The sequence below is a fragment of the Peromyscus eremicus genome, chromosome 2, assembly GCF_949786415.1.
Source record: "Peromyscus eremicus chromosome 2, PerEre_H2_v1, whole genome shotgun sequence".
NCBI lineage: Eukaryota > Metazoa > Chordata > Mammalia > Rodentia > Cricetidae > Peromyscus > Peromyscus eremicus.
Window position 1 is genome coordinate 95795767 of NC_081417.1, and position 144179 is coordinate 95939945.

At 37.1% G+C, this 144179-nt stretch overlaps 2 long non-coding RNA genes across 3 annotated transcripts; both read left to right on the forward strand.

The window, feature by feature from the left end:
• Positions 1 to 17585: 17585 nt before the first annotated feature.
• LOC131903730 (uncharacterized) lies at positions 17586 to 106660 on the forward strand. Of its 2 annotated transcripts, none has more exons than XR_009377577.1 (5): positions 17586 to 17666; positions 30687 to 30880; positions 33905 to 33999; positions 48424 to 48578; positions 106548 to 106660. It is a non-coding gene; the product is annotated as an uncharacterized LOC131903730 (long non-coding RNA). The 2 variants fall into 2 exon arrangements; XR_009377576.1 differs by lacking the exon at positions 106548 to 106660 and adding an exon at positions 60166 to 60745.
• On the forward strand, positions 35215 to 39334 carry LOC131903732 (uncharacterized). The gene is made up of 2 exons (XR_009377578.1): positions 35215 to 38518; positions 39212 to 39334. It is a non-coding gene; the product is annotated as an uncharacterized LOC131903732 (long non-coding RNA).
• Positions 106661 to 144179: the final 37519 nt, after the last annotated feature.

A 144179-nucleotide genomic window follows, 5' to 3' on the forward strand; every position in this document is an offset into this window, starting at 1 on the left:
GAAAAGGGAAGGCAGAAATGATATAATTATTATTTTTTTTTTTTTGCGGTTTTTCGAGACAAGGTTTCTCTGTGTAGCTTTGCGCCTTTCTTGGAATTCACTTGGTAGTCCAGGCTGGCCTCGAACTCACAGAGATCCGCCTGGATCTGCCTCCCGAGTGCTGGGATTAAAGGCATGCGCCACCACCACCCGGCTATAATTATTTTAAAACCAAAAATATTTACAAAAATAATGAGTTAGAGTGAGCCATATGGAGCAAGCCAGTAGGCTGCACTCCCTCATTTCAGTGACATGAGACATGAAAGCCAGATAACCCCTTTCCTGCCAAGGTGCTTTGGTCATAGGCCTTAACACCACAACCAAAAGCAAACTAGAATATTCTCTGAGCCTGGAATGAGAGAAGGTTAATATAAATGATTCACAGTATGGCAGTTCCTCACAAAGAAGGAAATAGATCTACCTCAAGATCCAGCTATACCACTCAGGAATATACTTAAAGGAAGCCCCATCCTACCAAAGGACACTTGCTCAACCATGTTCATTGCTGATCTATTCATAACAGCCAGAACCTAGAAACAACCTAGATGTTCCTCAACAGAAGAATGGTTAAAGGAAATGTGGTACATTTACAAAACAGAGTATCATTCAGCTGCTGAGAAAAAAAAATGACTCCATGAAACTTACAGATGAATATGTGGAATTAGGAAAAAATCATCCTGAGTGAGGTAAACTGAGACCCAGAAAGACAAATATGGTATGTATTCATGAATATCTGGATATTAGCTGTTAAATAAATAATAACTAAACTACAATCTGTAGACTCAGAGAGCTTAGGCACAGAGGAGGGGAATGCGGGGGGGGGGGGGAATACATGGATATCCCTGGAAGGGGAAATAGAATAGATTTAATGTGTGGGCTGGAGAGGGGAAACAGGAATGACAAAAGAACAGAATGATCCGGTATGAAGAGGGAGGGCAAATGGAATTGATGGAAGGAATGAGGAGACAGCCAGAATGGAAGAGCATTTAGGGGTGGTATGGAAACCTAGTGCAGTGTAAACTTCCTATAATATATGAAGTCTCCAAATAATGAGGGGGCTGGAACCTCAACTAGCCAGCTAGCCATGTCACCAAATGATTCTTCCAGTACCAAGTCTAGGTTTCAACCAATTGAGTCATTGGCCAAAAGGGTCTCATAGAAATTCCCAAACAACTCAGGCTGTTGACAAGCCACTAGGTTGCTTTCCACAAACTGACCACAAGGCCCCATTGCTGAAGACAACATCTACATAACTCATTGAATCTGGATAGGTCAGACAGGTGCCTACATTGAACCCTCATCCCCATGTCGTGGTGTCTTTGGCACAGAAAGGTTCTCTGCAGGCTACTCAAAGAGAAAAGTAAACACCAAACCAACCACAAATCCTTTGATCTACAATCTGTCATCCTGCCTGAAAATGATGCTAGGACAATGGTGGCACAAAGCTTGTGGAAGTAGGCAACCTATGTGTGATTTGACTTAAGGCCCCATCCATAATATGGAGCCCATACCTGACACTGCTTGGACTACAAAGCCCGGAGACCCATGGTAAAACCAAAATCTGCTAATGTATATTTTAAAGTAACTATAAAATGACTTCTAATGATATTCTGCTATACTGATAAATGTGTGCCTAGTTTAGCCATCATCAGGGAGGCTTCTACCTGAAGCAGACATCCAGGCATTACACAGAGTGAGACCTTCCCTGTACAGCTCAGAGAATCCCACAGATAAGGAGGCAGAGGAGCTGGAGACAGAGAGGACAGAGAACACCAGGGGAACAACTCCCTTTAAAACAACTGAGAGAAACTCATATGAACTCACAGAGACTAAAGCTTCAACCACAGGGCCTACATTGGTCTGTACCAGGTCCTCTGCATATATACTATAGCTTCCAGTTTATGGGACTCCTGAATATGTCAACAACAATATCTCTGATCCTTGTTCCTTCTCTTTGGGGCTCTTTTATTTTCCTCTTGGCTTGGCTTGGCCAAATTTGATACAATGGTTTCTGTTTTATCCTATTATATTTTATTTTGTTATGTTTAAAAAATAATATAGATGATTCGTCCAAGCTGAGACCTCATATTACAGGCAGAACTAATTAGACTCACAGGAGGAGCTATCAATAGCAAAAATGTGGCCAAGGTGAAGTTGTGAGAGAGATGGGGTGGAGAAATGAAGCAAAAGCAGTAGTAGGTGATGGTGGATAGATAGGACCCAAAAGTTCTCAAGAATACTACCTTCCTCAAATTGGAAAATTATCAATTGTTCTAAAACAGTCATTGTAACAGATTTTTAAATCTAAAAGGAAACTGTATTTAAGAACTTTGAAAAAGTATTTGAGGAAAAAATCAAATATGAAAGTGAAAAGAAATGAAGGATTTACCATTAGCTTACTGCTCTCCAGTAGGCCCATTCAAATTATAATTATTTGAACACCACCTCCACACAGAAGTGCCCATGCATTTGTAGACAAATCAGAACTTCTGCACCAAATTCACACTTATAATCTTTTCCAGATCCTGAAGGCCTCTGATTGAGAAAATTCAAGTCATCAGAAGTGTATAAATTTCTTGGACTCTGCCCTAAAGAATTCTGGATATACAATGTGTGGGAAATTTCTGAACAAAAATTTTCAGCTACCATAGGACAATAGGTCTCTTCTAAATGAAGCTAAAGTTTTAGTTTTACATTAAGCTTCTCTTCGTCTGATTTATTTTAATTTACTACATGATTTTCTAGTAAGACACAAACAAGAAGATAAATAATAAGATAAGGTCTATAAATGACAGCAAGTTATCACTGCAGGGAAAACGAGTCATCATGTCCAGTTCAGATGGTGTCTTTCCAGCATGCCTGAGCCTGGGCCAGCACCAGCTGCAGAACTCTGTGGAAAAGCCTGCTAAGGTGATTTAATAAAGATTTTATTTATTTCTAACACTCAGTTTCATTTACTGCTGCAAAAGCAGTGACCTGGATTCTGAGTTCAGATTTTTCTGCACGAGAGAATTAATCTGCCCAAATTATTAGTCAATTTTGAATCAGATTCCAATGTATTTCATCAAATAAATATTGTCCACTGACTATATACATATAATCATGTGGATTATATTTTACATATATATGTTTATATTTGTTTGTAATTTGGGTTTTGCCCATTTCCACTATTAGTAGTACATCCATTCTTTTGCTATTTCCCTTCTCTATAAGTTGCAACAGAAATAAAACGGCTGGATGTTTTCATTTTATCAGTATAAAGCATGTGTTTCTTCCCAAAACTGACTGGAAAGTATTATTTATTTCCCACAGCGTGAAAATGACAAAATACAAGAAAGGCTTACATGACTACACGTCCCTGAAGAAGAGCAAAAAGTACAGGGAAACATCCTGCAGTGGGTTTCCTCACCTACAACCACACAGGGACCAATTACACAGATCAAGGCTGGCTTGACAGAATCCAGAATGAGCCTAGGAGTCCTGAGAGAGAAGTGCAGATTAGATCAATACAATTCTGGCATAAATGAAAGCAGAGGTAATTAATACTGGAGGCCAACCAATAAATTAGGCAATTGTGTTAAGGAAATGAAGTAGGGTTTCTGCTGCCCTAAGATGTCCTCTGTAATCACACGGAAAAGCTGAGACCAGCTTGTGATCTTTCCCATAAACAACAGGTCTTCAAAGTGCTAAGGGCTCGCTCTACTAGGTAGATATATGTGATAAAGATGAAACTTTGACTCCTTAACTCCTTAGATATATTAACAAGTACGAATCACATAAAAATGTACAAGAGCCACAACAGCATTGTTCCAGAAACAAATGAGTATTTATTAATAAAACTTTCTGTTTAAATTACATTACTAGCCCAAGCTCATATCTGTAACTCTGGTATGCAGAGATGTGACAAGAGAATTAGTAAAATTTTCAAAGCCAACCTGGGCAACGTTCTGAGGTACCCAGGAGTTCTAGACCATAGTGTATATATTAACTGAGTAAGAGTTTATAATAAGAGTTAGTAAGGTTTCAGAAATACAAAATTTTCAAACTTGGTACAAAATTATCATAGGCATGGGAACATTTTAAACTGTTATTAATTATAAATTTTATTATATATCCGTCAATAAGTACAAACGTGAAGGTCAGTGGAAAATCTTGTACCTTAATTTTGAGGTATTTCCCTCACCCAGCCATGTGACATCACAAATACTCAAGTAAGAAATGTACATCTCTTTAATACTTGTAGATGAAATGTTCATAGGTGACTATGACGTTTTATTCTCCTTTTCCTGAATCATTACTGATTTCAAATATTACTTTTTATATCAACAAAAATATATAGCTAAAACAGTTAAAATAAGTAAAAGTGTATTAAAAAGCACAGTACACTTGCAAATCATATAAAAATTTAGAACTAAAATTTAAATTTCATCAGTGTGTTTCCAGACACATTTGCATGTACTTTACATTAGGAAACTGCTGCACAAACCTTTTTTTTTTTCATTGATGTGTACACATTGGACAATGTTGTAGTTTAAAACAACACCAATTTGTTGTTGCATGTTTTTTTGCGGGTGACTGGGTTCTCAGCATATGGCTGTACAACCTGAAATCTAAATGTTGGTGAGAATGAATTCTAAAGCAGAATGACAGAGCAAGCATCTACATCTGTACATCCTGGGCTGTTAACAGGATTCATTTCCTGACATGCCACTGTGTTCATAAGAGCTTGCTTCTTGAAAGGTAGCAACAAACATAATGTCTATTTCAAGCCTTTGATTAAGTCCTGATACTCCTTTACAGGTATACCTTAATTATAACCATCCGAGATAATCTTCCTCTCAATGAAGAGACTCAAGAGACCTTAAAGGATATTTACAAAACCTCTATGATGCTGTCACATAAAATTGAAATATGTGCAAAGGTCCTACTCACTGTTGGAAGGCACAGAACCTTTCCAAGCTATTGCTACTCTATTGGTCAGATCTATCATTCAACAAATATCCCCGAACCATTTTGATTGCTGCCTCTTCTCACTTGTTACCACATGCAGCACATTGTTTGACTATTGGCAGGTTATCTCCACCTGTGCACATTTCAATTCTAGGATTTCACAGCTGGTTCAGTTGTGAATGCCTCCTAACTGTTGGTTTTGCTAACATGTTCCCCTAAAATTCATTTCTACTGGCAACTTGTGTTTTCTCTTTTGTTCCCTGTTCACTAACTGAAACTGCTTGCAAATTAGTCCATCAGTTTTTAAAATTTTTCAATATATCTGTTCTAGTGTGCTTTCTGTTGCTATGATTAAAACCATAACCGAAAGCAACTTGAGAATAAAGGTTTTATTTAATCCTACACTCCCAGATAATGGTTTATCACTTAAGGAAATCAGGGCAGGAGCCTGGAGATAGGAAGAAAAGCAGAAAACATGGAAGAATTGGAGATTACTAGCTTGCTTCCCCTGACTTGCCCAGTGACAACCTGCCCAGGGTGGTACTGCCTATAGTTGGTTCTTCTCTCTCATATCAGTCAGCAATAAAAAAAATTACCCCATGAATATAACCAAAAGCTAATTTTTTGGAAACAGTTTTTAGTTGTAATTCCTGCTTCCTAGTCATGTATGGGTTTGTTTTAATTGAATTAACACTGTAACAGTATTCTTTGGTTTTACTGTCCTTATTGCTTTGTATTTTCCATTGTATTTCTGTTCTTTATTATATCTATTATTAGACAATACTTACTTTTGGTTTAATTCATTCATAGTTTTATATTTACTTAAGCTAACTACTTAAATCATTAACTTAAAATAGTTTTTCTCTTCTAATATCAGTATAAAAGTTACGGTTACATCTAAAGGTGGCATTGTAACATCACCCAGAAATATTTTTTGAAGTGGTCTCAATAGTTTTTCAAATATACAGCTTTATCATCAAGTAATTAGGGATTCCCAGGTATCCACTTTTAAACTGACTATTACTTAAGTATTTGTGAATGGAGAATATTTGAATAATTCTACCTCTGTTAAATATATTGTCTTTTTATGATATAACAAAGATGTGTTTGGTATGTCTTATGAACATGAAAAGAATGTGTTTTCAGTTACTTATAATGTAGTAAAATTGTTGATTACACCAACTAGAAGATAGCATTTTCAAGCCTTTTATTTATTGTCAGTTACATAACAAAGAGTATTTACTGTCTAGATTATAACTAAGAATCTATTTTCCCATCCTTTCTTTCAAGCTTATCCAGTTTGGCCTAGAGCTCAGAGATTTGCCTGCCCCTGCCTCCAGAGTGTTCTGATATGATTTTAATCTGTTGTTTTATGTACTTTTGTAATTGTTATATCTTCCACATAAGCAGATTTCACATTTGAAATTTTTCTATTCATGGAAATATATTTTATTCATATGTATAATTTACTATATAATTGTAGAACCACTATAAATTTTTTTCACAGTTTGTGTTTACCTAGAATTTCCTGACAATCAGAGATTAGCTTGATAGGAAAACATAGCAAGGGTATTCTTCAGAATTTCCCGGGCCATCAGAGATTATCTGTCGTTATGTTTTTAAACAACAGCAATAAAGCATTTCACAGACCTCCAAAGTCAGACATAGCACTGAAGATGACGATGTAGTAAAATAAAAAATTGTCACTGAACACTTAGACACAGAACTCAGATTGTTGAGACTGGATGTCACCTAAAAGCCTGTTTCCTGCCATCTAGCTTTTGTGGCTTCAGAATACTATGCAAGCTGCCAGTGGTGGAAAGCAATTAAACTGTCCAACCCATCTGCAACACCCATCAACTACAACAATTACCAGCATGGCAAGATATGCACAAAAGCTTAATAAGTGACACTCACATGTCTTTGACAACCAACAACAGTCTAATTGGTCTTAAGGCCGACTCAACAGGAGAAAAATAATGCCTAGTACTAAAAACCCAGACAGCTGCCTTGGGCTAACAAGGTTGTGGACCTTAGAAAAGAATCTCCTACTGTTGCTTTGCTAGACCAGAATAATTCATTACTACATTTGAAATCTTGTCTTTATACTCATAGGTAACTGGAGCTACTACTTCTCCTTAAAGAAGCCTCTTTTACAGCAAATGGAGTCCATCTCAGAAAAACTTGAACCACACACCAAGAGAGGGAGCCCATGCCTGACACTGCCTGGGTGGCCAGGAAACAGAGAGTGGGTAGCTCAGAAACATAGGGTAGAACTAAACATGGCTGGCAAATTAAAAAATAATCCATGAAATGATTCCTAGTGATATGCTACTATACTCATAAATCGCTGCCTTTTCCAGTCGTCATCAGAGAGGCTTCCTCTGACAGCAGATGGGAGTGGATACAGTGACCTACCCCCAGATGTTATGCAGAGAGAGAGAGTATAATTGGAGGTCTTCCTTGCGGTCCCTCTCCTTGGATATCAGTGAATCAAGCAGAAGAAGGGGAGAAAAGACTGTAGTAGTCAGAGGGGATAGAGGTCACTAGGAAAACATGGCCCACCAAATCAACTAAGCAGGGCTTACAGAGACTGAAGTGAGAAGCACAAGGGGCCTGTAGAGGTCCTCTGTGTATATATGATGTCTATTAACTTGGTGTTTTTGTGAGACTCCTGACAGTGGAATTGGGTATATCTCTGACTCTTTTGCCTGCTATTGAGACTCTTTTCCTCCTATTAGGTTGCCTTGCCCAGCCTCAATATGAGGGCTTTTGCCTTGTCTTATTGTATCTTGTTTTGTTGTGTTTGGATGTTGTCTCTTAGAGGTCTACTCTTTCCTGAAGAGGAAATGTGGGGGCGGGGGTGGATCTAGAGGAGATTGTAGATGAGAGGGAGCTAGGAAAAGTGGAGGGAGGCAAAAGTGTGGTTGGGATGTATTTGTAAGGAGAGGAGAATGTATTTTCAATTTAAGAAATAAACTGCTTTTTTAATGAAAGTACCAGACACTGTTTCATTTTTGCACATTTACTCTTTCTGTTATCTTTTATTTTTCCCTCTTTAGGTATCTATGTCATCCAGCTTCACTTTGACATGTGAGATCATAGATGCAATTGCCATGGATGTTTTCATTCAGAAAACATGTTTCACTGTATTCATTCAATGCCTCTAGCTCCTCTAACACTCTTTCCACCCCATAGTCTCTGATGATCACTAGCCTTGTGTGCTGGTGAGTCTTATGTTAGCTTGACACAAGCTAGAGTTATCTGAAAGGAGGAAATCTCAATTGAGAAAATGCCTCCATAAGATCCAGTTGTAAGATATTTTCTTAATTAATGATTAATTGTGGGTAGTGGTACCCTTATCCTAGTAGTTCTGGGTTCTATAAGAAAGCAAACTGAGCAAGCCATGGGAAGCAAGCCAGTAAGCAGCACCCCTCCATGGTATCTGCATTAGCTCCTGCCTCCAAGGTCCTGCCCTATTTTGAGTTCCTGTCCTGACTTCCTTTGACGATGAACAGCAATTTGGAAGTATAAGTGGAATAAACTATTTCTTCCCCAACTTTTTTTTGGTTATGGTGTTTCAATACAACAATAGTAAACCCTAACAAAGTCACCTCAGGATAAGGATGTGAAATAGATCCCATTTTATAGCCCTGTATTCTACAATTCTTATTTTGTGCATATTGTGAGTCTCTATGTTAATTTCCATCTATACACTTGAATCTTGGTACATGAAGAAATCAAGCTGGTGGTGACCTGAAAGATTCGTTGCTGCAGGATAGATATCAGGGTGCTGCAAGGTACTATGTATGCTACAAGAGGAGGAAAATACTCACCCATCTTGCCTACCTATGAATCCTGGGATATATAACAATGACCTGTTTGGAAACATACGCCCACTGGAACAACAGTGGTATGAATACTATAGGAGAAACAAGTCTTTCTGTGGATTTAAGGCCCCTTCCACAAGATAGAAATAATGCTTGACACCATTATCAAAGCCAAGAACCTGTGGCTAGAAAAAATCACACGTCCTTATGGCTGAAACTACTAGCATTAGTCTGCTAAATGGATATACTATTAAACTAGTTCCTAATGACTTTTCATTATATTACTGTATCTCCCAAGCCTCATAATTATTTTAAACTTCTATATGCAGTAGATGGAAATTAAGACAGAGACCCACACCTAGTCAACATGCCGAGAATATCCATTTATTTATTTATGAGACAAAATGTCCACTCTGTAATTCTAGGCTGGTCTGGAATTCACCATGTAGCCCAGCCTGGCCACAAACTCAGCCTCCAAGTGCTAGAATTATAAATGTGAGCCATCACGACTGATTTCTGAATCTGTTTTAATGAATTCATTTTGTTCCTAGTTACAGTCAATGTTTTCTGATCTCTTCATATATTTAGCATTTTTAATTGTGTTCTTGGCATTGTAAATGCTAAGTTGTTAAGTGTGGAGTTCCAATATTTTACTGCTTTTGCTTAGAATTCTTACAGATAGTTAATTATTTATTGGCATTACACTTATTTTAAACCTTTTCTAGGTTTATCTTCAATAGGGTTTTATCTAGAGTTAAACTAGTCACTGTGTGTGGTAACACCTTTCTTGGGTTGCTTCTGATTATCCTGGCATAGAGGGTGAGGTTTTTCCAACTGGAAGGTCAGAACTCAAATATTATTTATTTTTGTACAATCATTTGGACTTTTTTAGCTTAAAAATTCAAGGTATCATTATCTTCCCATTTATTCACTTGTCTGAGCTTATAGAATTTTCCTTGTGTTTTAAAGTTTAGTACCTGTCTAAGAATGAAAGCATACAGCTATACAGATCTCTTGGTTTTCTCCTCTTCACAGTGTTCTTCTTTGGCCTCATTGTCTTCAAGGTCTGAGACAGTGGCAACCACAGGTTTAGGTTCTAAGTTCTTCCTTATCTTTGTGAGATATGTTTTGGTCTTGCCTGTCACAAAGTCCAAAAAGACTCTGAACTTACAGTCTCTGTGCTCACCTCAAATTGTGTTGCATTTTAAGTGTTATTAACTTTATATGAATTCAGAATCTTCATTAAATTGACAAAATTTAAAGGTAAGTTTTAGGAGGCTTAGGGTCACTTATTTATCATTCAAGATGACATTTGAATTATGCTTACAAGATGCTTTTTTAGTACCTGGCTTCCAAGAACTTCAAACTCCATATACATCTTCAAAGTGGGTATGAGTTTTAATACAGATTAGCAGGTATTTATATAAAAACTATAAAATCATGTTGCAAAAATGAATAAATTACTCTAAGATTGTTCAGAGTATCTGAATTAGCTTGTCTAACATATATCATAAGAGATGATTCCACCATGTGCATGTGGAAAAATTACAGAGCTTTCCAATCAAACATTATGTCCAAAGTGATAGTTTACAGGTATGCTACCCATGGTGCATGGAAATATTTGTGCATTTTCAGCAGCAGGATATTGACAGATACATGTGGCTGCTATAGTAGAGGAAGAGGTCCCCATTGCAGAATCTGAAGAAAACTAGGTTATAGCATGTACTTTATCTACATAAGATTCTGAAACTTGTAAATATTATTATTATTATTACTGTTGAGTGTAAAGTTTTTGTGATATTTATTCAGGTTTTCTTTTGACTGTTGACATAGATTTGTTGAACCTGAGGAAAATACCTGTGTCTCTAAAAGGTATACCTACAAACTCCCATTTGTGAACCTAAAGAAATTCCTTTGTGTTACCATTTCAATAGTTATTTACAACAATATTTACAGTACATGCCCAATCTAGGAAGAGAGTAAGACCTTTCGATGAAAACAAGAAGTATTTAAAGATTTATTTATATTTATTCTATCATTTTGTGAAAGAGAATTTTCCATTGGAAGAATTATTTAAAGTAGACTTGTCATTTGAAAAGATAATCTGGTACCCATCCAGATTTAATTATGTTTACTTACAGTTACTTTCATTTAAATCTTCTTTCCAAAGAAAACTCGTTGATTATAAGACAGTTTAAAACAATGATAAGGACAGATTTTCATGTGTTTTTTGTTCTAGACTGTTATTATTCTTTATATATGTAAATTTGTTTTTAAAATTTAATAATCTGAAGTTTTAAATTTGTTTATTTTCTTATTAGCATAATTTGTATCTAACTTATAATTCAATCAGAAGGTCTTTCAAACAAATGAAAACACACTGCTACTATATCATATTACATCATAAAATTTCAATAAAAAGAACTTTTGAATGGATAAAAATTAAATGAAAACATTCTCCAACAAAATAAAACAGAAAGAAAGTGCAATCACATGACACCAGAGATAAATAAAACTACATTATTGGCTATAGCATTAATCACATAAGTAGACTGTGACTTCATAATGAGGTGAATTTACTTTGTAAAAAGTTTGAACACCTCTTCTGAGTAAAGACATAAAATTTTGCTTTTGTAAAAGATGAGCATAGAAACATTGCATTATTTTGTATCTTCTGTAGAACAGGAAGAAGTGTCAGAGCAAGGACATTGAATACAGCCTTTGGTAAAAAGCTAAGGCATTAAATAAGTACCCTCATTAAGACATCACAATCTAAGCTTTCTTTTAAAATCAGAAAAAGAGTGATACATTGCTAATGCATTTCAGAGGGCGCAGGGAGTGATCAAAACACATAAAAAGAGATTTTAAATAACACAGGTATGAAGAATAAAGATTTCTGTACATGTTTAGAAAGAAGGGAAAATGTACAAGCAAATCCATTAGGTAGCACAAAAAGTACAACTGCCTTTGATTGACATTGTCCCAGTAGAGAGGAACATTTTTGGAAGCTATTTTCAATAGTAATATACAGCTTATTATGTTATATGTTAATACCCTATAGTTTCACAATAGCACATGTAAATAATCTTGAGTATGGAATGAGAACTAAACATGGTAAAATATGTATCTACCTTTCCACCTTACCATACAAACAGAAGTTATCTTCTTTATTGTAAAGTCTAGAGGGAATTCTTAAACACAATTCCTTCATCACAATCAGTTTGAAGACATGTGATAGTAGATAGAAGCATAGACCTGGATAAAATTAATATTGGAAGCTTGAAAGAAATACAGAATAATCTCCACTGAAACAAACCTATGTTGTAATTTAAAAGAGATACCTGTAAGTAAAAAACAGGGCCATGCATTTTAGATGTTCTTTGGTGTGGATCAAAGTATGCAAAAGAATTATTCAACTTTGAAGTTGAGTTTTGGGCTGAAATTCACATACCTCATAGTATGTTCATTTTCAATTTGATTTAATGAATTTCTTACTTATGTACTAAGCAATAGATCCAAACCTGTTGACCCACATATAAATGTGAACCTATAACATTTATCTTTCTGGGCTTGGATTAGCTCACTCAGAATAATATTTTCCTCTTCCGTGAGTTTATCTGCACATTCTATAATTTTATTTTTCTTTATAACTGAACTAAATTCAATTTTGTATTGGTACTGAATTTTTATAATTCATTCTTCAGTTCACGGACATCAAGATTATTTCAGTGTCTGAGCTATTGTGAGTACAATGAACATAGATGAACATGTGACTCTGTAGTCGGATACAGTGTCTTCTGAATATATGTCTAGGAGAGATATACTGGCTCATACGGTAGGTATATTTCTAATCTTTTAAAACCACTCCATAGTGATTTTCATAATGCCTGCTTCAGTTCGTACTGCCACCAACAATGATTGACAGTTCTTTCTCCACATCTTTGTTAACATTTGCTAACTTTTGTTTTCTTAATCTTAGCCATTTTGACTGAGGTAAGATAAAATCTCCAAGAACTTTTAATTTATGTTTCCTAGATGGCTAAAGAACATAAACACTTTAAAAATATATATTTCTTAGTTACTTTTCATTGGTGTAGTAAACACCATGACCAAGGCAGTCTAAAGAAGAAGACCATAGTCTGTGAGTTTGAGGCCAACCTGGTATACAAAGCGAGTTCCAGGAAAGATGAAAAGCTACACAGAAAAACCCTGTCTCAAAAAAAAAAAAAAAAAAAAAAAAAAAAAAAAAAAAAAAAAAGACCACAGTTGTTTGGGGCTTACTGATCCACAGGATTAGAGTCTATGATGTTGGAAATAGGAGACAGAGTAGTGGAGGATATGACAACTGGAGCTAGAAGCTGAGAACTCATATTCCCCATGGGATGGGAACAACTGCTAACTGGGAAAGGCTTATGACTTTTGAAACCTCCAATCCTGACACCACACTTCCTACAGCAAGGTCACACCTCCTAAACCTCCCCCCAAAGTGCCAACAACTGGGGACCAAGTATTCAATAGTGGAGACTTATGGGAGACATCCCACTGAAACCACCACAGCCATTCCTGTTTCTTACGAGGATGTGTTCCATTGCATAGCCCACTTGAGAGTGCACTTTGCTTAGAAGAGGAAATTGCCAGATGTGTAATTATTTCCTGCTTCGTAGCCTTTACCGATCTTTAGATGGATAGTGATTCACTGGGAAGAATATGACTATAACTTTGATGAGAAAGCTATTTTGGGGAAGAAGTATGTGGGTAGATATCTCTATGAATGAGCAAAGGATGTGAAGATACTTGTGTCTCATGTAAAAGCTAATCAAAAGGTGAATTCCACAATCCATCTATCTTCTACACAGGGCAAATAGGAGAGTCAAAGGGAGATGTATTGGGCACTACCATCTTTGCAGTTTTCAAGCCCTTGATGATGGCACTAACTCTAATATCCTTTTGGGAATGTATTTGTTCACTGTTTTTCCTGTGGCGGCAACTCCAGTGGTTTTCACTTAGTCTTTCCAACCATAATAGCCCTTACTTTATAAGTCAAGGAAACAGTATGGGAATTCTATCACCTCCTAAGTATATCCATCCCAATTATACATTCTAGACCTGTGGATAAATAACCACAGGAGGTTTGGGGACCCATTGTGAATCAAACCAAATCTTTATTTATTACTTGACTTCTATAAACCCCTACTTTAACTGGAGGACCACAATGATTCTTGTGGTCTCCCAGAATCAGTGCCAATTCAGAACCAGAATCTAGTAAACTCTGGAAAGTATGAGTGTTTGCTCTTTCCCCCCAAGGATAGTTACCCTAACAAAAATCTAGAGGTCTGGTGGGAGCAGTGTGACTTCTTTGGGAACAATGTCTGAGAGTAGCACAAAGGGCTCTCCTTGTGCAAAACCCTGGAGACCCTGACCCACTTGGCAAGAACCTGTGGACAGTTTCCTGCATAATTCTGGGCATGACTCCAGGAGCATGTGTGCAATGTGCTCACCTTCCTTTTACTATGCTAGCTCTACTGATGGCCTGAACAAGTCACAGTAGGTCATGAAGTTTAATATTATATATTTGCATAACATTTATGGGAATATGATTTTAACCTTAAGAGATTTAAAGAAATGCTATTAAGTAAATGGTATCGAGTTAATGGAACCATTCAAGGAACAGGTAAAGAAGCAGAATCATAGAAACCCCTCATTTCTAATAACACTGCTAATATCCTGAGAAGTTAAGAGAGATAGACATAAGGACAAGGAACAAACAATGCCAACTATTAAGAGCAAGTCTCCAGGTTATGTTGCCTATAAGATAAATGGGAAAACCTTGTATGCCCCCAGAGGGGATAGAGCAGTAGAATGGATTGATCCAGCTCTGGCTGTTGAGTTGAATATGAGAACCCAGACCCTACCACATATAAATATTAACCACAAGAGAAAACCGTCTCCCACCCTACATAGTGTGTATCCATATGTACTGCCAGCTGGGCACACTGTTCTGCCTGTAGGTGTGCCTAGTTAGAAAAGCTCCTGTGTAGCTTGCGAGACTGCTTATGCTTCTGACGATAGAGATATAGAAAAAGGTAATGGCTACCTGTGGGAGAGTTGGGAAGCAGAAAGGGAAGAAGCAGGAAACAAATGGGTAATTATTGTAACCATTTTTAGAGACTTAGGAAGTAAAAATTGGTTGTAAAGCTGTTCATGTAAACCATTGAAAGTGTATAAAGACAGCTCAAGCTTTCCAGGGCCATTTGCTTGACCAATAACAGGTGGTCACAATTTCTTCTTGACACTAACTCCACATATCTGTCTGAGATCCATGAGCCTATCTGGAACAAGGCTACCAGCAGAGATTTGTAGTGGGTAGCCATTCCAGCTTTGATCTGGACGTTCCAACCCCCATTGAGACTTCAGCAACTGTCACACCTACAATGTGGGGCCAAGGGAGGCGCCTGGAGACCCGAGATCTGGATGGGCCAGCACTCTCTCTCTTTGTTCCGGGACCCTGGACGGTGGAGGTGGGCCAAGCAGAGCTCCAGAGAACACCGCTGGACTGCGATACACCTTCCCCAGACCCCGCGACCTACCTATCCCTTAATTTGTAAGTTACACAATTAAATAAATCTCCTTTTAACTACGTGGAGCGGCCTTAATAATTTCACCAATATCTGGCGCCCAAATGTAAATTTATATCTGTCATACTTTATGTATGTTCTACTTCTGTTTAGGATATTCAGTATATTGATATATATTTAAGATTATTGTCATATTGCATATCGCACTATACATTCCTACCTCTGTTAAAGATATCTTGTGTACTGTCACAATTTTGAAGTCATCATTCTTTACCATACATTTGCTTATAGACTGTTTACCTTGTTTACATGAAGCCTTCTTCCTTAGGTTATTTCAGTAGATAAGACTTATAGATTTATAGTCACCTATGCTTGTCATCTCTATAGTTACATTAGTTAGGTTATCCAGGTTTACAGATACATAGGTCAGATGGACAGGTAATCTTCAAACACTTCATAGACCTAGAGAATATGGCATTTAAATAACTTAGAATTCTGTTGACATGAGACACAATTGCTCCTGGCAGCACCAATTTGATACCGAAAGAATGTTGGGCTTCTAAGACATTTCCATAAGTTTGTCTTCTTGGCACAAAATGGCCTATTGGGCAAAGAACTGCCTCTGCCTCAAACTGCCGACAGTACGAATGCAATGCTGTCCTTTCTGGACAAGCAGGACACAAGGAAAAGTGACTTCTGAACACTGCCAAGACAGGGTAAGATGGTCTTTCAGAATTCCTGCTTCCAAAAGTGATCTGTCAGATACTCTAGGCCTGTAGCCAATTTGAATGTACCAACAATGCTGAGAAACATTAGGTGACTGTCCAGGCTGCCAGCTGTCTCGGTCTACTCTTGCAAGATTCCCGAAAGTTGCTTGCATCCATCTACCATTTCTCAGGTACCATTATATTCCTTCTCAGGTCTTTGATGGGATTGAAGACTAGCAGTTTTAGTTACAATTTAGTAGATAGAACATATTAAATATTAGATTCAGGTTCTTTAGGATAGGACACCTTTTGGAATGATCTTTGTAACATGCCATTTACCTATGCTCTATACTTCTGTGGATTTTAGTATGTGTTTCTTGCTTGATATTATTTGCATTAGTTGTAGTTCCATCTTATCTAGGTCATTATCCCTCATTATTCCTGGACAATATTTGATAAGCATTCCTTTGTATATAGTCTTGTATTAGGTTAGAACCTTCTTATTTAGACAAAAAGGGGGAGATGTAGTGGGTAGCCATTCCAACTTTGATCTGGAAGTTCCAACCCCCATTGAGACTTCGGCAACTGTCACACCTACAAGGCAGGGCCAAGGGAGGTGCCTGGAGACCCGAGATCTGGATGAACGAGCGCTCGCTCTATTCCGGGACCCTGGACGATGGAGGTGGGCCAAGCAGAGCTCAAGAGAACACCACTGGACTGCGATACACCTTCCCCAGACCCTGCGACCTACCTATCCCTTAATTTGTAAGTTACACCATTAAATAAATCTCCTTTTAACTACGTGGAGTGGCCTTAATAATTTCACCAATAGAGATCCTTCTGTGAGAGAGAGGAAAAATGCTAAAAGTAAAACTCTAGGGTATTTAATAAAGTCCTTACCCAGAGGGACCTGAATTTCCTTTCATTCAAAAAATTCTAGATCTGGAAACTGGATCAAGTCTGAAAATCGGTTGATAGGCAGAGATAATTGATTGCTACCATCCCATCCAGCGTTTCATTGATTTGTTTCAGACATTTTTCTGCTTATACGTATTGAACAAAACATAGTCGTTTTATATGTTTTATTTCTGGAAACACCATTAGTCAGTATGAAACATCCATATATGTCATACCATATGTAGATCTCTCTGCCTATGTTGTCCATTACAGGTCTGGCCATTATAGAAACTGCTTTGCCTTTTTCTGCTCATTATGATAACTATGCTGTCCTTGGCTTTGGTGATTCAGTGCAGCCACCTGGCCCCTGCTAATCCAGAGCCCAATTAAACACATTACATTTAATTGATTCAATTGAGCAGCAGTATCTCCAGTGCTAAGATCTGGCACAAGGGAAAGAGCAATGATAAAGCTCTTCATATCTACTGGTGCCCTTCTCATCATTTTCTATCTTCCAGCATTAGTAAAGTCATGTTTCCTGAGTTCTATCATTGTGATGAAATAGACTTTACATGGTATTCCCACTCCAACATTCCAATTTCCTTAAGCCTTCATAACAGGCATATCCAGCTCCTTTTCAGCAGGTTATTATTCAACAAATGCTTCAGGTAACTCATCAAACAAACTTCTGACACCTTTTAAACTGTGCAAACTCCCATATCAGTAAGTGCAGTCCGAGCCAGTATTCTATTCATTTCCCCATTATCCCATACCCTAAAAATCCATTCCCACATAAATCCCCCAGACATCTGCTTGAGGGAATTAGCAATCTTGTTAAACTTTCTAGTGGTGTAGTATTTTGCCTCATGTACTACCTTTCCCATCTTCCCTCTAGGAGCCTCTTTATCTGTTTAGCCTGGTGTCTGATGATAGGTCTAAAGGCAACAACTTGTGGGCACAAAGGGATGTCACTATTATCTTGTGTGGCATCTCCTTCAGGGAAGGTCACTACCAGCTTGCCAGATAATGAAGGATTAATTGAATCAGGCAAGGTAGAGAAGGCTATAGCTAGAGTTTTCCTGCCTGGCCCACAGTCAGGACAAATCTCTCTCACCCGCCAGTCCCACAGCCACTCAGACCCAACTAAGTAAACACACAGAGACTTATATTGCTTACAAACTGTATGGCCATGGCAGGCTTCTTGCTAACTGTTCTTATATTTTAAATTAACCCATTTCTATTAATCTATAAGTTGCCACATGGCTCGTGGCTTACCGGTATCTTTACATGTTGCTTGTCATGGTGGTGGTTGGCAGCGTCTTTCTCCCTCGGCCTTCTACTTCCCATAATTCTCCTTTCTCCTTGTCCCACCTATATTTACTGCCTGGCTACTGGCCAATCAGTGTTTTATTATTAACCAATCAGAGCAACACATTTAACATACAGAACATCCCACAGCAGAAGGCAATATTGCAGGGGGCATGGTTAGGGATACATCTTCTGTATAAGTGGAGTAACTAAATAATCCCTACATAACCTGAGGGTTCAAATCCCCAGCTTCATTAGGCTTCTTCTACACATCTCCATCCCAAGTGCAGGATACTACTCTTTACCAATAAGTGCTCTTACTTTAATTGTCATCACTCTACAAGGCTCGGACTTCAAATTTTGTCATAATTCAGTTGATCTTATAATGAGCACGTGGGTTTGATTTTCAGCAACTTCAGCTCTATGATTACTGGAGAAAATATTCTCTTCCAGTTCATACTTAAAAACCCTGTTGTACATGATAAAAACTCAAATGAATTCACAGAGATTAAGGAAGTACGCAGATGACCTGCACAAGTCTGCATCAACTCTTCTGCTTATACATTATGGCTTCTAGTTTCGTGTTTTTATGGGATTCCTGAGTGTGTGAATGAGTAGGTCTCTGATTCTTATGCCTTCTACTGGGCTCTTTTCCTTCTGTTTCTTTATCTTATCCAACTCCAAATGTATTAGTTTTTATTTTATCATAATATATTATATTTATATTATATTATATTAAAAAAGAAATTCTATTAGAAACACTGTTTATGTAAATATAGAGGAAATTAATTGTTTTCATTGAACTCATTGTCAATTTATCCAGGAATTCTAGAAGCAACTATCCAGCAGCAGCATTTTCCTTATTTTTCCACAAACTTTGGAAAGTTTTATGTACAGAATACCTAAACTCCTTATTCTTCAAAATAATCCAGTAAAAATATTTCAAATCATGGTCTTTCAGTGTTCCCCATGCTACCAGAAGAGTTTTCTGTAAAGGTAACTGTCAATGAACTGTAAAGCCTGTTCCACATATTTTAAAAGTTTGATTTATAATTATATTTCTCTAGAACTGCTCCTGGCACCACAATTTGTATTAGTCTTTCTTCTCTAAAGGAGAAGAACCAGTAGAATATATATGGGGTTTACTGGATTGACTCACAGACTATTTCCTTGTAGTTCAATAATAGTTATGTCATTACAGAAAATGTAAATTTTTAATCCTTGAGGTTAGAGGGCTCAGCAGTCTCAATCTCATACAGGAGTCCCAGAAAATAATCCTGCAGAGGTGTTAACCTTCGGTCTATGTCGGAATCCCAAAGAGCTTGAGTCAGAACCTTGCCTAAGAATGCCTCAGCAACAGGACAGATGGACTTGCCAGTGAATAAAGACAAGCAGACAAAAAGCAGACATTCTCACTTTGATGTTGTTTTATGTGGGCTTTCCCCAGTGGGTATGGCCCAGATTTAGGTGCACATTCCACCTTCAAGCAATCTGTGAAAAACCCTCACAGTAGTGCCCAACATCTTGAGATTGAACTGGCTCCAGGTGTAGTCAAGTATACAACGAAGATTAGACATAACAGAGTTCCTATTCTGGTCCTGTCAGTTCCAAATTCTGTGTCCCTCCCGTTTCTGCATGGACTTCTTTTTCTCTAGATTTACAAATTTGTCTTCTATATTTTTATCAACAATAGTTTCTAAACTTTTTGCTTGAAATTCTCCTTCTTTTGCCACGATTAGTAGGCGTTTTTTTCTTTTAATGACATCCCAAAGTTCTTACATGTTCAGTTCATTCATAGTTTAAGTTTCAGACTGACCTTTATTAAATGACTGAATTATCCTGTATTGCCTTCAGAGCTGATACTCCTTCATCCACATGACCTATTTTAATGGTAAATGTTTCCACTGAATGTTTTATTTGACCTGTATGTTTTTCATTTTCACTGTCATTTTGGTTTGGCTTTTCTTAAGTACTATTTTCGATTTAGTAAATTCTATTTCGTATTGTTAATTGACTTCTTTTTTTCATTCAGCTGTCTATGTTATCCTAGAAAATGTTGAAGTCCTCTTTGATTTGTTCTACCACATTCACCATCATGTATTTTGTGTTCTGCATATGGAATTTTATTTACATAATTTAAAATTTAAAAAAATACTTATTTTTATTTTGTATAAGAATTTTCCTATATGTGTGCCATATGCATGTCTTGTACTCCAGGAGGCCAGAAGAGGTCACTGGTTCATTTGATCCCCTGGGTGCTGGAGTTACAGATGCTAATGGGAACCAAACCCAGAACCTTTGCAAGTGCAGCAAGTGCTCTTAACCACTGACCCAGCTCTCCTGGCCCTCATTTAATTCATTTTGATAAGGTATCATTACTACGGGACTGGTAATTTATAGAAGAGCTGAGTTGTTTGCATTTTTCACAATAATTTTTTGTGCTGGGATCTTTCCATCTTGGTTTAGGTGTGGGTTGGGAGTGGGAGGAGCTACATTAGTAGCAGTCATGGTAGCAAGTCCCTTCCAATGGTAGAGAAAGTTCTCAGGTCTGATGGTAGAGGAGATTCATTGTGACATTGAAGCAGTCAATTTTGGAACTGCAGAAGTAGATGATGGAGTGATAAAATATTCCTGTTTCTGTCTCCGGTCTTTCCAAAACTGCAATCACTCAATATGTATGCTTCTTTGCCATGCCATTACCAAACTGAAATATTGGTCTTTTAAGGCCTCCTATAAATTTTAAAATATATACTAACATAAATGAATGACTACAGCACAAATAAGAATAAACTCAATGATACTCTAAAGCAATTATGTCTGAAGAAATATAATTACTATAGAAAAGAAGCTATAGGAGTCTATTGTTCCAATATGGCTTTTAGTTTAGCAACTTACCTGGGGTCTGTTGTAGAACATTATTTGAAGATGTGTTACATTTATTTATGCTGTGGAACATTTGTTTAATGATGCAAATATGTGTTGCATTTGTTTAATCTGTAAAGCTGTGTTACTTTACCTGTCTAAAACAACTAATTGGTCTAATAAAGAGCTGCATGGCAAATGGCAAGACAGGAGAAAGGGTAGGTGGTATGCTAAGGCAAAGAGAATAAATAGAAGGAGAAAAAAAGAGAAAAGAGGGTCAGGGAACAAGTGAAAAAGGAGGAGGATGCCGGGGGCAAGACACACAGCCAGACATGGAAGAAGTAGTGAAGAAAAGATATGCAGATATAGAGGAATGTAAAAGCCCAGAGGCAAAAGGTAGATGGAGTCATTTAAATAAAGAAAAGCTGGCTAGAAACAATTCAATTTAAGGCCAGGCATTTATAAGAAAGACTAAGTCTCTGTGTATACTTATTTGGGAGCTAGGTGGAGGCCCCCCAAAGAGCTAAAGAGTAAAATCAACAAGAGAGGTTCTCACATTAAAGTTTAAATTTACCACACAGACCACCTAATCATTGGGATGAGGTGAGATGAAGCTTGCACAAAAACTGAAAGATAATTAAGATGCTTGCTTCCTTCATTATCAATAAATAAAATAAACTTTCATGGCTCCTAGCTGCATTCTCACAACAGTTATGGTATTTTAAGTTTCCAATTTGTTTTAAATTGTAGCAAAAACAATGTTGATCTGTTATGGGTGCTTTTAGTTTCACCACATGGAAAAATTAAACATGGGTTGGCACAAAACATAAAAAAAGACAAAAGGATTTACATTTTTTTAGACAGACTCTAGCTAGGTAGCTCTCCTCAAACTTATGGTTCTCCTGCCTCATCCTTCGAATTACTGACATTGCAAATGTGCATGACCACATCTGGCTTTAACAAGGTGTTCTTCTGTTTGCTTGTTTAGTTTTAAAAGAATGTGTGAAATGCAAGTATGACAATGACCTTCTCATAGTCAATTCTGCACAGAAGCTCATAAAACAAACCCATGTAAAGAATTGCTGGTATCTGCTTGTCCAGAAATATGGTTCTTTATGTTTCCATTATTCATGCTATTACCAAGCTGAAAGGACTTGTATAAAATTTAAAATACTTGCTAAAGTAAATGAATGGCTATAGTGCAAGTGGGGATCAAATAAATGATATCCCCAAACAGTTGGTTAGGAAGACATATAATCAACGAAATGGAAAAAAGCCATACAAATCTATTTAAGTGTTCAAATCACACTTTCTAAGGTGAGAATCAGATTAATGAGAACATTAACACACTTAAACCTTTTCTTCCAATGTAAGATTATGTTAATTTATATTTTATTAAGTACTTGTAAAATTAATTATCAAAGGAACAAAAGTAGCAGCAACTACATTGTGAAGTGACATTAAAATGTGAACGGCACATTAAAGAAAATAAGATTTCAAAGAAGTGTTATATTCCTGGCTATTTACTGTAGCCAATGCTCATAAGCCCCTAACAGGTAGGTTCACAGCTTAAATTTCAATGGCTGTTCCTTTAGATAAAACCTAGAACTCAACTAGACAATTCTAAGGTTATACACTTTGGTTATTCAGACAATGGATGAGAAAAGTGAAGATAATTTTTTTAAACAAGATGTTTTGGTTTCAGTAACAAAATTTTCTCTAATACATGTTTAATGGAGAAAAGAGGCCAGGATAAAAATGAAGAATATTCCTGTTGCCTTTTCCTCCTTTATCTTCAGCATGCTTCTTTCTGCATTGGTCTCTATTAACCCCAATCTTATATTGTCCTCATTATTTTCTACTAGTTCCAAAAACATTCTTAGTACTAAGTGTAATCTTCTTGGCTTATCAATTACCATCTATGGCCCCTGAACATATCTCTGTGGCTGGAAGAATAATAATTTGATTTAATGAGATCTGGGTCACGTCTTGGCTAAGAGAAGCAGCACATATTTATTTCTCCAGAGGAAAGTTGAGTGCTTTTCCCAGAATTCTTATGCTGGGTCTGCTCTGGCTCATAGCTGGTTATAAAGAAGTGATTAATGGAAGAAAAGTCCTTCTGCATCCAGGTTTGTTAGTATTATTTCCTTTGTTTTTTTGTTTGTTTGTCAATTATTTTGAGAACCAGTCTCACACTGCAGCCCATGCTTGCCAGAACTTAATGTAATACAAATTGTCCTGGAACTCAGGCCAATCCTCTTGACTCAGTGTTCTGCAGGCTGGAATTATAGACATGAGCCATGAGGCACGATCAACATTTTCATGTCCATCATAATATTTATATTTTCTATAGCTGATAGGCATCCTCTACTTAGGACCTAAGTACGTCCGTCTCAAAGCTCTCTCCAAGGCCTCTGTCAAAGGCTAGGCTGCCTCTCCTGGTTCTGTAACAGGGAGAGAAAAGTACAGCAAGCAGCCATGGGCATTAAAAGCTCTGTGTCCTTGAGAACAGCTGGAATATAAACTCTTTCCACTACAGGTTACTGTTGTTTGTTTTGTGATATAAAAATGTCGGTGGTGGGAATGAGAAATGAGAAGTTTATCCACAGAGAAAATTGCTGTGGGATGTTCTGTATGACAAATGTGTTGCTCTGATTGGTTAGTAAATAAAACACTGATTGGCCAGTAGCCAGGCAGGAGGAAGTATAGGCGGGGCAAGGAGGAGAATAATTCTGGGAAGTAGAAGGCTGGGTCAGAGAGACTGCCAGCTGCTGCCATGACAAGCAGCATGTGAAGATGCCGGTAAGCCATGAGCCACGTGGCAAGGTATAGATTTATAGAAATGGATTAATTTAAGATATAAGAACAGTTAGCAAGAAACCTGCCATGGCCATACAGTTTGTAAGCAATATAAGTCTCTGTGTTTACTTGGTTGGGTCTGAGCGGCTGTGGGACTGGCGTGTAACAAAGGTTTGTCCTGACCGTAGGCCAGGCAGGAAAACTCTAACTACAGAAAACTACTCAATTGGGAACTCGAGATGACTGTCCCAGTTTCTTCTGGATGTTTGTAAGCCCTGGGTTTGATGACATCACCTTTATTTGTACTATCAGGCTACTCCAGTCATCTCAGCTGAGTTTTATAAACTGATTTGATGATGCTTTGTTCTCTTCTTCCTCTTTCTGTTACTTGATAATTGTTCTTTTAGTTTTTCCTTGGTATATATTTAGTAAACACACTCACTCAAAACCAAAAAATGTGGGTGTCATAGACCATTCCACCAACTGTACAAGCCATCATCAAGATTCTCTTAACATTGTACAGGTAAGGCATAGGGTGAAGTTTCTGGGGCAGTGTTTTCCTGTGGAACTTTCTATGAATCTTTTCATTTGTACGAGCACATATAGTAGCCATTGTTCCATGAGGCTATAAAGTACTTAAAATATGACTCACTTGTGAGATCACGGAACTAAATTTTTAATCTTACTTACTTTTCTGTAATTTAAACTTAATAACCCCATGAGCCTAATGGATACAGATTAGACACTACAGCTCCAGGCAACTAGCTATATGAAGATATGTTACACTGTGCTGGTACATTCCTGTGAGCGGTCTTCCAAAGCACAGCAGGTTAGCAATTATGCTGTATCATTTTTTTTTTATGTTACAAAAATACCTGATGGGAGCAGCTTCAGAGAAGAGAGGATCAACTGGGCATCCAGTCCATCAGGGCTTGGAAGGTATGGCTAAAGCATCTGGGTTTGAGACAATGGGGCTTGTGGCTTCTTCATGTCATAGCATATGAGCAAGCAAGGACTGAAACAGAGATAGATCTAGAGTTTAACCTTCAACGTCATTCAAAAAAGGCCTTTGTATGTCAGCTGGGTCATATATCCTAAGGATTACATAAACACCCAGCAACCAATGAGGAACACCTTATGTCTGTCTATACCATAGCAAACTCCAGTAGTTAACACTTCATCATCTGTTAGCCCAGCACTATTGTAAATTCCTTTACTTGTGAATACCTTTTCAGAAATGTTCCGCAATTAACCTAGAAACAAGTTGCTAATTTCCTAGAATAATGTGGTAGACAATTAAAGTTACTACTGTATTATAATGTAGAAAAGATGGTCCTCAATGCAACAAAATATTCTCCTGTAGGATATATGTGCATATATCCTATATAAGTAACATATGCATTTTTATTACTTTCAATAGGATTGAATTCTGTTCCTATAAATGTGAAATGAAGGAAGAATATTCACAGAGATGTAATGCTTAGATTTAAAGTGTCCCTTCTTCTGATCAACTGATTCTGACTTACAACTAGCACATACTTTTTAAAATGAATATAATGCTGAAATTCCAAGCACACTCTAATTCTACATTTTTCAATTTAATTTCCATTCATCATACACATGTATATAACAAACCAATTTTGATAATTTTTTCCTTTGTTACACTAGTCCCTAATTGAGTGCAAAACTATTTTTGAGTGTGAATTCTGAGAAATTTGACATTTTAATATTTAATACTCCTTTAGGAATCAACATAAAGCAAATTAAACAAATAAAAATGAATATGTGCTACGAAGATGTACTTATGATTATATACCCTGTCTCGGGACTAGGAAAGAAAACTACACTGGACAGTGAGTTTCAAAACTGCCACTTCTTAAGTATGAGAACTTTTACAATTTACTTATGATTATATACCCTGTCTCGGGACTAGGAAAGAAAACTACACTGGACAGTGAGTTTCAAAACTGCCACTTCTTAAGTATGAGAACTTTTACAATTTCTTAATTCCTGCATGCCTTAGAACCTGTGAAATGAGACAATGTCCTCCATATAACATTGCAAAGATAAAATTAGCACATACATTAAGTAGGAACAGCAGCAAACAGGAGGTGTTTAATAAAAATAGACATTGTAATACTTGTTACTGTTATAAACATGATTAAAATACATTCTTCACACAGATGTTTCTCAACCTGGTTTCTATTGTTTCTCCAGAAACCATCTGCTCTCTCTATCCCTTGGGTACATTTAACACAACTGTGTTCTTCAAACTCCAGAGGATAGTTAAAAAAAAATCCATAGAATCAACTAACATGGGTTCATAAGGGTTCACAGAGATTGAATCTCCCAACAGAGAGCTTGCATGGGACTGACTGAGGCCCTCTGCACATATGTTACAGTTGTATAGCTTGGTCTTCTTGTGGAACTCCTAACACTGGGAGCAGGGGCTGTCTCTGACTCTATTACCTGCTTTTGGAACCCTTCCCTCCTCCTACTGGGTTGTCTTGGCCTGCCTTAACAAGAGAGGAGGTGACTAGTCTCACTGCAACTTGATATGCAGTAGCTGACTGATATATATATATATATATATATATATATATATATATATATATATATATATATATATGGCCTGCCCTTTCCTGAAGGGAAAGGAGGAGTGAGTGGGGGATGAGGTAGCAAGGTTGAGAGGGACTGGGAGGAGAGGATAGAAGGAGAGGAAACTGTGATGGGGCTGGAAAACCAAATTAATTGATTTAATGAAATAAAAGAGTTTCAACTATTTCTGGTTTCTTCTTAAGTTCTATGATCCCTCTCTGATGATCCTTAAGACTACTACTGTGTGTTGGCTAACATTCTGTTAATATGATAGAAATCTAAGATCATAAGTTTATCAAAAGAAAGATTTTTATTTTGGCTCACACCTTTGGCAGTGATTATTTGGCCCTGTTGTAAGGCAGAACGCTGTGGTATGAGTATGTGGTAATAGAAGACCATTCACCTAATGACCAGGTGTAGAAGAGGGAAAGGAAGGACCAGGATCTCCAGATAGTCTTCAATTGGAGGTACTCCTACCTAAGACCTTCTGCTAGGCTCTACTTCTTTATTTTTCCTCCCCCTGTTAATATACCGAAGATTGAGGACCAAGACTTTAATATATGATCCTATGAGGGGCATCTCAGAAAAACAATATAGTGCAGTGATAATACCAGCCTTTTATAAGTAAATATTTTCTCTTTTCCTAAGGTGCCACCTAATTCTGTGACTCCCATCAGACAAATCTAGCAGAATTTTCAGGTACCCCCAGAGGCATAGTTTTCCATGGGCTGCACAGTATACAAAGCAGCCTTCAGTCACTGCTCATTTGAGCTGACCCCCACAGCCTGCCTGATAACTCCAAACATATATACTTTGTAAGATGAATTGCTAAATGGTCTTATTAATGAAAAACCTGGAGCCTGATATTGGGGTAAAAACTGAGAGATCAGGGAAGCAGAAAGAAGCCAGCCACCTTCTTACCGCTAGAAATCCTCAGCCAAAAAGAGCTACTTCCTGTATACCCACACCTATATCGCTTCTGTGCTCTGCCATCTCACTTCCTCTCTCTGCCCAGCTACATCACTTTCTCTTTCTGCCCAGCTCTTTCACTTCCTGTCTGTCTGTATAGACCTCCAGACCTCTATGTTTAACTAATGCTGGGAACAAAGGTGTGTACCACCATGCCTGGTTCTGTTCCCAGTGTGGCCTTGTACTCACAGAGATCCAGATGAATCTCTGCCTCCCAAATGCTAGGACTAAAGGCAGGTACTACCATTGCCTGACTTCTATGTTTAATATATTGGCTGGCTTTTTCCTCTGATCTCCAAGTAAGCATTATTTATTAGAACACAAATAAAATATCACCACAATACTTCAAAAATAAGACTGGAAACTGAAGGTCAGGGGATAGGCCTAGGGTTTGTCTCATCATTACAAAACAAGAGGCTCCATTCTTAGGACAGGTCTTCTAGGTACATATTCAGAGTTCTATCTGATTGAATTTTGTAGTACTTTTAGGCTTTCTGATAATATTATTGAAATAGTCAGAACTACTTTATGTAAAACAAGAAATGAGAAGGCAATGGTTTCTAATGAGGCTAAAAGACCACCCAAAGAGTAAGAAATATTATATTTATATGTATTGCTTTGATGAGACTCAAATTTAATGAACTCCATAAATTTTTCAGGGATACAAATGTTAAGGATCTCATTATTGCTTCACATGAAGTTTTTGTTTTTATCTTTTATATTTAAATTTTTCATACAATGTATTTTGATTTTAGTCTTTCCCCTGCCACACCTCCTCCCACATCCCCACAATACACCACTTGATGTTCTTTTTTCTCTTACTAAAACTTAACTACTGAAATTATCTCTCCCTGTTCCAGAGACTGCTGTGGGATATCTTTCTATATGCTGTGAATATGTATTGCTATGATTGGTTGATAAATAAAGCTATTAGGACAATGGCAAGGCAGAATAATGTTGCTAGAGTTTTCCTCCAGTCCTGCCTGGCCCACAGTCAGGACAAATCTCTTTCACCCGCCAGTCCCACAGCCGCTCAGACCCAACCAAGTAAACATAGAGACTTATATTGCTTACAAACTGTATGGCCATGCAGGCTTCTTGCTAACTGTTCTTATATCTTAAATTAATCCATTTCCATAAATCTATACCTTGCCACGTGGCTTGTGGCTTACCAGCATCTTCACATGCGGCTCGTCATGGTGGCGGCTGGCAGTGTCTCCCTGACTCAGCCTTCTGCTTCCCAGAATTCTCCTCTCTCCTTGTCCTGCCTATACTTCCTGTCTGGCTACTGGCCAATCAGTGTTTTATTTATACAGAATGATATCCACAGCAGAATAAGGTTAGCAGGACATTTGAACTGAAGAGACAGGAGAAGAAAGGAGAGTGGGAGGAGATACCAGCTCACCGCTGAAGGAACAACAGGATGCCAGCAGACTGGTAATGTCACAGCCATGTGGCAACATAGAGATTAATAGAAATGGATTGAGTTAAGGTATAAGAGCTGGATAACAAGAAGCCTGACCCATAGGCTATGCAGTTTCTAAATAATATAAGCCTCTGTGTGTTTATTTGGGACAAAGTGTCTGAGGGACATGCATGGGAGAGATTTGTCCCAAACACAGGGCCTGGCAGGACTAGAGAAACTTCCAGCTACATTCGGCTCCCAATGTGGTAGAAAGAATTTTCACCCAAAACCTGAGAAAGCTTTAAAAATAGATTCTAATACTAAGCTAAAAACAGCTTCCTTGTGGGCTTGACCTATAGTGTGGCAGATTCCTGCTGCAGTACACAGAGGTGTTTCCAAGCCATGCAGTGTACTGTATGGTAGATTTAGCTTTTGCAATTAAAAAAAAATGTTTCTGGGCTACATCCTGTTGGATGGAGGCATAGACCTACTGCTTCCCAGACTCGGTTGGTGAACATAGATGCCAGAGCTGGTGGTAAAATGTTCTTCTGCTATGTTGGGAAGCTGAGGTGGGTGAAGCCAGCAGCCAGGGCTTCTGCTTCAGGCCTAGTCACACTGTGGTTTAAATCAATGGTCAAAAAAATGATTACAATTTCATAATAAGACAGATTCAGATGAAGTAATACTCTAAACAGTTTACAATGTGTGTAAAAATTTATGTAGGCTTGGAAAAGAGAGGAAAAGGAATATGGACAGTTATATAAAGAAATAAATAGTTTTAAAAATGAATTCTTTAAAGAAACAATAAGAACAATATGAAAGTTAAGCCATGTAAAGATGGAAATTACACAAAGAATCTGGATACTATATATTATTATATGGTTTTTGAGATTTTTTTTAACTGCAGAGAGGCATTTCATTGTAGAGGCTAACAAGTGAAACCTATATCTATATTTTAAAGGTATCTTGACTTCAAAATTTATGTCTAAGGATATGTTGCTTTGGAAAAGAGGTTCTGCTTTTGTTTCCACAGAAGATGAGAACCTGTGGATTGCCTCCAGGCTAATATGGTTTGATTAACCAAGACCCCCTGAAAGGTCTCCAGTGACGGCCATGGCTCAGATGATCCAACATCCAAAATAGCTTCAAAGCAACCGACTAAGCTGATCCAGCTTCACAGACTACTACAGCCAAGATTAAACTATAATTCTTAATTTTCTCTGGATCCCCATAAGATTAACAGTGTCCCTAATCAGCAGAAAGTAGCCTAGAAGACTATACCCACCCATCCCCCAAAAAATGGACTATAGATGTTTGTTTTTGTTTAGGCATTGGTTACAAATTGTTATTGGTCATAGTCAATCCCTTTCTAAAAGAAGAAAAGGGGATATTATAGATGTGATAGGATGAATGGGTAGATTATTGAATCTATTTTTAAAGAGCAACAACTTGTTTAAAATGTTTTACATTGCTATGGATCTTAGTTTATTGATACAAGTTAAAGTTGATTTTGTTATACTGTATATATTCTACTCTTGTTTAAGGTATTATGTTTATGCAACTCATTTAAAATTGTAATGTATAATAAGAAATACAGATTAATAATTAGCCATCTATGATAATCAAATTTATAGTCATGTTAGTTAAATTTTCTAGGTATAAATAGATATATTTCAAATAGGTAGGTAATGTTCAAATACTTCAAACACTTACAGAATATGGCTTTTTAATTGTTTTAAAAACTTAGATTTTTCAGGACAGTGAGACATATCTGCTCCTGGCAGCAACAATTTACTTTTAAGAAGAAGATGGCCATCAAAGACACTCCATATGGAATTTATCTTCTCCTTGGAAAAACTGGCCATTTGGGCAAGAAACTGCTCTTGCCTGGACTGCTTGACAATATGTTGTATAGACTGGACATGAAAGACCCATAGGAAGGTAACCACTAAACTCTACCTAAACAGAACAAGATGGTCCTTCAGGTTCCTGTCTCACAGAGGAGACTGCCAGAGATTCTACAGGACATAGGGAGAGGCGACTGGTGAACTTTGCCAATAGATGAGACAATCCTTCAAATTTCCTGCTTCACTAAAATGTCTGTCAGGGACTCTAGGCCTGTAGGCTAAAGATAGATGTCCCAAAATTACAGAGGAACTTGAGTGACTGTCCAGGCAGCCAGATGTCTCTGTCATTTCTAGAACTTTGGAAGTTGCTTACAATGAACTTCCTATTTACTTAGATAATATTATATCCTTCTGGGGTCTTTGATGGAGTTGAAGATTAGATAGTCATAATTATAGCTGTCCTTAGTCATGATAAAAGATAAATTATATATAAAATAGACTAGATACTGTAACTGTAATTCTTGCTTGATAACTGTATTTTTATATATAATTTTACTATGTTAAAGTTAAAACCTTCCATTTTAATTAGGCAGAAAAGGGGAAGTACTGTGGGATGTCTTTCTGTATGCTGTGAATATGTGTTGCTCTGATTGGTTGATAAATAAAGCTGTTTGGCCAATGACAAAGCAGAATAAGATTAACCAGGACATTCAAACTAAAGAAACAGGAGAGGAAAGGAGAGTGAGAGGAGACACCAGCACACTGCCCAAGGAGCAACAAGATGCCAGCAGACCAGTAATGCCATGGCCATGTGGCAACATATAGATTAATTGAAATGTTTTAAGTTTTAAGAGCTAGCTAACAAGAAGCCTGACCCATAGGCCATACAGTTTTAAATAATATAAGCTTCTATGTGTTTACTTGGGACCAAGTGGCTCAGGGACATGGGTGGTAGAGATTCATACTGACTGCAGGGCCTGGTAGGACCAGTGAAACTTCCAGCTACACAGAGACAGCTGCATCTTTTTGTGCAGTACCAGTCTTGTTCCTGAGACATGGTGAATGTCAGAGTGAACGGATTTGGCTGTATTGGGTGCCTGGATGTCAGGACTACCTTCCAGTCTGGCAAAATGAACATTGTTGCCATCAATGACCCCTTCATTGACCTCAACTACATGGTTTACATATTCTAGTATGACTCTACCCTCACAAGTTCAATGGCACAGTCAAGGCTGAAATTGGGAAGTGCTTCATCAACCAGAAGGCCATCACCATCTTCTAGGAGCTAGAACCTGCCAACATTAACTGGGGTGATGCTGGTGCTGGGCATGTTGTGGATTCTACTGGAGTCTTCATCACCATGGTGAAGGATGGGGCTCACTTGAAGGGTGGCACCAAAAGGGTCATCATCTCTGCTCCTTCTACTGATGCCACCACGTTTGTGATGGGTGTGAACCATGAGAATGACAATTCACTCAAGATTGTCAGCAATGTTTCTTGTACCTCCAACTGCTTAGCTCCCCTGGCCAAGGTCATCCATCACAACTTTGGCATTGTAGAAGGACTCATGACCACAGTCCATGCCATCACTGCCACCCAGAAGACTATGGATTGCCCCTCTGGGAAGCTGTGGCACGATGGCTGCCCAGAACATCATCCCTGATTCCACCAGTGCTGCCAAAACTGTGGATAAGTTCATCCTAAAGTTGAATGGGAAGCTTATAGGCACAGCCTTCCATGTTCCTACTACCAATGTATCTCTTGTGGATCTAACATGCCACCTGGAAAAATCTGCCAATTATGATGACATTAAGAAGGTGGTGAAGCAGGCATCAGAGCGCCCACTAAAGGGCACCCTGGGCTACATTGAGGACCAGGTTGTCTCCTGCAACTTTAACAGTGACACCCACTCTTCCACCTTTGATGCTAGGGCTGGCATTGCTCTCAATGACAACTTTGTGAAGCTCATTTCACAGTGTGATTATGAATTTGGCTACAGCAACAGGGTGGTGGACCTCATGGCCTACGTGGCCTCTAAGGAGTAAGAAGCCCACCCTGGACCACCCACCCCAGCAAGGACAGAGTAAGAGAGAGACTCTAGGCTTCTGAGCAGTCCCTGTCCCAACTCAGCCCCTGACACTGAGCATCTCCTTCAAAGTTTTCATCCCAGACCCCCAGAATAACAGGAGGAGTTTGGGGAGTTCTACTCTCTTGAATACCATCAACAAAGTTCACTGTACCCCCTCCAAAAAAAACTTTAAAAAAGATGCACAAGAAAACAAAGTCCCATTTGCATTCACAAAGTACTCCTGTATATAAGGCCTGCCCTGGAAAATGGTTCATATACCTGATGTCACTTCATTGAAAAAGTATTATTTTCCTCCTCCCAGCAGCTATAAATTGTAAGACTTTCTTAGCTATGGTTGAGACTTTGCACTCACTTATATTTCTCCTCACTGGGATTTTGTCTGGACTGAATTTATGCAGGCCTTGTACATAGTGTCACAGCATCAGTGAGTTCACATGTGAATCAGACTGTTGTGCCCAGAAGATGATGTTTCTTTGAAGTCATTCACAAACTCTGGTTCTTATGTGCAGTTTGAATGTCCATCAACCTGAAACGAAAAATTATTTTTAAAGATCACAAATTATTTTTAGACATTGCTTTATTGCTTCATTTCTTTTAGGTACCTATTCTCCAAAATATATGTTGAAATTCATGTTTACCTACTATGTCCATTTCAGCTGTGGTTTTCCCCATAAGAATAATTAATTTTTTAAAGCTGTACATCCATGCATATTATTTTCTCAATGACTTTCCAATTTCAAATTTTCTAATTAGGGATGTTATTTAAAAGTGTATGATAAAAGGCACAAAAATACTTGAAGTCAAAGCAAAGAACCCAGCTGAAAATATTCAAGTGACTTCCTTATTCATTAAGACTTCAAAGGAAAAAAATCAATATTTTCAAAATTATTTTCCTGTTTATAAACAGGCACCATGACAATACAAATGGTGAGAAGCTACATACTGAGCTTTTCATTATCTAATGCTGCTGACTACTGGGCTTCTTATCATTTATTTACATGTGTTTATTTATTGTTTGGTTTTATTTAGGTAGAAGGAGAATATCATTCCTAATAAAGTGACACCCTAAATCATTTCAGTGAATCGCTGAGGGATGGCCCATGAAAACTCTCACCATATCAAAGGTATGATTGTGTGATATCATTTCTGACCCATAGAATAGGACCTGTCTTTTAATGCATAAAGATAGCTGGTTACCATAAGTGTAATTACCATAATTTTATCCCTATTAATTTTGTTTGTAGAATTAATTTCCATAATTTATGACTTGAAACAAAAACATTGGCCCTATTGCACAGTGTCTGAAAGCAGAATTATCATAAACCCTACAAATGCCAAATGTTATTTTTTTTGTTTTGTTTTTCTTCTCTCTGAGTCCTCCAAACTGGTTCCCTCTTATTAAAATTCAAACAGCTGTGAAATGGCCGGATGATTTGAAGATGAAAGCAAATGTGAAGTGACCTTCATCCATGCTGAACAAATAGAATATTATAAACACACTTTCCAGCTGAAGTTACACAAAGCAAATTAAGAAATACCTAAGGCTATAATTTACTACAAAAATGTTTCTTAAATTTCTGACAGTTTCATTTAACTGACTAATTAAATTTGCTTGTAGGCATCTTAGAGATGGAGTCTAATAACCATACTGTCATCTGGGAAGAAAAAAAAAATTACTTTCTGTGTGTGAGAAATATGTTAGTAATGGTCCAGGTCTCCTGCTAAACATTTGACAAATATATGTAAGTGGTTATGCCTGGTTGTATTCCATGATAATGCCAATTCTATTAAAAGGTGATTAAAAGAAAATCTCACAAGTAATAGCTTGGAACTGTAAAAGTGCAATTTCTAAAGAATCTGCCCAGGGACTATATTCTCAGCAAGAACAATATGCATTTATTATATACTTTGTTTACTCCTTTCAGGAAAGTCACTGTTCGAGAATGACCCAGTTTATAAATCCATAACATTGATTGGGTGCTATTTGGTCTCTGAAAAGACCTAGGGCAAACATCACCCCAGGAGTTTGCATTTCCTAGATGCTAGTCCATATTTTGGAAGAAGGCTCCTACAAGCTCACATATTGAGTGAGCTAAAGGAATGCTTTTATTTTCAAAATAGTGCAATCAAAAATACCAACTCTTTTCTGAGGCACATTATAAGGCTGCAAAGAAAAATATTGAAAAGGAGTTTTGCAAACAGTGTCTTCTGTTAAATTTTATAATAAAATATCCTATAATCTTCTATGGTTCTACTACAGAATTGTGAATAATGGTCAAAACACTGTTTTTCCCCCCTCTTTTGAGTCTCTTTAAAAACAAGCCTGGATCTTGCACACCTGAGAACATTTAATAATTACCTTTTTTCATTACATATAATTGTGTTATTCATTTCATAAAATGACATTTAAGAGAAATTGTGAAAGCTACAATTATGTAATTATTTCTGCTAAGTTACTGATGTTTGCAAGGCTTGTAAAATTCAGACTTGCTCCAGGTTTTAAGTTTCTGCTGAACCTGTACAAAATTATCCATATTCGTTTTAGTTCCTCTCTTGTCTCCTGTTAACCTGTGATGTGTTTAAAACTGTGACGTGATGCTTGCTCCTTGTGGCACTCCATCCTTAAAGCCCATAACCCAGTATCTGACATGTGACAGACATTCACCATTTACATCTGTGTTGTCTGCAGTCATTAAATAAAACTAAAGTGCAGCATTCAGGAAAGTGGGACTGACTGGATATTGACTTTAACCACAGATGGGCTTATAGGCTCAAATAATTGTCAACTACTGTGTCCTTTTGACTTTTCTGTGATTCTGTTTTTCTTCACTTCAAGAAGGTTGGCTGTGGAGACGCCAACAGTGGAGACACAGACTGCCTCTGCTCACAGAGTTCTCCCCTCTAATCTACTTCTGTAGTAGACTTTCCCAATGTCCTACCCCCCATCTCCTCTTGTACACATTGCTCCTACACATGCCTGTGGTTTCCTACTACCAACATCTGAAATGTCTCTGCCTGGAGACTTTCTCTTGGATTTAGAGGAGGAAGAAACTGCAAATGTGGAGAGATAACTCTCCGCTGGACCATTCTTCAGTTTAGAGGTAGATTTTCTAACTTTATTCCAAATTCCCAAGAGAATGGGCCCCAGATTCCCAGAGCACCAGCTGTCTCATTTAATACATTCTTGTCCGACTCCCTTTCTTAGATGGATTATGGCTCTATCCCCAAACATGCTCCTTTGGAGTTCCGTGTAAACTGCTTTCCCTGGAGTTCTCTCATGGGGATATAATTTAACAGAGCTTCTCTGAAAGAGAGTATGATCCCTCCAGTAGATACTTCTAGAGCATATTTAGGATACTCTGATAGCTTGTCCCGTGCCACAAGAATTCATTTTTGCTAAGAGAATTAGCATGTATAGTTTTTACATATATGAAATGTGTACTATGCAATAACTTACACACATGAAGCATAAAAATGACACATTTTTACATGAGTTGGATGTATCTTAAATTTTTTTCAACAATTCATTTTGAAAAAAAAGACTAAAAGCAAATCCAATTCTAATGTTTATAAGAAATTAAAGTTATTCTAAGAATAAAACTATATGACCTTGATAAAAATCAGAAACAATGGGTAAAGTACAAATCGGCTGCACATTTAAATTCTAGTGAATTTCAAAACATACTACACTAAGCATTTTTGTTTCTATATATAATAGCTTGGTGGAAAGCACTCTGAAGACATCAGTAGGAGATGCTAAATAAGTTCAAGTTCACCCCTGAAAGACTTCAACACTACTTTATTAGAGACTTGTGAGAATATATTTGGAAGGCAATTCATATTCAGTAGTAGAAGAAAGAACTAGTTCTCCTGACACTTAGTGTAATAAGTAGAAAAGTCCTCCTAGCTAACCAGGTAGATATATGAAGATGTTCTGATTAAAAGTTGTATACATGCCTTACATCTATCAGGTCACACAGATTGTCACGTTCTAGACATTGACCAAGTCAAAATATAGCAGAGTTAAGGGGATTTCATCACCCATTTAATAAGAGGACACATTCAAGTAGGCCTCAGTGTGAGTAGGTAAACTACATTCTAGTTGGTTAGTACAGGGATATATCACCCCTCTGGCTGAATAGTGTTGAAATAAAAGCAAAATAAAAGATATTTAAATACAAAGCATGACATATGCGAAATACAGCCTGTTGATACTCCTTGATCTACTTAACTGTTTCCTGAGTCACAGGGAACATTTTCACAGCCTTTCATGGACTTATGATGCTGCAGCTCTCTAGCAGCTCATGCTTTCTTCTCATTGGGGGAGAGATCCCAAAGGTGATGCCTGGGTGGTTTGGGCCAATATAGACACCAATGTTGTGACTCCTTGAAGAAGGATTGCCAACATTTTCTTAGTGAATTCAAACTAATGTGAAAGACAGAAGAAGATACAAAATAAATACAAGATATTTCTTTTGGTTTTAAGACTTCATATAGAGAGTGAAGTCATGATTGGTTGCATTTTCAACTTTAGAAGTTGAAACACAAGTGATTCTTTGCCACAGATCTCCAGGCCAAGACTACTGGGATGTCAGGACAGTTATGATCAAAAAGCAGATTTGAAGAATTTCAGATTTGCTGTTGACTTTCCAAATGTTCATTTCACATGGTCACTGCTGGAGTAAATATAAAACATGAGAGGAAGAAGTCAAGGCATCGAAGAGAAGGGGAAAGATGGAGGGAGGAAAAAAGGGAGGGGGAAGGGAGGAAGAAACTGGAGAGAGATAAACTGATTTCATTCTCCTGAAATGGCTGAGCCAAGCACTGTCATGAGACTCTATAGGGATGGAGGAAATGCCCATGTTGAACTAGTAATATAATTTGGCTGGAGCTCATCTGCAGCATCATTTGGAAAAGAACCTTTAATATTCTTCTTAATCCTTATATTCTTTGACTGTGTGTTCTTCCAAAAATAATTCCTATTCTTTTATAGACGAGAAAGAATATAAAATGAAACTATTCCACGGAGCTATCCAGTCAAATTATTCACATCAGAGGCTGTCCTGGGAACATGTGCTTAATGTTCTGTGCTTCCTGAGGAAATGAGAAATACCACAGATTTATATTAGGGGGCTTTTAGGGAGAAAGGTTGTAAGTGCAACCAATCATGACTTCGCTCTCTACATGAAGTATTAAAATCAAAACCAACTATGATGACCTTCAGAACAAGCTAGAACAGAGTGGAGGTGGTTTTCTGAAATCAGAGATGGTAAGAAACCCAAGCCTCTTTGCCAGAGTTCTGTTGAACGTTTAGCACATATTCAAAATACAATTTAAACTAACTTCTGAATCTTTGCAAACAACAATTCACAAGAAAAATCTGGTATTTACTTTGTATCTTCTTCTGTCTTTCACAAGTGTGTCATAGATACTGGAAAGATGATCTTTGAAGGGCTTTGAGAAGATCTGAGTAAGAGCACAGAACCACTCTACAGGTGTTACATTGCTATTTATCTGTGCTGGAAGACCCAACTCATGCATAAACAAAAATTCCTAGCAGTAACAACAAAAACACATTTGCCTTGGAAAAGCACTTCATGTTTTGTTTGCAAAGTCAAGATTGCCTGTTATATATTTCTGAAGGTACATTTTCAGGTGTTTTCTTGTTATGTTTAGAAAAAAAACTGTTTAATATTGTGTTTTACTGATTTTATTTCTGTCATTCAATCCTCACTGCAATTAAAATCTTATTAAACAATATCAGCCATTACTTCTATCTTCAAGTTTCAGACAAGATAAATGAAAGGGTAAGAGAAAAATGATGATTAGTATGAAAATGTTTATCTTGTTCAAGTATCAGCTTTAAGCAGATGGTCAGTTAGGAAACATAACTGCAAAGGTTATTTCTTTGCAATTAAACTATGAAAGTAAAAATTTTGTCTCATAGAATTTTTATAAAAGATTCTTAGCATAAATTTTATTTTCCATCCAGAACATTTGGCTGAAGATTAAAATTTTTGACTGTGTTCACAAGTCACTTGGCAATAACAACAATAGCTGCCTTTTATATGCCAGGTACTACTTTAACAGATATTTCTATTTGCCAGGAATTTGTATTAACTAATTTAATCTTTACCCAACTCTCAAGTCAAATGTGGTTGTTATCTCATTTTAAATTTTAGAAAATCAGGTCACAGAAAAGTTGACAATTTCTTCTAGTTTTATTGAATGGGTTTATCCTGGAGCAGACTCCACATGATTGCCACAGATGTGCACATGGTCCCTTTCCAAGAGATTCTGCTGATTTTGTGTGCCTCTGTTCCTTTACAAAAACAGTGGCACCCATCACTCTTCTCATCGAGTAGAAGCTGGTCCCATCTAGTGCCTTTACCCAGGGATCCTGATGAGGAGCTAGAACACAGGACTTCAGTGACAGTCCAAAACACCATTTCAATTCTGGTATTCACTCATCTTCTTAATATAGCAATTCAATTTTTAAATTTTATTTTGTGCATTAAAATATAAAAATATGTATATTGCTGCAGTATGGTGTGGTATGCTGATTTATATATGTATTATATAATGTTTAAATGCTAGTTAAATGTATCTATCTTCACAAAATTTCATTGTTTATAATGAAATCTTTCAAAATTCTTTCTCCCAAATTTTGAAACATGTAGTAAATTTTGGTTCTCTATAGTCACTCCAATGTACAAGTGAACACCAGAAATTCTACCTCCTAACTGTAATTTAGTATCCCTTGATGAACTACCATGTAAAAACTGCTATTGATCTCTCCTTTCTCCAGCCTCTGGTAGCTACTCACATTCTACTCACACTATCTGCTATTGACTTAATTGTATGGAACATATGAATGAGATCATGTGGCACTTGTTTGCTGTGTAACTGTTTCCTTCAAAGTAAACTCCTGCCCCTTCCCCTAAGAGATGAAGGAACCTCTTAAGACTGAGAAAACTCACAAAAATTACGAGAATTAGGGAACTCATGTAGATTTCCAAATCCAAGAACTTCAGAAATTCATCAGGCCCCACTGCAGGGTTATATTAAAAAAATTTGCTGGGGCTGAGGATACTTGACAATGAAGCTGACTGCTGAAAGTTGTGGTATAAACACTACAAGGACACAGCTTTAATGAGTTGTTATTGGGCTGTGGGCTAGGATTTTTGATGATACAGCTGTATCTGAGTTATCCATGATCTTGTAAATAACCCCAAAAAACTTACTGGTTCACTGAACTAGACTTAGGTAGAACAATTTCTTTAGTCTGCTATCAGTGTCTTATTCTGGATGAAAAAAACATTTGTTCATGTGTCTCCAGAAAAGTTACACAACACAATTTAATGCCCCAACCAGGCTCAACAGAAGTAGATTTTAGAGGGGAGCAATTGAAAAGTTCCTGTAATGGGTGATAAAAGGTGCAACTAAGGCTGATCCCTCTGTGTACGGAATATCTGAAGGGGCTAGGAGGACATGGTTGTGTTTCTCATATGTTGGGAATGATCTGCCTCCTTACTCCAGTGGCAACTGCATGCTTCCTGTGATCAGTGATAAGACATGAAGAGGAGAGCTTCATCAGGATAATCCCGGCATGACTGTCTTTTTTTTTTTTTTTTTTTTTTTTTTTGAGGGACAAGATGGCATGCCTCCTTGGTGAATGAGATCTGTCCCTTAAATCTAGGAACATCCCCCAAACAGCTGATTGACAGTAGAATATTCTGTGGTAAGGGTTGTAAGCGGCTTGTAGCCATAGTTGCATGGCCTATGTTATAGACAATAAAACACGAAATTGAAGCTTAGCAATATATCCCAAAAGAGCTTTCCCATATACAGGAGCAATTACAATGAAAACCCATTGTCTAGATTCTGTTCTCCAAGGGGAAAGGATGAGGATAAGATGGGAACATGAGCTTGTCATTTTGAATACCTAACAGGATACAAAGGAAAAAGTACAAATTCAATCTATGCTAAAGAACCCATACTAGTTTTCAAAACTTTGGATCCCTTGAGAAGAATAAGACTATTGAAAGAAAAAAAAAATGAAGCACAAGTGAGAGATGATAGTTCCCAGGGTCCTTTACTATAAAGGAAGAAAAAAGTCCACGATTCCGCATGCAGAGAAGGTCTTAATGTTCAACACAGAAAACTATTGCAATCAGTATCTAAACCACTTGAATGAAGAAATACTTTTAAATAAGGATGAAAGAGCCTCTCACAGCCTGACTCCTGATAACCGGAGATCTGGAGACCTCTGGAGTTAGTCTGAGTGCTGTGGAAAAAAGAGAACCTGAATAATATCCTTACCCTTTCCTCCTTGAGACAGGGCCTCCATTCTCTGAAACAGCACAGTGGAAATCAGCCCCTGAAGAACGGTCTCATATAAGCTATTAGGGACATTTAGTTATCACTGTCTTAGATTCCTGTGAATATCCAGGACTAAAAGACAATAGGAGAAAGACCATATTAGTGAGAGAATTGGGCATATGAGATGGTGCATGATGTGCAGTTCATTGGGACAGATGGGACTGTGTTCAAAGCAGATTTTTTTTTTAAAGTAGTGCACTCTGATATGGGAACTTAGTGACTTTGCTCTGCCTCGTGGCAGGATGTGATCTCTATAAGAAAGGAGAGACTGTGGTTCATTTTTATAGTTCAGACTAACAGGGAAAGTGGGTTCATAAAATGCTAAAGCAATCAAGATGGTATTAAAAAAAGATAAAACGGGCAATAGTGGTTGCCCATATCACTTTTTAAAAAATGTAGCAAGACTGTGTCAAACCAGAGTTCCTAGGGGGAAAACACTGACAAAGACAAATGCTTCACTAGTTAGCTTCTGGAAGGTTTCTAAGCCTGGAGAATGGTTCAAAAAAGACATAAATGATGAAATGATGTAAGTGAGAATTTCAGCTGATCTCAGAATTAAGCTGCTTTTCAACTAGGGTATATTTCTTCCTGAAATAATTATGTCGGGGGTTCAAGTCACTTCCCAGATTGGGGCAATTTCCAAATCAGGTATAGACAATAGAAAGATATGAACCATGCTGCTAGTCTGGAGCCTCTCAGAAGCAGAGACCTGTGTCCGACAACATGTTGAGCACACTAGAGAATGGTACTGCGCTTTTGTCAACCTCATCTTTGTTGAATAGCACAATTCATCACCAATTAGACTATCAAGAGAAGTACACAGTGGTGCCCAGGCAGCAGCCGCATCCCAGAATGAAGTAGTCAGGTGGTTCATGGAAACCCACTGTAGACGGTGGAGAGACAGATGCAGTAGTGTCTCCTATCCATGCTGCTGCACCCAAGGTTCATCTTTTGTTGAAACAAGTGATCAGGGTTTTGTTGTTGTTATCCTATTAGACCTTGATGCTGTTTCTTCTTACTGTCCTTTAACTGCCTAAATCCTACCTAAATGTGCTTAATGTGTATAGCTCTTGGCCTCCAGAGATCCTGCCACCTTTTTCTTAAAGGGTTTATTAGATCAATGATAACTCTTGCGTGTTTTATGACCTTAAAAAATCATTTATTATTATCTTCTCTCCCTCTTCCTCTCCCTCTCCATCCCTCCCTCTCTCCCTCCTCCCCATCTCTCCTCTCTCTCTCTCTCTCTCTCTCTCTCTCTCTCTCTCTCTCTCTCTCTCTCCCCCCCCCGTGTGTGTGTGTGTGTGTGTGTGTGTGTGTGTGTGTGTGTGTGTGTGTGTGCCATGTGTATGCAGGTGCCCATGGTGACCAGAATACCATGTCAGATCCCATGAAAATAGAGTTGCTGGCTGCTATGAGCTATCTGATGGATGCTAGGAACAGAACTCTGGTAATTCAGGTGCTCTTGACCACTGAGCCATCTCTCCAGCTCCATATTACTGCTTTTGAGAGTCATTTGGAAGGACAATAAAAATAGCAGCTAATGAAAAAGAAGACAATCTGCGTGAGTGGCAAAGGCACTCCAAAGAGCTAGGAAGTTGTTGAATGAAAATTCCAGTGACAGGAGTGGGCTATCTCCTTACAAGTTGTTGATCAGAAGACAGGTCATAAAGGTTTGCCAAATGATAGACACTATTGCCACTGCTATTAATGGCATTCCACATATAGATGATAAGTACCTATTGATGAAGACCCCACATGCTTCAGCTACAAGATGTGAAGAAATTACTCCCTACCAACTGTTTTTCACAGTGTCATAAGCACTGCGGAATGTTAGGGTAGAATTATTACATACACATCTACTCTACTATGTACTCTGTGTGCTAGCTACATTACCAACATATCAGGCAAGATTTGACTACTGGGACAAATAATGACACAAACAGTATAGGTGAAACAAATTGTTTCCCTATTGAATTTAGAGATGAAACTTATATCTTATACTACAAGACAGTCCAAAAGCCTGTAATTATTGGGGAAGAAGATATGGGCCCAGTGGAGAAGCAACTGCTATTTTTTTTTGTTGTTAAATAGATGTGATGTGACTTCAGAATTTCCTTCTAAACATTTGTGTTTGTACAGATAAAGGCTTTCAGCCTCTATCAATCATGGAAGAAAATGTCTTTTAATAATGCACAATGGTTATTACAGGAAATCATAACCAATCAAATTACTAAGAATAGTTGGCCATATCTACTCAGTCATAAATTGAGAAAATCAGATGTCTGTTTTAAGCCTCCAAGTTTCAGGAGACACTGCAGTGGTGGTGAAGAGAGAATGTAAAAACTGGGGTAGAGTGTTGGGTGGCTATCTCCTCTAAATTAAAATAGCCCCTTCTGAAAGGAGAGAGAAAAGCTAATGTGGGATTTATAAAGCTTACAAGGCTTAGTGTAGCAGACTGGATACTATAGTACAGTAGTATATTTTGTATAGTATTGTAGTAAATTACAAAAAGTAAGCAGGGTCTAGATTAGATATGACAAAAAAGTATGTTTTTCTGCCGTAACTGGATTCTAGTAGAAAGAAAATCCAGCTCTCCGGGGTTTTGTCATGGCATCCTTTGATGACTATCAGAGCTATGGGATCTTCTTCCTGGGATTCAGAGCACTCTCAAAAGTCTATGTCAACCAGAGGCACACTAAAAAAGAAAAGAAGGCAATGGGATTTCCAGGCAATAGAAATGTACTATAATTTTGTTCAGACAAATTGTATAAATATCCATTCAAGTTTTTATACTGACATTGTCATACTTATTAACTAAATTCTTAAATCTGTCATCTAAAATCCCTCAATATGCTTTATAAACCAGGAACAAAAAGTGGAATGCTTAACACTATGCTCATATTTTCAATAAGAAATAATCTCTCAAATAGTTTTAATATCATACAATGCCATTTAACTCTACAGTAATATTACAATCTTGATGAAAATATTTTTTAGTTAAAAAGGTTTATACTTAATAAGAATCAATGAATTTCTTGTAAGTCCTTGATGATTGGAAAACATTTTGAGAAACAAGCCCAATAAGGTAATATGTAACTTATGGTTCATTAGTAAACAATTTTCTTCAGGTATGGTAGAAAAACAAATCTATAAAATGTATATAACTATTTTTAAATATAAAATCTCATTCACAAATATATAATTAGGTAGATTATCTTAAGGACCAAGTATTTATTATGAAAGTGTTTTACTTATCAACCAGATATGTTATCGTATCTGTCACTGTACTGTTATTTTTACAATGGTACATATGTACTATATTGTTGCTAGGATTGAAATAGATTCTGTTGTTAGGAAAAGCTCTCAGAGTAGTTAAAGATTGATGCATTTTAATTGATGATATCTTTATTTCTGCTGTGGTATAGTCTATATATTACAACAGAAAACAATGTTAAAAACAAAGAGATCTGGAATTTAATTTCTGTTCATCTACCTACCATCTGCATCATATTAATCAAGCTACTATGATGGACCTCTTCAATGGTCAATCAACAATTTACTAGACTTTCTTCATCATTACCAACTGGCAGATACCTTTGAGCTTTGCTAGCCTGCCAAGATTTCCTTTCATTTCTTTACTTGATCCATTACTAGTTTCTGGCTCCAGACTTGAGTTATGACTCTTTCCAGGCAGACCAGTGCCAATTAAGCCACAAGTGAAATGCTGGAGGGTTACAGATGTTGCATCCTAGTCATTAATATGGATGCCTTGATCTCATTCTGTCAATATGCTCTGCCAGACTTGGGCATCACACTTATAAGTCACCATTCTGACTCCTCTATTGCCTCTTCCTCTCAGTTGACATGGAGAACAGATATGCTTCACTGGGGCTTTTGGCTGTCAGTCTTTACAAAACCTACAACACACTATTTCATCATAATCAGCCAGTGGTTCAAAAGGCACACTTCTGAAATGTGGTCTTTGGTAGAGCATTCTCACAGAGACTCTTTAAAAGTTTCAAATGTAATTATAAAACAAACATTAGTACCTCTCTGGTTAATGTACTGAAGATTTCATTACAACATAAGTGCGTTTTCTTTAAGACGTATACTATTGATGAATCTCCCACAGATGCTCTTGTATTTGTACTCAATTTTCTGCTTTAATTTCTTTTATTTATCAGTATTTCTATATTGAGTGTTTTTCTTGGATATGTGTAAGTGCACCATGTGTGTGCAGAGCTAGTAGAAGTCAGAAGTGGGCATCAGATCCCCTGAAACTAGAGTTACAAATAGTTGTGAGTGTTAGAAACATGTGGGTATTAGGAGCTGAAATTGTGTTCTCTGGAAGAGCAGCAAGTACTCTTAACCTCTGAGCCATCTCTAGCCCTGTCTTTAAAAAAAAAATAGTGGCTTTACTAAGATATAATTTATTAATGAAGTTAAAGATTCAATTGTTTTTATTCATAAAATTATGTAATTTTACCATATTTAATTCCAGAACATTTCATCAACTTAAAAGAAACCCATATCTACCTGTAGTTACTTCCCATTTATATTACTATTTTCATCTCTGTGGAAAATACCTGGCAGATAAAATTTAAAGAAGGAAGGAAGGAAATGGTTTTTTTGTTTGTTTGTTTTGTTTTTAATATATACTTTTCACAGTTCCCTGTTGTAGAATATTATTTCAAGGTGTGTTACTTTTGCTTATGCTCCGGAACGTTTGTTTAATGATCCAAAGATGTATTTGATTAGATAAAATTCACCTGCAGTCAGGAGGCTGAGTCAGCAACTAGCTGACAGGAAATGGTAGGGAGGAGCCAGGTGAGAACAGGTTTATAAGGAGGAACGAGGAGAAGCATGGGTGTTTTTTGGAGGATGTGAGCAAGGAGAAGAGGTGAGCTACTTGCTATTCAGCCTCTCTGAAGAGCCAAATTCCACTTTAACCTTTGATTTTTGAGTTCTTTAGAGAAACAGACGTTTAGTTAAATTCCCTTCATAGCTCTGTGAGAGTTGGAGCTGGAGGAGCAGTTTCCCTACAGCTAGTGCCCTTGCAGCCTAACCACTGCTGGTAGCAGCGGAGTTGGAGTTGCAGTTTCTGATTCTCAGACAGCAGTGGCTTAAACGGCAGCAAGCATTTTAAAACGGACAACAACAACAATTGATGCCCAACATGGTGTACCAATTTGTTGTTTTGGGTATGTTACTTTTGCGGAGGGGGGGGGGCATCCTGCTCCCAAATAAATTACACACAAAAAAAAGAGGCTTATAATTAATTATAAATTCTTGGCCTTATTTTGGATTGTTGCTAGCATTACTTAAATTATCCCATCTATCTTTTGCCTCTGAGCTTTTCCCTTTCTATTCTTGTATACCTTTATTTGTTTCTTGGTCCATGGCTTGCTGTGTAGCTGGGTGGCTAGTTCCTGGAGTCCTCCTCCTTCTCTGGTTGCCCCTTCTCAATCCTCCATCACTCTTTTTCCTCCTTGATTTCTCCTATATACACTCTCTGCCTGCCAGCCCTGTCTATCCTTTCTTTCTCCTGCCTTACTATTGGCCAGTTCTTAATTAAACCATCAGGTGTTTTACATAGGCACAGTAACACAGCTTCACAGATTTAAACAAATGCAATATAAACAAAAGTAACATACCTTAAAATAACATTCTACTACAGTTCTGCATCTTTTACCTTTCTCCAGAAAACCTAGACAGTATTACCTTCTGGCTTTTCACATAGGTTAGCCGATGGGAACCTTCAAAGTCAGAATACCTGAAAGCAAAGATAAACTGTACCTTGGCCCTCTAAAGATCAAGAATAGGCAGAGGCTACATTCATCTGCTGGGGAAGCCTTTTCTTAGCATCACCTCCCTCTAGATTATGTAAACTACCCGCCTCATTTTTCTTTTTGGTTCTTATTGTTTCCCTTTTTCTATCAACAATTGTGTAAATGATTCTCCTCCATTATTTCCATTGAATGTGTGTTTAACAGAATGTTTTATATACTTTAATAATGTTTATGACTTAATTTTATAAAAAGTAAAGGGTATTTGCAATGAAAGAATAAGTGCATGATATTTTTCACCATATTCCATTTCTTCCAGAAAGATTTTCAAACGTCTTATTCAGTAAGTTTTGTAAATTCTTTTTTAAACTATGAGGGCTATTAAGATCTTGGGAGCCAGCTTCTTTGAAGCAACATCAAGACTTCATCATTTGCACATCTTTTATTTTCTCCTTTTTCATGTAACTGATGTGTAGCATAGGAGACTTCTAGGAAATCAGATTAGCAGTCACCTGAGACTTTCAAAGAAAACATCTAGGCCTTTGCTTGTTAATGTGTAAGACTGGATTCCTCTTTGTGAAGTGCTTCAGTATTTGTCAAGAAAAGTTTTCCCTACAAGTCAACACCAAATTTAATCTTTACAGACACTACTAGTTTTGCTATATCATTTTACTTATAGGATTAATCTGTAACATTAGGCTTTCTTGAAGAGTATTCTGACAGACTTTGAATTCATAATGTTCTAAGACACTGTCATGTGAATTCTATGTCAGGGCTATGAGTTAAGTTCCAAGACTGGCTCTCCTTTCTCCTTGAACAAAACTCTAATCTTTTTATATAACTTCTTCCATCAACATCGTCCTAGCTCATGTTGGGTGCATTGTGGGATATTTGATCACACTGTGTAAAGATGTCTCTGTTTTACCTCACCTGCCTAAGGCACCTTCTGATTGGTTTAATAAAGAGCTGAATGGTCAATAGTTAGGCAGCTGAGGCTAGATGGGACATCCAGGGAGAGAAAGGAACACCCAGGAAGAATCAAAGAGGTAGAGTTTGGACAGCAATAATTGGAGGAAGTTGGACATACAGTATGGAGGAGAGGTAAAGAGCCACATGGCAGAATGTGCATTAACATAAATGGGTTAATTTAAGTTATAAGAGCTAGTTGGGAACAAACCTAAGCTAAGGCCAAGCTCGTATACTTAATAAGAAATCTCTGTGTCATTATTTGGGAGCTGATGGTCCAAAGAAAGTCTGACTACAATTGGCACCCGATGGGGAGGCTGGTATATCCAAGCATAGGGCCTGTGAGCAGCTGGCAGGCTACCTAGTGGGAGATTAGATGTATTTTACCTTAAAGGTTTATGATTTTTTTTTTAGAAAAAAAAAAAAGGACAAGACACCAATGAATATGAGGATTCCAGCCTCTCAGAATGCCTCTGTTGAAGTTTCCTCAAAAGTCTTCATCTAGAACAACTTCAAAATGGCTAGCTGAAATGGTGCAGCCTCACAGACTACTCCAGCCAGGACTTCAGGTAAGCCCTGTACTTTGCCATTACACAGAGACTGGACAACAAGTGATGCAGATGTCTCTCCCAGGACTTGACCATTATATCAATTTTCTCAGAGGCTCCTAAAGATACCATTACCCCCAAACAAGAGGAAGTAATTTTAAGAACACAACACCCACATTCCCAAGAGGTGAAGTGAGTGGTTTTTGGTCATTTGGTGTGTTATGGATATTTGTCATTGTTTAGGATGGTTAGTTGCAAGTTTTTATTGGTCATGGTTGGGAAGGAAACTAAACAAAGGAGATTGGATAAAGGGATTTCTTTCTTTATCTCTTTTTCTCTTCTCTATCCTACCTTCTATCCTATCCAGTGAAGACAAAAGAGGGAGGGGGATATAGGAATGATAGGATAAAGGGGCAGATAATTGAATCTACTAAAACACAACTACTAGTCTTAAATATTTTACATTGCTATGGATTATTATATATTAATACAAATGTAATGTTATTTTTGCTATAACATATTGTATATGTTTCTACTCTTTTTTAAGGTATTGTACCTATGCAGCTAATTTTAATATGTAAAGTAAAGTTCTAGTTCTTGAAAGCTATTATTACAAACTGTTTAGGATAATTAAGAAATGCAGATCAGTAGTTAGTCATCTGTAACAATCAATCTTGTAGTCATGTTAGGTATACTTTCAAGGTTAAACAGAGATATATTTTAGATAGATAGGTGGTCTTAAAACACTTCAGAGATCAACAGAATATGACATCTAAAATTTTTTAATAACATAAGGCTGTTTGTGATAGTGAGACATCTGCTACTGGTAGCACCAATCTATTTCAGAGAAGATAATGGGCATTGAAGGACCTTTATCTGTAATATGCTTTAAATGCGGCAAAGCTAGTCACTGGGCAAGAAATATTTCTTGCCTGGACTGCCATCAGTATGCTGGCCAAATTGGACAAGGGACACAAAGGGAGTCAACTGCTGATTTTTGCCAAGACAAGGTAGGACAGTCCTTCAAAATTCCTGTTTCACAAAAAAGGCTGTAACATACTCTAATCCTGTAGGCTGAAAATGTGTGCCCCAATATTGCAGGGGAACCTTGGATCACTGACCAAGCAGCCAGCAGTCTCTGTTATTTCTATGATTTTGGAAGTTGTTTGTCCTGCATTTCTTGTTTACTCAGTTAATATTTTATCCTTCTCAGGTCTCTGATGGGGTTGAAGACTACATAGTTATAGTTTTACAGTTTTCTTTGTTGCCAAATTTAGAAAAGAAACTTACAAAAGAGATATAAAGATTATAAATGTTGAGAGATAGAAAAGCTTAAGTTTTTTATCTAAGAAAATGTTTTTAAGGTCTAAAAATATATTTTTAGTTTGGTAACACAAGTTATGATAGAAAGTGATTTAGGCATAAAACTCTTGACTTACCAAGATAGGATAATAGAGTATATTCTCTAAGGTTACCAAATACAAATGGATGGGACATTGTGAATACAATTCTTACCTGATTGCTTTTATTGTATATTGTATATTGTAATATTGTATATTACACCATTACACCATTAGAGTGAAAACATTTCCTTTTTATTTGATGACTCTGTGAAGATGTCTCTGTTTTATGTCACCTGCCCAAAGCGCCTTCTGATTGGTTTAATAAAGAGCTGAATGCCCAGTAACTAGCTAGAGTGGATAGGTGGTACTTCCATGAAGAGAAAGGAACTCAAGGGAAAAATCTGAGATGTGGGATATTTTCCATCCTGACATGGAGAAAGTGGGGCATATGGTATTGAGGAGTAGTAGGTAACAAGTCATGTGGCAGAAGGTAAATGAATATAAATGGGTTAAATTAGGTTTTAAGAGCGAGTAGAGAGCAAGGCTAAGCTAAAGTCGAGCTTTTATACTTAGTAAAAAGTCTCTGTGTCATTATTTGAGAGCTGGCAGTCCAAAGAAAGTTTGACTACAGAGTGATGACCCTGTTTGTGGGAAGAAGTGAACAAATGTTCCCAAACATCCTGTAGGCAGGAAAGACTGTAGGTCAAAAGTTATGTTGCTGGGTTGGTATCCCAATCCCTCCACTGGAAGTCTTGCCTGGTTACAAGAGATGGCCAGTTTAGGCTATTTATCCCCTATTGTTAGGAGTCTTAGTTAAGGTCATCCCTGTAAATTCATGGGAATTTCCCTTGCATCAAGTTTCTACCTGACCCCAAAATGCCCACGCTTACCAGTCATCTCTTTTAGTACTCTCCCCTTTTATTCTCCCCCAGCCTGATCCCTCATGTACCTCAGCCTCATCTCAACATTCCTTCTGTCCACCCATGAGATCTCTCCTATTTCACCTTCCTAGGGAGATCCATGCATTCCCCCACAAGCCCTTTTTGTTACTAGCCTCTATGGGTCTTTGGATTGCACATGATTATCCTTTACTTTACAACTAATATCTACTTATAAGTGAATACATATTCTTTTTTCCATTGTACAATTTTAGCTTCTTATTCAAAAATCCATATGTGTGTAGATTTATATCTATTTAGGTCTTTGATTTGATTCCATTGATTAATATGTCTGTTTTTATGCCAATACTACAAATTCTATATTACTATAGCTCTGTAGTAGAGCAAGAAATCAAGAATGGGAGATCTTTCCATCTTCTGCAATTTATTTCTTCAAAGACTTGAAGTTCTTGTGATACAGTTATTTTACTTGCTTGGTTAGAATTACACCAAGATATTATTACATTAATTGTGGCTATTATGAGGCATGTTGTTTCTCTGATTTCTTTCTTAGTCATTTATATATAGGAGTGTGTGTGTGTGTGTGTGTGTGTGTGTGTGTGTGTGTGTGTACTGATTTTCTTTATATCTAATCTTGTATCAAACCATTTCACTGAAGGTCTTTATCAACTGTTGCAGTTCCTGGTAGAAATTTTTTGTTGCTTATGTATGCTATATAATCATCTGCCAATAGCAATACTTTGGTATCTTATTTCCAATTTTCATCCCCTTGATATCCTTTGTTAAATACCTAGGGCCATATGGTTTTAGTGTAGAATTTTACTAGACTTTCAAAAAAGAGCTAATACCAATACTCTTCAAATCATTTCACAAAATAGAAACAGAAAGAACATTGCCAAATTCATTTTTTAATTTTATTTATTTATTTTATTTACTATTTTTAAATATACTTTGGGGTTTTTTGCAGTTTTCATTTTTTATTAAGAACAAAATTTTATTCATTTTACACACCAATCAAAGATCACCCAGTTCTTTCCTCCAACCCCCAGCCTCCTTCCCTAACCCATCGCCCATTTCCCCCACACAAAAAGGCAAGGCCTCCTATGGGGAGGCACATTCAGTAGAGGTAAGTTCAAGCCCTTCTCCCTGCCTCAAGGCTGTATGAGGTGTTCCATCATAGGTAGTGGGCTCCAAAAAGCCCCCTCATGCACCAGGGATGGATTCTGATTCTACCACCAGGGAGGCCCCAAGCAGATCAAGCTACACAATTGTCTCACCTTGCAGAAGGCCTAGTCCAGTCCTATGCAGGCTCCACAGACACTGATCCAACTTTCATGAGTTCCCATTAGTTTGGTTTGGTTGTCTCTGCAGGTTTCCACATCATGATCCTGATGCACTTGCTCATAGAATCCCTTCTCTCTCTCTCTCTCTCTCTCCTACTGGACTTCTGGAGCTCTGACTGGTATTTGGCTGTGAATCGCTGCATCTGCCTCCATCAATCATTGGAGAAAAGTTCTATGATGAGAGGTCGGGTATTCACCAATCTGCTCATTGGGGCAAGCCAGTTCAGTTCAGGTACCCTCTCTACTATTTTTAGTAGTCCAAGCTGGGGTCATCCTTGGGGATTCCTGGCGACTTCCCTAGTACCAGGTTTCTCTCTCCCCATGATATCTTCCTCTGTCATGGTATCTCTCTCATTGCTTTCCCACTCCATCCCTGTTCCAGCTCAACCATCCCATTTCCTTATGTTCTCATCCCCCATCCCCTATCCTCCATTGCCCAGGGTGATCCATGCATCCCTCTTTGGATCTTCCTTGTCAGCTAGCTTCTCTGGAGTTGTCGATTGTTGTCTGGTTATCCTTTGCTTTACATCTAGTATCCACTTATGAGTTGATACATACCATGTTTGTCCTTCTGGGTCTGGATTATATCACTCAGGATAATATTTTCTAGTTCCATCCATTTGCCTGCAAATTTCATGATGTCATTGTTTTACTCTTCTGAGTAGTAATCCATTGTGTATACGTACCACATTTTTTTTAATCCATTCTTCAGTTGAGGGGCATCTTGGTTGTTTCCAGGTTCTGGCTATCACGAATAATGGCTGCTATGAACATAGTTGAGCATGTGCCTCTGTGGTATAATTGAGCATTCCTTGGGTATATGCCCAAGAGTGGTATAGCTGGGACTTGAAGTAGATTGATTCCCCATTTTCTGAGAAACCACTACACTGATTTCCAAAGTGGCTGTACAAGTTTGCACACCCACCAACAGTGGAGAAGAGTCCCCCTTGCTCCACATCCTCTCCAACATAAGCTCTCTGCAGTACTTTTGATCTTAGCCATTCTGACTTGTGTAAGATGGTATCTCAGAGTCATTTTGATTTACATCTCCCTGATGAGTAAGGATGCTGAGCAATTCCTTAAATGTCTTCCGGCTATTTGCAATTCTTTCTTTTAGAATTCTCTGTTTAGCTCTATAGTCCATTTTTTTAATTGGATTGTTTGTTATTTTAATGTCTAGTTTCTTAAATTCTTTATATATTTGGGAGATCAGCCCTCTGTCAGATGTGGGGTTGGTGAAAATCTTTTCTCATTTAGTAGGCTGTCGTTTTGTTTTATTTACTGCGTCCTTTGCCTTAAAGAAGCTCCTCAGTTTCAAGAGGTCCCACTTATTAATTTTTGCTGTCAGTGTCTGTGCTACTGGTGCTATGTTAAGGAAGTGGTCTCCTGTGTCAATGTGTTCAAGTCTACTTCCTACTTTCTTTTCTATCAGATTCAGTGTAACTGGTTTTATATTGAAGTATTTGATCCACTTAGACTTGAGTTTTGTGAATGGTGATAAATATGGATCTATTTGCAATCTTCTACATGTTGACATCCATTTATGCCGGTATAATTTGTTGAAGATGCTTTTTTTTTTCTATTGTACAATTTTGGCTTTTTCGTCAAAAATCAGGTGTTCATAGGTGTGTGGGTTAATGTTAGGTTCTTCAATTCGATTCCATTGGTCCACATGTCAGTTTTTATGCCAATACTAAGCCGTTTTTGTTAATATAGCTCTTTAGTAGAGTTTGAGGTCAGGGATGGTGATGCCTCCAGATGTGGCTTTGTTATACGGGATTTCTTTAGCTCTCTTGGGTTTTCTGTTTTTCCAAATGAAGTTGAATATTGTTCTTTCCAAGTCTGTGATGAATTGTGTTGGGATTTTGATGGGGATTGCATTGAATCTGTAGATTGCTTTGGTATGATTGCCATTTTTACTATGTTAAAATGGCATGAGCTATCCATGAGCATGGGAGATCTTTCTATTTTCTGATATCTTCTTCAATTTCTTTCTTCAGGGACTTAAAGTTCTTGTCATACATGTCCTTTGCTTGTTTAGTTAGTTATCTGAAGGTATTTTATATTATTTGTGGCTATAATAAAGGGTGATGTTTCTCTGATTTCTTTCTCAGTTCATTTATCATTTATATATAGGAGGGATGCTAATTTATTTTAGTTAATCTTGTATCCAGCCACATTACTAAAGGTGTTTATCATTTATAAGGCCACAGTCACCCTGATACCTCAGCCACACAAATACTCAACAAAGAAAGTGGATTACAGACTAATTTTCCTTGTGAATATTGATGCAAAAATACTCAATAAAATACCAGCAAACTGAATCCAAGAACACATCAAAAAGATCATCTACAATGATGAAGGGGGCTTCATCCCAGAGATGCAGGGATAGTTCAACATATGAGAATCTATCAATATAATCCACCATATAAAAAAACTGAAAGAAAAAAGCCACATGATCATCTCACTAGATGCTGAAAATGCCTTTGACAAAACTCAACACCCCTTGAAGATAAAAGTCTTGGAGAGATCAGGGACACAAGGGATATACCTAAACATAATAAAGACAATATACAGCAAGCCAGTAGCCATCATTAAAAGAAATGGAAAGAATCTCAAAGCAATTCCACTAAAATCAGGAACAAGAAAAGGCTGTCCATTCTCCTCATATCTATTTAACATTGTACTTGAATTTCTAGCTAGAATTTGCTTAATTTTAATGAGCTTCCCTCCAGGATGGAATGTTTCAGATAGATACACTGCATTCACTCTGAGAATAATAATAGGTGTTATTATAACTGTGGTATAAAATAACTTAAGCCACATCTTCATCATATTTTCTTTGTCAGACTGAGTAATATTGTGCAAAGCTCTGTGTAACCACAAGAACCGTATACTAGGGCATTATGCTGGTGAATAAATGCATAGACTAAACGGCCCTCCTGCTTTTCAATAATTTCCTTTTCATGTAACTAAGCAAGAAACAAACCTTTTTGTTGTTGTTGTTGTTGTTGTTGTTTTAGCTAATATCACTTTTCATCTGTTTGTGAGAAAAGAGCCTAACTTCACTTACAGAAAAGATATGATCAAATCAATTTTCCCCTTGGACTTTTTTATGAATTGTTTTATTATTGCTATAGTGTAATCATTTGATCCTAAGTTCTATAAATACCAAATACCACATTTGTATGGCCTGATTCATAGAAGCTTTCAAAAGTAAGTTTGTTTCACTAATACATTTAATAATTAAATTGACCACAAAAATTGTATTCACTCTGCTAGGCTCTTAGAGCAAGCAAATCTCATACATATTCCTGCCCCTTAGGTTTTGCTGACTAGTAGAAGAGAGACTTTAATAAAATAATCATGTACATAAATACATATTTATAAATGTAAATAATGCTTTTGGAAAATGAATACAAAGCACTGTAAATGAAGAACTTTGCTTAGTCTGGAAGGGGGATTTTTTTTCTAAAGCAATATTCGGGCTGAACTCAGTAGTAGGAGTTGGATTAACTTGGGAAAACCAAGGTGGAACTTTTTATTCCAAGCAATGTAAACACTATGCAAAGACATTGTACTATTCAGACCAGAACTTATGGTGGTAAGTGTATGTATGTATGTATGTATATATATGTGTGTATGTGTACATGTATGCTATATATATATATATATATATATGTATATATGTGCATACATATAGGATGTGATATGAACAATTCAATAATAGCTATTGTACACTGGAGAGGACAATAATTTGGTATTTTCTCACTTCACAAGGCTGAAAGCCCCAGTTGTCCTCATCTGACGATAAAGACCTGGAGGAAAATGTCTGGAGAGCTACTAATCTTTAGTCTACTTTGGAAGCCTGAAATATTTAGCTCTAATATTGGCAAAAGATTTATGCAGCAACAAGATGGATGAAATTAGCAGTAATAGTGAGGGCAAGCAATCAAAAAGCTGTTTCCTTTCTTCCCTGTCCTTTCATCTGAGATTCTAACAAAAGATGCCACCTACATCTATAGTTAGTCTTCCTGATTCAAATAGGCCTATCAAAAAAAAATCCCTTAGAGGAGTTCCAACAACTTGTAACTATCTGATTCTAGATGAAGTCAATTGACAACCAAGTTTTGCTACCACAAACATAGTAGACAAGTTAACTTGTCTACATAACAATGGAAGATATTGGCAGACCACTGGATCTGAAGCACAGTAAGCTGTGGAGTATTAGATAAAGTCAAAAAAAACTGGGATGAAGAGCAAACAAGACTTCACAACCATCTTCTCCTTTATCATTCACTTCTTTGGTAATAATGACCTGGTTTCTACATTATATAAATATTGACTTTTTCCAGAAACTGCCATTGATTTCATCATCATTATTAGACACCTCATCCTTGTAGCTCCTTCACATCCATTGGAAAACTCAATGATAATCTTTCATGCATCTTTGATAATATAGCATATTGTGTTTTCTGAACACTGGCACAGCAATAACTATAGTACATCCTGCTTTTCCAGAGCCTTCACATTACAAGAAGTGAAATCGATTTTTTCTTTTCTTGTGAGAGTTGAGCCTTATGGTACCTTATGTAGTATGTAGCAAAAGTGATGCTATGTGTCTTTCAATGTTTTTTTTTTTTTTTTTTTTTTTTTTTTTTTTTTCAGAAAAGGCCATGCAGGGTCTATCTAGCGCACTCTCTTGTGATGATTTTTTTCACAATACAGCTTTTATGTTATGTCATGTTGTGTCATGTTGCATCATGTCATATTTCATCCTACATAGATAGGGTTTCTACCAGCATTCATTACAACTGTCATGTATTTGAAAGAGCAAACCTATAAAAGACTCAACCTTTGTATTTTAAGTTGGTCAATTAAATAAAGACAAGTGATTTCCAATGAGTCTTTCCTAAACTGCAGACATGTGGGTAGAATAAATGTCATTGTTTTCTTTGCCTAGATTTTTAAATATAAATAGATAACCAGAACAAATAAATAATCTGATAGTGTACTCTTTCTGTGTCTCTGTCACTTACTGTCTGTATCTCTCTTTCTCTCTGTGTGTATGTGTCCCTGTGTGTATTTATTTTTCTCATAGTTTTCTAGGATAATGCTATAGTAACTTGGCTTTTTCAGATTAGGTTTCCTTAATTCAAATCCTGACTACTTCTGCCTATGTAAAAGAGTATGTGTTTCTACGTCCATGTATACTTGTGTGTGTGTGTGGTGGGGGACATGCATGTACAAAGTTCTAGTCTATACTGTGGCAAAGTCCTCACACTGTTCTTAAGATTTGACCATTTTACTTGATAAGTTTGTATGTATTTGCTTGTTTCCTTTAACTTAGTTTTCACGTTCATTTCATTCTGAAATTTTCTAAGGGTTTTTATTATCTTTGACGAAGTATCAAAAGGGAAGTTGAGTTAATTGAATTGGATACTTTTAGAAAGCGGTCAGCATTGCTTTCTTCTCTCCAGCACATGTGATTCCCATCGCTCAGTAGTTTTCTAAAAAGTGAGTGTGCCCCTTAATAGAGAACTTACTTGTAAACTGAGAAAAGATTAAAAAAAAAAAAACCCTGAAACTAATGAGAATATGACAAAGCATGAAGAAAAGTTACTTTTTGATCAATTTTTTTTTATTTTGGGCAAAGAAAAGATCATTTTACAAGAAGCAAAATTTGGGAAGTATGAAGATAAAACATAATTGATTATTTTGTTTTTACTACTTAAAACAGCTGAGTTAAACTTGTTTATTTTTGAACTTTCAGTGATTGGGAATTTGTTCTAGGCTTTATCCACTAATCTTTCACATGGCTGAAAAGATATTAACACTTATAGAAAAAGTTTTAATGGATAGTTAAGTTTTAATATTGGAGTAATCTCGGTGAGGGCAATCTATGCTAATGATTAGTAGTTACCTGGCAGAGATGCCAAAATAAAGAGCAATGCAAAGCAGAGTGTGCTTACATACACTTAATATTGTCAAATGTTGGCTGTGAGTCAACTTCTTACACTAGTCTGATAATTGCTCGTATAATGAATTACTCACCTTATACTTGGTTCTGTTTTAAACTACTTATCTGGTTTAACTCTACTTTTATAACAATATATTGGTGATTTTAATTTCAATCTGCTTTTATCAAATGTAAACACACACACACACAGAAAGAAAGGTTGAAGATCTCTTTTTAGGCCTTCCTAATTACTTGGAGTTGAGAGCTGCGAGATGAACATTAACCATCTGTCTTTGCACCCCACTTGTCATCCTTGTGCCAAAGGACCACAGAGTGTGCAGTACAAGGGCAGCCTGTTAAGAACCACAGTTGTCTTAATCATCCAGGATATGGCACCAGTCCTTAGGGCCAACTTTCCCTCCTTATCCTTTTTGATTCCTAAACTAGGCTCAGTTAACATAGAAAAGTGATTGTTTCCCAAACCTGTTCTGTGTTTCTCTCCTGTCAGTGTTTGGCAAATTCTTACACACAGCAAGTTGCTGTTCTTTAAGTTTCCCAAACTCCTGTCAGCCACAGTTAAGGAACAGCTTTTTGGGGACATTTACTGGATCTAGCCTTGGTATAAATCTTTTTCCTCATGAAGCATTCTTGTCATCCCTCTTGTATTCATTTCAAGGGTTCTAGCCTAAGCTTCCTGAGAACAGGGCTTGTACATTTCCTGTCCCCACAGAACTGATATGAAGCTATAAGCAACTTAGCCACACCTGTTTGAATTGCACTGGGCTCATTATTCTCTGGCTGTTTCCAATGCCACAAAGATTCTAAGCAACCTTACAGGACTACTGTGTTCAGAAACCTGATTTAAACACATTAGCATAGTGTGATGTTTCAGGTATACAGTATGAGAAAACTGACCTCTGAAATTGTTTCATGTAATAAAAGATAAATGACAATGAGCTTTCCAATTATCCATAAATATGACCAAAGATAATGTTAGCAAAGGCCAAGCAGAGCCATTTAAGAAGCTGAAGGTTATGACGTTATCTGATTAATCTGAAGTGGTCTTGACATTCAGACAAAATAATTCAATCAGAAAGGAAAAAGATTATGTTTTATGTTTTGAGATTGAGTTCTTTTTCACTTTTCATCATAACTAGGCTTCTGTAATCAAACACATTCTTCAAAATAGAGATGTCACAGTATACTCCTTAAAATAGCATGATAAACATTCCTCTCACCACTAATATATCTATTTTGTGTGCTCTGAACCACAGACCAATACATCTCCATGGGAAATGCTTTATGACAAGGACATTTTCCCTCACTTGGTATTTAAATTCTCCCAACAACATCTAATTCTATAGGCGTGTAGGACTTACCTTAACAGTCATCAGTCTTGTACTTTTAGGATGTGAGAAATTTTAATCAGTCATCCCTGTTCACTGTGATCTGTTCCATTCAAGAATCTCTCTGTGTGCACCTCTCTGTCTCTTTCTCTTTCCTTCCCTCCTCCACTATCTCAACCTCAAAATCAAGGACCTTTTGTAATCAGAACCTGTATTATTCATTTGATTCCATTAAGATTTTCATTCATCCATGATATACAAGAAAGCTCCTAATTCACAAAACCTGAAACTATTTCCTGCTGCATTGACACAGAACCACTTATGCTAACATTTACAGAAACCAATTACCTATTATAAAGAAAATCACTCCCAAAGGCAAGAAAATACTTTGTGGCTCAACCCTCCCAGAGAAGGAGTGTTTGATTCTGTGTACTCTCCTGTTGTAAGAGCCAGGTAGAACAACTAGGGAGTGCTTTAGTTTAAGCACTGATACAAGATGGATGTAGCTTCCATGAATTTTCTCTGAAGTATTACCCTGCAGTGTATAACCACATATTTCAATCACTTTAGAGGTATTAGCCAATTCAATTCAAGCAACTTTAGTTTGCTTAATGGTGCTTAATAGTCAGACTTTTACAGAAAACCTTTTTAAGCAAAATGTTTCATCAGACAACAGTTTTACAATTCATTTTTTTTTCTGGTTGCTGGCATGTTTTAGAAATCTGACCACTTCAGACAGGCTTCAATACAATGAGAGGCTTTCGTATCCTTGGCTCAACAATGCGCCTAGAGAGCCTGCGAGCATAGCTGCACAGCATCTGCAGGATGACCAGCGCAGACACTCCACGTGGGAAAAGGCCTCCGACTGAGCCCAGCTTGCAACCTCTTCCTCAACCCAGTTTTCTTCCTTCAGCATCCCTCTGCCTCCTTGCCTCTGCTTCAAACCATCGATCATGGATGGCCCTTAACCTGACATTTGTCATCACCACAGGCACTCATAACTGATTGAAATTACTAGTCTAATATTTTACTTGCCTTTCTGAAGCTAATAACTCCACTGAATGCTTTTGCAATTTGACTATGGACCCATTTAATGGTATTGGGGTATCAAGATGTTTTGCTTCAGTCTTTAAAATGATTTCTTAAATTTTTTTATGGTAGACCTCATGTATGCTAAGGAATTACTCTACCAGCAACCTAAATAGCTGACTAGTCTTTCTAAATTTAAAATAAGGATGATGCTTCTTTTCATTAGCTATGATTGATGGTACAAGTTTTAATTTGTATTTCTGGAATTATTAAAGATGGATGGATATTCCCTTGCTCTATCCAAATAGAAGCAACCAATAGCTAAGGGGATCTCCCTTAATCCTAGTGACCTTGAAGTTCAAGACTAATGGGCTGGGCCTCCAACCCTGAAGCTTTTATCTCTTTTTTTTTTTTTTTTTTTTTTTTTTTTTTTTTTTTTTTTTTTGGTTTTTCGAGACAGGGTTTCTCTGTGTAGCTTTGCGCCTTTCCTGGAACTCGCTTTGGAGACCAGGCTGGCCTCGAACTCACAGAGATCCGCCTGGCTCTGCCTCCCGAGTGCTGGGATTAAAGGCGTGCGCCAAGCTTTTATCTCTTAAGGCCTAAACACAAGTTTCTGGCTTCAGGTTTCAACATCATAGTCTTCACACTCTAGGTGTTCAAGACAGAGGCCTGTTGCCCAGGATGCAAAGTGCCAACATCCAGCAGCCAGACTCACAGCTCTTGAACTTTGAACACTGGTGTGAGATCCTGGGGTTTTCATCCTCTGGTGGCTTTCTCAAACTCTTCTAGCTGCTGTGGCTCATGGTCCTAATAGACTTAGCTTCCACCTTTAGCTCTTCACAGCCTCTCCTGTTTCATAGTCTCAAGTTCCCTTATTATCTCTCTCCTTCTCTACACCCTTTGCCATTCTTCTTACTGCCTTGAAGATGCTTCCCTGGGTTACTTTCTGGTAGTTTCCAGCCATTTCACAGACTTACAGCTCTGAGGCCTGATTATCTGAGCCTTTGGAACTAAGTGATTCTTGGAGATCTCACTTGATGTTTCTTGATGTTTCATTTCTGAGCTTTGGGAATTGGGACTCTGAACTTCTCTGACTTCCCAACTATATCCAGCCTTTCACTGCCCTTGCCAAGGCTAGAAAGCCCAACTGTTGTCTACTTTTTAGCATTAAGCTCAGCAAGCTCCACTCATGACAATGACCACAAGGTCAAGTACCACTAAGGAGCTGCATCTAATGTAGCCTAACATTGCAACAGTGAGGAGTTGGCCCACAGGAAGTCCCACAGACTGAAATGAGAAGACTGACAGCAACTTGCACATATGGCTAAAAATGTGGTGTAGTAGACCTGTGCCACAATTATAACTCTACCAGCTGCAAAATAACTTATAGTTCTGCCTATCAGCCCTGACATAATGACCAATCCCAAGTGCAGCCTCTTTGTGTTTATTTTATTCTGTTCTGATTCAATGGTTAGTTTTGGACTTAACTTGGGGCTTTGGATTTAAACCCAGGACAGTGGACTGAAGCTCAATGGCTAAACATATCCAAAATATACTCCCTCCCACCCTACCACCCCACACACTTGACTTCAAGGTCCCAAGAAACAGAAACAATGAGCTCCTCTAAGAGGCACAATGATTGAAAGAGTTGCTAAGAAAGGTATTTTTCTTCCTCCTGACCTATGGGTGGACTTCTATTCATAGGTAGGTAGAAGCCATAGGCAAGCTCCTCTGGTGAAATGACATGAAGTCATGTAGAGGTTACCCAGACTTTGCTAAAGTGAAGTTACCCAATGCTGATGGAAGTGGAAGAAGTGAGTGAAATAAGCATTCTAAAGCAGATGCTACGGCATCAGCAGCTAGCAGCTAAGTTTACAGTGTTCCTTGAAGCTAGAGTAGGTTCCTTGAAGTATCTGTGATGTGTCAAAGCAGATAGATTCCAATAGTAGCCTATAGGCCAACTATCAAGAAATAGATTGCTTTGGCTAGTGTTCTGCTCCCAGTGTGGAGGAAATACATGTAGCAGGCTTTTTTGGACTGCCATCCCCCAAATCATGACATGGAGAATTATTATTAGTTATGAATGCTTGGCCTTAGTTTAGGCTTATCCCACTAGCTCTTATAACTTATATTAACCTGTTTCTCTTGATCTACATTTTTGCCTTGGGGCTTTTTACCTTTCTTTCATTCTGTATGCCCTACTTTCCCACTTCCTCTGTGTCTGGCTGGCTGGCATTTGCCCAGCTGGCTGGTCCTGGCTTCTCCCTCTCTTTGTCCCTTATTCTCTATCCAACCTAGATTCCTCTTCCCGCTATTCTCTCTGCCCACAGCCCCACCTATCCCTCCACTGCCTAGCTATTGACCATTCTGCTTTTTATTAGACCAATCAGGTACTTTAGGCAGATAAGGTAAAACAAATGCAATACATCTTTATATAATTAAACAAATGCATCATAAACAAATGTAACACATCTTTGCATAGTTAAACAAATATTCTACAAATATGACTGCAGAAAATTGGAACTGGGTCTGAAGATAAAGAAGCCTCAAACAACGTTCATTTTCTAGTTTACTATCAGACGTTTTATGCAGCAGCAAGACCAATGAAGGATCATTCAAGGAAGATATAGGATAAGAGATAAAAGCACTGCAGTAACCATGGGCAAAAACAAGGGAACAGGCAATCTCATTTGTAAAGAGAGATATAGCGCATGGAAGCAAAACCAATAATGGAAATGAAAGGCATATATAAAAAATAGTATCAAAATATTGAGTAAAGAGTTTGAAGAAGTCACTAGAAGGTGGACTGCCATCCCATATTCATGGATCAGCAGAAACAATTCAGTGAAAATAGCCATAGCACTAAAAGCAATCCACAGATGTGCTGCAATCACTTTTAAAATGCCAGTGATGTCATTCACAGAAACAGGCAGTGAATTATACAACTTATATAGAAACAAAAAGTGTTTCAGATGCACAAAGCAATCCTTCATAAAACAACAATGCTCTACTGTAATAGCTTCCAAATAGATCTCCAAATACACTACAGAGCCAAAGCACCAAGAGCAGTATGGTACTGGCACAAAGAAAGGCATGTATACCAAAGAAATAGAATAAAAAATATAAAAATGAACTCCACAACTACAGCAACCACTTTTAATGTTTTTTTTAATTCTTTTTTAATTTAAAACATAATTACAGCATCTTACCCTTAACTTTTCCTCCCTCTGACCTCTCATATTTATAGGCCTTTTTTTTATAGGCCTTTTATTTCTCTTTCAACTTCATGTCTAGCGACATCTTCGTCTCTAGTTGTTGTTACATATATATGCACAATCTGCTCAGTCTACAAAACATTGATTGCATGTATTTGGTCTCAAGGATGACAACTTGCTAAAGAATAATTGGGGGACCCTTCCCTGAGAAAGACTATTACTCCCACTCTCAGCATTCCTTACTTGCCTATAGTTCTTTGTCTAGGTTTGGGGATCTCTTGAGATTGCCTTCTTATATGTTCGCATCTTTGCTGGTGTAGTTCTTGTTCAGATCTTTAGGCAACCATATTATCGAGGCTTCGTGGGTGAAGATTCCCTAACACGTCTAGGAGATTCAATTTCACAGCAGACTTCCACTGGTTCATATACTCTTCTCTTTCCATCTTCTACAATGTTCCCTGAGCCTGGAATACAGGAGTTGTATTATAGATCATCTTGGACTGAGAAAGACAGGATTACTTTATCTCTGTCTTTTGATTAGTCATGGTTTTCTGTTGAGAAGTGAAAGGTACATTTATCCATGGGTATAAGGATAAATAATTATAATGCAGCTAAAAAAATTATACTGATTTAGTAAAGTGGCAGCTTAAGTTTCTCCTCTAAAATCCTTGACCTCACTAGAACCAGGTAGTTGACTAGGTTTCCAATATGAGGCATAATTTCCTTTATGTTGAATGAGCCTGAAGTCCAATTAGAGAGCCGTTGATTACCACAAAAGTATGAATGCCAATCTTGCATACTTACAATTATTGTAGCATGGTGATTATTGCTGTGGTTCACAGGCATCATAGATGGAAAGAACTGCTGGTTGATTCCTTCCTTTGGAAGCTTCCTTGGTGCCTTCTGGTACCAAGAAAGCTGGTTTTCAGGGAAGAAGCTTTCAGTTAAATTCTCACTCAGGAGCCTCTGCGCCCCGTATCTGAAGTGCATCGATACGTACTTCTACAATAGGAGTAATAACCTATAATATTTTGGAAGTCTCCTGGATAACTCTGACAGACAACTTAAAAGCAGGCTGATGTTGGGATTTTTGTTAGATGGTCTATAGCTCTTGGAGGGAACACTATAAGCCCAAATGGAAAAAATTATATTTTACAATTTTTTCTAATAAATGCTTCCATATATGTGTGTGTGTGTGTATCTGTGTATGTGTATGTGTGTATGAATGTGTGTATTCACTATAGGTATTTTGGTTGATATTGAATAGTATGATTTTTTTTTTTTTGGTTTTTTGAGACAGGGTTTCTCTGTGTAGCTTTGCGCCTTTCCTGAAACTCATTTGGTAGCCCAGGCTGGCCTCGAACTCACAGAGATCCGCCTGGCTCTGCCTCCCGAGTGCTGGGATTAAAGGCGTGCGCCACCACCGCCCGGCTATAGTATGATTTCTTATGACTTTTCCATATATCATGAACAGTTATTTGTAACCTCCTTCCATCCTTGCCTTCTGTATTAACCTTCATCTCCACATTAATCATCCCCACTCGTTTTTCCCATTTTATCCTTCAAATTATATTTACATACTAGTCCCCTTTCTATTGCACACTGATACCCCACAGCCCCCAATTTTTTTTAACTTATCTTACTTTCCTGGCTTCTGTAGTTACCCCAGTGTATATACTCAAATCTGAAGATTTGGAGCTAGGAATCACAGATCAGAGAGAACATGTAAAATTTGTCTTTCTGGGCCTGGGTTATCATACTCTATATGATCTTTTCTAGGTACATCCATTTACCTGAAAAGATCATTATTTTATTTCACCTTACAGCTAAAGAGTATATATGTACCACATTTTCATACTCTGTGGGTCAGTTGGGGGATATTTAAGTTGTTTCCATTTCCTAGCTATTGTGAGAAATAGCAACAATGAAAATGGCAGAGCAAGTATTTGTAGAGTATGATGTGGAATTCTGGTGAAGTATTCCAAGGAGTGGTATAGCTATGTCATATGATATATTTGTTTTTAGCTTTTTGGAGTTTCTCCACAATTTTTTCCAGAATAGCTGGACCAGTTTGCAATCCCACTAACAGTGTATAACGATTCTCTTTCTACACATCCTCTCCAGCATTTATTTGCTTTTTGTTGTTGATCTCCATTCTGACTGGGTTAAGAAAAAGATTTCAAAATGACTCTGATTTCCATATCTCTAATTGCTAAAAACAATGACAATTTTTACATATATTTTAAATATTTTTATTTCTTTGGAAACTCCCTATTTAGATCCCAGGCCCAATTTTGAGTGGATTATTTATTATTATTATTATTATTATGTTTTTCTTACTTCTTTGTATATGCTAGATAATAACCCTCTGTCACATGTATTGCTGCAAAGACTCTCAGTTACTCTGTTATTTTCCTTGTCAGCTGATCGTTGTTTCTTTATCTGTAAGAAAGTATTTTAGTTTTATGAAGTTCCACTTCTCAATTGTTGACCTTAATTCTTGGACAAATGGAGTCCTATTCAGAAAATCAATTCCTACATCTACATCATGTAGGATACAGTCCATGTTTTCTTCTAACAGGTTTAGTGTTTTTGTCTTTCTCATTTGAGTTTTTGATCCATGTAGTATTTTGCTACAAGATGATAGGTATGGGTCAGGTTTCATTCAACTACCATGTGGATATCCAGTTTTCTCAGAAATATTTGTTAAAGACTTCTTTTTTTGAGCAGATGTTTCTGGTATCTTTGTCAAATATAAAATGGCTGATGTTACATACATTCACTTTTGCATCCTCTATTTTGCTCCATTGGTCTATATGCCTGTTTTTTGTGCCAGTACCACATTGCCTCTGTTACTATGGTTCTGTAACATAGTCCAACATCTTAAGATCTGGAATAATAATCTCTCAAGCATTATATTTTGTTCAGGGTTGTTATAGTTATTTTAGGTCATTTGTGGTTCCATATGAATTTTAGGATGTTTTTATTTTGGCTATTTCTATAATGAATGCCATCCAAATTTTGAGTAGGGTTGCAAAAAACCTGTAAACAACTTTAGTTAAAATGATCATTTTTACAATATTAATTCTACCAACTTGTGAGCATAGGATGCCATTCCATTTTCTAGCATCTTTGTCTAGCTCTTTCTTCTGGAATTAAAGTTTTTAACTCAGACATCTTTGTCTAGCTCTTTCTTCTGGAATTAAAGTTTTTAACTCAGAGGTCTTTCACCTCCTTAATTAGGATTATCCCAAGGTATTTTATTTTCTTTGAAGCTCTTGTGAATTGGAGTGTCTCCATGATCTCTTTCTCTGTGTGTTTGTTGATGGGTAGAGAAAAGGTGTTGATTATTTCTGTAAGTTGATTCTGTATCTTGCCACCTTGCAGAAATTATTAGCTTTTTTCTAGAAGTTTTCTGGTAGAATTTTGGGGAACTTTTAATTATAACATCTTGATATCTGTAAGAAGGGATAGCTTGGCTTCTTTTTTTCTCATGTATATTTCTTTAATTTCCTTCTCTTGTCTTATTGCTCAAGTACAATATTGAAAATGAGTAGGGAGAGTGGAGAGCCATGTCTCATTCCTGATTTCAGTAGGATTGCTTCAAGTTTTTCTTCATTTAGGATGATGTTGGCTATAGTTTTTCTGTGTGAGCTGCCATATGTGCGCTGGTAATTGGACCTAATTCCTCTGGAAGAAGAGCCAGTGCTCTTAACCGCTGAACCATCTCTCTAGCCATGTTCTGTCTAGTCCTTTTCTTTCTAGGACTTTTACCAAGAAAGCATGGCTAGATTTTATCAAAGACCTTTTTCTCCCTCAGGAAATATGATCATGTGATTTTTATCTTTAAGTACATTTATGTGGTTTAGTACATTCATTGACTTTCATATGCTGAACTATTCCTTCATCTCCAGAAAAAGGCCAAACTGGTCATGGTGGATAGTCTTCTAGATGTGTGTATTCAGTTTGTAACTACTTTGTTGAGAATTTTTACATCTATGTTCATCAGACATTTTAACCTGTAGTTTTTTCTTTGTATATCAATGCCTGTATTAGCAATTACATTAATACTGGACTCATAGAAAGAGTTTTTTTGAGTGTTTTTTGTTTTGTTTTTTTTCTTAAGAATAATTTAAATATTAGGTGTCAATCATTTATGAAACTCATAGAATTCTAATGTGAATCAATGTTTGTCTGGACTATTTTTAGTTGGAAAACATTTTATTACTATTTAATTACTAATTATTGTAGGTCTATTTAGGTTGTTGATCTCTTCTTGATTTAAGTGTATTGGTTTAGATGAAACCAGAAATTCATCCTTTTCTTTAAGATTTTCTAACATAATGAAGTAGAGTTTTATAAGCATCCCCTCATAACATTCTGAATTTCTTTAATGTCTGTTGTGATGTTTATCTGCTCATTTCTGATTCTAAATTTGAGCCCTCTCTTTCTTTTGGCTAGTTGGGCCAAATGCCTGTCAGGTTTTTTTTACTGTCTCAAAGAACCAGCTCTTAGATTCATTGATTCTTTGGATTGCTTTCTTTGTTTATATTTTGTTAATTTCTTCTCTGACTTTTATTATCTTTTAAATAGCTAGTGAGTTTGGGTTTGGTTTGTTATTTTCTAAATTTTTTAATTCCATCATTAAATAATTTACTTGTGTTCTTTCTGCTACATTAAAGTATATACTTAGAACTATAAATTTCCCCCATAGAAATGCTTTTAATGTGTCCCATAGGGGTGTTGTGCTTTCATTTTCATTTCATTTCAGGAATTATTTTTATTTCTTTTTTGATAAATCCATTATTTATTAATGGATTATTTAATTTACATGACATTTTGTAGTTACTAAAGATTTGTTTACTGTTGATTTAAGTGTTATTGCATTATGGTCAGATAGAATACAGGGAGTTATTTCAGTCTTTCTGAACTTTTTAAGATTTGTTTTATGTCCCAGAATATAATCCATTTTAGAGAAGGTTCTGTGGCATGAAGAGTAGAATGTATATTATTTGATGTTTGAGTAGAATATTCTGTAGATAACTGTTAAGTCCATTTGTTAAGTGATACTATTTAATTTTTGTATTTTGTCAATGTGACCTATCTATTGGACAAATTGGAGTACTGAAATAATTTACCATTATTGGATTGATATTAATCTGTGATTTTAATTCCACTAGTACAGTAGAGTACACTTATTTATTGAAAAATATATTTCTTCTGCTTTTTACTTTTATTTTTAATATTTTTGATTGAAATAGAATTACATCTTTTCTCTCCCCTCTTTCCTCCTCTAGATCTTCCCAGTTACCTTCTTTTAAATGCCTCCCCTCTCTCAAGTTGATAGCCTCTTTTTTTATATGTGTGTATGTGTGCTGGTCCCACTAGTAGAACTACAGGCAACTAATGACTTCTTGGAAAATGAGAATCAGCCTCTCTTAAGGGATAAGCCAACCTTATTGGTCAACCTTGACACTACACACACGCACACGTACACGTACACACACACACACACACACACACACACACACACACACACACACATATGTATGGACTTAGTAATATACTCCTTATAAAACTCAGTTACCAGAGTTTTATTTGTATGTTTTGTATTGTACTGTCTTCTTGGTTAATTGTTATATTTGGTTAGAATGAATTGTCCTTCTTCATCTCTTCTGATTGTTTTTTAGTCTGGAATTTGTTTTATCAGATATTATGATAGCAATGCATGCTTGCTTCCTGACAACATTTGATTGGAATGCATTTGATTAGAATACTATCACTCTAATCTAGGCCCTATCTTTAAAGCTGAGTTTCTTGTAGACAACCGATAGACAGATTTTTGTCTTGATTTATTCAGCTAACCAGAGTTTTTTTAAATGAGAAATTATGCCAACAATATTTAAAGTTATTATTAAAAGGTATGTGATAATTGCAGTCACTGAGTTGTTGAGTGTGTTATCAGTGGTGTGTTGTGTTTTAATAATTATGGCTTCATTTATTTTCTTTCTACAATCACTTGTCTATGCTTAGTCCTCTATGTAGTCCAAATATTGCTTCCTACATTTTGTTTAAGCTTGGTCTGCTGGTTATAAATATTTTAGGCTGTTTGTATCATGGGAGGCTTTTCTTTCTCCTCTGGCTGCAGCCACCTACTTTTTGACAAAGGTGTCAAAAACTTACACAAGAAAATGAAAAATAGTCTCTTCAACCAAGAATGATAGGAAATCTAGACCTCCATCAGCAGAATTTAATTGTCTTAATATCTCTTTACCTGCCTCAAGATCAATTCAAAATTGAATTGTTTGAAGAACTTAATTTAAGACATGAAATTGCTAGAGGAAAATAAAGGAAAAACACTTCAAATTGTAGGCATAGGCAATAAGTTTTTGGAAAGTAGCATAGGAAATAACTCCAAAAACTAAATGTAATTATATGAAATTTAAAAGCTCTGTCCTTCAAAGGAAACTATCTTCAGAGTGAAGAGGCATCTCTTTGGATGGAAAAAAATGTCTTTTCTACCTGAATCTGACAGATGAGTATCACAGATATATAAAGTACTCAACTCTGCATGGAAGAGATGGTTTTGTGACTAAAAATATCTGCTGTGTAACCATGAGGACCAGAGTTCACATCCAGCATGAAGTAACAGAAGTATCTCACATGTCTGTAAGTCCAGCTCTGAGAAGAAGAGACAGGAAGATCACTGGGGCTTACTGGAATCGCACCTAGCTGAGAAAATATGAGGCTCTGGTTCAGAGGGGGAAAAAACTTCCTCCAAGGGCTAGGCAGGAAACGAAAAAGGAATCTACCTGACACCCTTTTGGCATCTGTGTACACTCAGAAGGTACACCTGTGCAAAATATGTGCATACACACATACACACACAAATACATAAATCTTAAATGATAATTGAATCTTCTACTGAAAAACCTCAATATTCCAACCAATAAATATGCTGATTAAAAGAAAGCTCACAAAAGATGAAGTATAGCTATCCAATAAAAATGCAAAAATATTTCCAATGTCATTCATCATTGGGGAAATGTAGCTTAAAACCTACACTGATACTCCATTTCATCCCAGCCACAATGATAATGATCATGACAACAAACAGCAACCACCTCTGGAAAAAATGCAGGAAAACACTCAGGGTGTACACTCTGGGTGACAGTGTAAACTGGTCTGGCCACTATGATATTTCAAATAGAGATTTTTCAAAAATCCAGAAATAGAACAACTATACCAAAGGACTCTATGAAAATGTACCATAGAGACATGTGTACAGCCACATTTATTACAATACCAATCACAGTGGCCAAGTTTTGAAATCAGCCTAGGTGTGCTTCAATAGATGAATGGATAAAAATGAGTTTTATTCTGCCATAAAAGAACAAAATTATGTACTTTGCTATAAAATTTATGAAACTGGAAATCAGACTGCAACCCACAGCTACAGGGAGGCTAGCTAGTAAGGAGGACCCTGGGAAAGACACAAGGATCCCCCAGCAATGGAGAAGTGGATGAGATCTACATGAGCAAACTAGGGGTAAGAGGGGGTGGGGGGTAATGGAGGGCAAGGATGGGAGAATGAGAGCCTATGGGAGTGGGAGGTTTGAGCTGGAATGGGAATAGAGTGGAAGAATAAGGAAAAAGATACCATGATAAATGAAGGCACTGTGGGGGTAGAGAGAAATAGAGTGCTAGGGAGGTCCCAAGGAATCCACAAAGATGGCTCCACCATAGACTACTGCCAATGGTCAAGAGGATGCCAGAGCTGACCTACTCTGGTGATTGCATGGCTGAACACCCTAACTGTCATGATAGAACCCTCATCAAGTAACTGATGAAAACAGATGCAGAGATCCATGGTCGTGTCCCAGGCAAGCAGAGCTCCAGGAGTCCAATTGATGAGAGAGAGGAGGGATTCTTTGAGCAAGATATCAAGACCATGATTAGAGAAAGTACAGAGACAACTAACCAAACTAGTGGAGACACATGAACTATGGACCAATAGCTGAGGAGCCCCCATGGTACTGAGCTAGGCCCTCTGGATAAGCGAGACAGTTGTTTAGCTTGAACTGTTTAGGGGGCCCCCGAGGCAGTGGGATCAGGACCTGTCCCTAGTGCATGAGCCAGTTTTTTGGAGCCTAGTGCCTATGGTAGGACACTTTGCACAGCCTTGGTGCTGAGAGGAGGGGCTTGGACCTGCCTCAACTGAGTGTACCAGGCTCTGCTGACTCCTCATGGGAGACCTTGCCTTGGAGGAGGTGGGAATGAGGGAGGGTTGGGGGGGGGGGGCTGGGGATTGGGAGGAGGGAAGACAGGGGAATTTGTGGTTGGTATGTAAAATGAATAGAAAATCTCTTAATAAAAAGGAAAAAAAAAGAAAAAGAAGTCAGACTCATAAAAATAAATAACACATGTTTTTATGTCACTCATTGGTCCTAGATTGTATATATAAACATAAAGACATAAAGGAGAAGGGTTCTAAGTAAAGGAAGGAGATGAAGAGAAGGGAAGAAAGGGAAGGTAAAGGAAGGTATAGGGGTTGAAAATAGTCAAAGTATGGGGAGACAAATGTGTAGCTTGATTTGCTTGGGGGGCCCCCGATGGTAGAATCATTGTCTCCCCATGCAGAGGGCCTAGTCCAGTTTCATGTAGGCTCCACAGCCATTGATCCAACTTTCATGAGTTCCCACTAGTTTGGTTTGGTTGTCTCTGCAAATTCTCCCATCATGATCCTGATGGCTCTTGCTCATAGAATCCCTCCTCTCTCTCTCCTTCTGAGCTCCTGGAGCTCTGCCTGGTGTTTGGCTGTGGATCTCTGCATCTGCTTCCATCAGTCATTGGAGAAAAGTTCTGGGATGACAGTTAGGGTATTCACCGACCTGATCATTGGGGCAAGCGAACTCAGTTCAGACACCCTCTCCACTATTTCTATTAGTCCAACCTGATGGAGGAAGTGTTTGGACTAGCCTCTACTGTATGTGACTCTCCATGGGAGGCCTTGCCTTCTTGTGGGGGAAAGTGGGGATGAGTTGGGGGGCTGAGAGGAGGGAAGAGGGGGTATCTTTGATTGGCGTGTAAAATAAATGAAAAAAATTTCTTAACAAAAAAGAAAGTATGTAAAATAAAACTATAATTAAAATATAAAAAAGAAAATAGTCAAAGTATACAATATACTTACACAATTGTCACCACCATTGCTATGTAAAATATATACACAGAGACAATAAAATTACACTACTTGATTGACAGTTCACAGCTCATGGCATCCTGGCATGAAGGAATGTCTATCAGCTGTCATTCAGCAACCAAATGGACTACCCTTGAAAGTTTGGCTAATTCATAGGAAAAACAAAAGAACAAAGAAAGCACATTGAATGGTGCTTACAATAAGTTCTTGGAAATTAGCATTCTTAAAAGTATTCAACAATTCCCAACCTCAGCCTCTGGCCTTAGAGAAAGCTGCATCCCTCTCTTCTGTCTCAGAATGTTGTTTAAGACAATTTTAACAATTGATGAAAATGATGCTTCTTCTGGGCTTAAAGACTGATTTTAAATCACATACCTAGCAAAGCAAAAGTAAGTGTGATCTGCTTTGGACTTACACTTAATTTCTGTGTTGAACACATTTAAAAACTCACATGTTAAAGATGGAGGTTGTTAAATCCATAAATTAACTAGGTAGTTTTATCAGCATTGTAAAAAATTATCTTAAAGCATTCCTTAGATTATACTGGGGATCAATGCAATACAAACATAAAAATAAATAGTAGTTTGTAACATACTCCAAATGAGGTTTCAAAGCATTCATGAGAGTCCTTGATTAACTTCCGCACTGCTCTCACTCAATATAAACATGGCCTGTGGCTGTGTGCATTTTATAGATCATTTGAACTACTCAATAGCATCTGAAGAATATTAATCAGGCCAAAATAAGGGGTAGGAAACTAAAGAAATGTAGCAGAGTGAACTCACTGACCTGTCTTTGTTGAACAGGATAAACCAGTTACTTAGAATCTAGCAGCAGGTGGATATATATACAGGAAGAATGTGCCACAGGCTGATCAGATTTCAAAACAATCACTGGCAAAGATGGGCCCCTGTTGTGAATTTAAGAGCTGAGTTTAAATTAAGATGAAATGGGCTAGATTAGGCTCAGATAAAGCTGCCCATTATATTATTAATTTTAATTAGATTCTTTGGCGTCTTCTGTTCTTTGATCTGAGCTAAGTAATTAAGCCCATTTTACTCTCTAATTGGATTATAGTGCATGTCTTGCACAACTGAATGATGAGAAACTGTGCAGGACCTAAATATATTTGGCTTTTTTGTAGATATCCTGTCTGAAGAATGTTTCTCTGGGGATATGTAAGAATGCATATTAAAATTTATTTGTTTGAGCACAATAAAAAGTTGATCCTTCCAAGCATGTTGCAAATCATGACTTCTAAAATTGGTGTGATGTGTCCTGCTGAGTCCTTACTTTTCAAAACAGAGGTTTTTTCTAAACCTAAAGTAGAGATTTTATATTGGAGGGAAAAATCGATGATTCTAGTAAGTAAAAAGAATAAAGCATTCAGAAAAAGAAACATCCACTTGGAGAAAGTTTCTATGTCAAGAGAAGCCCAGATGTCAACAGATTATGATTATTGAGCCAAGTGTTTAATTTGATAGTACAGCTTTATTTGGAACCAAGTCTCAGGCTGTTGAGAACTTTGAATTTTATATTGAAGTTGATTTAGGGAGTTGAAATGAAAATTGTAGCTTAATTGGAGTACTTATTACATTCCAGCCTCTATGGTAAGCCACAACCAGATGGAGAAATAAACTGCTTGAATCCACTAGTATTTACTCAATTACCAGTTAGCTCTTAAGTGGCTCTCCCTGTTTCTGCCTCCCTATGCATTTTTCTATGGCTTATTTCCATCAATCAGTCACTTACCTGCTTAAATGTTACCAAGCCAACCTAGTCTTTTCCTACCACCTACAATGGCCTCTACTTTGTACAAAAGAAAATTCAGTTTACTACCTAGTATATGGTGTTATTAGTCAGGTTCCACTAGAATAAGAGAACTTATAGAATGAAGATAGCTAAATAGATATATAGATAGAGAGATAGATAGATAGATAGATTAGATTAGATTGATGATAGAAGATATAGATATAGACATAGACATAGACATAGACATAGGCAGATATAGATATAGATATAGATAGATATAGAGAGTAGGGGATTTATTAGAATGGCTTACAGGCTTTGGTCCTGCCTGTAATTCAATAATGACTGGCTTTGAATGGAAAAATCTGAAAATCCAGTAGTTGCACAGTTCACAAGGCTGGATGTCTCAGGTGTTTTTCAGTACATGCTGGAATTCTGAAGAAGTAAGATCTAGTGCTAGTGAAGGAATTTGCTGGCTGAGCCATCTTGCTAACCCACAATTTTGATGCTGATTTTGGTGTTTCCTGATATCCCTAAGGCTGAACCTTCTGCTAGAATGTATACTGGCCCAGGATCTCCCTGCCTTTGGAGCTTCCCCATTCATCCGTCTGTCTAATGTTTAATGCTGGTTTTACACATTGACTCCTGAATTTTCTCTAATTCTTGACATGAGAACTTTGCTTGTTTGTCTATCCCTGTGGTATTCTACAGTAAGTAGTCTTCACTTGGGTCATTCCACCTCTCGACTTATGACATTTAACTCAAAAATTCGAGGGGATGTTTTAACAACTACAAATTATCATGACTGAAGCTATTGATAAACAGGAAAGCACATCAAGTTTATCAAGTATTTACTTGATCTACATGGATTATATTTGCATGGCTGGAGTACTATAGCATCCTGTGGTGAGTTCTCTAGACAAGAAAAATGAGTTCAGTAACAATAAATAGGATAAAAATAGAATTACTGAATACCAGGTAATTATGTCTTAAACCACTAATGTAGTTGGTTTTATTTTTATCGATTGATAAATAAATTGTATTTGTCATGAAAACAAATTGTCATGAAGTGAATTTATATTGCAGAAGGAATGAATCTAGCTAACTAATACCTCTTAACTCATATAGTTATCATTTTGTGGTAGGCTTCTTCATATCTATTATCTGGAATGCAACATATTGTTCATTATAGTCATTGTGCAACACAATAGACCTCTCCAAAATTGTCTTCTGTATTGATAATTGTTTCAAATTCCTAACCAACCTATATATTGTTTCTCAGAGTCCACAAATGACTGCATTTGTTTTCTGTGCATGTCTTATTTCAGTTGTCATAGTATCCTTCAGTTCCATCTATAGTGTTGCCAATGATAGAAATTCTCTATTAGTCTTTGAAGAGAAAATGGTGTAAAGCATTTGGTAAACTGTCAATTAATTTTATATTTGAACTACAATTGATTATAACATAATTCAAACTATACATGAATTATCAAATGATGACATTGAATTATCTTTCAAATTTAGGATACCATTGTGAATTTGCCTCATGGATTTCTATACTTGTGTTATGAATGAAAACTTTATCTTGTGGCATTCAATAAAGATAAGCATGAAAATAAAAGATATGACATATTTTAAAATCAAGATGGGATGGAACTATATTTTAAAATAATTGAATTTAAATGTTTTTGGTAAAATTCATTTTCAAAATGGTCGTCCAGTATGCATAAGTCATTGATTCAATAAAAAACACAAAATTGAATTTTGTATAGTAATTGTATAACTGCAAGTTTGCTATATCATAAATGAGATAAAGTGATTTTTGCTTTTCACAGCATCAGCCTGTGATTTTGTTTTCCTCAAATACTTGCAATCATTCTTTCAGAATAGAGAGAAAAATGAAGGATTAAATTTATTTCCACAGGGGAAAACATAAAATCTTTAATACTTGACTTAAAATATTACATTGTTCTTAAACCTAGATAACTGACATGTGCACCGTGCTCAAGTAGTACATGACAATATCAAGCCAGATGTCTGTGCCCTAGGTGCATGGTAAAAGAAACACCTTGAACTTGGCTCATGCTCTGTCTGGGTGGCACTCTCCTTTCCTATCCCTGACTCTCCTTCCATTGACTTGGTTGAAATACATACTTTATGTTCTGTGAAAATGAAATCATCTTCATGGAAAATGTCCTTTGAATTTCTTCTCTATTATTCATTTCTTGTTTCCAGAAAATTCCAGAGATTTATTGAGGTTTAAATAAATGTAAGTAACTTATAAAAGTATGTAAGAAATGTAGATGTAACCAACCGTCTTATTAAATAAGAAACACAGAGCCGATTCAGAGAAGAAAGCCAAGAGGTCAGAACTAAGAGCCTTACCCTTCCTGCTTCAGCTATCCTGCTTCAGCCAAGAGAGCTCTCCGAAAAAGGGGCTACTTCCTGTGTGTATGTCTTTATATAGTCTAGCTGTTCTGCCTTCTCACTGGTTGTAAACCCAAACACGTGACTGCCTCATCACTGCCTGTATGTACCGCCCTCCAGGTCCTTAAAGGTGTGTGCCACCACCGCCACACACTTGCTATGGCTTTAATAGCTCTGACCACCAGGCAACTTTATTTATTAACATACAATTAAAATCACATTTCAGTACAAGTAAAATACCACCACAAAGAAGTTTCAGATACTCACAGATACATTAGAATTTCATTGGGAAATTTTACTGTTCCAAAATAAAGCTTTTCTTTAAATATTTCAGTGGCTAAGACCCTGTAGTGTACTGCTTTTCTGGAAGATTCAGTTCCTGGCACCCATGTTAAGGAACACGAATGTCTTGTAACTCTATCTCTCAGAGATTTTGTTGTCTTTGCTGGTGCCAAAAGGGCACCAGCACTCAGGTGGCACACAGCTATTTCCCTTTTACCAAGATACCCCTAGACAAATGTCAGCCAACCAGGGTCCTGAACCCTGGAAATCCCCTCACCCCAACCTCTGCTATGAAAAAAACCCTACCCTGCCCGTGCTCAGGGCTCTCTGCTCTCACCACTGTATTGGGCAGATGGAGAGTCCAAGCTCGAGCTTGAAATAAAGGCTCTTTGCTTTTACACATGCTATTTGTTCATCATGGTGGTCTTTTGGGGGTCCTCAAGATCAAGGCATAACATCAACAAAGCTGGAGATGGGAATCTTCTAAGCTCTTTGACATTAGACATGGAGCTAGAAAATTTACTGTTTGCCCATCTGGATGTCAGTCTTACTTTGGTCCGGTATTCTTCACTATGATCCTGTTCCTTACTTTTGGAATGGCAATGTATATTCTGTGTCATAACATTTTTGGAAGGATGTGATTTTCTGTTTTGATTTTACGGGGGCTTACAATTAAGAGATTGTCTTAGTTCTCAATGAAGTGACTTTGAACTGTTAAACAGCAGTGTGAGTGTAAAAGACTCGAGAATTTTAAATTTGGACTAACTGAATTTTGTATTATGGTATGACCATGAACCTAAGTAGGGACAGGGAGTGGAATGTGGTTGTTTAAATGAGATGTCCCTTGTAGTTATAGGCATTTTAATATTTGGTCCTCATGTGACACTATTTCAGAGGACTTAGCAACCATCTCACTGATCAAGAATAAGGCAACTACCACAGTTTAAAGCCAAATTTGAAGCAGGCTTTAATTAAATACTGGCCAGTTATTTATTTCATCTCAGGTCCTCTTTTTTGCAATATTTTTCCCATGAGTACAGCCCGATTTTTTCTAATTATTCCTGAAAGGTTTATATAGAAACAAATTTTTTTTTCTTAAAGCTATACAATAACTGATCTGTTTTACATAGAGAAGGTTGAGTGCCCTATAGAACTATTTCAGCTAATGAGTCTACCTGGTGATAGATCAGAATCTACTTGATTCTAACAGGTACTTTTCTGGATATGCTAATAGGCACTATAGGTAGCTATTTTGTTCCCTATGCCAGGGAGTTTCATTTTGATCTAACATTCCAGCCTGTAGGGGAACAAGAGATGATGTACTTTCTTCTGTAATTACTTTCTTCTGAGACTAGGATGTTGTTGTCAGGGCCCAGGACAGATAGAACATTAGTTAAAGGCAAAGAGGGAATTCAGGCAATGAGGGAAGCCCTCATCAGAAGCATCACTGACCCAACTGAAGAGATAGGGAGTCATTCACATAGGCTGGACTGGTCCACATCAACTTTCAGCAAGTCCAGAACTTGCAGTCATTTGGAGCAGATTTTGGTCAGCAGTTGATGCTTGGATGTGTCTGTCAGCAAAGTAGAAATCTGATGAGACAGATATAGACTAGGTACAAAAGTTAAAATTTAGGAACTTAAAAAAAAATCTTACATTTGGAACTCTCAGGCCCATAATCCTAGTAATTGGGGAGGGGAAAAGAGTCCCAAGAGCAGGAGAGAGACAAATACTATCCTCAGGTATAGACAGGTAGGGAAAATGAGGCTGTACTTATCTGGAGTCCTTCTGACCTGTGAGAAGTAGAGCCAAGTCTTATGACTCTTTTAATTCTCTGAAACTTACATGATTTTCTAGTTTACAAAAAGACATAAAAGTTTTAGATACATTAGCATTACCAATCTGTACTGAAATCTACACTGTAGAAAAAGCAGGTAACAGGTGTCTCTAAAATGGTTGGAGTAGACTCACATCTTTGAGTCCTAGCAAAAGCTATAAATTTGGGTTAAAAAGCATGAACATTTTTTCCTCTGCCCAGATAGCTGTATATAGATTGGACAGAGATGCCTTTAGCCCAAAGGGAAGTATCTTTAAGTCTATATTTAGTAGACAACCAAAAGAAATCTAAAATCTTGAGCTCGTGACTGAACAGTAAGTACTTAGTGCTCTACCAGCTTATCAGAACTCCATTGATCAATGGTAAACTCTGAACTTTTGAAATCATAATGTAACACTAGCATAGAAGAGGAAAGAAATCTGAAACATTTCCCATTTCATATACCTTAAATCATTTATTTATACCTTTACAGCTTGCATTTACACCTTAAATCATTTCTGAGACCCTTAAGAATTACTTAAGCTTTCACATGCTCAGAGCCTCACATATCTTAGACCCTCAGAACTGACATAGACGTTAACATTTTTTCCATCTAATTATTTACCAGAGACATAAACAGTTATCCTGAGAAAAGCCATTATGTAAAACATGTTCCACTAGTAGAAAGTTATACCTGAAACCTGTTTCTTTGTTCTAAAAACATAGAAACTTTTACAGATAATATACATCTCTGTATTAACACAAGTATGGAATGTGCAGTTTGCACAAGTCAACTAAGATGATTTGTTTTATGTTTGAGCAGGTAAAAGGCATCTGTCAACTTTATAAGTCTGTTTGGACTATACAACTAAACTGTGATGAGGACTCTGTAGCCAACAAGATTTATCATGTCTCATCCAGTCTCAGAGCTGTCCCCATGTAGAGGGATCAGCATATATGTCACCTGTCCTGTAGCCTTTCCTGGCTTCCTCCTCCACATCTGCAGCCAAGATCCTCAGGAGGTTTCGCCCAGCCAAATCTCGTCTTTATTAAATTTGAAGGAATCCATAGATTTTTGTTACTGTGGAAACAAAAGAACAACCTTTCCCCCAATGAAACACAATTTCCAACTTCCATTCTGAAGCCAAGACATCACAAAAGTGTATAGGCTGGTTTAATTCAACAGTTCCTTTCACAATCAAATGTCTCTCAGCAGATGCCATTCACTGATCAGCATTTAAAAAAAATCAAAGTCAACAAAGCAACTCATAGGATCAAGGTACACTGTGTATTTCCCATCCTTATGTGGCTTATTTTTTTATATTATTTTATTCTTTCTTTTAAAGACTTTACTTTTGTCAGATTTTTCTTAATTATCCTTAACAGTTTGCAATAACTTATTACCTTTCATAAGACTAGTACTTCATAGAATAGTGCGTGTAAGAAGAAGCTGGGGGAGCCTAGTGGCTAACATTGCCCTTGACAAAGTCATAGGTACCACAGCCATATGTTAATGGAAGTGTCATAAGTTCCTTTTGCCAGAGATAAAGAGAACGACTCCCTTTTTAGCAAGCAGGAACTTTCTCAACAGAAGCTCCATTTAGTATCAAAATGAAACTTTTAACTCATAGACACAGTTCACAGAGAGACTGAGATATTTCCTAATCCTTTTATAGTACACCATTACAGAATATAATGGGTTTTTTATATGACTCAGTTTATTAAATTAACTTAAGCTAAACAAAGTTAGTAAAGACAAGGAGGCTTGACACACATTCTTAAGTATAAATAGACCTTAGGTAAAGCAAGACATTCTCTGAGCCAGTGGTTCAACTTTCCCAGTGATTTGACCCTTCAATACAGTTCCCCACGTTGTGGTGATCCCTCAACCATGAAATCATTCCCGTTGCTATTTCACAACTGCAATTTTGCCACTGTTATGAATCTTAAAGCAAACATCTGACAGGAAAGTGGTCCTAAGCTACCTCTGTAAAAAAGGTCTTTCAACTTCCCCAGGGTTGAGACACACAGGTTGAGAAGGTGCTTGATTTTTTTTTTTTTTTTTTTTTTTTTTTTTTTTTTTTTTTTTTTTTTTTTTTTTGGCCAAGCTGTTTAGATCATTGTCTTGCTGCATCATAAGATAGGAACATCCAAATTTCTGGTGTTTAGTATTTGGTGCTAATATCTGTGGCCTTAATTTTTAGTCTTTTATTTATTTTTAAGTCCAAATACTAATAACAAAATATTTTATAAACTTAAAATGTCCAATAGCATTATAAATTTAAATATTTAAAAAACTGCTCCTTTAAAAAAGATTCAGTTTTTTTTCATTCTTTCTGTAAAAATCTAAAATTTCCTCTTAAAAAAAATTAAAATCTCTCAACTGTGAGTTCCTGCAATATCGAAAATCAAGTACACTTTTTTACTTCAAGAGGGAGAAAACAGGACATAACCACAATCTGCATAAGGCAAAATCAAACTCCTATAGTACAAATAATCCAAAGCTCAGTATCTGTTATTCATTCATAACCCTTCTAGTTTTCTCAAGAGGCTTTGATGACATCCTTTTTCTGACCCTCGGCAGCCTGTTCCATTTTGTTGTGGCTGGTGCTTCTGGGACAATCACATAGCATCAACATCTCCAAACTGTTAAGGTCTACCATCGCAAATGGGCTCTCTTTAGGAACTCTAGCCCTGCCACACATTTGCAAACTTCACCTGTTCCTCAGGACCTTTTCATGTCTTTAAAACAATTATCACCCAAGGGACTCTTAAATAACAAAGTTCAGTGCCAGAGCACAGTACATTCATGCATATAAGATCATGGAGGTGCAGCTTTAATAGCTTATTAAGCAAGCACTGTTTTTAATCCTTTCATAAGCCTTGTTTTCAGGACAGGACAGGAATTATCATACAAAAATCCACCCCAATCAAAATATCTTGGAGACCTGTTGTTGACTCCTTGGTAGACCCACTCCATGTGTTTACTTTTAATCAAGATGATGGTGCTGCATGACATCCTTCTTCTCCAACCTTAGCAAAGATGGCTGCCAGCATGTGGCTACCCAAAGATGCAGAAGTCAGATGACATCCACCTTCTCCAATCCTAGCAAAGATGGCAACCAGCCATGTAGCTGCCTAAAGATGGTGGCAATCCAAAATGGAATCATGTGGGATGGTCTGTGTGTCGAATATTTTGCTCTGATTGGTTGGTAAATAAATCACTGATTGGCCAGTGGCCAGGCAGGAAGTGTAGGTGGGACAAGGAGGAGAATAAAGCTGGGAAGTGGAAGGCTGAGTCAGAGAGACGCTGCCAGCCGCCACAATGAGAAACAGCATGTGAAGATGCCAGTAAGCCACGAGCCATGTGGCAAGGTATAGATTAATGGAAATGGATTAATTTAAGCTGTAAGAACAGTTATCAAGAAGCCTGCCATGGCCATACAGTTTGTAAGCAATATAAGTCTCTGTGTTTACTTGGTTGGGTTTGAGCGGCTGTGGGACTGGCAGGTGAGAGAGATTTGTCCTGACTGTGGGCCAGGCAGGAAAACTCTAGCTACAGAATCATGCCACATGGTTCCTTTAAAGTTACTTGTGCATATATATATATATATATATATATATATATATATATATATATATATATAAAAGATTTTTATTTGTTTATTGTGTATATAGTATTCTGTCTGCATGTATACCTGCAGGCCAGAACAGGGTGCCAGACCTCTTATAGATGGTTGTGAGCCACCCTATGGTTGCTGGGAATTGAACTAAGGTCCTCTGGAAGAGCAGCCAGTGCTCTTAACCTCTGAGCCATCTCTCCAGCCCCCCTTGCATAGAGTTTTAACTATCAACTCTGACTGTTATTAATTTTAAGTTAGCTTATTTTTTTAGATGTTATAGTTTTTTTAACCATATCCAACAAAATAAACTTATAAATCTTGAGTTAGAGAATGTTCACCTAAACCAAGTTTATTTATTTATTTTGGCTGTTCTGCTTTGCTTTCTTTTCCCTGTCACTGTGTTAGATGGTTCAGACTGACACAGAACATAGAGGAACTTTTAAATAGGAATGGGTGGGTCTAGTGAAGGAAGAGCCATAATCCAAATCTAGAACCATGTTTCTAGTAAAGAATAACAGCATAAAAATATTTAATGTTACCTACACCAAAAAAAAAAATCCAAACTCATCCTAACCCAAATCTAGTGACCAGGGAGTTCAGAGATAAATTCTGAGCTCTGGCCATAAATGCAGCCATGTGGTCACTGGTGGGTGGCACACAGAAACAGCAAAAATGTCTGATCCATTTCTGTCTCAGATCCATTCTTGCAACAAAATTTATGAACACACCAGAAAACACAGACAAAACTTTCCAACAAAACAGGGAGACACAACTTTTGAGAGAAACAGATAGACAAAGCTTTCCAACAAGACAAACAATGCAACAGAACTTCAGACACAGCAGAAAACACAGAGAGACAAAACTTTTTAACAAATAAGCATGCATAACTTTCTTGAGAAATAGACAAAACCTTCCAGCAAGACAAACAAAATTTTCCATGGGAAACAAACAAAAACTTTCTGATCAGAACCAGAACCAGATAAGCAGACAGCATCTCACTATATGCCCCGGATGGAAGAATATTGGGATCTTTGTTGTACCCTCTCCATGTCCCAGATGGGGATCCCACAAAACAGATCCAGACTATGACTCACCAGGAGGCCTTCATAGATGCTTGCTGCATGTCTCCCCATGGCAGTTCACTCTGATAGTCTGAGAACTGAAGGCAGCCTTGGAGCCTTGAACTTCTCAAAGCACATGCCTCCTAAAGCAGACCCGCAGGCCCTCAGTCCAGCATTCCAGAGTGAAGGTCCAGCTTCAGAATTTCAGTGGATCTTCTGAATCTCACTGGGGCCACCAGAAAATGTTAATCCCACCAATAGAGAATAAGATCATCACCACAGTTTAAAGCCAAAATTGAAGGAAGCGTTCATTAAATATTGGTCAGATGGATGAGTTCTGGCCACGTCCATGCCAGTTTCCTGGGAAATGGCCCAGAATCATAGTTAGCAGTGGCTTAAGAAGGAAAGCCCATAATTCATTGCATTCCCCATCAGATCCAATCAGAGGCCAACATACACCCTGACTTATTTCCTTTCTGTGAACCTCCTGCCTACATGTGGTCAAGCACATCTACTGCAGATAGTTCAAACAAACATATTTAGGGGGGTGAAAAACATGTGGCTTGTTATCTCCCATAAACAATAGCCTCTACCATTTCAGGAATGATCTATCCTTGAACAAGAGGCTTGGAGATTGGAGATATTTTTGTTTCATGGATTTCTAAGGCATAGTAATTAAAATTTACAATGTTACTTTGGCTCTCACATTAGGAATTATTGCATTTTTGGAGAAGGTATGTTGCTGAATGCAAGTTTTGAGAATTTAAAAACTTACGCCATTTTGAATTCACTTCCTCTACTTTCTGCTTGCAGTTCAGGATGTTAGCTTTCAGCTTACTGCCAACTGCCACACCTGCCATGCTCCCTCTGCCATCATGGGCTCTATCTACAACTCTGGAACCATAAGCCCAGATAAATTCTTCTATAAGTGACATTTGTCATGGCTTTTTATCATAGCAGTTGGAATGTAAATGATATTTTGGGGATTTTTTCCATTCAAAATAGTAATTACAAATGAAAATTTTGATTGAAAATGAAATTTTAAGTGAATTAAATGTTTTTATTAAGACATACATTGCATGTGTTTTATAGAGGCATATAATCTCTCAAAACAGCTATGTTTTATTCAATTTGTAAATACAATAAGGAACATGACCTTTAGTGCAGGAAGTTATTGTTCGTATAAAAAATAGAAGAACCAACACAAGCACATTTCCTACTCAACAGCATTAAATACATTATCCGGAACTCAGAGTTTGGGCAGTAAAATTTTTTTAGCAATTACATAATTTTAAGATAAATAGAAGATATATTAAGAAATATGATTGATTTATTAAACAGAATGAGAAAATCCCAATACAGTATCTTATCCTCTTTGGAAACTCCCAATGACTATAATTTTTACAAATGTCCTTTTGAACACTAGTTCCAAGAGCATTATAATGCATCCATTGTTATAAAATACATTAACTCGATCACCCATAGGAAGTTGGGGATATCAACAGGATCAAGTTCTAGAACTTGGTGAATTTTTACTTTTAAGCTCATAGTGAAGGCTTTTAAGTGTGCTCTTCCCCATCCTCCTCTTTGCATGCTTGCTCATGGGCAATTTACATGACACTCAATATTAACATTTATCTTATATCATGCCTTCCTACATCAGAGCTGTGATGAGCACAACAGGGAAAGCACAGAGAGCAACTGATGCCCATCCAATGCTTACTTTCTCTTCTGTATAAGGATAAAAACCCAAACTTCATAAATATCTTAAACTCAGGAAGGCAATATCTCTCCCTTAAGTGATTTGAATGTCTCATTCTTGACATGATATTTCCTCTGAACAAATTTAATTCCTTAAGCATGCTTGTCTTGCTGTATACTGACTTGTATTGTTCATACATTTTTTTAATTGAAGTTCTGATCCCTAAACCTAAATTTAATCTAACAGAAGTTTCCTTTTTTTCTTCTTCATATAAACACAATGCATGACTTGAAGAATTCCTACTTCCAGATGGATATCAAACATTCCCCTCTGGTTTCAAGGAAGTGTCTTCTATCTTTGGATACATTTCACATAATCAATCACACTGGTAGTCAATCTCAATCTCTCTCTCTCTCTCTCTCTCTCTCTCTCTCTCTCTCTCTCTCTCTCTCTCTCTCTCTCTCTCCCCTCCCTTCTTCCTCATGTAAGAGTGGAAACAGTAGTTTATCTTATTCTTTTACAGTAAATACCCCCCTCCAAAACTGTTGTGAGCATATTTAAACTAACAAACTTCTGGACATTTATTTAAAATCTGCAATGTAAAGTCTTTTACAGCACCACAAGTTGTGATGGTTTTGAAAGCCATTGCTTTTTCAACTTAGATAAGAAAATAAAGTGGTTTGTGTTAATGTCCTTTTTTTAGAAAATTTCAATAAAAAACTGTTGAGTAAAACTGTGATAAACTCATTTTTTTATAATTTATTTATCCTTTGTGCCTTTCATACAATATTTGATTGCTTTCATATTAAAATAATTTATCTCTCACTTTCCCCATCCTGCTTTTAAAACAGTGACAAAAAGAATGTACAGCCTGTTCTTGAGGTTAAGCATAACTTGAATGATAAAAGACTTGCAGTTGTCGTTTTGACAATTGGATTTAATTAAAATGGTCACATACTATACTACTATTGTCTTCGTTGATTGCTGTTCAGATTTTAGATGCCATATGGAGAATAATTGTTAAATGATTTTTTAATGCATTCTTTTCCCTAGACAGTCAGTCTTCCTAAGTTCCTATCAGTTGTTTCTATTTCCTTTGGAAAGTCAGAATATTTCATATCTGATTTTATGTTCTGAGAGCCACACGTTGCTTACTACCTTTCCATTGTTGAAATGTGTTCTCTGACTTTACTAGTAGGCCTGATCTGGTTGATTTTTCTGCTGAACAAGACAGAAAAATAGCGGTCTATTATCTTCACAGATAATTGGCCTTCCTAAGTGATTTACCAGCTCTTATTAGCATAAATATAGAAGTAATTCCAATTCTGCTATCACCCACTTAAGGAACATGAATTCTTCCTTGTGATACTATTCTATCTCTTCTCATTATGCAATAACTTCTGAAAATTTATGCAAACTTTAAATATGCCAGTTGAATTTTGCTAGGTATGTGTTACACTACTGATGTTTCACAATGCTACAACAAAGTATTTTATACTAAGGAATGTAAATTTAATATGAAATATATATACTATTCTTAGATTTGCTTCAATATATACTGTGTATGATTATGTAGAGGATGGATGGAAAGACTTCATGATAATCTCTTTCTTGGCTTAGTAATGTGAAAATTCCTGTAGTAAGTTTACTAAAATTTATATTGTATGGTATTATATTTTTTCCAAACTGCTAGTTATGTAGAGTTGGTACCGGTTGAAAAATATAACACAAAAATTGTTTGTTTATTTTGCTCAGCAAAAAATGTGTCTTCTATGCAAAGAGGTTGTACCTTGAAGTGCTAGCTTGTCCTTTCCTTCCAGCTAGTTATGTAAATATAACCAAGATTGGGGTTCTGGGCTCCTGTAAATAACTGTTGGATTAAGAATTATGGAAAGTTACGACTCCCAGACATTCCTCTCCAAAATAGTAAAAACAGCCAACAATTGCTGGGGAAGAGCAGGCTCTTCATGAGAGCTATTTTCAAGTTGGACAGAGAGCTCCATGGATGTACCTTTTGTGCTTTGTCACCCATGTTCATATGAACTATTCAGTGATGCAGCTTCCTTGAGTAACTCATTCATGTTAGTATCCCCTCAGTCATACTTCTGTAGATTTAGCAGAATTTAGTAGATTGTTTCTTTGGCCTGTTGCTCATGCTCTTTCTGAGGTAAATAGACGATTGCTCACATCTCCCCAGAAAATATCAATCATAACACAATAACAAATACATAACATATGGTCTACTTTCTACTCAAAAATCATAAACTATGACTTTCTGGTATTTTTTAGATAAAATTAATTATCTCTCACTGTACTAAAATTATTCATTGTTAATACTTCTAATATCACTCAACTATGTACTTTAGTTAAATGAGTTTCTTGAGAACATAGATGGTTTAAACAATCTTGAATTTGAAATGCTGCAAAACTTCCAGTACTTAACATATATTCAAGGAAATTTCAATGGAATCAGCATGATTTAACCAGTTCCTATTATTCTCCTGTTTTGTGCTAAAAATTTGTTTTATGAATACACTATACATGTGAAATAATGGTACAGCATGCCCACACATTCTTTTGAAATGCAACCTCTATGCATCTTCTATGCATGCAAATTATGACATGACATTTATGTAAATTAACTTCCTCCTTAAAAAATGCAGACCCCAACAACTGTTCCATCATTGAAAATGCTGTATATGCTGTGGAATCCTCAGCAATGAATCCCTCCATTTTTATCTGCCATGCCTGAACCTCTTCTCCACACTTCCTATATGAAACTTTGGAAAAAATCCTTTCCAATTTCTTAATGTCAAAATCATGTTTTTATTCTTAGTTTTCCATTAAACATGCAAATTAATACCATTACTGATTATTTTAATAAATGAGTAGTTTATTAAATTATGGAATTCATTTCTTATACCAAACAGATAATATTAAATGATGAAATCTGCTAATTTATAGGTCTTCTCATTTATGACTTTTCAAATACTTGCTGCTCACCTAGAAAAAACAACTTGTAACTATAAATGCTTTGATTAAAAGGATAATTTTGAGTTTCAAACAAATGATTTACAAGTAGACATGTAATGAATGTCTAATTAAAATATTGAATTTTTGTATAATTATTCAAAGTAAACATATAGTCATGAAATGAGCGATATATTAGAAACTTTATTTTAACATACTAAATGTAGAAATAGAAAAGTCAAAAGATGAATATATGTAGCTTAAAATTGCTGCCATAATCACATATATAGTTAGAGAAGTCTAGAAGTAATATCTACTTTGAAAATTCCCCAATATAAAGAATCATTTAAGATCATACAACCTTCTTGAAAAATAAAGGAGCAAGTCTGACCAGGAATTTGACCTGCATCTAAGTGAAGGAAACCTATGCTCTAAATAATTAGAAAGCATTAATTATCACGTGACTTCTGGAAAATATCCCCTTGAACACGATTTTTTTAAATCTTGAATGCATCCCACAGTTAAAATTTTGGTTATTCAGCCGGACGGTGGTGGCGCACGCCTTTAATCCCAGCACTTGGGAGGCAGAGCCAGGTGGATCTCTGTGAGTTCGAGGCCAGCCTGGGCTACCAAGTGAGTTCCAGGAGAGGCGCAAAGCTACACAGAGAAACCCTGTCTCGAAAAAAAAAAAAATTTTGGTTATTCTGAGAAAACAAATGTTCATTCATACTTATGTTTGTATGCCATTTGCATGTTGAAGAAGATAGACATTGCCTTTTTGAAAATAAGTATAGCTTGAATGAGGCAGTAGATGCTATTGACTTGCTTTGATACAAACTTGTTTCGTGTGAATTATGCAATTGCTCTTGGCAACTATCTGCAGCTGAATTTATATGCTCTGTTAAGCATCCAATCATCAGGACAGCTCCTGCTACCCCTGCCATCAGAAAACTGTATTTCCCTCTCCTCACATTTAGTATGTGCTTTAAAACTCACATTTATTCAAGCTTGCTCAGGCCAAGTTTTATGTCTCTTCTTAGTGCTGCACTGATTATTCATCCATGTAACTACACTGAGAATTAGCATCAGAACGGAAATATGAGGACAGACCATAATAAAGATGTTATGAATACTCAAATCTTCAGATCTGAAACTTTCTACTTTAAGAGTGTAGCACATAAATGTCAGAGAAAAGCACTAACCCTTAGATTTATGAAGAGAACTCTAATGCCATCCGGTGGGAAGTTAAGGAAATTTTATTTTTCTTTTACTAGTGCAGTTATATTTGATGGCATGCAGACTAAAATGACAAAGGTATATAAAGATTTCATAAATACACTGCCCCAGCACAAACATGTAGTATCTGTAATATGTATTTCATGTGAAAAGTCATTATACAATACATACATACATGAATTTTAAATATGTACACACATATATACTGAGAAGACTAAAAAATTTAAAATGTAAATCAAAAATACTAACAATGGTTAAATTTTAATGATAGTTTAAAAAGTGAATATCTATAATGAGTGAAATGATTTCTAGTTTGCATGAAAAGCTGGCAAAAAACAAATTTGGAAAGGATTTTTTTTATTTTAAAAATAGGTGGATTAACTAGGTGTCTATATTTATCTTTTCTAGTAAAGTTAAACATATCCAAGAAGAAGGCATTTCTTAAAGAGTATGAATAAGAGGTTAGAGTGATACTTGTGTGCTATAAATTCTTAAGACTTTGTTATCTTGTATACTCTAAGTTGAAAGAACCAATGGACACTGATGTTCTAGGTACTAGAAACACAGAAATTAAATTCAAAACCTGTCACTAAGCAGCCCACCATATCATTCCAAGACACCCAGAGGAAGTAAGTGCCATGGGGGTGGGTTATGCTAGATGCAGGCTGGCACAGTCAAAGCACCAAACTCAGGCCAGATGGAGGCACAAGGCACTGAGTCAAGTGGCTCGAAAGGATATATTTTCTGAACAAATTTTAGTAATCTAAAGTTCTGAAGTTATAAATTTAGCTATCAAAAGAACAGATAAGATAAAGCAAATGTGAACAAATTTTAATAATCTAGTAGAAGTTATAGATTTAGTCATCACAAATGCAGATAAAATAAAGCCAAAGCCTCTTTAGACAAAGGAAATAGACACATGCTCTATGAAATGGACGCTGAGTGATGTTATAATAATCTCTAAGGACCATGCTTTCTATCACAGCCAATGACCCCTTTCCATATTGGCTTTTTCAATTTCTGGGATAAATTAAATGTCAAACCAGTTGAATCACAGACTTAAAAGCTTTTATATTAACAGCATGTTTCTAGGACTCATGGGAACAAAGTGGTGATGCCTATTCCTGGACAAAAATCTCAAAATCAGCACAACAAAAGAGATAAATTCTCCTTCCTTTATACTCCAATCTCATTTCAATTTCAACAGCCCCCACAACAAACTTATTCTCTAATTGGGAGACTTACACAAAATATTATTGAGTGAGCAAAATTCTACTCTTGATTCATAGATCACTTTTGGGAAATGTCTTCGGTGTGGGCATCAAATAGCATCTAACTTAAAAACTGAATATTCAAATGTTTCCATAAAGAATGTTGCCAATAAATGAAATTTGCTATAAATAGTGGAAAATCCAATCAAGGAATAATTGCCTGTGGTTTACCTGCCATGTAAGATATCTAGAGCTGGAGGAGTGGCTCATTGGTTGTAACACTTGATGCACAAACAAGAGGGCCAGAGTTTGGATCTCTAGAATCCATATAAATATCTAGGAAAGATGGTGGCCAAACTGAAATTTCAGCTTCTGAAGATGGAAGTGGAACTCCTAAAGCAAGAGGTTAGTCTGACTAGGCCTATCAGTGAGTTCTGGGTTTGAGTGAGAGACCCAGCCTCAAAGAATAAAGTAGAGGAGCAATCAACAAAAAAGTTTTCCTGATATCAAGCTCAGGCTCCCACACACATACACACAGATGTGCACACATGCATACCACATACACATGAAAAGAAAAATAAAGATATAAATCATACACACATGCATGCACAGGAGAGATAAAGAGAGAGATAGGGAGAGAGACAGAGATACAGAGAGAGACAGAGAGAAAAAAAGAGAGAGAAAGAAAGAAAGAAAGAAAGAAAGAAAGAAAGAAAGAAAGAAAGAAAGGAAGGAAGAAAGAAAGAAAAAGAAAGAAAGAAAGAAAGAAAGAAAGAAAGAAAGAAAGAAAGAAAGAAAGAAAGAAAGAAAGAAGAAAACAAAAACAGGAACTTATTTTCTATTACAACATAGAGAATGGTAGCATAGTTCTCCCATTTTCCAGCCTACCTACATGTATTCCTGAAAATTGTTACTAGAAAAGACAGAAAGTCATCTCAAGAAAGGACAAACTTAGTCAAGCACAGTGGCACATGCCTTTAATCCCAGAATTTGGGAGGCAGAGACAGTCTGATATCAGTGAGTTCAAGGCATGCCTGGTCTACGTAGGAGGACAGCGAAAGCAGCGTAGTAAGACCCTGTTTCTAAAACAAACCAATCACCACACAGAAACAAGAGTAAAACAAAGGGAAAACTTTATTGGCTGTTTCAATCAAAGGGAATATTAGAGCCTGCTCGTTAACATGCAGAAAGGTATCTCAACCACAGAAACTCAAAAGAACAATTGCTTTCTCTGCTGTTAGATGCTACATTCCAACTACACATTCTACATTCTTATACTGAAAACCTTATATTACTATATAGGGAGGGATAATGGTCGCCAATTTTTCTAGAGGCTAGGCCACATATGCAATAGCAACTATATTATAATGACTAACCTTTTTACTACTCTCTAATAGAAGCAAATGCAAGGTACTCAGCCTTGACAAACGGTATGTTGTTGTCTTAATTACTTTTCTGTTGCTGTGACAAAACACAATGACCAAAAGGATGTAGAAAAAGAAAGCATTTAATTTGGGGGCTTACTGTTCCAGAGTGTTAGAATCCATGACAATCATGGCAGGCAGCATGGCAGGAGAGAGGAAGTCATGGTGTTGGAGCAGTAGCAGCCAGCTTACATCTGATCTACCAGCAGGAGGCAGAAAGAAAGCCAACCAGAATGGTTGTAACCTCAACATTCACAGGCAGGGACACACTCACCCAATAAGGCCACATCTTCTAATTCTTCCCAAACAGTTTCACCATCTTCAGAAACAAGCATTCAAACATATGGGTGCCATTCTCCTTCAAACTACCAAGTTGTGTGAAAATTCAAGGTTTTGATTGGGATAGCTGCTTTCATATCTTTATGGGAACGTGAGCTGTTTTAGCTGATCTACCTAAATTCTTTTGTCTCAGATTTACCGCCTATGAAATAAAGTACTGCTACTACTACTATTAGTCTAAGTATGAAAACACTTTGCAAAGGAATAATACTCTCTAATATTAAATATTGAAGCATGCAAACATTGATGCTTTGGGCACTTTCCATTATTTCCTTTTCAAGGGAAAATTCCAGAGATGTGTTTCAGCCCAAAGTTGTGGAAACTTCTGACAAGTAGGAAGGATTGCTTGACCTTTTAGCTACTTTATAGTCTCCAGAGGAAATTTCTTACAACTTTCTGTGAAAGCCTGTCCTGGTTATAGGCGGTTAAATTTACACACCTCACTAAGGCAGAGGCCCAATTATCTAGAAGTAGATCTTCAACTAAGAAAAGCAGCCTAGGAGCTAACGCAAGCAGGGTGTGAACCTTCTAAATAACAAAAGAATTCAATACTACCTGATTATTTTTTAATTTGTATTTCTTTTGATGGTGTCTCACTATGTGGACAGGCTGTCCTCAACTCACAGAGAGATCCATCTGCCTTTGTTACCCAAGTGCTGGAACTAAAAACAAACACCAAACTTGGCTTTAAGAAATTTATTTATTTATTTTAATAATGTTTTATATTTTAGATTACAACATAATTAGATCATTCTCCCTTCTGTTTCTTCTTTCATGACTGTTGGATATATGCTTGTGTGTGTGTGTGTGTGTGTGTGTGTGTGTGTGTGTACTTCTAAATATTTAAATATAACCTGCTCAGTATGTACAGTGTTATTTATATGTGTATGCTTTTAGTACTGACCATTTAGTATTGTGTAACTAATTGCTGTTCTCTTCACAGGGGAACACTGTTTCTCCTGCTCTCAGCTACCTTAGCTGCCTGTAGAACTTTGTCTAGAATTGAGGCCTCAGGAGCTTTTCTCCTTCCATGTTAGCATGTGTACTGGTGTTACCTTTGTTAAGGTTATGCTTTGGCAGGCATGTAGATTAGATTGCATGGGTATAGATCTCTAACATTTCTTGGAGACAGAATCTCACAGCAAAATTCATGTTTCTCTGGCTTTTACGGTTTCTACATCCCTGAGCCTTTAAGTGCAGGAGTTGGGCTGCAGATCTAATGGTTGGGACTGGGTTCTACAATGCCATTTTTTGATCCATCATGACTTGCTGCAATGGGCTCTGTCTGTTACAAAGAGAAATTTCCTTGATGAAGCTGAGAATTATGTTTATATGTAGTTATAATGATAAATATTTAGAATTTAGTTGGGGATTATGTTGGTTTAATAAAGGGGTAGTTGTAGATTCTTCAAGATTCATAACTTCACTAGACTTGGGAAATTGGCAAGGTTTCCAGTACTGGGTATGTTTTCCCTCTTGTTGACTGAGCCTTAAGTCCGGTCAGAGAGCTGCTGTTAATCTTCAAGGTACATGACCACTATCTTACCTTTAGTGTTATTATGCCATGTTGGACATTGTTGTGGTTGATACACATCATAGCTGAGAAGGAATGTTGGTTGCTTTCCTCCTTTGTAAGCTTACATGGCAGTTTCTGGTACCATGAAAGCTAGTTTTCAGAGGAGGAACTTTCAGGTCAGGTCACAGTTGACGTACAGGTTCTCAGGATAATTTTTCTGTTCCTTCTTCCAATCTGTTAGCCTTAGTGCATGGGTTGTGTTTGGAGATATACCAACTACAGATTAAACACTATGGTCACTTAGTGTTTTTACATTTTGACCATGTGTTCATCTCTATAATAATCTTCATCTGTTGCAAAAAGAAGATTCTTTGATGCAGAATAAGAGCTACACTTACCTGTCGGCATAAGGATAAGCATTTAGAATATTAAAAATTATTTTGGCTTAGGAAAATAGCAATAGTAGATTTTCCTCTACAGGTCATGACCTCACCAGCCGTGATTAGTTGTATAGGTTTACAGTATCAGGAATGAAATCCCCAAACTCAGAAGTGAGCTTTTATTGTGTAGAGCAGATGATAGGTCTAACAGTAAGAATTAAAGATGAAAAGACAGATGCAGTGTAAAAGTTAATTTATCATCCACATACAATGATAGGTTTTTCCAATCAGAAAACAGCATATAAAGTTTAGAATGTGTAATTGTGAATATTTTAGGTGCATTGTTAGGAAGATGATAAAGAAAATTGTGAACAATTGTGAATATCAAAGTAGTTTGAGTATCTTATGGATATAATCTAACAGTGGTCCATTAGAGAGACAAAAAGCTCTGAATGGTCAGGTCTCTTTCATTTGCAATTTTCTTTGGTGTCAAACACAAGCTTGCCTTCAAGGATTCATCATTTCTTTGTTTTGACACACATTCTTCAGCTGCCAATGAGTAGTAGCAGTTATGCTTTTGGAATAGCCAGACAAGGCATCATTCATGAGCTGTAAAACTCTTACCAATGAATAAGTGACTGTAAACTATGCATATCTAAGATTAATTTACATAAATCCAAATTCCTTGTATTGGAAACCAATTAAATTCTAGTTTCCCGTGGACTTTCCAAGGATGAAGATTGCCTGTCTCTTTCCAGCAGCTATCCATATTAATCACACATTACATGCATATGTGCACACATGCTAGACTGGGCCAAGAGGTGAACAAAACAGATTAACTCTACTAAGGTACTTCAATATATTTAGACAGTGCTTCACAATGTAAGTCGGCTTGGTTATTTCAGCTCATAGAAGCAGCACCATGAGGGATACTGACAGTTCCTCCTGAGGCAGTAGTATTAGGACTGTAGTAGCTACTTCCTTTCTTTGTAGTTTTGCTACCTACAGCTGTATTGTTAAATGTTTTTATTTTTTTCTTTTATAACTTAATAAAAACTGATTTATTCTTTGTTAATGTTTTTGATATTGGCTCTTTTCCATGTTTATTTTTTGAGTCATCCATATCATTGTAGTCATGGGACAGGAAGACTAATCAGTAAATACCTGGTAGTACTTCAAAAAGTTGCTTTGTAAATAAACTCTGAATAAACAAAAAGACCGGTTGCCCTTGGTAACTGGATGAGAAGGTGTTGGGTTTTCCTTCCTTCTATGTTAATCTTCCAAATCAGAGTAAGTCTACTTCTACTTAGGAGTTGGCTTACACGGCTCAAATGTACTTTTTTCCATTTTTGTTATCCTTTGAGGATGAAGGCCATATATTCCAGGGTTTGTACTGCACTGCCAGCTGGCTTTTAGTTCAACTCACTGGCAAGAATGAACACTGTGAAACATAAGCCTGGAAGCAAACTTTGAAGTAGGTCTCCTTGCTCTGGAGGGCAAATATCAAAGCTGATTTAGTTGGCAACCCAAAGGTATAAAATTTCACAAAGGTTCTCACATATGGGTGAGTTCTAGCTTGTGTGATGTCTCTTAGCTCCTTTGGGCTGAAAGAAAAGTACAAAGGTTACTGACAAATATCCTCAGTATAAACATATGTTAATATTTATTAAAAGTTGATGTTAAAAATTCTCTCCCATTCCCTCTCTTTAAGTCTCCAGGCATTTTGAGTTTGGATACAATGAGCAAATTTCTCATGAAATTATGCCACATTAAAGGTTTTCTGTCATGAATAAACCCTTCTGTTACAAGTTTTGCATCAGTATTGTGGATATACCAAACACTATAACATAATGAATGTGTTTTCTTCTCTGCTGAGGAGATACATCAGGCATGCATACTAGAATTAAGACTAGAAATTGAAAAGAGTAGCCAGCTCTAAGTTTCTTTTAAATTATTTCCTGGTTTTTCTTCTTGTATGTTTTTATCTCATTTCCCAAGTAGCAAACCATAACATGCAATTTGCTCTGTGTGAATATACATTATATTTTGTTTTCCTTTATCTTTTATCTGAGTTGTGACATGATTACATAAAAGAGACAAAATAATAAAACTAGCCATGAAATGCAGCAAAAAAGCAGACAATTAAAGTAACATCACTGGACAATACTCATTTTAAAATTTATTATTTTACAGAAAAATATTATTAAGCCTGAGATTGCCGTATGGCATTTATTTAAAAATATATCCACTTATTTTGAAAATGTATTTGTATATATTTGTTATAACACTTTGAAGGCATTGACTTTAGTTCATTTCGTTTTTCATTTGTGTGTATTCATATATAAAATGGAAACTGATTAACAGAGAATTATTAATTTGTTCACTATTTAGGTGATATCATATGCATAACTGTTGTGTTAATGTGTTCAGGAGAGGCATGAACAAATGTCTATTCACACCAGATAGAGCACTGATGACAGACAAAAAGCAAGAATTTTACTAAATTTCCACTTGAAGAACCAATGAGTTTATTGAACTAACTTACAGAGGACAGATGAAGGGTTATTTAAAACAGCAAGGGCAATTCAAAAACAGCCACACCACTGGAATATACTACACCATCATGGACAATGGCCTCATAGAAGCTACCTCACGGAGTCTCACTCTCAGTGAATCTTCTACTACTAATATAGTCTAGAATCTCCCAAGAGTGTTTGCAACTGGGGGAGTGCAGGAGGTAAGACTAGTTGGAACACCAGAAGAGAGCCTTTAGACACACTTCTCTTTCCTTCCACTAGGAAGAGCAAAAATAGCTTTATCACTATTTCTAGCCTGCAATCTCTGCACTCTTCATTCATTAGTTGCCATAGACACTGTAATTCCTACTATCAAAGAGCAATGAGTGGTCTTTTTGTCCCCCAGGAAATCAGCTATATTATAGTACCTGTCTCTTTTCAACTCCAGACAACCCCATCCATCAGACAGAGACTATTCAGCAAATGTTTAATGGATGTTATCCAATCATATATATTTTATTATATATTATTTTTGTTAAACTTTATTATACAAAACACTTGCAAGTAAATAAAAGAGACCCAAATCTACACAATTTAATTGCCTTATATACAATTACAATTGGCATTTGAAACAGAAACTGTAATCTTTATATTAAATTTATATATATATATATATATATATATATATATATATATATATATATATTACACTGAACCAAAAATCGGTGTGTTATTGCTTGTTTTTTCTGTTGTTACAATAAACCTTTTTGACTAAGTGCAACTTGGGAAGCAAATGACATATTTCAGCTTACAGTCTACTATTTAGGGAATATACTATAGTCTACTCTTGAGGGAATCCAGGGCAAGAACTCAAGCAGAAACCAGGGAGAAACACTACTTTCACTGGCTTGTTTCTGTCCTGATCAGTTGTATTTCTTATACAGCCCTGCAGCACCTGCCTAGAGGTGTCACTGTCTACAATGGGCTCGGCCTTCTACACAAACTAGTAATGGTGAAAATGCCCCACAGACATGCTCATAAGCCAATATGATGGGAAGCAATTCCTCAACTGAGGTTCTTTCTTCCCAGATGTGTCAAGTTGACAACCAATATTAGGCAAGTCAAAGTAATGAAGTCATGGGATGGAAACTGGTCAGGCAGTCTTAGGGAGAACGACCTAAATCCTTATCCTTTGGGATCATCCAGATGTCTTTGGTATTGTTCTGTCCACAGGTCAGAAATGTCAGAAGTGTTTGTGGGTTCTAGTTTATCATCTGGATTTGTTTGTTTGTTTGCATATATATATATATATATATATATATATATATATATATATATATGTTCTTTCATAGTTTCCCAGAAGCTCTGCTGACTTAGGCACTGTATGAGTGGTCCAACTGAAATGATCCTGACCAATTTATCACCTATGCTTCAGCCAGATTATTTCCTAGTGCTATGAAAAGGAAAAATTAAAAAACTGAACTGACATCTTGATGGAACCCGTTTCTTCGGAATGGCTCTTACTGCACAGAAGCTCTGCTTGCTTTCTGTCTTACAAGCTCTCACTGAGAATCTACAGTGAACTTCATTCCAAAAGTCACTGTCGTTGTCTGGATAAGTCCTTCTTTGAGTCTGTGAGACAAAAACCCCACAAGCCCCAGGACCAGCGTGGCTTTGATAGCCACTGATTTTTCTAGAACACAAACCCCTTGAACTCCTGCACCCCCCCCCTTCACACACACACCCAAGGAAAGAAAGGCTCCATTGTTCTCTCAAGGACTCTGCTTCCAATCCTATATTGAATGGACAAACTATAGCAGCATGTAGCATCCATATGCTTTATTGGATGACTGTAATTGTCAAATTAAGTACAGGTGCATTAAAGGTTTTTCATGTAACAATGAAAATAACCTTAAAATTTGAAAATAGCACACTTGTTTTCTTCTTCCAAACTTTTCATTTTATTGCTATTTCTACTAAAACACTATCCCTTTTCTTTTATGTTAAAGGCTATTTCTTCCACTTATTTAGAAAGCATTACCATTTTGTTGGAACAAATAAGATATTTTTCCATGATCTACAGCACTGATATATGATGAGAACCCCAGAGAAAATGGCATGTAGCTTTCTGAAATGGGTCTGCAGTCTCCATGTGATAATTTTATGTTGTTTTATTGTCATTGATGTACTGATTGTTTATGTTGCTGTGTTCTCCTCCTCTGCCAATTAGAAAAGAAATATTGGATTCATAATGATTCTAATCTTCCTAGCCTGGGGATGTTTTAATCTTTATTTATTCTCTTTTCATCCAGTGTGACATTTCCCCCACAGGTTTAGTTATCATTTTTAAAGTGCAATAAAATTGTAAATAGAACATTTTAATCCTCTAGTTTTTTTAAGACATAAGCCAAAGACAAAAATTAGACAAATCTTTACCCTGCACTGAGTTCAATCTAAAGGGGCTGAACTCTATACAGAGATTGAAAGTTTTAGTACCTTCTGATAGGGCTGAGAACATTAACGATTGCAGCTTATAATATTTTATTTTTAAATTTATAATATTATATTTTATAAATTTCATATAACATGTTCAATGATCATACTGATTTTATGTGAAACAAATGTGTCATTAGTTTTATCATTCAAAGCTCTGCTTCTGTGGCTTACCTGAGCAAAATGAGTGGTAAAAATGCTACTCCATAAAGACAGACAAGGAAAGTATGTGGGACTTGAAGGTTTGTTTTGTTTTTAGAATATATTTCTATTGCTGGAAGAACCATATATCAAATCATCTTTGAAATGCACAGAAGCAAATGTTTGGGTTTTATTCAAAATTCTTTTATGTATTTTGCATCAGAATCTGTGAAAAACAGAAGAATTAATGCATATGTATACCTTACTTCCATGAGGTAACAATGACTGTTGCTATAATTAATGAAAAAAACAATCTTTCCGTGGCCTCCAATAATTTTCAGAGATTCTTAGGACTAAAACTTATAGAGGATAGAATTCCCTGTTAGCATACAGCATGCTGTCATCTGTTCTATAGTTCTTCACACCAGGATTGTGAAGCCTCCTGAGAACTAATTCTATTGCTGAGACTTTGGAAAAATAAAAATAAGAAAACCTTTAAGAAGTCAGGAACAGAAAGGGGGTGGAGACTTAGATACTTTTCTACTAAACAAAACAACAACATCAAAACCCCACATGGTCAAGGAAATTTATGAAGGAAAATACTCTATCAGAGGCTTGTTTATAGTTTCAGGGAATGTCTGCATGGCTATCATGGGAGGAAGCATAGCAGTAGCCAGGCAGACATAGTTGTAGAGCAGTGTGTGAAAGCTTCCATTTGATCCATAAGCACAAAGCAGAAAGAGAGCTAAGTGGTATTGGAATGGGCTTTTAAAATCTCAAAGCCAACTCCCAGTAACACTTCCTCCCAAAGCTAAACTGCCTAATCCTTCCCAAACAGTTCCACAAATTGGGGACCAAGTATTTCAATATATGAACTGATGAGGGCTATTCTCATTCAAAACAACACACACACACACACACACACACACACACACACACACACACACACCAAAACAAACAAATATAAAGACACAAATCCCTTTAATTAAGAGAGGAAGAATTTTATTTTTAACTAGAATGGCTGAAAATAATGTCTGAAGACCTGTCTGGAAGCAAAGGAAGAAGGGAAAAACCAAATAAAGTTGACCACAGATGTCCTCATCTTGAACGTTCATTTGGTGTGCCACCATGTAAGAAAAATGACCTGTCCAGAAAGTAAATATGAATAAATACTATTCTCTTTAATATTCCAAACAACTTCCCTATATTTTCCAACATAAAAATCATTTTTCTCTTCTTACAAATATTAGGCAGTATAGATATATAACTTAAAACGCTAAAAATGTTCAGCTTTTGTTACCTAAGATTATGACATCTACTCAACATATGTGTTTGTTTTCTCCCTTATAAATAGAAAGTAAAATTTTAAAAAACCCTCTTCTTTGTTAAACCATATGTTGTTTAAATTAAAGGAATTGCATTGGCTTTCTGTATATTAACATTAACACAATGTACAAGAATTCAGGATCAGAAAGATTAAGAACAACTATTGAGCTCAGGCTGTGTCCTGCCCAAATTTACTGCATACTGAGTAAAATAATATTTTTTTCAGGCTATGACATGTCCTGAGTGACTTCCAGCATTTGACTTTACTCAGAGGACAGAGATTGTCTCTGCAGCATGGTGAACCTGTTAATACTCCATGTTTCTGTCATTACCTACTAGGCACAAACTGATAAGTGACCAAAAAGTTTAGAAAAGTTGTCACTCTACAAATTTATAATAGTAAATTTGGCCTATGAAACAAATGTGTGTGTTAAAATTTCATACAGAAAATTAACACCACGCACTTATTGGACATATCAAATTGAGAAAATGGTATAATGCCCTCACTTGACTCCAGAAAGAGGAGGTTAAATAAAGTTGAAATAGATGATGATTAAATATTACTGACCTGTCATGTGAGCACTCAGTGGACGTGTCAATGACTTCCCAGAAGAATAATCCTGGTTGTACCTGAGACTTCCGTTCACTTGGAACTTACTATTGACATAGCCTACTTAAATTGATGTCCATCCACATATCCATTTTTTTTTTCTATCTGGGTCTGTTATCCACAATATGCCTGTTTGTTCTCCTGGATCTGAACTAGTTCTTCTCCTTTCCAGCCTCCAAGTTTGGCTGAACTGTGACCTTACAGTTGACTATAGCCACAGTGGCGGGACATGCCCATCCTAGATGTGTTCCTTTATTCTTACAGCATTTTTAGTTGTCTTTAAAATCCTTGAACTCTGTGGTATCCTCTTTGATGCATTTGGGACCATTCTGCCATTCTGTAGCCATATATATATATATATAATCGATGTATATACACATACTAGGTGATGTGAATGTGTTAATAATAGTAATTCAAATTGCAATAAAGGAATCCACTCTTCTCAACTAGAGTTATCAAAGAAAGTAGGACTACTTGGCAAATTGCTGCCAATGAAACCATAGCACCTTATGAACTTGTGATTATTCAATAAGGTTTAACATTGTAGAAAGACACAGCCATGTCATGTATTTCTGACACAGAACACTCATGACAAAATCTTTGAGGGAACTAGTTACTTTTAGAGGACAATGATATTATATAAATGTAATTATACCCTGAGATCAGCAAATAATTCATCAATAGACTGTAGCATGCTTAGGGAGACAGATCAAACAGTAAATATGTACAATTACAGATTCATCATGGAGTAAAATAATAGTTTCCAGAGGTGAAAAACAATGTATGAAAGAAAAACAAAAACAACAACAACAAAAAACTTCTGTAATTAGATGTGGTGGTGAAGGATTATAATCTCAGCTGCTCTGAGCCTGAGGCAGGAGCATGAAGTACTGCCTGGTCTAGAAAGACAGTTTAAGGGCAAAGTGGACAATCTTAGCAAGGCCCTAAAAATTTATAAAAGAAAGGAAGAGAAAGAAAAGGGGTTACCTGGGCATTTATCTCAGCCTTTATGTACATACCTAGCATTTATGAGTCTCTGAATATGACCACTAGAGACTTCTTAAAAGAAAAAAAAATCTATTACATCAAACATGACATTTGTTCCCAGTTAAATCAATTTTTATTTTAATATAATACGCATAACAAACCCAAGGGAGAATAGGGGGATAGTAGAGGGCTGAGGCTGAGAGAGAAATGAAATTAAACAGAAGTGAGATAGAATGAAGTGTTAATCACCATCCCAGGCCACTCTTTGCTCTCTCTGATCCAGAGTGACTCCTGGTGTTGTGAGACCATCTCTCATCATGTTGGCTTTCCCTAGCTAATGCAGAGCTAGGTTGGCACTTTGGATGCACCATTCTCAGTACACTGTTGTCTTCTACTCTTTTGTCAGAAAGGAGCGAGCTCTTGTTCATTTCTGAGCAGCTAGGTCAGAAGCATCAGTAGTTTATAGACTTGCAATACCCCTCCCCAGCCATGGATGGAAAATAGCTGAGTTCCAAAGCATTTCACCAGATCACACTGTGGAAAGAGGCAGAACTATTTGTGAATGGAAGCACTGAACTAAGATTCTGTGAACTGTTTCTTATGGGACTTTGTTTTTAATTTATATTCATCAGATTATTACTCCTAGTTAAAAGCCAGAAAATGGTTTGTATGAGTACAACTTTGGAACCAAATTTAACTGTGTGGTATTGTCTAGTGGATAATAATATTGATGTCCCCCACAGAAAATAGAACACTTATTTGTCAGAAAAGGAAGACTTCCATGTTAAACATTTTCCTGCAATAAATGATGCTAAATGAACTCTCAGAGTGTAGAGGCAAAGAGTGAAGGAAGCTACTCAAAAGAGGCAGAATGCTCACAAATCCACATGCAAGGTGCCGTGTAGGAGTCAGTGCTTTTACATTACTTAGGCCATAGAACTCACTGTCACCATGAGCTACACCTTTCATCCTGTGTTTAGCAATAGCTGAGTAACATACCCAGTGTGTCCTAGAATATTAACTTCCTAAAGTAAAGGAGACCTGTGCCTAGCTTATTACCACCTAGCTGGAGTACACTCCTCTATGAAAGAAATAGAAAATGTTCTATGTTTTTCTTTATGTATCCATATTCTAAGGCCAAAGAGTCAAGGGTCCAGTGATACACAATCATGCCTAGTTAAAGCTGATGGCAAGAACAGACATTTACGTTAGAGAAATGACTCAGCTATTAAGAGCATGTGCTGCTCTTGTAGAGGGCCCAGGCTCCATTCTCAGTATCCACATGATGGTTAACAACCACGTGTACTTCAAATTATAGGCGATTCAATGCCCTCTTCTGGCCTCTGCAGCACCAAGCATGCATGTAGTGCACACATATGTATGCAGGCAAACACTCATATAAACAAACTAAAAATAAATATAATTTCAAACAAAAGTACATTACTTTGCACTCTGTTTACATTAATGTTATGTATTATATAACTTTATATATTAATAAGACTATCTACATAAAAGTGATCTAGTCCTAATGCAACCACAGTAACATTGATTTGCAAAAGAAAAGAGGCTCCCAAAGGTTATATATTTTTTTTAATCTGATCAAACAGGAAGAAAATTCTGGCTCTATTTGGCTAAAGATTCTCATGATATTTCTACTTCCTCATACTGTCTTTAGCCTGAATAGAATTATAGTTTAAAGAATTCTAAAAAAAAAAAAAACAAAAAAACAAAAAACTAAGGGCTAGGGTTATAGTCACAAGGGTAAAAGCATTTATTGAAAATCATAAGGAACAGAGTCCAAAACCCAAGCACCAATATAAAGTGTTGAGTGTAGCCATGTGTGCACCTGGAATACAGATATGGAGAGAGGGGACACAGGAGGCTGGCTGAGGCTTCCTGGCCACAAGCCTAGCTCCAGATTCAATTCAATACTGTCTCTCAAGTATATGGCAGAAAGTGACAGAGCAGGACACCTGATACTGTCCTCTGACATCCATGTGTGTTCACAAGTACAAGTACATACATCTGAGCATACACCTTACACATACACATTCAGCACACACACAGTGATTTCATTTTCAAGTTATCAACTATGCACAAATTACATATATACATAATTAGTCATAAGTTTTATATGAAAAATATACTAAAATTACCTCATACAACATATTAAATAAAAATGTTAACATTGTCATATCAATTTCTGTTGTCCTTCCTCGGACCATGTTTAAGCAATCATGTTGATGAGACTTTATGGATGTAGCTTCTGACATTCTTAGGAGATACAATCTTATAGTAAACCCCCTGATCTTCTGGCTCTTAAAATCTTTTTGTCCTTCTGCAGTGATTCCTCAGCCTTAGGTTCTGGCAGTTGTTTTGTAACATATCCATTGGGACTGGGCTAAACAGAAGGAGAGAAATGATGTATTGTATTATACTATCAAAAATAAACAGTTTAAAATATTTTTAAGATGTTTTTGCTACAATGCTTTTACAAACATTTGCTCATTCATTCATCCATCTTGGTTGTACAATGCTATTGTTCTTTGGAATTCAGTGTCAGCCAACTGTGAGAACTGGGACTGTCATGCCATCCCCTCCACCTTTCATTGTTTCTCTGCCTTTCCTCAAAAAAGCTATGGACTTAAGCTCTCCACTCAAAATCAGTTTCCCAACTCTGTTTCAACATTTCTTCCCTTATATTTAAAAATTGTCCAATCTTTCAGTCATGTAATCATGCAAAAAGATGCCTGGAAGGCCAGCTTCCCTATTCTATTTCCTATGAAAAGCCCAGTTTTCTGTAAGATTTGGAGTGAGTGGACATTTAAAAGCCCAGAATTTGCAATCTTTAAGATAAGTTTTGACTTTTTTTATATTTTATGTATTTCATTTAGAGTGAGGAGGGGTCAGAGGGAAATTTATGGAATCAATTCTCCCCTTCTACCATGGGAGGCTATGGATCATACAAAACTCAGGTTTTTCAGGCATGGTAGCAAGGTCTGTTCCCACTCACTCATCTCATTGGTCTGAATTTTAAATTTTTATGATTTTTTTTCTACTTTTTGATTCTCTATGATTTTACAGATAGATAATTAATGTTATTCTTTTGTAGAATCAACTGTTTTAATGTTTTGAGATGATAAAATAATTTCCCCTCCTAGTCTCAATATTCTGAGTGTTTCTGTTATATTGTTATTCAATATGTAAGCCAGGGGATTTGAGGTTGGGGAGAGAGTGTTATTATCAAGTATCTCCATAGAAATATTGCATAAAATAAAAATATGTCTGTTAATTCTGTATATTTGCAGAAAGCAATTCCTCTTTACACACTTTTGGCTTTAAAAATATTTCCACTTTTCTCTATAGTAATAACCGATGATATATTTGGTAAAAAATTAAATTGTCATTGATGCAAGTTGTATTGGAATGCTGGGAATATAAGAACATTATGCAAATAAAATATGCTACACATAGCTAAGGGAAACATCAAAGTGCTGCTAACTAGTATGAAACAAAAATTACACATATGTTGCAGATATATCTGAGAAAATAACCATGGAAGGTTTCAATGACTTTCTTCATTGATTATTTTCTTTCTTTTTTTATTTGTATGCAACTCTGTAGCCTGTGAGGAAAAGAGTTTGTTGAACACATGAGCTTACTTATGTGACCTCCTACCTTAAACTATAGTAACTTTAGCTATGTCAAAAAAATGAGGAGAGGGAATCCTTTCTTATATATCAGGTTTCACAAAATGACAAAAAAAATGTGTCTATCTTGTCCTTAAATGTTTATTTCTCAGAAGTTTGGAATATGTCTGTGTTTACCAGCATGTCACCTATTCATAGACACAAGTACAAACAAGTCTAGAATTTTGCCGCAGCATGGAGACTGAACATTGCCTAAAGACCCATGTGTAAGACTTGTTTCACAAGGAGGTGTGCTGTGGATCTATGGAAGGTAGGAACTAATAAATGACTCTCTGTCGTGCAGAATTGCTATAGAGTAGGTTTTTAAACTTTTGTTCCTTTCTGCCTCATGCTTCACTCGCTGATTTATGAAGTGAGCAATATGTTCTTCTAAGTGCTTCTGCAATATTATGATGCCTTTTCTAGAGCCAAAGCAAATGAAGCAATTTGTCCTGGGACTACAAACCCCAGAACCAGGAACCAAAACAAACCATTTCTCCTTATAAGCAATTGTGTCAGACATTTCATTATAGCAATGGGAAGGTGATTAGCAAATGCTCTCTTAAATATTAAAACATAAATAGAACATGGTATCACCCACAGACCCCTTCTACACTACATCCAACCTTTCCATCCATCTAGTCCTCCCACATCCTTCTGTAAAGTCTAGTCTAGTAAGGCTTCCTCAGCCTTGCCATTCACACATCCCCCTAAACCTGTTAGATCAAGTTCTGATCCCACACTCTGTGCCTTACCTTTGGTCATAACTGCCTGTTCCAAAACCTCCAGCAGGACCCACTCTTCCTGTCCCCACCAACAGGTCCCTTATCCATGGCATCCAACCTCTCCATCCAGCCATATTTCTCCAGGCCTAGCCAAGAGAGTCTCTTTGAGCCTTCCCATGCAGGCCTTCTCTCCAACTTGTCAATAGGCTGCTATTTTGGCCACACCCCTCCTGCATAGCTCTTAAAATCATTCTGACACCTGTTTTATGAGGTTCCCTGAGCCTTAGGTGAGGGTGTTGTTTTGGAAATGTATCGACTGGGACTGTGATCCACCACTCTATGGTTTAATTGATTGTCTTTCTGTAATGGGCCTTGTCTGTTACATAGAGAGGTTTGTTTGATGAGGAGTGCAAACTCCACTTACCTATAGAAATAAGGACAAATGTTTATAGAGTAGTTAGAAATACACTGCTTTAGTAAGTGGATGTGGGTTCTTTTCCAAAATCCAAGACTTTAATATTCCCAGGAAGGTGGAGTAAGTTTCCGGTACCAGCCCGATTTCTCCTTTATAAAGCTGGTCTTAACTCTCATTTATTATGTTGGTTGCTGCCAAATATGTGTGCCACGATATGTAAAGCCACTTTAGTGTTATCATGCCATGTTGATCATTTTGTGGTTTATAGGTGTCATAGCTGACTAGGACTGTTGTTTGCTTGGTTTCTTTGGAAGCTTACATGGCATCAGGAAAGCTGATTCTAAAAGAGGAGGCATTCGGATCAGGTCCAGCTCAGGGGTCTCCTGGGCTCTGCTTCTGGAGTGCATAGTGTCTTTAGGAATAGGAACTTATCATCCAATTCTAGGGAGCAACAAAATATAATAATAACAGCTTGTAATGTTATGGAGTCTCATGGACACCCCTGACTAACAATTAAAAACAATGCTTCTCATGACTAGTATTGGGGTTTTTTAGGTGGCCTTCGGTCGTTTGGAGAGAACACTATCAGCTCAGATGAGAAATTTTCATTTAAACTATATATGATTTTTATCCATAGACTTACAAGTATTATAGTTTTCTAATAGTATGATTCCTTATTACTGTTTCAGACATCATTGCTTTTTCTGTTTTTATCTCCCCATCTCCTTAATTAGAGACCCTCTTTTTCCCATTTCTGCTATCAGATCACGTCTACCATGTTATATCTCTCTCTGTTGCTTCCCCATACCTCTACAAGGCAACAGTCCCTTTTCACTTCCCTAGATTCTGCAGTTACTACAAGATATGTACTCATATCTGCAAATGCAGGGCTAGGAGCCTCAGATTAGAGAGAAAATGTGGTATTTGTCTTTCTGGATCTTGGTTACCTCACTCAGTATGATTTTCTAATTCCATCCATTTAGCTGCAAAATTCATGATTCATTTTTTTTCTACAAGTGAATAGTATTTTGTAGTATATATGAACCACATTTTTGTTACCCACTCATCTTTCTTTCAGTTAGTTGGGAGAAGAATCTGTCAATCCTCTTTATCTTTTCCAAGAACCAGCTCTTAGATTCATTGATTTATTTGCATTGTTTTCTTTCTTTATATTTCACTGAATTCTTCTCTAATATTTATTATTTTTTGCTATTGACTATTCTTTTAATTTGGTTTAATCTTATTTTTCTAATATTTAATTTCATCATTAAGTCACTTATTTCTTCTCTTCATTAATTTTTAGTATAGTTCATTGGAGCTATAAATTTCTATGTAGATGAATACTTTCAATTTTTCTCTTGGGTTTTCTAGTGTTGTGTTGTCATTTTCAATTAGTTCCAGGAATTTTCTTTATTTATTTCTTAATTTCTTCCTCCACTCATTGATCATTCAGTAATGAGTTGTTTAATCTCCATGAGCCTGTGTATTCACTAGAGATTTGCTAGCTGCTCATTTTGATTTTCATTGCATTTGTGCTCAGATAGGACATGAGAAGTGATTTCAATCTTTTTGAATTTTTAAAAGTTTGTTCTATGTGATTTGTTTTAGAAAAATTTTCATGTGCTGCTGTGTAGAATGTGTATTCTTTGGTGCTTGGGTGAAATATTCTATATATAACTGTTAAGTCCATTCATTTAATATGTAATGTTAATTAATTCTGATATTTCTCTGTTTATTCTTTGTCCAGATGACTTATCTGTTGGAGAAAGTGGGGTACTGAAATCACCTGCTTTTAGTGGTTTGATGTTAATTTGTGGGATTTGGTTGTGTGCAAATGTTTTATTTGGTGCAGAAAGGATCTGTCAGTGGTTGCATTTAGAGAAGGTCTGAGCTAGACCCTGGAGAAAGATGTTGGAAATCTGGTTGTTTGAAGAGGTTATATGTAGCACAGAAGGGATCTGTGGGTGGTGGTAAGTAAAGGAGGCTCCTGGTGTAATTTTACAACTAGGTTTTTGCATAAGCATAGCTGGGCCTACTAGGCTGGGCACTAGATGTAGGACTTGGGCCAGATCATGTATGTTGGGAAAAAGACATGGGTGGAGATAGTCAGGGAGACTCACTGAGCAGGGCTCTGGAGATGGATGTGGGCTATGTCTCTCTTGTCTTAATAGTTCCACTGGTATTCAAAAGTCCCAAGTCTTTTCTGGAACCCAGGGAAAACTCTTAACTGTGGATCCTGATAAAATAAATATACAAATAGCATGCTTCTACTATGGGATGGCACAGGATTATTAGAATTTCTATTCCAAAAAGGATGATCAAGAGGCTAGCAAGAAGAGATTCATAGAAGTTTCTAACTTAGCAGTTGGTAATTCTGAATGCCCTTTTATGCTCACTGTGCCTGCTGGCTCTTAGAAGTATTCTCATGATTCTGTCATAGAAATGTGCTTCTTTTATTGAATCCTGTTTCTTTACTTTTTCTTCTCAAGTAGAGATCTTGAGATAAATCTTTGATAAATTTTCTACAAATTAATTTCTATAAAATATACTGCATAAGAGCAGCTGAAACATGCAGACACTCACACGAAAGGAAGGCATTGAATTATTATTTATCAATTTCTGTTGTCTAAAACATTACAGTTTATAATACACATATATTATCTCACGTAATTTCTGAACATCAGAAATACAGAATTAGACTCCCTATATGGCTCTGCTTAGGGTCTCTCATCACACTTTGTCAAACTATTAGACTAAAGCTAAAAGCTCCATTTTTTTAAGTTTTCCTAGAGGGTTGTTAGGCGACCTCAATATCTCATTGACTGCTGGCTAGAGAACTCAGTTTCTTGTCACACAGTTCTTCCACAGAACTTGCTTATGAAACCATGACACCTACCATGAATGAAGTAACCGAAGAAGATAGAAATAACAAGTGCGTGAGGGGTGAATGTGAGATGTTGAGAGTGAAGCAACACTGTGTCATAACCCAGTCTTAGCAGTGGCACCTTTATTTCTGCTAGACACAACGAATCTCACACAATCTTTGGACAATACAGGAACAAATTAGATAATAGGAGACAGAAATGTTTTAGGGCAATCTTGAAGACCGACGATAATTTCTCAACTCAAGCTTGATATATTAGCTAAACATTTCTGTATAATAAATTATCCCAAAATTTAGTGACTTGAATTGCAATATTTGTTATCAAACAATGTCTGTAAGTTCAGTGGTTTTGGCCACAGTGTATATGAATGCTCAAGCTTGGACTAACTAAAAAAGTTGATGGTAACTTAAAACTCAAGAGAAAACCACTACTTTCTATATTATAATGATAAAAACAAGTGATAACTTCATGTGACACTTGATGTAGAGGATTATACAAATGCATGAATACTCAGAGATGGTCTCTTTGAAAGTATCAGTACAGCAGGAAGTTCGTACTTAATACTATAAAGGTTTCTCAGAAAAGTTAGCTGCCAACACAAGATTACTATGCAATGGTTGAAACTTGCTTCTGATGAATTAGAAAACACATTTGCAGAAGGAAACATGTTGTCAGTCCTAAAAAGTTCAAGTGTTGAATACTTAATCCTCAGTAAAACAGTATTGGAAAGTGGAGTCTGAAAGTGATTAGATCATGAAGGCTTTATCTCCTAAACAGGTGAAAGTAATAGCTGACATGTGTTCATGATGGAAATGTGGATTGTAGCCAAAGAAAATTCAGCTCCCATTTCTTTTTTTTTTTCCCTGTCTTACTAGTTCCTTCTATGAAGAGATTCCACAGGGTGAGGTCCCTCACCAGATGCTGCTGCCATGCACGTAGATTTCCCAGTCTCCAGAAAGTAGGACAAGTACATTTCTGTTCATTATAAATTACTCAGTCTTAGGGAATTCTATTACAGAGTAAAATCAGACCATGACATGAGTATCAATCAAGCATTTGAAAAATATGCAGTATATAGATATGATAATTATGAAATAACAGAAGTAAATGATTGCTGCTGCATACAATTGAGTATAATTGATGTTTCAGAGACCTGAATTATAGGACTAAAAAATATTAACTATCAGTTAAGGCTAATTGGGAGGCTCATATGACTGCTTGGCGGCATGCAAGTCATATTGTCTACAGCTAAAGGGCAAAAATCTATATGGAGGCTCAGGCCCATGACAAAGTCACAACAGTGACAGCTCCAAAGATGTTCAAGCCCCTAACATAGGCAGGTTTATTAAGTCAAGTTCAGTTCCTTGACAGGAAAATTATTGAACAGTGAATGAGCCACTTATGTTGAGTAACATTCAAGGGTGGCTTATTAACCAAGTAATATAGAAATTCATGATATAATTGGAGGGATTTCTGAGCAGTGTCTTCTATGGAGCAACAATTCCTTTGCCTGCTACTCCAGCAGTGTGTCTTTAATTATCTCAATAGTAAGTTGTCTTTTCCAATGCCTGGTCCTGGCTTGCATATTATCTTCAGTAAATCCTAGTAAGCAAGCACCAAATTTAGTACTCAAACCTTACAAGTGATTGGCATATCACCAACTGAGAACAAGATATTTTTCCCCCCTCAGGAAGGAAATGGAACAGAAATTCAAGGACGAAGAAAATGGAATTTCATCAAAAGCAAACTGTCAACTTTCATCATAATCTTTGCAGTTACTACTAACATGTAAAGGCCAATAGATATCTAAAGTCAAGATCATAAACCTGCACAAATGTTACCACTGCAAAATGGCTACTTTTTGGGTTTCAGTGACCTTGTCCTTAACACAGGATAATACCGCTTCCACCATGTGCATTGCACAGACGTCCATAAGCCACTTATTTTATAAAAAGTTCTAGTCTTCATGTAAGAGTGAGGAAAAGTGTTGCTCAAATGTTGACTTGCGGAAAATAGGGGCATGTGTCAGAGGAAACTATCTTTGAGACAAGTTTTGGGAAATGCTAAAACAAAGGTGAGCAAAGGTTACAGAATTCTGAGAAACAGCAAAACTCTGAAGACTACAGATGTCAACCTTTATTGCCTGCCCCCTTGGAAGAGTCTTTCACATTGTACAAACTTACATTTGCTACTTTTATGTTTTTTCTTTAACAGAAGAAAGAAATGTGCAGAAATGTACGCTCCAATAATCAGTTCTTCCCATCTCATAGAAGCAGGCCCTGGAGCAATTCTCCAACTGTATTCTTTGAGTTCAGCAATGAGTCCCCTTGACACCCATCTGTTTACTCCTACCAGGTCAGAAAGTCTTAACCTCACCAGAGAGCCTTGCCCTCAGGCCTCTCCTCAGGATTTCTGGTCCAGGAATGCATGCAGTTGTACCTTGGGTCACTCTGCTGTTGCTGGCCTCTGTTTCTCATGAATCCTCCAACACCTCATCACACCCTTGGCTACATACTGTTAACCATTTCCTCTGAAGTAAATCAACCCAAGAAGAATTCCATTCAAGCTTTACTGTGTGGTGATGGTAAAATAAAACACTATGACAATTTCTGTAGTTGAGTGATCTGCATTATCTCCAGTTCCATCAGCTGTTCTAATCACAACCATTCACACTGATAAATGGATCACAATTCTGTCCTTGCCTCCATAAAAAGCCCACATCATTTCATAAGCACTGATTCATTACATACATGGATCAATTAATATACATAAATTATCACTGGTGATTAATTAAATAAATATCCTCTTTGGGTGTTTTATTAAGACAAATTCTGTAACTAAGGGGCCTTTGAACATGCTGTTTGACTGAGGGTGACCTTGAATTACTGACCCTCCTGCCTCTATTTCTGAAGTACTACGAATGTAGGCAAGAGCCACTATACCTTGCAAAAAGAAAACTTATGAAGAACATTTTATTTTTTATGTTATCTCCCCATTCTTCTCTCTCTGAGAGGAGCAGCATCCTATGAATGTTAGCTGTCCTTTGGATGTGAGAAGGAAACTTTTGGCTAGCTGCTTCCTTGAAGACATCTTTTCCTGTGATTCTGTTAAGGTTTTCAGAAAGTTAAGTATTATTAACTAGGACTCTTTACTAATAGAATCTCATCTTCTTGTGGTTGAGAATAGTTAGTGGATTCTGAGTCGGGAGGGAATGCTTTGTTCTAAGGCTCTCCTATGGGCTGTCATCTTCTTCTGTTTCTGTCATCTTCCCTGAGCATCTGTCTTTGTGTTCACATTTCCTCTTTGACAAGGACACAGGTCATATTGATTGGAAGCCATCTTACTCTTATATGACCTCATCCAAACTTAATCAGTTGCATTTATAATGACATTATCTCCCAAATGTCAAGTCTAGAGGCAGTAATGGTTAGAATTTCACTATTTAAATTTTGCAAGAGACAGTTTAACCCTTAAAATGATATTAAGATTTAATGTTACTTTTACAATTCTCTTTAATGAGAATGACAAAATATAGATTAAAGCATATGATCTGAAGAAATAAATTTCTAACTCTATTATTTTGAATCTCTAGGTTTACAACCTTATAAAACTCCTAAAAATAAGAGTTACACAATTTATAATAGCATAAATTTTATGTACCTGCTGTGGTTTGATTTGTGAAGGTCTTCAATAGGCTCATAGGCTTGAATATGTTTTTCAGAACAGGTGGTATTGTTCTGGAAGGTTGTGAAATTATTTTGTTTGTTTGTTTGTTTTTGAGATAAAGTTTCTCTATAGCCCTGCTGTCCTGGAACTCACTCTGTAGACCAGGCTGGACTTGAACTCAGAGATCCACCTGCTTCTGCCTCCTAAATGTTGGGATTAAAGTTGTTTGCCACCCCCTCCCAGCTAAATCTTTCCTGAAAGAGAGAGCCTCTGGAGGGAGTGTAAGGTTTAATAGCATGTCTGAGTTTCTGTGCTCTACCATAGCCAGCAGCTTCATGCTTCTGCCACCATATCTTTCCCATGTGAGGGACTGTACTCTAAACTATGGGTCAAAATAAACTCTTCCTCCCTTAACTGGTTTATTGTCTGATATTTGGTCCCAACCATGAGGAAAGTAATTAACCACAATATCTTTCTGTGGATTTTAGGCTATAAAACCTGTCAATCACTTAGCAGCTCATAAAAATGCAAGATTCACCAAAGTGTTTGTAAAATGCTTTGTAATTCTTGTGTTTCTTTAGGTTAATTAATTTTCCACTTTATTTTTATTTTGTACACATAACAATTATCCAGTAATTTATAGGGCACGTTGTGATGTTTTGATTCATGTGTGTATTAGATATTGATCAAATCAGTGTAATTAACACATCCATCAACTGAATTGTTATCATTTATTTATGGTGCACATTTTTCAAAATCCATTTATTCGGCTATTTTGAGATACACAAAGCCCCACTGTGCTGTGGAAAGTTATCTTTCCATAAAATCACACAAAAAAGTATCTAGTTACTACATTAAAACAGATCAATGATGGTAACAGCACAAGTCATTCAATATTAGCAAATGGATCTTCTATCTCTAGGTGGCAAAATCCAATGAACACTCATAGATTGTTTCTATATGACACATGAAAAAGGCTACCACCACAGCTTTTACTACTTCCAGGGTTTATTTGAACAGTTGATGAGGGTTGACATTTTTACCCCTTTTCCTCTAAATTAATTAAGCATCCAGTTATTTGTATGACATAAAAACATAATAAATATGCATTGTTAAGGTAAAGCCTCTTAGAAGTGCAATCTGATGATTAAAAGAGTGAAAAAAAAATGCTATCCACTTGCACTAATACCTATTCCATGAAAATTGTAGAAAGAACAAGATCAGAGACAGGCTGACAGACATCTGAGATGAATGTTTAGTAGGTGAAGTAAAGTGTTGTTATTCAGTTTAGGTGATATCTTAATGATACTGATCTCACTTTCTTTGCACTGAAAGTGTCTGTAGATTAAACATTATTATGAGGAGGTCATTTCAGGTTCCCATTACATGGACTTCAGGAATGGACCCTGTTTTCTCTTCCCCTTCTATGTGTTTAAATTCATTCTGATACTAGAAACGTTATCTACCATAAATCATGTTATTCCTAACTTCTCTGCTACACAAAATTGATTCTTTTAAACACAAAATGTTTTCTAGAATGTAGTTCTTATCATAATGACAAGTGAACCAAATCTAGCTTGTATCTATGTAGGCTCAAATAAGCATGTTGGGTTAAAATGTCTGCTTCCTAAACTACATGTCATGATTAGCTAGGACATTGTTGAGCTAATATTCTCTATGTTAGTTCTTTATGAGGCTACTATAGTTATAGAATTCTATTGAAATAAGAATGATATTTCCTACTCATTAAGCAGCTGTTTTACATTCAGCTTTATGGATTGTTCTTTAATCCTTAAAATAGACCAGTCAGTTAGCTCTTTGATTAAACAAGTAATAACTTACATAATAGGTCTCTCTAAATAAGCTTACAATGTGCAAACTAATAGGTTTGTACACAGAACATTGAAAAGTAGCTATGAATTTAGACTAGTTAAAGATTGCAACTCAAATTTCCATGATCCTCTCTCTCCCATACATTTTCATGTGATGTTTTCATTTATACACTGGTTCTATGCAGTGTACAAATCATTACTGTAGATTTCCCAGAGTTTATTTGAGGAATAAAATCACATGTATCATAATCTGGAAGACAAGCTATATCTCTCTGGGCAACTTAAGTGAAAGAGAAAGAGTCATCTTTCCAAGATTGTGCACACTGTCCCCTCTTTCTTCTTCATGAAAACACAATCATGTTCTCTCCTTCACAGGAATGAGTAATACATTTAAAGTTGTCTGATGTCCAGCACAACCAACTTATGAGTCTCTACCTTATCCAAGTAAACCTCTGAGAATAAAGAGAGGGACTCAATAGAATTGTGAACACTAGAAGTAAAAATAGACTGAATATTTGAGCAATAAATGTCTTAATAAGGATATGGTGATCTCCATACAGTAGATGAAAAAATGGAGATGAAGAGACATATACACAATGCTTAAATCAAGATTCTGTAACTACTAAGTGACAATATCCTACAGTGATACACATTTCTAGAATAATAAAAGTTTCAACTACAAAATCACATTCTAATATACTGCACTACAAAGATTAGCTTTTACTTTGCTGATATAAACTTAAATCAACCTCAGCATGTCTACTCATAGTTTAAAAATTTATACATGGCAAAATAGCTACTCTATACAACTTTTTCCAGCCATTTCATTGTTTTTGTTAGTCATACTGCCCTTACAGCTTCTGGGACATCAAGTTCCAAGTAATATCTATGAAAAATTTTTGACTACAAGCATCACTTTTATTGGTTCATAATTTCAAAGTTACTAAAATGTGCCACATTGCCACTGGAAACCTTCTGAAGTTTCAAAACACAAAGAGGCAGCTGTTTGAAATACAAATGAGAAATTTATTTCATTAAAGCATTCAAACCAGGTAAGCAACATGAAATTAAAAGCACATTTTTAAAGGTAATAATTAATAACATCCACTCTGCCTTTGAAGTTCTAGAGCAAGTGAGAAATTGACACAGAAACCCCCAGAGGAGGAACCATCACTGATTGATTAATGATAAGCAGGTTGTAGAACTCAGGCACAACCAAGACGAAACGGAGCTTGCTGTGCCCTGTCACCTGCTTTAAAAATTGAGAACCTGTAAATACAACTAATCCAACAAGTTATCGAAAGAAAACCTTGGCGATCCCTTGTAGATGATTTTTCCTGCCTGGCCCACAGTCAGGGCAAATCTCTCTCACCTGCCAGTCCCACAGCCTCTCAGACCCGACCAAGTAAACACAGAGACTTATGTTGCTTTCAAACTGTATGGCCGTGGCAGGCTTCTTGCTAACTGTTCCTATAGCTTAAATTAATCCATTTCCATTAATCTATACCTTGCCACATGGCTCGTGGCTTACTGGCGGCATCTTCACATGCTGGTTGTCATGGTGGCAGCTGGCAGTGTCTCTCTGACTCAGCCTTCCACTTCCCAGCTTTATTCTCCTCCTTGCCCCGCCTATACTTCCTGCCTAGCCAACAGCCAATCAGTGTTTTATTGATTAATTAGCAACACATTTGCCATACATCCCACAACACTTCCCCCTTTTTTTTTTTCAAAAAGGAAGGTTTTAACCTTAACAAAGTAAAATTACATATAATTTGGGAATTTGGGCGTAGCTTCTCTTACTACTTCCTGCTGGAAGGGGGCGCTGTATCTTATGGGGAAACAAAGAAAATTTTAGAATTATGGAATAGTCCATGAGGCTGTATCGTCTGAGCCAGATGCCTTCAAACCATTCTGGATGTTGGATCATCTGGGCCATGGTGTCATCGGAGACCTTTCAGGTGGTCTTGGCTGGTCAAACCTGATGTATCTTAATCTTGAACAAATCCATAGCCTCTGGCTTTCTGTGGAAACAAAAGAAACTCTTTTCCAAAGCAACATATCCTTATATCCAAATTTTGAAGTCAAGGTATCTTTAAAATATACATTTTGGCATAACTCAACAGCTTTTACAATCAAATGTTTTTCTGCAGTTAAAAATCCCAAAGACAACACAATCCAGATTCTCTGTGTAATATCCATTTTTACGTGGCTTATTTTTTATACTACCTTTACTGTCTCTTTAATGACTTTATTTTTTAAAACTATGTATTTGTTTCTATAACTCTATATATCACCTTTTTTGTCTCTTTCAAGCCTACGTATCTTTTACAAACATTGTAAACTATTACATCTGAATCTGTCTTATTGTGAATCTATTGCTTTAAACTGCAGCAGCTGTGGCTGCTGGCTCTGCCCACCTCAGCTTCCCATCATGGCTACATTTACCACAAGCTCTGGGAGCTATCGTGGGTCTATGCTTTTATCCAAGCAGCATGTAGTCCAAAAACCTCTTTTTTTGTTTTGTACTGTCAAAGTCTAAATCCACCATGCAGCTTAATGTGCCACTTGCAGAGGCCTCATTCCCGCCATACTCAAACTGGCAGCTGCCGCTCATTTGAGAGAGACAATTAGGAAGCTGCCGCTCATTTGAGAGAGACAATTAGGAAGCTGGTTTTAGCTCCGTTTTAGAATCTTTTTTCTCAGTTTTTAGGTGGAAACTCTTGCCACCACGTTGGACGCCATTTGTAGATGATTTTTCCTGCCTGGCCCACAGTCAGGGCAAATCTCTCTCACCTGCCAGTCCCACAGCCTCTCAGACCCGACCAAGTAAACACAGAGACTTATGTTGCTTTCAAACTGTATGGCCGTGGCAGGCTTCTTGCTAACTGTTCCTATAGCTTAAATTAATCCATTTCCATTAATCTATACCTTGCCACATGGCTCGTGGCTTACTGGCGGCATCTTCACATGCTGGTTGTCATCGTGGCAGCTGGCAGTGTCTCTCTGACTCAGCCTTCCACTTCCCAGCTTTATTCTCCTCCTTGCCCCGCCTATACTTCCTGCCTAGCCAACAGCCAATCAGTGTTTTATTGATTAATTAGCAACACATTTGCCATACATCCCACAGCAATCCCTGGCCAGAGGAAGAAAGAGTTAACTCACCCTCCTGAAACAGGGAGCAACCCACTCCTGGTTGCTTTTCCCATTCCTTCTCAGGAAATAGCAAGGATACTGACAACACATGAGCAGATTTTTGCCAGATTTCATGAATGAACATAGGGGTTAAATTATTTTATTTAATATGTTTTCTAAGATAGGTGTACATACTCCTTTAAACACAGCACTCCAAAGGAAGAAGAAGGATCTCTGTGAGATAGAGGCCAGAATTGTGGTGATATTTTCTTTGTGCACCCCAATAAAGTTTATCTGAGGATGAGAGGAAAAAGCTAGCCACTATATTAAACATAGAAGTCAGGCAATGATAGCACATGCTTTTAATTCTAGCATTCGAGATGCAGAGATTTATCTAGATCTCTGTGAGTTCAAGGCCACACTGGGAACAGAGCCAGGCTTGGTTACACATGCCTTGAATTCCAACACTAGTTAACCATAAAGGTCTGGAGGTCTGTACAGACAGACAATCAGTGACAGAGCTGGGCAGAAAGAGGAAGTGATGTAGCTGGGTGGAGAGAGGAAGTAAGATGGCAGAACAGAAAGGCATACAGGCATGGGTATACAGGTCTCTTTGGAAGCTGAGGAGTTGATGAGGTGAGGTTGGTTATGGCTTGTCCTATTCCCTGATCTCTCGCCTTTCACCCTAATATCTGGCTCTGGGTTTTTATTAATAAGACTGTTTAGAAATTCATCTTACACAGAATGATCTACACAGCAGGACATCCACGAATATAGAGAGACCCTATCTCATAAAACAAATACAAAACAAAACAAAAATGTGTGCGTATATGCATATATATGTACATGTATGTGTATGTACACATATACATATGTATATATATACATATATATTCATCTAAGGAATATAAGAAATGCTTCTGCCTTTAAAAATTAGATATATGCCCTTCCAAATGGCACATGTTATATGCAGATCAATGGATTTTTCTCTTTCTATGAAAGCCCCATATAGTTCTTCTCCAAGGACAGAAATTCCTCACGGTGTAGCATCCCAAATTTTTACCCATGTTCCTGTATGGAACCCTTCATCCATGTTTCAGCAAAGAAGCCAGATCAAGCTAACAGGCTCCCTAAGCTTGAGTTGGATGAAATAATTTCTGTGATCTTTCCCTAGAGATATTTGTTCACTTCTCCACAAAAAAGAGACCCTCAGTCCTATGGTCAGCAGAAGAGCTGAGCACAAAGAGCACAATTCACTTTTTGTGTTTGCTCAGGTTTGGGAATAAAGAAATCTTAGGCATCTGTAAAATGGGAGAACGTACTTAAAGTTAGATCAGGACAATACAGGAACTATAAGATATGGACCTTATGGAAACCTGTTCACCTCGTAAACTCCAATTCCAAGTGATGCCAAAGGCCTTTCTTTATCCAGATTGCAAGTCTTCTTGTCCCACAAACTCCATGCTTATACTAGTGTAGTCCTGAGTACAAGTATCCATTGTTTCCTCCGACAACCTGTGGCACCTGTGCTGAAAAGAATACCCACTGAGATTCCTACTGGAATCCAATGGACAAACAATTCTGCAAACTTTGTTGTCTTTCCACCCCACAGAACTACTGCCCTGCTGCACTCCACTGAAAATTGTAAACTTTTGTAAAGTGTTCCTATTTCAACCAATGCACTCATTTGAGATTTTCCTGTTGCATCTATAGGCTGCATGGAAAAAATAGCTTAGTGGATTCCAAATGCAGGCAATCCCTTTTCCTTATATCTTTATGAAAGGATCTCTCACTCTAGCAAATAACATCATCCCTATGAGGGACTGATTACACAGACAGTGGCTTCATTGTAAATGACAACAAAACTCAGAGCCACAGAATCCTGATGACCAAATCAAATAATGCCCCTAATGGTCAATGCTTACCAGACAGATTTCTTGATTTCTGGCCTGATTTCCTAATTCATCAACTCAAGGACAATGAGAGATAGCTAAATATGATCTCCATGCCAGCTGCTTGATTCTAGAGTAATTGATTCTAATCAATTTGTCTTTAAATTTGTTGATCTATAAAAGAAAATTATATTATATTGGACACTGTTTAGAAGTTTTTAAGGTTTTATTCAAAGCTATCCATTTCTAGAAGTCAGGGGGATTCCTAAGCATTGGAATGAGCTAACTGAAAAATCTAGACCACTTCAGAGGGGAGGTAGGTCAATGTGATTAGACCATCAGTGCTATGAAAATAAAAATCCTATTGACACCCTGGGAGACAGAGGCTCCAGACTAGTGAATGTTGCATTTTAAAGGGTTTTCCTTCCATGTCCTTAGAAAGATTTTTTTTTCTGGTTACAAAAGTTTTACTTCTGGAAGAAGCAGAGAAAGAATTTCCAACTTCAGATTTCCTGAGTGTGTGTTCTAAGGAAAAGGAAGTCAGGAACCCTGTCAAGAAGAGATAGACCCAAAGTTGAGTCAAGTAACAGGGACTTGGGCTTGTCTTAATCCCACGACTGTCAGTCAAAGCATAGCTGAGGGCACAGAGCACCTCTTTCTTCTCTTCTCCTCTCTTCTCTTCTCTTCTATTCTCTTCTCTTCTCCTCTCTTCTCTTCTCTTGTCTTCTCTTCTCTTCTCTTCTCCTCTCCATCTCCATTCCCCTCCCTCTCTGTCCTCTCCTCCCTTCCCCTCCTCTTCTTCCCTTCTTATCATAAAGCTTTACTATCCCCATGTCTTTCAGCCTCCACTGAACACAAGTGATAGTGATGGGTTTGTAGCTACATCAAGTTACAAGCAAAGGTTCTTGGTTTTCTTTTTGGTAGTTGTCAGTTTTTATCACTTATTTTTACATGAGAAAAAAATCTTTTATAAAGAATATTTTGATAGATCATTTTAGGTATAGTAACTATAGGACTTAAAAACAAACACAAGATAGGTCTCAGGACAATCTCTTCACTTAAAGTTCATAAAGAAGGTCAGTGAAATTACTTGGTGAGGAAAAGTGCTTGCTATGAAGCCTAAAGTTTGATCCCCAGAAACCATGTAAAGCTAGAAAGTAAGAATTGACTCTCTGAAGTTGTCCCCTGACTTCTACACATGTGCTGTGACAACGTGGCCCTCCATACATACTTACACATAATAATGATGAAGAAGTTTTATGGTAAAAATTCATAAAGTTTTAAGTTAAAATTCATAAAGAAACAATTCTATTGGATTATAAATAAGGAAATATTGTTTCTATGTATTTCCACTGGTCACTTGTGAATTTCTTCCATTAACTCTTTTGCTCTGTTTTGTTTTGTTTCTTTAGTTAAAGAATGCTTTGAATTTGCTATAGCCCAGCTGGCTTCAAATTCAGATCTTCCTGCTTAATCCTCCTGAATGCTGGGATTATAAGCAAGAACTTCCACAAGCTACAACTGTGAATTTTGATCCATATTTCTATGTTCACACACACACACACACACACAACCCAAACACACAAATTCCTACAAAATACAAGTAAATACAGAAACTAGAAAATGTAAAATAACAGTGAGATAAAGATAATACAGAGTGTGGCAACAGTGGAAGATATAACTTTAAATGGTGTACTTAGCCTAGATTTTATGGAGGAGGTAAAATTTGAGCAAATATGGTAAATAGTATGAGCCATGCAGCTACCTAGGAGAATATTATCTGAAACACTGAGTGTATGTGCTGTTTAGAGAAAAAAAAAAACTTATCAACATGTATTAAGATTAAGAACATTAGAAAAGAAAAGGAGCTTGGGAAATAACTTTCAACTCTTATATGTGGTCCTTAACTACTCTAATTCAACACAGATTGAAATGGGTGGCCTAGGACAGGTAGGGAGAGGTAGGCTCAGAAACAGTGGAATGAAGTGTAGATCGTCTGAGACAAAAGATCTACACATGCAAATGGTAACACTGGAAGAAATATTGGATGATTTTGAGCAAAATAATCAGCACACAAATCATATCACAACACCCGATCTCTCTCAGTGTTAGTCTGTGACAGATGCTGAGGACTGTGGTGATATTTTATTTGTGCTGAAATGTGATTTTATTTGTATGTTAATAAAGTTTGCTTGGAGATCAGAGGTCATAGAGAGCCATAAACAGAAGTCAGGCGGTGGTAGCACAAACCCTTAATCCGATCACATGGCAGGCAGAGTCTCTGTGTAGTCAAGGACACAGCCAAGCATGGTGACACACACCTTTAATTCCGGTACCAACCATAGAGACCTGGAGGTCTGTATAGACAGGCAGTGATGAGGAAGTGATGTGGCTGGGCTCAGAGCCAATGAGAAGGCAGAACAGGAAGGCAATAAAAGCACAGGTTAGACAAGAAGAAACTCTCTCTTGGAAAGCTACAGCAAGGTGGTATAAGCTAAGGTTAGTCATGGCTATTTGCTATTTCTCTGATCTCTTCTGTTATACCCTTGTATTTGGCCCTGTATTTCGTATTTTAATAAGACTGTTTAGAAATTCATCTACAAATAACACCCAACAGCTCGAGTTTCCACCTAAAACCAGAGAATACTTAAAAAGCAATTCTAAACAGACCCCAAAACAGGTTTCTGCTTCATGTCTTATGAGGGCGGCTGTGGCGGCAAGACACCACAACATGTGGTCTTGAGCTACTCTATGGTGGATTCCTGGCTTGCAGGCTTGACCTGAAGCATGGCAGAAATGAGGTGTCTCCAAGTTGCACATTACGCTGTGTGGTGGATTTAGCCTTTGCTAGTACAAAAAAAAAAAAAAAAAAAAGGTTTCTGGGCTACCCACTGCTTATCAAAGCTGGCAGTGAGCATGGTTCCCAGAGCTGGCAGAGCTGGCTATAAATGTACCACCCCCATGTTAGAAAACTGAGGTGGGTGGAGCATTTCAGCCCTAGTCATGCTACAGTTTAAAGCAATAGAGTCACAATAAGGCAGATTCAGATGGATTAAGATTTTTAAATGGTTTACATTGTGTGTAAAAATATGCGTAGGCTTGGAAGAGAGAGGAAAAGAAATATGGACATTATATAAAGAAATAGTTTTAAAAAATAAAGACTTTAAAGAGACAGTAAAGGTAATATAAAAAATAAGCCATGTAAAGATGGATATTACACAGAGAGTCTGTATTATATTGTCTTTGGGATTTTTAACTGCAGAGAGACATTTGATTGTAAAAGCTGCTGAGTTAAATCAATATGTATATTTTAAAGATATCTCAATTTCAGAATTAATGCCTAATGAAATGGTGCTTTGGAAAAGAAAATGAGAACCTATGGATTGCTTCCAGGCTGATATGGTTTGATCAAGGAAGACCCCCTGAGAGGCCCAGATGATCCAACATCCAAACAGCTTCAAGGCAACTTGCTCAGAAAATACAACATCACAGACTATTCCAGTCAGGACTTGACCATAATTCTTAATTTTCTCAGGATCCCTATAAGAATACAGTGCCCTCTATCAGCAGGAAGTACCCTAGAAAACTATGCCCACATTCCCAAAAGATGAATTATGGATGTTTGTCTTTGTTTGGGTTATTGGTTACAAATTGTTATTGGTCATAGTAAATCTCTTTCTAAAAGAACAAAGGAGGATATTATATAGAAATATAAGATAAATATTTTACACTGGTATAGATTTTAGTTTATTGATACAAATTTAAAGTTAATTTTGTTATCTGTATGTATATTTCTACTCTTGTTTAAAGTATTTTGTTTGTGCAACTCATTTGAAATTATAGTGTATAGTTGAGAAATACAGATTAATAATTAGTCATCTATGATAATCAAACATAGAGTCATGTTAGTTAAGTTTTCTAGGTATACACTGATATATTTCAATTAGGTAGGTAATCTTCAAACACTTCAAAGACCTACAGAATATGGCATTTAAAATGTTTTAAAAACTTAGACTTTCTGGACAGTGAGACACATCTGCTCCTGGCAGCACCAATTTACTTCAGAGAGAAAGATGGACATCAAAGACACTCCATATGTAGTTTATCTTCTTCTTGACAAAAATAGCCATTTGGGCAGGAAACTGTTGCCTGGATTGCTTGGCAAAATGTTGTATCAACTGGACATGCAGGACACATAGGAAGGTGACCACTAAACTTTGCAAGGCAGGATGGTCTTTCAGGTTCCTGCTTCACAGAAAAAACAGCCAGACATTCTACAGGACACCAAGAGAAGCCACTGAGAGACTCTAGGCCTATAGGCTGAAGAATGGATGCCCCAACATTGCAGAAGAACTGGGTAACTGTCCAGGTAGCCAGCTGTCTCTGTCGTTCTAGATTTTTGGAAGCTGCTTATAATGCTCTTCCTGTTTACTTAGTTAATATTATATCCTTCTGATGTCTTTGATGTAGTTGAAGACTAGATAGTTATAATTTTCCCTGGTTCTTGATAAAAGATAAATTAGATATGAAACCTTAGACTCACAAATACAGGATAGATAGAATATTTTCTTTAATTTTATAAAATACAAATAGACTAGATATTTTAACTGTAATTCTTGCTTGATAATCTGTTTTTTACATGTAATTTTAATAGGTTAAAGTTAAAACCTTCCTTTTGTTTGGACAGAAAAGAAGAAGTGATGGGGGAATGTCTTTCTGTGCACTGCGAATATGTGTTGCTCTGATTGGTTGATAAATAAAGCTGTTTGGTCTATGGCAAGGCAGCTTAGAGGCAGACAGGAAATTCAAGGAGAGACAAGATAAAGAAAGGCAGAGTCTGGAGCAGCGAAGCCAGCCTGCCACCCAAGGAACAACATGCCAGCAGACTGGTCAGCTATGGAACACATGGCAAAACATAGATTGTAGCTGACATTTTCCTGGTCCTGACAGGCTAGCTCAGTCAGTAAAGCATGAGACTCTTAATCATAGGGTCATGGGTTCGAGCCCCACATTGGGTGCCTGAAGTTTTTCTGTGTCCCACCCATCCTCAGCCACTCAGACCCAAGTAAACACACAGAGGCTTATATGAATTATAACTGCACAGCCATGGCTCAAGCCTTTTGTTAACTAGCTCTTATATCTTAAATTAGCCCATAACTATTAATCTATGTATTGCTACATGTTCCATGGCTTTACCTGCATCCCATGACATGTTGCTCCTTGGGCGACTCACTGGTGTCTCTACCTTTTTCCTGTCTCTCCTCTATCTAACCCCTAACCAGCAGCTAAGTTCATATTGGTCAGCATGGGCTACAGAATCTTCTATGGAATCCTCTCACCACACAGAGTCCCACAAAAGCCCCAGCTCCATGGAGAATATGTGCTGACTGTAGTCCTTCCAGCTCCTTGAGTGCCTTGGGGCTGACCTCTGTGAAGGCCTCTTGTTGTGATAATTGTAAACAATGCTTTAAGGCCCTCTCTTCTCTAATGGTTCTCTAATCTTGATAAATTTTCAACAAGCCTTTTGAAAATTTTAAGCTTAATTCTGCTGAAATGAATCAGAGGAGAGCTGCCAAGAGAGAAGCTCTTACAAGGAAAACACTTTCTGGTGGCTTATGTAGGATTACTTGCAAAGGGGAGTATAGATTCCTATGGAAAGGACAGGATCAAAATTCTGCAGGAGCTGGGGGTGCTAAGCCCATTATGGCATTCTTTGTGTTACTGTTAGCATGACAAAGTCAATCAATACATGTTGGTCAATAATCCTCCAGACTATTAACAAGGAAAAATGTTAGCTTCTAAATGAAAAAAAAAATGTCTTGAGCTAGATAAGGTGCTCATTACACTGAGAGGAGCAGTTTGCATGTTAGCACTAGAAAAAGCTAGGATTTTTAAAACCCCCTCCCCTCTTCTAGTCATCTTAATTACAAAGGATATAATCATTGCCTCTTTTCTGTAAATCACATTTAGTAATTTTGCGTTTTTCCTCATCGTTGCCAGAAGACAGAGATAAATGATAAAAAAGAAATTAAGTCAGCAAAGAATTTTTCCAGTTGAAAAGTTTGTCAGTTTTTCAGAGATACACAAAGCAATGGACATAACAGAAGGTCTTTCAAAATTCAGTAAAATCTCAAAGGTCAATAATAAACTAAAAATCCTAGAAAAGAGAAAACTGTTTAGAGCCAGGTTCAAGGCCAGAAAGCAAAAACAGCACAAATAAAGTCACTGAGAAGAAAATATATTCACAACAGCCGTCTCTCTCACCAGTACAGATCTAATCTGTTTACAGGCAGAGGGAGGGGGTGGGGAGAGCAGCAAAGACTGCTATTCTTGTAATCAGAGTCTAATTTTACGCATTTATCCATTTCATGGTTTAAAGAGAACAAAGGAGAGTGTAGGAGGTCTAACTCAGGCGTCCCTGAGGCCCCAATGAGAATGCATTTGCACACAGTTTCCTGTGATGATGGGTAAATGTAATTCTTAGTTACTTACCAGTGATTTCTCCTACCCCCAAATGGTCTAAAACATAAGGATAAAATCTGTATTAAAATTACTTTTTAAAATTAGAGTGGTTTTCTAATGAATTGAATTTCTACATGATTAGACAGGGATTGTAGACTGTCTTCAGTTATTTCTACAATAATCAATATTTATCAACAATACTACCCAATGAATGTTTGCTTGTCTGAAAAGGGGTCAGGGCCTCTTCATGAATAGATGGAAGTTTTCAATTAGATTTTACATGAGAGAACTCCTTACATGACAGAACACATTACAAGAGAAAACCTTTGAACTTTTAAGCACAATCTTCCTGAAGAGAAAAGAGGCTAAGATTTAAAACAAGAAAGATCAAAGCAGATTTAAAAAAATGTACGAGCGCCATCTGGTGTCAGAAATAAAAATATTCAGCCTGTAGCCCTCAAGCTGGTATCCCTTTGTGGGCTCGGCACAGTGCACTCAAGAGGTTATGGTATAATGAAGCAGTCATTCTTGGAATAGAAGAATCCATGACTAATACTAAGAAGTCACTATTTACTATTTATGCTGGGGCTCTATGAATCTGCAAGTGAGGCTGGCTGGTAACAGTGAGCTCACCATTCCACCTTTAATATTTCAATGTTTCTCACCCATAACCTGTATGTTTCAACTCTAGGAGTCACAAGAGTGCCTCAGTTTTCCAGTCTTTGTAAGTGAAATGCCTTGAAATAGGAAAAGCATTCCTAAGCATTTAGAAGCAATTTCTGCATAAAAATACAGCAGAAGCAGATGGGAAGCACATTTTTAAAGAAGAAACTTGAGGATTATAATGCTAATGTGCCAAGATGAAATTAGCAATATATTAAAAAAGAGCTATCTAAGGAATGGTAGTTAAGTGGTAGTTAAGTGAAACTTGTGCACCAGTCTATTAATAGAGCTGGAAAAGTACTCTGTCTCCTGATCAGCAACCAACTTTTCCCACAGCTACAGGATAAGTCAGTATCTCATGCTATGTCCATCTATCCTTAGAATATTTTAGCTACACAGGTTGATGGTGATTAGGAAGACCAATAGAGTAATCCACCAATGATGGCACTTTCTACTTGGGAGCAGACATCATTGTAGGTCAAAAGGCATCAGGCTTTAGGTCTGGTTGTGTTGTTTTAATGTCTCCTAAACAACCTTACATTTATTTCTAGAATAAATGCCCGATATAACATTTCAGCCATGCTACTTCTGTGCAGGTAGCTAAGTAAAACACAACATACAATGTAGCTATAAAAAACAGGGAAAGCAAGTAAACCTTCCTTGTCCAATAGAAGAAGAAATTTGTGTGGAGTAAGCTGTGTCTCTTTAGTTTCTTTTTTAAAATTAGACTTTTATTGAAAGCCATAAACATTCAAACAGTAAAAAGTTTGGTCTTTGTAACAGCATATTTTATGTAGGAGTTAGGGACCACTGTAATGGCATATTTTAAACATCTAACAGGTAACCGAGATTATCACTTTGAAATAAAAACTGTTTCACAAGATTTCAGCCAGTTGTTGGCATCTAATTTTCAAGCAATGGTGAGAAATTACATGTGCTTTCCATCTGCATCCCCAAGCAATTATCCCTACCAGAGAGAAACAGGACCAAGAGACACCAGGGCACCAGGCACTTAGCTTCCTTATATCCCAGGAGAGAACGAGAATACGGCAGAGGAAGGGACAGGCAGGACCCAGGTGTTTAGCACCTGACAACCTACTGTCTCCTGCAGTGATGGTTGGCTGGGCACAGCAGGTGCAGGGGGGTGGGGTGACTTTAATACAATACTGGTACCCAAAAAGCTGCAGAGAAAGACACTATTCACACCTATTCATGAATTTCCAAAGTCCTCCTGGGGGTTATGTCTTGACTTACAAGAAAAGGAGAACAAAATTTGCTCGGAAACATAAGAATAATTACTAGCCGCACTGCACTAAATGTCTACTGTGCTTTAAGAGTTTCTTCAGGACAGAACAGATAGAGCCTAAAATAAAAACCCCCATAAGTCAAGGCAGTAATCAACAAAAGCACCAGAAATAGCTTCTTGGAGTATACAAATTTAGAAAAATGTAATGTAAATTTTTAGCTATGAAACATGTATTCATTCTTTAATTAAAAGCTTTTGTCCATTTTTTTTTCATCTTTATTTTCCTCCAACATAAGAATATCTGTACTCTAGCACAAAACATCCAAGGACTTGAATTTTACTAAACCCTGGAAACGTTGTGGCAGCAACCATTTTCAGTCATGCCGCAAAAATCACAACTTTTTTTCATCTCTTCTCTTTTGAAAAGTTACAAATCCTAAAGATGTTTTATTTAGTATTTCATCTCCTGGGAGTAGTATCTCTTGTGGGAGAGCTGGCCCTGAGGTCATAAGAGCGGGAGAGCTATCCCTGACTGCATCTACTGGGCATGGCCCTTATGCCATGCCTGGGCAACACAGTAGAGCTGGCCTTGAAGGTGCAGACGTGGAAGATATGACCCTGAGGACATGAAAGCAGGAGAACTGGCCCTGCCCTTGTTCATCGCTGCAAGGGGTAAACTTGATAAGGCAATAAGGCAATGCAGGAGAGCTCAACCTGGTGGTGAGGACAAGGGAGAACTGGCAGGCTGACCAACCCTGCAACTATGCAGGCCTAGAACCAGGGTTACATTTTGGTCCACCCAAATATCCACTCCATCTGTGATCTGCCGGAGCACATGAAGGGACTGGTCCTGAAGACCCAGAGCTGCAGGATTTCCACAACACAGGGCAACAGCAGGATAACCAAGAGGAGTTCCAGTGAGGGCCCAGCATCAATAGTGTGGTAGAAATCAGAGGCCTCGAACCACATCAATGACTCTTTGCAATGAACACCTGCAAGTAAAGATACATGGACAAAGGGGTTTACTGCATAACTCACTGTGTCACACTACAGCTTCCATGATGAGATTTTCCCTCTCTTTTTGTCTTTTCTTTTTTCTCTTAAATTTTATCTGGGGAGTGGGGAGCCCTGCAAGGGCAGAGGGCATAAGATACTCAGAGATGGGAAATGAAGGGAATTGAGATACTTGGTGTGAAAGACACAAATAATAAATAAGAAAGTTTTTTTTTAAAAAAAAAAAATCCTTGTCCAAAAAGTACACGTAAATAAAACTGCTTTGAAATTTAAAAAGAGAGAGATAACTTTTACCTCCAGTAGCAGCAGCTGGGCATTCTCATTGTTTCCTTACTATTCTGATTCTGGGTGGTTGCAGGGTTGCTACTCCTTTCTTTAAGCTTTAATACTGAAAATACACACACACACACACACACACACACACACACACACACACACAGAGAGAGAGAGAGAGAGAGAGAGACAGAGACAGAGACAGAGACAGAGACAGAGACAGAGAGACAGACAGAGAGAGAGGATAATGTATATTTCAGTATGATAGTATATGACACTGGAAATTGGTCCCATGATAATTTTATTGCAGAAGCCATGTTTCATAGTCTAAGAACAAGAATGCCCTTTGGCCTCAACTTCTCCCAAGCATCTACCATGTTCCTGAAACTAGCCAGGTATTGCATACAGACGAATCCACACAGGACTGATTTCAGTCTGATGAGTCAGAAATGTGAGTTACTAACAAACAAAAAACAATGCATAGTAGTGAGAACTCAGATGATGTTTAATCAGAATCTTATAAAGAAGCAATTACTACAAGCTTTTCTGGCATAGAGGAATACCACTTACAAACAGGTTTTCCCAAACTAGATGTGATAGTGTATGACTGTTATAACAGTGTTCAAAAGTTTAAGACAGGAAAATTGCATGTTCAAAGCCAGCCCGAGCCACATAGCTACTTCCAGTTCAGCCTCAGCCATATCCTTGCTACCTGCTTGCCACCTACATAAAAAAAAGAAAAAGAAAAAGAAAAAAGGATAAAATAAAATATCATAGAACTACTGAAAAACAATGCTCATCTCTAAGGATCATGCAGACAAAGAGGAGAGAATGTTCAAGACAGACGAAAATGGCCCCTGAATGCTGCCCCTGTGAAAGCAGAGCGGGCAGAGGTGGAACCACAGTGCCAGGCAGGTACTGTTTGTGTTAAAAGTGGCCGGAGATAAAACAAAGAACGGGCATAAGCCGGGGAGGCAGAAAGGGCTCTTGCATGTCTAAGACAATTTGGAGCACGGAATGTTGTTACTCAGAAACTAGTGGATCAATTTGACAAGAATAAAAAGGAAATTATTATAGGAGCACAAAAGGGAGATGAAAGATTTGATTTTTAAATTAGTCAAAAAAGTGGTGAACCTTTGACTAACGGTTTAAAAAAGAATGACATATTAATATACTATTTTCATCTGAATGAGTCTCCAGTGTACTATGTTTGTATTTTGATATTTTTTTAAAGATTTATTTATTTATTATGTATACAGTGTTATGTCTGCAGGCCAGAAGAGGGCACCAGATCTCATTACGGATGGTTGTGAGCCACCATGTGGTTGCTGGGAATTGAACTCAGGACCTCTGGAAGAGCAGTCAGTGCTCTTAACCTCTGAGCCATCTCTCCAGCCCCTGTATTTTGATATTTTATAATAGTTCTTATGAAAATATTTTTAACATACTACTTTCCAATTTCATTTTTCTTCATTTTCATTTCAGTGCTATAAGAAATATTATCAGATACATGAATAAATTAGGATAATTATTTTTGTATACACAAAGATTCTGCCAGTTATTATCATATTGGATATAGTATTATATTTAAAACAAGATTTATAAAAATTTTCACAGGATGCTAAATAAACAAAATATTAAAACTCAGTAAGACTTTAAATTTTTACTTAGTACTTAGTACATGGTTAGTGGTGGTACATGCCTTTAATCCCACCACTCAGGAGTCAGAGTTCGAGGCCAGTCTGGTCTACAGGAGGAGTTCTAGGACCGTAAGGGCTACACAGAGGAACCCTGTCTGGAAAACTAAAAAGAAAAAAATACAATGATGGATGAGCTGTGACAGTGCACAGAATTTGGGGAAAGATCTCACAGTGTAAATTTGTCACTAAGTGAAAATCCCAGTATCAGGGTTGGGCTACCTCCCTTTGATCTGTTTGGTCAGGAAGGCCCAAGTTCCCCAAAACAATACAGGCACTTCCCCAGCCATCCATTCCTGCTGGAACTAGATAACAAGGTGCTGTGGCTAAAGACACCAATGGCTGTAATCAGATGACATAGAGAAATCAAGCTGAAAATTAAGATGGAAGCTTACTTCCTGCTGATTAATGCTACAAGTGCTGGAAAGTTCTGTGCTGGCTACTTGGGGTGAGGGAGGGGAGGGGGGAGGGGGGGTATTGTCAGTTTTACTCACCTTGTATCCTTTGTGCATACTGCCTACCTGCCAAGCAAGACAGGTTCACTGGTGCCAAAATGGCAAGTGTATTATGAAGGCTACCATCCACTTTCTGATTGGATTTGAGACCCACCCCACAAGAAAGACTTTAAGTGTCATACCATTAACCGAGCCAAAAACCTGTGACTGTAGCGATCATAGGTCCTAATGGAGATGCTACTGCTATTGTATTCCTAAATACAAACAATATACTAAACAAATTGCCTTCTAAATGATTGTGTTTATGCTCATAGATTACTGCTCTGCTCAGTTTTGGTCAGGAAACTTCTTTCTACTGTGGTCAGTGGTAAGTGTAGAGACTCATAATTGTCCAAAGTGCTGAGAGTAGGGACTGTAAAATGACCTGTATTCCACCCTTTCAAGACCCAGGAAACTTCACAGAAGAGACAGAAAAAAAAAAAAAAAGGTAGGTGTGGAGACCTGCCCTTTGGTCCTAATGTGGCTTTTGCACTCTTGAACACAGCATCTGTAATTACCTGCATGATATCTGTGCAAAACTTGTCAACATCCTGTAATGTATGTTGGAGGAGCTCCTGAGGACCCACTCCTCCCCTAGGATTTATATGAAATTAATAGTTGATAGGGAAAGAGAGAGTCTTTCTTCAGCAGAATAGCCACATTTAAGATGCGTATGCTCCTGTCAACTATCCTTCAACTGTGTTCATGCAAGCATCCATTGATACTCATTGGGTGGTCTCAAACAAGTCACCGAAGTACAAGTCAGCTAATTGAGAAGATTAAGAGGATCAGTAGAGGTAGAAGGGGAATAAGTGAGGAAAATGGGAGCTGAATTTGAAGAAAATATGTCAAATTGTTGGGAGCACAAAGGTCCTTGGGTACACATATCACCACAGAAACCAGAAATGTTAATCACGCAGGGTTGTCATCTCAAAGGAGGAAATGAGTACCTGTTTTCCAACCATAAGGCCTGGGGTGGATGTTCTTAATGACATGGTGACCTTGCTGTCTGTAGATCCAGATCTCAACCAAATCCCCCAGAATGTTGATCCCAGATTCTTCCTCCCTAGAACTTTAGCTTTAGCTTTGTTTCTCAGGCAGTAGATGTCTTAGTTAGGATTTCTATTGCTTGAAGAGACACCAGGACCATGGCAAATCTTATAAAGAAAAACATTTAATTGGGGTTGGCTTACAATTTCAGAGGTTTAGTTCATTATCATTATGGCAAGAAGCATGGCAGCACACAGGCAGACATGGTGCTGCAGAAGGAGCTGTGAGTTCTACATCTTGATCCGCAGGCAACAGGAAGTGAACTGTGTAGTAGGCATAGCTTGGGCATATATGAGACCTCAAAGCCCATCCCCACAGTGACACACTTCCTCCAATAAGGGCACACCTACTCCAACAAGGCCACACCTCCTAATGGGCCAAAAAACCCAAACACATGATTCTATAAGGACCACTCCTATTCAAACTATCACTGGGAGATGCCATATGTACATTATAGATTGCTGACCTCTGTGCTACTTCTGTTACAGACTATATAAGACCCTAGGCCCTTAAGCTGTAAAACATATCTTCCTGGTCCCATGTTCTTTGAGTTGAGTTTCAATGTAAATTATGCCTCCTTGTGTATTGGGGCAGTGTCTTCTCAATGGCATACATCTAAGAAGCTACAGATAAAAGAGAATCAGAAATGTGATCACCAGAATAATATCTTTCTGAATAAAACTACTTGTCATATGACCTATACTGTATCAAGTTAGGAACTGTGTTAGAGTAAGGATAAATACTTGCTAAGGTTATAGTATTTGATGGGTTAATATCCAAGTTATATTAAAAGTATGACTATTTAAATAATAGTAATTAAAATCTTTAGAAAATCAAATCATAACAATGTGAATAATTAAATATTAATGTTAATAAGGAAAATAGTTAAACAAAATGATGCCTTTCAGAATCAGAAAAGCAATCACTGCATATATTGAATATTAGACAGTGCTGTGGCAGTGGAAAGTGGGCCCTGCGAAGTCACTGGCTGTGATTAGGTGTATTGGTAAACCATGGTAAGACTTCAACTAGTGAAAATGCCAATCTGGTGCATTATTTTATCCAAGTCTCTCATTTGTATATATTTTCGTGAGCAAAAAGTTCTATGGGAAAATAGAAATTTCAAATGTGCTCTATGATCTCTTTCCTACAGCAGTCAAACAGGAAACATGATAGAGGTGGCTCCTCTGTGCTCTGGATAAGTGCTTCTGAGTACCTACAAAATGAGGTTTGCATTTAAAAGATTTACAAAATATGAAGTCTTGCGTCTGAATTAGGAGACTCCAGGATACAAGTGTCTGGTTTCCCTGTGTGGTTGTTGGCTCTCCACTGGGCAACAATCTCTATGTTCCATTGAGTAAATCCACTAGAACTGTCTCAAAGTCACTGCCTGGCACTCAGGCAGGGGCCACATTCAGAGAATCTTCTCCTGCTGACTCCAGGGAGAATGTCAGACATTAACACAAAACATCCACTGTGCTTTTACTAATGCACATTTAATACTAAGACCATAACCAACTTTAACAAAAGGTTGGATTCAACAGAAAACAAGAACTAAAGTTTGTCATCAAATAAACATTAGTTGCATGAATGAAGAATGAAAGGGAATGGTCTTTTGCCATTGTACTACAATTAAGCAATTCAAAGTTGTACAAGGGTATGTAACATGTTACAGTGAGTCAGGCCTTCCCTGAGGATCTGATCAAATCACTGTAATATACATAACAGAAGAGAACTGGCCCTTAGACATTGTCTACACACACACACACACACACACACACACACACACACACACACACACACAAACACACACACACACACACACACACATACACGCACGCAAATAAATTAATAAAATATAATTTTTAAAAGTTGTGCAATCTGGGACAAATTCTTTTGTATTTCTCAATTTCTGGACTCATGGGTTTAAAACATCTTGTGGTGAACCAATATAATAACTTACATTTCTGTATTCATGCTGCCTCCTACCATAAATAACTAATCTGTGAGCAATAAATATGGGAGCTATATAAAGATTCAAGGAATGTAAGCAAATGCTACTGTAAAAGTGAAATTTGGCAATAGAAAATTCAAAGAGGAGAACTGAACCAGGGTTCACAATGTAGCCATAGTGTTCCTGTAATAAAAACCATGTTCTGTTGACCTGTTGATTTTTCATTTTTTCTTTAAGTTTTCAATTATTTATTTTTGCTGTCATTGTCATAGTTTCTGTTCACAGCCATAGTGATGGGAAAAACACAACTTGATTTACAAAGCAAAAATGCAGAGTGGTTGTATGTTCAGGTTCAATGTAGACTTTCTGAGAAGGAATTGTGAACACACCACACTCTAGATTTATGACACTGATTTTGCCTGCACCTGAGTTTCTTTCTATAATCAAGGAGGAATCATAATAATAAGTACCTGATAATGGTACTGGGAAGACCAAGCATGCCAGTTTGCAAAAATAAAATTTCTGGAAGAATGCCTAACACATAGATAATGTGGCATCCACAAGTTTAAAGAGTTGTTAAATTATTTTATCCTGGAGGTTAAAAATATAGAGTAATCATTGTAGTATCTGTCAAAATGTCTGGTATATAATAGTAATATAATAAATATGATATATAACTAACTTATAGGATACTTACCATATGATATTGCACTAAGCCTAAGTTCTTTTTTTTTTTTTTTTGATTTTTCGAGACAGGGTTTCTCTGTGTAGCTTTGCGCTTTTCCTGGAACTCACTTGGTAGCCCAGGCTGGCCTCGAACTCACAGAGATCCGCCTGGCTCTGCCTCCCGAGTGCTGGGATTAAAGGCGTGCGCCACCACCGCCCGGCTAAGTTCTAATGCTGATATAATCCTATGATTCCCTCTTCTCATTGCCAAATTTCACTCTTATAGTAGCATGTCAAAATAAAATATATTGTTTGAATATATATATTATATATATATATATATATATATATATATATAAAGCATCTGCATATATTTTAAAAATCTGAAGCAAATCTATGCTCAGCACATTATAATTAAGCACTAGAAAACCATTGGTGGAGTAAGGACATGAAGAGGCTTCTCTAGCAGATAGAAGTCTGTCTTTTCCTAGGAGGTGTGGATTGCTATTTCTGTGATACAGCTGATGTTTCAGCCATTACCTCTTCATGGAAAACCACATAAAGAAAACTATCAAGGAACAGGACTTAATAGGTCCTCTGAAATGGAAAACAGAAAGAGCACTAACAATTTGAGCAAATTTTGTCCCTTTAGTAACTGTCCATTGTGAAAGAGGGTTGCCTTGTCTGGGATAACTATGATTCCTGGTGGCCTGCTATTTGTTATCTGCATAAAATTCTATCCTGAAACATTTTCCTCACATCAGTATAGTTATCAACTTAGTTGTGGTATTAATGTAGACACTTGCATTGAAGATCTGTTCATTGAACTGAGTATATACACACAGATTACCAAAATGTACCATGACTAACAACCTAAAATCAAACAAAAAACATTAGCTTTGTTTTCCATAGTTTCTTGGTCTCTTCCAAAGGATAAATTGTTTCTGAATGATAGGTAAATGTGTATGTATGGAAAAATCAGACATCAGTGAAGCTGGACTTTAGTATTTATAGATTCATTTGAGTCTTCCATGCCATATGTAAATGTTTCTACATAAAAATATATGATTTAAGAAAAGAGTATGGTGTGGTGCAGTATTGTATGATACGCTATCAGCTCCATGTATAAATAAGATGTGTTCCATAGCTTGTCTTTTATTTTCTCCTCTCATTAAAAGTATCTTTATCACTGGGTGGTGGTGGCACACACTTTTAATTCCAGCACTCGGGAGGCAGAGACAGGTGGATCTCAGTTAGTTTGAGGCCAGCTTGGTCTGCAGAGTGAAATCCAGGACAGGGCACCAAAACCAAACAGCGAAACCCTGTCTTTAAAAACAAAAACAAAAACAAAAGTATCTTTGTCTCGGTCAGGTGTAATGGTGACATATACCTTTAATTCCAACAGAGGAAGGCAAATCACAGAGGTGAGTCCAAGTGCATCCTGCCCTACATAGCAAGTTCAAGGTTAGCCAGAACTTCATAGTGAGACCTTGTATCAGAAATTAAAATTCTTTATCCTTAATATTACTTTACTCAGGGCCTTGCAGGTTTCTCAGAACTCTCCACATGTAAATTATTCTGTGCTGAGATCCTTTGTAGACACATAAAATAAGAAGTAAGTGCTTCTCTCATGTGGAGGAAGGATTATGCTGTTATACTCTCAGGAGTGTTGGGAACTTAATAGAAAAAAAGATCTAACATCTGTAACAAATTCCCTTATTTTAATAGACAATCAAAGAGAAACACCTTTATTAAACCTTTTGCCTTTCCTTCATAAGCTGAAATTTTATTATCCCCAATTATTAAAGCTGTTTTCTTTTTATTTTTTAATTTTACTTTTATGTGTATGAATGTTTTGCTTGTGTTTTACATATGTGCCTGGTGTCTGCACTGGCCAGAGGGCATCCAATCCCCTGGAATTAACATTACAGACCTGCCATATGTGTACCATGAAATGAATCTGAGTACTCTCCATGAGACATCTCTCCAGCCTCCAATGTTTTCATTTTCTAAAAAATATTTTTCATATTTTTTAAGTAGCATGTAAAGTAATAGGCTTCATATGGCATTCTCATATATTGGATTATTGATCACCTTCCATCTCATCTCCCTTTCCTATATCCCTTTTGTCTTCCTACCTTCCCTGCTTCCTCCCCTACTTCCCCTCCCCTCCCATGACTGCTCCTACTGGTCCTCATCTCCCTGTTAATACCTACATTCTGCTTCAACGTCATATGTAAAACCCCCCTTTATTAAAACTAGATTCTATTCTCATACAATATATCCTGGTTGCATTTCCCCCTTCCTCTACTCCTCCCAGCTCCTCCCTACCTCCCTTCCCACTCAGATCCACTCACTTTCTGTTTCTCATTAGAAAACAACAGGGATACCAACAAAACATAACAAAATAAAATACAAGATAAAACAAAACCCATCACAATGAAGTTGGACAAGGCAAAACAACAGAAGGAAAATAGCCCAAGAAATGCACAAGAATGAGAGACCCATCTGTTCACATGTTCAGGAGTTCCATAAAAACACCAATCTGGAAGCCATAATATATACACAAAGGACCTGGTACAGACCCATGCAAGCCTTGTGCTTGCTGCTTCAGTCTCTGTGAGTTCATATTAGCCTTGCTTAGTTAATTTAAAGGGTGTAAAGGGGGATTTTGTGCATCAACTTGACACAAACCATAGAGTCATCAAAGGAAGGAGCCTAGGCTGAAGAAATGTCTTCTTGAGATGCAGCTGTAACGCATTTTCTCATTTAGTGATTAATGGGGGAGGGATCAGCCTATGGAGGGTGGTGCCATCCATGGGCTGCTGGTCCTGGATTCTTTAAAAAGATAGGCTGAGCAAACCACGGGAAACAAGCCAGTGAGAAGCACCCCTCCATGGCCTCTGCATCAGCTCCTGCTTCTGGAATCCTGCTCTGTTTGAGTTACTGTCCTGACTTCCTTCAGTGATGAACAGCAATGCTGAAATGTAAGCCTAATGAACCCTTTACTCCCTAACTTGCTTTTTGTTATGGTGTTTTCATCACAGTAATAGAAACCCTAACTAAGACACAGGGCCTTACTTTCCTGGTGTCCTCTATCTCCTCTGGCTCTTAAACTCTTTCTGATCTTCCTTGGGGTTTCTTGAGCTCTGATGAAGAAATCACATTTAGGGCTATGTATTCCAAGATCTCTCTCCTTGCATAATATCTGGCTGTGGGTCTCTGTATTTGTTCCCATCTGCCGCAGGAGGAAGCTTCTCTGATGGTGTATGAATAAGGCACTGATCTATGAATATAACAATATCATTAGGAGTCATTTTATCATTATTATTTTGTAAGACCAGAAGTATTTTGCTTTACACTTGGTACCTGGGCTATCTAGTCTCTGGTTCTTGGTCACCAAGGCAATGCTTGGTATGGGTTCCATCTTGTGAAATGGACTCTAATTCAGACTAGATATTGAGTGGTTGCTCCCACAAGCTCTGTGCCACAATTGCCCTAGCATATTTTGCAACTGGACTATTGTCGAAATTATTAAGGCCACTCTACATAGTTAAAAGGGAAGTTTATTTAGTGGCGTAACTTACAAATGAAGGGATAGGTAGGTCGCAGGGTCTAGGAAAGATGTAGCACAGTCTGGTGGTGGTCTCTGGAGAAGTCTGCTTGGTCTACCTCTAGCGTCCAGGGTCCGGGAACCAAGAGAGTCACCCATGTGGATCTCAGGTCTTCAGGGTCCTCTCTCAGCCCCACCTTGTAGGCATGACAGTTACCGACGCCTCAATGGGGGTTGGAACTTCCAGATCAAAGCTGGAACAGCTACCCACTACATCTCCCCCTTTTGTCTAAATAAGAAGATTCTAACCTAATACAAGACCATATACAATAAGAATGATTATCAAATATTGTCCAGGAGTAATAAGGGATAATGACCTAGATAAGATGGAACTACAACCAATACAAACGATATCAAACAAGAGATACATACTAAAATCTAGAGAAGTCTGGAGCATAGGTAAATGGCATGTTACAAAGATCATTCTAAAAGGTGTCCTATCCTAAAGAACCTAAATCTAATACTTAATAAGTTCTATCTAAGATAATATATATACTAAGTTGTAATCATAACTGCTAGTCTTCAATCCCATCAAAGACCTGAGAAGGAATATAATGATACCTGAGAAATAGAAGATAGATGCAAGCAACTTTCGGGAGTCTTGCAAGAGTAGACCGAGACAGCTGGCAGCCTGGACAGTCACCTAATGTTTCTCAGCATTGTTGGTACATTAAAATTGGCTACAGGCCTAGAGTATCTGACAGATCACTTTTGGAAGCAGGAATACTGAAAGACCATCTTACCCTGTCTTGGCAGTGTTCAGAAGTCACTTTTCCTTGTGTCCTGCTTGTCCAGAAAGGACAGCATTGCATTCGTACTGTCGGCAGTTCGAGGCAGAGGCAGTTCTTTGCCCAATAGGCCATTTTGTGCCAAGAAGACAAATTTCCAAATGGAAATGTCTTAGAAGCCCAACATTCTCTTGGTATCAAATTGGTGCTGCCAGGAGCAATTGTGTCTCACATCAACAGAATTCTAAGTTATTTAAATGCCATATTCTCTAGATCTGTGAAGTATTTGAAGATTACCTGTCCATCTGACCTATGTATCTGTAAATCTGGATAACCTAACTAAAGTAACTATAGAGATGACAAGCATAGGTGACTATAAATCTATAAGTCTTATCTACCGAAATAACCTAAGGACTAAGGCTTCACATAAACAAGGTAAACAGTCTATAAGCAAATGTATGGTAAAGAACTATGACTTCAAAATTGTGACAATACACAAAATATCTTTAACAAAGGTAGGAATGTGTAGTGCGATATGCAAAATGACAATAATCCTAAATATATATCAATATACAAAATATCCTAAACAGAGGTAGAACATACATACAGTATGACAGATATAAATTTACATTTGTATCAATATACAAATATTTCAAATAAGAGTAGAAATATATGTACATTATAACAAATATAGTTCTGTATTTGTATCAACATACAAATTATCTTAAACAGGAATATAAAAATAGTTTACATTTGTATCAACATATAAGAATTCATAACAGTGCAAATTATCTAAGGCTGCTATTTTACTAAATTTGTTTACTAGTATATACAATAATCTACCATAATATCTTATACCTATCCAATTTATTTTTTGAGACAATTTTTTTTTAAGGAGAATACTGAGTCTAATATTTTCTTATACCCCCAACCCTATAACCACCATCCATAACCCTGAGAAATATAAAACCTTTGGGAGAAATGGCGTCATTTTTTTTAGAATTCTTTCCTGCTGTTTAGGGGGTGATTGTATCTCTGTTGGGTACTGTAAGAAAGCTCAGATAGTTAAGTCTCTGTTAGACTAACTGTAGATTCTGCAATAATTCTCAGAATAATGGGTAAGACTGTCTCAAATTGTGGCTAGAAGTGTAGTATGATGATGAGTACCATGGCATCATTGTGGACTGGGCAGAGTTAGATCAAAGGTTTTGTGGCTGGATTCGTATATACTTTTCTCTTTCGGTAGCCTGCAGAGTACCTTCCTATACCAAAGGCACAAGAACATATGGGTAAAGGTTTGGTGTCGGCACCAGCTCAACCTCTCCATGTTCAACAAGTTGTGTGGATATTGTTCTAAATAATGGGTTCTTACTGTCAGTTTGAGAGTTTATCTTGACAACAGCCTGAGTTATTGGGCAATATCTTGGGATCCCTTTGGCTAACAACTCAAGTGGATATAATCCAGTTGCAGTACTATAAACTTTGTTTGATGACAACAGATGGCTAGGTGGGTCTCAGTCTCCCCTATTGTATGGAGACTTTTTTAGATCACCTTCATATATTTTATGAAGTTCCAGTGCTCTAGCTTTTCTTACCACCCCTCAAATGCGCCTCAATTCTAGCTGTCTCTTACTGCATTCCCTCTCCCTCCCCACCTGATCCTCCTGTGCTTGCCTCTGCCCCGAGTCCACCCATAAAATCTATTTTATTTCCCCCTCCCAGGGAGATCAATGTATCCCACAATCCTTCTTCTATAACCATGGATATTAGCTTGGTTATCATTATTTAACAGCTAACATCCAGATATAGTGAATGCATGCCATGTTTGTCTTTCTGAGTCTGGGTTACCTCACTCACAATGAGTTTTCTATTTTCTATTTGCCTGAAAATGTCATGATACCCTCTTTTTAGAGCAGCATAATACTTCATTGTACAAATATACCACATTTTATTTATTCATTCTTCTACTGAGGAACATCTAGGTTGTTTCTAATACTGGCTATTGTCACTACAACAACAATGAACATGGTTGAGCAGGTATCCTTTTTGTCAGGTGAAGAATCCTTTGGGTATGTATTCAAAGGTGGTATAGCTGGATCTTGAGGTAGAATAATTCCCATCTTTCCGAGGAAATGTCATACTGATTTCCATAGTGGATGTATGAGTTTGAACTCCCACCAGCAGTAGATGAGTGTTCCCCTTATTCAACATCCTTGTCAGCATGAACTATCACTGGTGTTAATAATGATCTTAGCCATTCACAAGATTATAAATGGAAACTCAAAGTATTTTTATTTGCATTACCAGAATGGCTAAGGATGTTGAACATTTTTCTTTGTTTTTTCAGCTATTTGAGATTCCTCTATTGAGAATTCCCTGTTTAGACCTGCCTGTCATTTTAAATTGGATTTGGGGAGGTTGTTATCTAGTTTCTTGAGTTTTTTTTAAAATATACTTTGGATATTAATCTATCAAGTGTGAAGCTGTTAAAAATCTTTTCCCATTCTGTCAGCTGCAGCTTTATCCAAATGACATTGTCCTTTACCTTACAGAAGCTTTTCAATTTCATGAGATCCCATTTATTAATTATTGACCTGAATGCCTGCATTAATGGCGCCAAGGAGTTCAAGGCTATTCCCCACCTTCTCTTTTATCAGGTTCAGTGTATCTGGTTCTTTGTTTATTTCTTTGATCCTTTAGGATTTTATGTTTTGCAGAATGATAAGCATGGATCTATTTTCATTCTTCTATATGCAGACATCCAGTTTAACCAGTACCATTTGTTAAAGATGCTTTCTTTATTCCACTGTGTCTTTCTGGTTTCTTTATCAAAAAAAGATGTGTCCATAGGTGTGTGGATTTATTTTTGAGTCTTCAAAATGATTATACTGATCAATGTTTCTATTTTATGCCAATATCATGCTGTTTTTTTATTATTATTATAGCATTGTAGTACAACTTGAAATCAAGATTAGTAATGCTTCCAGTAGTTCTTTTATTGTTCAGGATTGTTTCAGCTATCCTGTTTGTGTGTGTGTGTGTGTGTGTGTGTGTGTGTGTGTGTGTGTGTGTATGTATGTATGTGTGTGTGTGTGTGTTTCCATATTTGACTGAGAATTGTCCTTTCAAGAACTGTGAAGAATTGTGTTGGAATTTTGATGGAGATTGCCTTGAATCTGGAGACTGTTTTTGGTAGGATGGCCATTTTTACTATGTTCAGCCTACTGATCCATGAGCATGGGAGGTATTTCCATTTTCTGGTATCTTCTTCAATTTTTTTTCTTTAAAGACTTGAAGTTTTATCATACAATTCTTTCACTTGCTTGATTAGAGTTATCTCAAGATATTTTATATTACTTGTGGCTATTGTGAAAGGTATTGCTT